This window comes from Homalodisca vitripennis, chromosome 3, assembly GCF_021130785.1.
Source record: "Homalodisca vitripennis isolate AUS2020 chromosome 3, UT_GWSS_2.1, whole genome shotgun sequence".
Classification (NCBI taxonomy): Eukaryota; Metazoa; Arthropoda; class Insecta; order Hemiptera; family Cicadellidae; genus Homalodisca; species Homalodisca vitripennis.
The window spans coordinates 49,697,565-49,841,743 of record NC_060209.1 but is presented as its reverse complement, the minus strand read 5'-3'; the positions used below and the strand labels follow the sequence as shown (position 1 = coordinate 49,841,743).

At 30.6% G+C, this 144,179-nt stretch overlaps 1 long non-coding RNA gene across 1 annotated transcript; it reads left to right on the top strand.

Moving 5' to 3' along the window:
• Positions 1–61,019: 61,019 nt before the first annotated feature.
• Positions 61,020–114,326, top strand: LOC124356872. Its single transcript, XR_006921902.1, has 3 exons — positions 61,020–61,230; positions 70,883–71,042; positions 113,533–114,326. It is a non-coding gene; the product is annotated as an uncharacterized LOC124356872 (long non-coding RNA).
• The last annotated feature ends 29,853 nt before the right edge of the window (positions 114,327–144,179 follow it).

The following is a 144,179-nucleotide window of genomic DNA, read 5'->3' as shown; positions in this document are numbered from 1 at the left end:
AAATGTACACACATAATCTTTGATAGCAGCTATACAATCCATGATTTAGTGCAGATTTTCAGTAAGGAAATATGGCACATAACTACGCTGCGTGAAATAGTGGACAAGTTTGACGGTGTCGAAAAGTTGGCGACTAACAGCATCAGTGGACGACCTTCTGTCACCATGGTGCTGACAAATGGTACTTTGAGACAAACTTTAATAACATATGGCACTCACGGTTGTTGGGTACCTAAACTAACTTTGTAGACGCTGCCATAATCAAGCCCTTGTTCCTTATTTTTGAATTATACAATCATAATTTATAAGCAGTAAAGGTACGTTATTAAAAATATGAACAGTAGACGTTTGTTGGCAATTTTAAATTCTCTCCGAAAACTTCTGATTAAAGATTTTTAGTACGTACAGTATTTATCATGAACCATATCAATACAATATATTAATATGATTAGTGCATTTTGAGGTTGAGTGGTACAATATACTAAACAGTTCTAACTCAGCCTCAAGTATATTTTGATTAAGAATTTTCACATAATTTTCACCATTATAAGTGATCCATAAGTGATCCACCCTCTTTTTATAACAGATACCAAAAGAAAATTTAAACTTATAATTTACCAAAAAATGTATGTGCTATATTTTAAATATGCGTATAACACATTTAACCATAAAATTATCATAATAGCCAACTTAAAATATTTAAAATAACCTTAAATACTAAATCAATGAATAAATCAACATTTACCATTTCCAGAGTGTATTGAGTATCAGAATTACTTTTGGAAAAGCCTGTTGCGACACAGTTTGAGGTGTGGAACTTGGATGCAAGTTAGAGATAGCTCAGGTTCAAGTCCTGTCTGTGTCATAAGCACTTTTTCAGCACTGCAATGTACCTCTATTGTAACACCGTCACTGTGTTTGACACTTGCAGAGATCAGTGACCCATGAGAACAGACAGAATAAGGCTAGCAAGTGTTTTCGTTTCTTTTTAGGAAACGCACATCAGTTGAGCAACGTCAACAGTTAGTCTCTAAATTAAAAATAGCAGGAATTCACTAAATGACAAGAAACGGTTAGGTATTGGGATGCCTTCAGTTTTTAACATGTTATATCTAATTTTTGCTCGTCTAAAAACCACGTAAATTAATTTAAAATATGAAATAATTTATTTTAAAGAATGTAAACTAAAACGCTAATTGTAACTATTTACGCGTCTTTTTATATAATCGATATCGTTATAGCTTGGTTTTAGTTTTAAACTTAGTATAATTGTCAGTAAAATCCATAATAACAGTAAATTATTTCGTGTCTCGTATGAGATATTGTTATGCATAGCCTGTAATAAAGTCAGTAAAGAACACTGGGCTGCTGTAAGCGGTCTGGAGTGACTGGTGCATTATTCCGTGACAGCCAGTCTGGGGAAATATTACCTACTAATTGATATATGGCCCAGCTGTCGGCAACCTTACAACTTTTTATACCATCTCTCATACCCTTCCTACTTAGTTACATTTTATATAATAACATGTTTTGTGGAAATAACAGATCTGCAATCCACATGAATATCACAGAGAGACAACTTGTATTTACAATTTACGAAAAATACTCTTCATACACATAATAGCTACTTATTTTATGTTATTCTCTAAATTTTTTTCTATAATGCAGTTAAAACATATACATGATTAATACTTAAAGCCGTAAGGTGTTCTAATACGAGGAAAAGATATATTTTTATTTCTTGCAATACAGTTTTAAAGTTATGATAATAACAAAAACCACACAATAATAAAACAATTTTAAAATCAGAAATAAATATATTAAAAAAGACAATATTAGGTGCATAGTAATTTTAATTAGGAAAAAGAAAGCTAATGAAGCCAATACTAACCTATTTTTATAGGAGTGCCTAAGTTTAAGAAGCACATGTATTAAATTATTAATTTTTAGTTAAAAAAATATACATAACGAAGGCCTTTATTCTTACTACAGTCCTAAGTGTAGTGTATAGTGCTTTATAAACAACAACAAAAAAATTCAAACGATTTAATACTTTACATCATACAAACAGCGAACTGTATAGTTGAAAACCTATAATACACTACATTCGCCATTGTGTAGAGAAGGTGAAATTACATTTATTTTTATAATAGTATGTGATTATGTTTAAAATATTAGATTTTACCCTCTATGAAAGTATGAATAAAAAAGGAATACATTTAATCTACATTGCCAGAGAAGAAAGCAACATTTATTAACAAGACTATGTTATAAGAAAAATGTAATTATTTAAACTTGCTATAGATAACGACATTATACTGGTATCATCAAATTAAATACAATATCTTTTGGATCAAATTATTTCTTTTTATCGTATTAAACATTTTGCGACACCTTCAAAAATAGTACAGTACTAGCTTTGATCATTTTTTTATAAGTAAACTATATTTTGAGTTTTAGTTACTAGTTATTAGCTAAATTCTTTATTTATATAGTAATTAATGTTGAGTAACTATCTTGTAATTAGGTATACTGATGAAGGTATACAGGGGCTATTACCTAAAAATTAGTGACTTAGTTCAGTAGACATGTTAGTTTGTAGAAAAACGTTCCAACACTATCGGTCATTTGGTCATTTTACGAAATCGTAATCTGTGCACCCTGTCTAACTGCTCCATAAAATATATTCCACATTGTACGCCAACTGATATGTTGTTAAATAATATTACAAACCTTTAAAATCCTTACCTTTCGTTACTTTTCATAATCACAATGCATGAAAAACTTCTTACTCATCCTATTAAAACTGATAGTAACTGAGATATGAACCACAAAACACCCCCTATTAACCTCGAAGGCTGCAATGTTGGTCAATTATATCACAAACTATTTATTCTATACATTAGACTACTAGACTACTAAACACATCAATTGACTCCCAAGAAAACACCAAGGGATATATTTCTTTGCAAAAATTGAAGGAAAATAAATACAGAAAAAGGCAACTTATTCTGTCTCTTTGCTCCATGCCAAGTTTGAAAAGACTTTTTTAAAGCGTTTCAAGAGAGGCATTATCAGGAGTCCTGATGCAGTCTAAGGAAACTTCCCTCAACAGCCTTGAAGTAACTTACAATAAACTTTTCAAAGTTCCAAACTGAAGACTTAATTCTGTCTCGTTGCTCCATGAGAGATTCTACGCTACCTCCAAAACAGACTCTACCCGAATCATCACTATGAACAATGATATATATAGTATTTCCTAGCATATGTGAAATTAGAAATAATAATTAGTAAACAACTAAATTTCAGAAACTTGTCTGTCTTGTTGATCTACATAAAGTTTCAAATAAGTAATGTACTGATGCTTAATCAAGACTAATTAACATTCCACAACTCTGAGGCAATATAAGGCAATTTATACTCTGCACCTATTCCTGTTCCGTTTCTCAAGGGCGGGTTTGATATACGCCTTCACCAATAGGAGAGGACGGTTACCATGTATACTATGTTCTCTAGAATCTGTGAAGTGAGTTATGGTGTTTTATAATTCCACAAGAAATGATAAACATTGAAACGTTTGATCAACCATTGTCCACATGGTCATTCGAAGTCAACCCTCTATTAAGGCGAAGGCCAAGGAACTTGACTGAGTCGGTACTCGAAAGTGATGTTGTCTATCATTACGGTCGAATCACACTCAAAGAAACTCAAGTTAAGTCTGAATTTTAAAAAATTGGCATTTTTATGTTTTCTGTTAAGATGTATTCCATTCAAAAGTTGGATCCAGCTGTTCAGTTTAGCGAACTCTAGGTTCTCTAAAGGATAAACCGATTGTGACTTTAAAAGAAGAGTCGTGTCATCGGTGTACTGCAAGAGGTTTCCGTACTTTATTGATGGACCAGTATTGTTCACTTAAATCGAGAACATGAAGGAGCCGAGTATTAATCCCTGAGGGACACTATACTATTTATTATAAAGTTCTATTTCGATTTGGAATGACTATGGTCTGTCATCTATGTACGAGCTAAGCTATGCCAGAGCACCTCTATACACCGTAAGATCCATCTTATTATGAATTGTGCTGTGGTCTACGCACTCAAAAACTTCTGAGAGGTCAATAAAGGCACAGAGCGTGTCTTTTCTATTCTCAATGCCCTCTACATCCAGATCAATGAGTTTAATAAACCGCGCCGGTTAAAGTCTATTCAGGCCTGAAGCCAACTTGTTTTTTTTTCTTTCCAACAATTCTTTACTTTCCAAGTAAGTCTGACATCTGACGAAGAAACAGTTTCTCAAAAACTTTATCAGCCCCGGAAGAATTTAAACCGGTCATAATTTGGTAATGGAAGGAATTGCATCCATTTTATTGATTGGGACAACCTTTTCTAGCTTTAGAGGTGAAGGAAACCTTCCGGTAATAAACGAATGATTGATAATCTCCATCAATACACGATGAATATTCTAAAAGCAAGTTTTTATCAACCACACTGATATTAAACTTGAATTGTGCTCCTTTTAGAAGGAGCTGATTGATTTAACGGGCAACATCCATCTCGGTGACTACAGCCAACAACATAGAACACGACGGACTACCTAGAATATTTATTGTTTGAGTTGTGGTGATAGTATCAATCCTTGGCTACTTTTGAGAAAATTGAATAAACTCGTTAACCACCACTTCAGAGTCTCCGATAAGTTCATAATTATTGTTAAGCTTCATCGTGTTGGTAGAAAGTCAATCAAACATTTCTTTCTATTTTGTTAGAACTCTTACTTGTTTTTAATACGTCATAAGCCTTTGCGGCTTGTATCATAGTTCTTTAAATATTTGAGTTTTTTTTTAGATTTGTACCTACAGTTTATTTGAACATTATTGAATACATTCTTAGTTTCTCGTGATATGCAAGAATCTCACATGTGACCATTGAAATTTGACGGGAATTTAAATCCAGTTTCATAGTTCTATATCCGTTAGTTTTTCAAGTTCAGCTGTAAAATTCTCTTACATCCCAAACACTTTAAAAATACTTTAAAATGCAAGGGCCAACTATAAGATGGTATAAAAAATTAAACATATCTAAAACAGGTGTAGTAGTAAGTTTTTCGTTAATTTTCTATATTTCTGGCATTAGAAAACGTTAGTGTCGTCTTGCATAAAATTGTATTCATTTTAAAAAGGTGTGGGTAATTGTGAAGCTTATACTGAAAATTAAAAACTAGCAGAGTCTTGAGAGCGCTGGTGAAAGCGTGAGGAGATATGTCTTGCTAAGAATACCAATTTTCTTTCTTTCAATTCTTGGCGATAATGATAACCGATGACTAAACGTTTTAGCTGAGCTAATTTATCCCATTACCAATTTTGTGACTAAGTAGGGATATATTCCATCTCACAAAACATTATTACAAAATTCCTAATCATTTGGCTCTAACAATAAACTTCCACCTTAGTAATGAATTAAGAATATTGAATTTTATAGACAATTCCAAACACTGAATTTTATTTCTTCAAGTAAGAAATTTCGCGTAAAAACTGTCGTAGGGTGAATATCTAAAAGTTATATTCATACTAAAAGTTAGCTCTAGCTTTTTAACAATATTAAAACTGTGAACAAAGTATACAAGTGAGATAATTGCCGATGCAAGTTGTGAACTATCTTTAATAGCCAGCGTATTCAAAGCAATAGATCAATATTATTGATACTTCAAACACGACCGGAACTAAAGGATGTGTAGTTTAGAACGTGTCAAATAGTGTATAAAGCCCAACAAACTATAAAAAATTGTATTAAAACACGTTTCCTATAGTGTATCTATCAAGAATGATGAAACAAAGCTTTATGACATTTATTAAAACAGCGGTAACCTTTTTTATTTCATATAGGTAATTATTTGATAGAATAAGTTTAACGATCTATTCCATGTTATAATGGAAATATGGTATTCGTCTACAGCAGTTTAAAATATGACATAATTACTATATTATATTATATTTAAAAATATTGTTTAGCACTCAAATGTAATCTTGCTGAATAAAGAAATTCACGTGAGAGAATATTAGCCCTCTCATATTAATTTCTGAAGAACCTGTTGTTTAACTTATGACTTAATTTGTATTCTAAATCACGGTATAATATAATAAGGTATAGTTGTATATTTTAACCTGGTTCTTAGTTGTATCAGTTCAGTTACTACCTAAGGAAGTGATCAGATTGCAGTAATGTATATCAATAACTTGCTGTTACTGATGGTTGTATCACAAAACAATGACAATATATATAAATATATATATATATCAAATAATTACCTATATAAAATTAAATAGGTGCCGCTGTTTTCATAAATGTCATAAAGCTTTGTTTCATCATTCGTGACTTTAGGAAACGTGTTTTAATACAACTTTTTTAAAGTTTGTTGGGCTTTATACACTATTTGACACGTTCTAAACTACACATCCTTCAGTTCCGGTCGGGTTTGAAGTATCAGTAATATTGATCTATTGCTTTGAATACGCTGGCTATTAAAGATAGTTCACAACTTGCATCGGCAATTATCTCACTTGTATACTTTGTTCACAGTTTAAATATTGTTAAAAAGTTAGAGCTAACTTTTAGTATGAATATAACTTTTAGATATTCAACCTACGACAGTTTTTTTACGCGAAATTTCTTACTCGAAGAAATAAAAATCAGTGTTTGGAATTGTCTATAAAAATTCAATATTCTTAATTCATTACTAAGGTGGAAGTTTATTGTTAGAGCCAAATGATTGGGAATTTTGTAATAATGTTTTGTGAGATGGAATATATCCCTACTTAGTCACAAAATTGGTAATGGGATAAATTAGCTCAGCTAAAAACGTTTAGTCATCGGTTATCATTATCGCCAAGAATTGAAAGAAAGAAAATTGGTATTCTTAGCAAGACATATCTCCACACGCTTTCACCAGCGCTCTCAAGACTCTGCTAGTTTTTAATTTTCAGTATAAGCTTCACAATTACCCACACCTTTTTAAAATGAATACAATTTTATGCAAGACGACACTAACGTTTCTAATGCCAGAAATATAGAAAAATTAACGAAAAACTTACTACTACACCTGTTTTAGATATGTTTAATTTTGTATACCATCTTATAGTTGGCCCTTGCATTTTAAAGTATTTTTAAATTGTTTGGGATGTAAGAGAATTTTACAGCTGAACTTGAAAAACTAACGGATATAGAACTATTAACCTGGATTTAAATTCCCGTCAAATTTCAATGGTCACATGTGAGATTCTTGCATATCACGAGATACTAAGAATGTATTCAATAATGTTTAAATAAACTGTAGGTACAAATCTAAAAAAACTCAAATATTTAAAGAACTATGATACAAGCCGCAAAGGCTTATGACGTATTAAAACAAGTAAGAATTCTAACAAACCAGAAAGAAATATTTGATTGACTTTCTACCAACACGATGAAGCTTAACAATAATTATGAACTTATCGGAGACTCTGAAGTAGTGGTTAAACGAGTTTATTCAATTTTCTCAAAAGTAGCCAAGGATTGACACTATCACCATAACTCAAACAATAAATATTCTAGGTAGTCCGTTGTGTTCTATGTTGTTGGCTGTAGTCGCCGAGATGGATGTTGCCCGTTTAAATCAATCAGCTCCTTCTAAAAGGAGCACAATTCAAGTTAATTATCAGTGTGGTTGATAAAAACTTGCTTTTAGAATATTCATCGTGTATTGATGGAGATTATCAATCATTCGTTTGTTACCGGAAGGTTTCCTTCACCTCTAAAGCTAGAAAAAGGTTGTCCCAATCAATAAAATAGATGCAATTCCTTCCATTACCAAATTATGACCGGTTTAAATTCTTCCGGGGCTGATAAAGTTTTTGAGAAATTGTTTCTTCGTCAGATGTCAGACTTACTTGGAAAGTAAAGAATTGTATCAAAAAAAAAAACAAGTTGGCTTCAGGCCTGAATAGACTTCAACGGACGCGGTTATTAAACTCATTGATCTGGATGTAGAGGGCATTGAGAATAGAAAAGACACGCTCTGTGCCTTTATTGACCTCTCAGAAGTTTTTGAGTGCGTAGACCACAGCACAATTCATAATAAGATGGATCTTACGGTGTATAGAGGTGCTCTGGCATAGCTTAGCATTTGTATATATATATATATATATATATATAATATATATTATATATATATATATATATATATATATATATATATATATATATATATAAGTAGATATGAATGTGGGGTTCCTGGCTCACTTTTGGGACAGTCAGAAAATCAATGTAAAATACTGTCCATTGAACAATAAAAAAATCTAAGAAATCTAACAGGAAACCACGAATGTAAAATACTGTCCATTGAACCATAAACAAATCTAAGAAATCTAACAGGAAACCACGAATGGAAAATAACCGAATCTTTAGCTGTTTTACTGTTCATTGTAGCCTTCTAATTTCTTAAGCTATTTTAATGAAAAAATCCAGAAATCTCAATGAAAAATCTATAAACGGAAATAATGAAATTTGCTAACAATCACTCGAGAAGTCGGGGAGAATGTGAGTAAAAACCGCATTCTTTTCACGAGGTTCTTCATTTACTTTCTCCAAATGTACTATAAAATCATCAAAGATTTCAGGTTTAAAATCGTAGTTAAATTCAATGTCTAAATAGTGAAAGATTATAGGTAAAATTCTTCTCATAATAAACGTGTGTATTTAAACCTACAAACCTAATGTATTCTTTGAAAAGGAAAAATAATTTTGTCAACGGTTCCAAGAGATAAGTAAAAATTTTTGTTCTTTTTTCTAAATTCTGAGACAAATTTTGTTTGCTTCTTATCTCCATATTGTAATTTTCTAAGCAGATTATTCAAATGTGTTAGCTTATTTCGAAATTTCTTAGGTTTAGGTCTTTCATACAAAATTAAATTACAATCTCTACAAACTAATCTTTTATCAATAATTTCTCCTCTATTATAACACTTGTAACAGTTGGCATTATACTCTTCCATTTTTACAAAAAGAATAAATGGAAGCTATGGAACTAAGTCTGCCGAGATATAAATTTTTCAGCGCAAATGTTTATGTTTATATTTCAACTACCGAGATAAAAAGAAATGATTTTATTTTATTATTCAACTATTTAGGATATTTTGTCTATGATTACAACGATTATTACGGAAGAAATCGAGATTTTTCATCAGCGAAAGAGTATATTTTTAAAGTTTTAGAAGGAATGAAAGAGAACAATATGAACATCATTAACTACTGAATTTCTCTAATATCGTTCTTAATCACATCATAGGCTAAAAATTTCTCAGAAACCACAACCACATAACAAATCGCGTTTGTAACAGCATTTTGAAAATCCATATTGATAATTATATCGTTCTTTGAACCAGAAATATTTGTCAAACTCTTTGTTGTATCAATGACATAAATAGGTCTATTCGCTAAAAATTCTTTAGGATTGTAATACATTTCCATATTTTTGTAGTAAACTTTCTTAAAATCTTGATACATCTGATACATGATTCTGAAAAGACCACGGAAATGTTTAAATTTTGTAATTCATCTGGATAATAAGAACCATTCAATTTTACTCTGATATTTTTCACATTCAAACTATCGAACTTTGAAGGATTTTTTTCTTGATTATTCTGTCTATCTGTTTGAAAACCAATGATAATGAACTTGGGATTGAAGATATTTCTATAAATATTTGTGATATCGAACGAATAAGTTGTTCCGGAAATACCTTTTTGCTCAATACATTGCCAATCTAGAAAATTAAACGTGATGTTTTGAGATTTTATAATTTCATCAATCAACTGAATTTTACTCGTGGTTTTGTAATCAATCATCGGAACTCTAATGAAAAACTCGTTAATTGTAATTTTGCCATCAACAGGCATAACATTTCCAGTTGCAGTCTTCAGAATCACATCATCGTCTTCTGCTCTTATAAAACTTAGATAAAATCCTCCTTTATAGATCGGAATAGTAACATTTTCAAAAAATCCTAAGCCGAAATGTGCTAAATCACCGACCGCTTCAAATTGTCCAAATTTAAAAGTTGATTCAAAACTGTTTGAAAATACATCACTTTTGGAATAACAAATAGTTCCTTTAATTGTGCTTAATTGACCACAGTTTTCGACTTCTTCTATCAATTTATTGTGTTTTTCTTACTTCAATCTTAGAAAATAAAAACGGTATAAAAATTATCGATTAATCTAACATTATCAGTTCCAAGATATGCTTGACCATCTTGTTTTGTTAAAGTTCCAGAAATATAAAACTGGAAGTTAGACGAGCAAAAGTTATCTCCAAAATCAATATTAAACTCAGTTCTTTTATTCGGTTCATTCAAATGTTGTTTACTAATTGGATAGAAATTTTTAAACTCCGCCCTTTCAATATCACTAGCATACTTTCTGTAGTCCACCATTTAATAAGAGAAAATTTAAACATCATTTGTATAAGAAAGATATCATTTTTTCATCGATCTAATGTACGTTTTTATAAGAAAAAGATATAAATTTTAGTAAAATAATTAAAAAGATTAGAGTCATTTTTAATGATCTACTTCGTCATATTCGGGATTCTCTTCCTTAAATTTTGCGATCTCGGTCACATATTTCAATAAAAATTTTGCACAGGATAGTAACCGCTATCTATAATATTGTTCCAATCAACTGTATCTTTATTTTCATCCAAAAATTTTATACTCAAGTGTTGATAGAGACAAAGAACAGACATATGATCTTTTAATTGATAATGTATATTTTCTTGAATGAACTCTGGGGACAGATTTTGATATTTTGCAATGTTATACCAATTCAATTTGTTTACGTATAATCTCATCATATCTTCGGATAATTCATATTTTTGAGAAATGTCATCCCAATGTTCTTTTTTCAAATCTCTTTCGTGTTGCATTATAAAAAGATCGAAAGCACTGTAATGTCCCGCCATCTCTATTTATTAAGAAAAAATTTCAAGTTTTTATAAATTGACTCTTTTTTGCGTTACATTCAGCACATTTTCCAGAAATTCTCTTAACTCCATTGATATTTGCATAGTATTTTATATCATTTTGTTTCAGTTTTTGCCTTACACCTCACACAGTATATGAGCGCCATTTATATAAGGAAATTTTATCATGCATAAAAACCCTACACGAATACCTATTTCAGTAAGATCTTCCTCCATATTATTAAGTTTTTCTAGTAATTTTTGAAATTTGACAGCATAAGAATCATTGTATTCAACAAATTTATGACCAATATTCTCAAAAGTTTTCGTAGCATCTAAACTAAACTTATCAAAAGACTCTTTAAAATTAGTAAGTTTTTCATTAATTTCACCAACATCGTCTACTGATCTTCTATTTCTGGCTTCTAACTTGTCATAGGACTTCTGTTGTAAAATCTTTAACATGCTGTTTATGATTCTCATAATTTTGTTTTAGTTCATTAAACATTTTTAATAGGATCTTCTAATTGAATCATTACAACAACATCAAATGGATTAATTCCTTTACTAACACCGCTAATTCTTTTTCCTTTAAAATCTAAGGCATTTTTAACATTCGGATCATGTAAATCAACAATATCGATGTTTTCTGATAATTTTAGAGGTTTTAAAATTTGTTCTTTAACAACAACATCATGTTTGTCAATACCAGGTCGAACAACCGACAATTCTTTTTTTATTAGCCAAACTAACATAATTCTTTTCAACTTTGATCGCTTCAGTAATTTTATCAGCTTTTTCGATATGAGACATTAAATTGGTAAATAATTTTTTTACACCATCATCAACTTCTTTTTCCAATGTTTTTATTTTATCAGCAACTTCATTTGAACTCATGAAATTTGCAAGTTTGTTATCATATTCTGCTTTAAAATCTTCAATCTCGATAGCAAACATATCTGAATCTGGAAGGTTTTGTAATAAATTTTCTAACTTGTTATCAAACTCATTTCTCAAACTATCAAAATTCAAACTATTATCTACATTTTGAATAATTTGTGTACCAAATACGTCAAAAAATATTTTGTGAATCCATATTTATTAAGCAATAATTTGTTAAACAACTTCTTTAAAATCTTTACCATTACTCAGTTCATTCAAAACAAAAACACATAAATGACCACAAATTGGGGGATCTTTATAGTCTTGAATCTGAGAGTCATTGTAGTAGACGCTTGATTTTTTCAAATATTTGATCAATTCTATAGGTGGTTTGTCCTCAATTCTTCCATACGAATCAAAATAACATGCATTCTTATCATTTTTATAATAACAAACCCAATGCGTTCCACTCCCCAAAATCGAGTCTAAATTCACAATTCCACATTCGAATTTCTTAACTTTTTAGGTAATGTATCTCTCATGAAAATTCCTCTAAAATGTTTAATGTTTTTGCAGAGTTCTTCCAATTCACCGAATGTTAATGGTTTGATTTCAAATTTTTTTTATTGTTTGTTTTCACGTAATTCAAAGTTTTTTCATCTAATCCAGATCCTGTAACATCTTCCAACTCTTTATCTAACCAATTTAAAATGTTTCGAACAATAGGAATCACATCTTTTTTTTAACGATTGGAGCAGCTTTACGAACATAAGGAACAACATTTTTTAACAACTGGAATATTTTCTCCAAAATCTAATAAATCTTTCAAAAGTCCACCATTTTTAAGTTCTTTCAACTGATTATAAGAAAATTCTATTCTGGTTCCTTTATTGTGTTTCTTATGTTTTTCGAGTTTATTGTATTGTCTATTTGTTAAAAATATCTTATCTTCGCCATTTTTTTAGTTGATCTATTTTTAAATTGAATACTAACGGGTATTTTTTTCTTAAAAAGCGGATTTTATTTTTTCTTTCTGATTTTTGCTGAAATTTACGTTCACCTCCATTTATATAGTTAAAATTTCAAGTTCTCTTCAATTCCCATTCCTAGTTTTCTCTTCAAAAACATTGCTCCAACTGTTGGAAGTGCAACAAATCTTTCACCTAAACTAGCATCTTTTGATAAAAATCTATCCATTGCCTTATCTTGCAAAACTTTATCTGCTATATGTCTGGAATTTGTGTCACTATGTTTTGCATAAAAAATATCGTGTTCCATAGCAGCTTGATCTAATTTATTTATACCAGGATCTCCTCTTTGTAGTCTTTTTTCGAGTTTTGTGCCAGGCCCCAGATACTGATAAGTTGGTACGTGTAATTCAAAAGGTAAATTGTTGATAAAATCATTCAAAAGTCCGCTACCCTCAATCATAGATGAACTTATTGCCGGCAAAACTCGTTTTAAATATTTAATTCCATCAGGTTTTTCAATCAATTCATCAAGTTTGTTCGAAATAAAATCTTTAATCGCTTTCTTTTCGTTCAAAAAATTGTTGTTTCCAGCCTTCTCTTGAGCATAAATATAATTAATAATTCCATCGAGTTTTGTCAAATCGTCGATATATCTGTACTCAATCTTATTATCATTGTATTTTCTTACACCTGATCCTTCGATTCGTTTTTCCCAAATTGGTTTAATCAAATTGATATATTTTTTACCTCTACTTGACTTAGGCTTCTTAGTAGATGGATCATTATTTTTGTAAATTGAGTCAGATTCCCATAAAATTTCTATATACTTTTTCAAATCTTCTTCAGAATATAAATTATCTTTTGGAGCGTCATAGTCTGTTAATAATCTCCATAAACCTTGAGTTCCTTCATATGTTTTTTCATTAATAATGATATCATTATGTTCAAAATTCACGGGCAAATTTCCAATCATAAAACTTTTCTTTTTTTTATCCCAATACAAACCAAATTTATCATCTTTTACTCTAGGAAGGAATTTTTTACCAATTTCACCAATTATTATATCCGTTGTTCCAGGACTTATTGGTTCAACTATGGTAGAGTCTTCAATGATTCGAGGTCTAAATGGTGTTGAAGATGGTAATTTTGGCAATTCAAACTCTTCTACTTCAGATTCTGGAATCGAAATATCGGCAAATTGTCGTACAACTGGAACCAAATTCATTAAATTTTGATTATCGCTTAAAACATTTTCAATTTTGCCCTCAACATTTTTTATTGCAGAAGTTACAGGTTGATTAATTTTTTGAATAAGTTCTTGTTCTTCTTCATCAATTCGAATCTGTTCTTTAAATTCTTTGATTAATTTCTTTTCGATTTGATCAAGTTTTTTCGCTTCTTCAGAAGTTACGTTCACCATTTATTTAGGAAAATTTTGAAACGTGGAACACGAAACGTGGAACGTAAAAACGTGAACGTGGAACGTAAAAACGTGAACGTGGAACGTAAAAACGTGAACGTGGAACGTAAAAACGTGAACAGATTTACCGTTTTTCAGTTGTTTTCATAATGTAAATAAAAAGTAAAGATAATGTAAAAATAATTGTAACAAATATTTTATCAAGTAGATTTGCCAGACCACTGAGCAGCATTTATATTAGAAAATTTATTCAAATATTTACCATTTTTAGGCTTCAAAAGTTAGATTAATAGTTAAAAAATCCGTAGTCTTCCTTCCAAATTTTATCACATAACTCAATAAAGTGGTTTAAAAAACTCATATCAGATCCCACATAATTGTTATAAATCTTTCTCGAATAGTGATCATCTTGCTTAAAAATACACAACATATTCAGGTTATTTCTTATAACTTGTTTATCAACCTTTGAAAAGCATTGGGAAAGATAGATACAAGATATGTTTTTGTGACGAGACATTACGAAATATTCCTTAATAACGTCTTGATTTTCTAAAATACAGTCATCGGAAAACGATTAACGAATTGGGTTTACACTCGCTTAATGGAACTATGTCCTCAGAGGCATTATAAAAATGAGATACCTTTTTGCTTAAGTTTTTCTCAATATTTTCAAATCTTTCTTGCAATTTTTTATAAGCGTCTTGTTCTAAAGATTTACTAAAAACATACAAATTGGAATAAGGAATCAACCTATTGTAGATAAAATTCAATAATAAAGTTGTTTTTCCACATCCACTTGAACCAACAATTAACAATCTGATTGGTTGATCTTTCTTATTTTCTTCAAACGTTTGAAGTTTTATCTGATCTTTTTGCTTTAAAAATTTTCTCCATTTAAATAGCTAAAATGAAGCTGTTCAAGTTGACTTCAGAAAGCTCTAAATTAGTTTTAAACTTGGAACATCCTATACACTTAGAGGAAGAATCAAATTATTTTATCGGTTTAAGCGGTTTTTATTCTGACAATTTTGTAATAAATATTAGTGAAAGTTCTCCTTATTGTATAGGATTTAGTGAGAAGAACATAACAAAATATTATGGTTTAAACAAAGGATATTATACTTTCGATCAAATAAAAAATTCCCTTAAAAATTATCTGAAAACATTCAAACAATCAGATAAATCTTTAAACTTTGACGAAAACAAGTTTGAAATGCAAAAAAATTATCTCTCTAATAAAATTCAAATAAAATCACCAGTAAGAATAATGTTTTCAGCAATTTATTGTAGATTTGTTAGGGTTTGTTCAAGAAACTATTGAGCCAAATCAGGTATATTTAGGAAATAAAACGCCAAAATTTAGACCTTTCGATGTAATTGAAGTGCACTGCAATCTCGTTGAACCTAGTTTTTGAAAATCATACCGAACATTTACACAAAGAATCTGAAATTTTGTACACTTTTTTCCCAAATGTTGCTTATGGATCAAAAATCAGTGAAAAACCGAATGAAATCGATTATATTCCAATTAGAAAAAATATTAAAAGAATTCAAAAAATCGTTCTCTAAACTATACAAGACTCTGAGGGAAATTTAATAAATAATGAGAGTAAAACAACAATATATTTAAGATTGTCGAAAGAATGATGAATCAAGGGGGGAACGAATCGTTCTTACCTTCAAACTTTCAAAACGAGTTGATAATGATGATAAATACCAATACTTTTATCTAAAAGATAAGGTAGCCCTCGAGGGCCACCTCACAAATATTCACAAAAAATACGAATAAAGACAATGTTAAAGAAAAATACAAAAAAAAGCTTTGAAAACATAGATTCTGACAAGGGCGTCGATTCGACGCTCATACAAAAATTTTAGAATATGAAAACACGAGACAAGCAATAATATTAAACGTTGATGATGATAAATCAATGTTTAAAGACATAAATCAAGGGGGTCTATTGAATAGACTACCTTTAAACTTTCAAAATAACACTGTTTTCGTTAATGAATCTGGACTTTATACTCAAAATAAAAAATTGCTTGTTAAATTTTTTCTATCTAAATGGAGTCAGTTGTAGACCTACTCAATAATCAACTTATATTCAATAACAAACATATCTTTACGATTGTTGACCGAAAACAATGTGATCTGGTTTAAGGCTAAAGACGTAGCAAAAATTCTAGAATATGAAAATACTATGCAAACGATCAGAATAAACGTTGACGAAGATGATAAAAACTTCTATTTTAATCTAAATATAAGGGGGGCTATAAATAGCTTACCTTCAAACTTCCAAAATAACACTGTTTTCGTTAATGAATCTGGACTTTATTCTTTAATTTTGAGATCGCATAAACCAGAAGCGAAATTGTTTAAAAATTGGGTTACGAAAGAAGTATTACCTTCCATTAGAAAATATGGTGAGTACAAACTCAAAAACGAAAATAAGCAGTTAAAAGATGAAATAAAACAGTTACAAATTAAAGATGAAATGAAATCATTGAAAATAGAGAATCAAGAATTGCGAATGGAGTTAATGAAACCAGATCTTGTTTGTAAAGATTTTGATAAGAAAAAACACCATGTTTTTGTGTTAATTAAGAAGAATCACATGTGGGAATATCCTTATTACGTTATCAGAGCTCAGAAACGAGAAATACCAAACCGATTAAAACATCTAAAAATAAATTTATCCTGAATTCGAGATTTTGTTCATTGATGACGAACCAAATTTCTATCAATCTGTATAACCAAATGAAAGAATCTTTGGATATTTTATACAACGGAAATCATTTTACTACAAATATGACTGAATCTCGACTGATTTATAGAATATCTAAATTACACGATGAAAATGTTACTCAATTTTACTAAAAACTCTTGAATTATGATATTTTGTTTGTAAATGTTTTTGATAATTATTTAACCATTTTATAGTTCTTCCACATTCACATTGAGTATCTTCATAATATAATCTATGGTGATTCTTCTTTACACAATCTTTACAATATGAGTCTTTCTTATCTCTACTATAGTGATGACTATTAAACTCTGAAATTTTTTTAGTTTCTTTACATTTAAGACATTCTTTCTCTTCCAAAGTTAATTTTTCTATTTTATCATACAGCTCTTTATGATACTTCCTATAACAATCTTTACAATTATAAATAATTCCATCTTTTCTACTTTTATCTTTATAAAAAGCTTCAAAACCTTTTATTTCTTTGCACATTGAACATTTCTTTTGAGCCTCCATTTATATAGAAAAAATCTTTGACTTTCTCTCAATTCATATTCATAAAACTTTCCGGTTATTTCTTCATTATTTAAATCTTTTATACTATAAGTTTACAGGATCTGTGTTATTAATTTGATAAATCACAAAGATTTCTCTTGACCAATTGTTCTTATATTTGTTCGAAAATGTTTGTTTTTTACTAACAATTCTTACATGATCATTGACTTTAAATTTAGTTTTCGTGTGAATTTCTGGTGGAACATACTTGAAAACGGTCTCTAATAACTCCTTTTCTGCATCCTTATCTACGTCTTTGGGCTTCATTTTGATTGTGCTGTGAACTGTATCGTTATAATTGTTTACGATTTTTTGAAGAATATCGATCCATTTAAAGTTTTTATTAATCTCAAAAATTACTTTCATTCTCTCATTTTGAGTTCTGTTATATCTCTCTACAATACTTGATTTCTCTTCGTTTTCAGTATGATAAATCTTAATGTTGTATTTTCTCAAAAACTTCGTTAAATTCTTTATTTTTAAACTCTAAACCCTTATCTGTATGAAGTAGATTTGGCGGTTTGTGATTGATCTTTATCGCGTCTTTTACTATATCTTCGAAGGCTTTTGAAACATCTTTACCGTTTTTTCTTTTGATAGCTCTTGACCAAGCATATTTTGAGAAAGTATCAATAACATTTAACATATACTTGAATCCATCATTTTGATCCGAATAGTTAGACATTATAAACTAAATCTGCTGCCCATAAATCGTCAATTCCTAATGTTATAATTTTTCTCTTTTTAAAACTTCTTTCGTACTGGTGCATGAATTTCTCTAGCTTCAATCTCGATTTCTTCCTTATTCTTAGATTCTTTCTTTACTTGTTTTTTCATTTGGATTCTTTATAAATTTACTCTTATTTGTCTTACATTTTTGAACATTTTGCTGCAATTCTATACAACCCGTTTTGAGTTTGAACGATTTTAGAATCTATATTTTTCGTTTTTTTCTTGCATTTGTGGCAGTGAATCAAATCATCTTCCATTTACATGTCAAAGTTTCCAAGTTTATTTAACTCATCTAATATATCAGATTTTGCTTCATTTTTATAGCCATAAGGTACTGTATTGATCTTATTTTCTAGAACGATTCTCTTATCATCTTTAGCGTTCAGTGCTAACTTGTTTATAGTGACGGTGTACAATTCATGTTTTTATAGCTTTTTATTACAGTCATCTCCCTAAATTCTTCTTTATCTTCGAACAAACATCTCTTTAAGTTTTCGATATTTATTGTTTTATTTACAACGCTTCTCTTAATTCCTTTACACCTAACTGGATTTTTGTCTAGATATTTGTACGAGTACATCTTTGATCTTAAACCACAAAATTCTTCTAATATCTCGCCGTTCAATTCGTCTTTGAATTTCCCTATTACCTTCTTATTTTTAGTAGTGAAACATTCATGATCTTTTGGATAGTCGCTCGTATCGAAATCATCTATATTTTCTTTAATAATTTTAAAGGGATCTCGTTTCAATTCTAAGAAATAACTGTCTGTATCCATGTAACACAGATTCAAATCTGGATCAAACTTCTTTAATTTGTTGTAATAAAACTCGTACATTAGCAATTTTGAGAGGTCGAGAACTGAAAATCCTATGTAAATCGGTTTGTTAAATTTAACCTTTTGTTTGTACATGTGACTCGCTATACAGTTGTCGTCAAAGATATTGAAACATTTGAAATTCGTTTTCTTAGCTTGTTTCATTGAAAATTCTTCGTTTCCTAGTTTAATATCACATCTATTTCTTACATTTTCCATCGATTTTCCAAAAAACCGAGTTGTTCATAAGCTTATAAAAGTCCTTCTCAAAGTCACTTATAGCCTTGGTTCTCATACTAGTATTAAAAATCGATATATTCTTTCATGAAAGGTTTCTGATCAAACGCAATAACCCTATTCACATGTTTTAAAATCATACCTTGTTCTAGATAGAATTTCAAATTTCTAGAATGAAACAACATATTCTGTTTTGTTTAAAAGAGTTGTGCAAAGTTTGTTTTTAAAATGTTCTGGAGCAAGAGGTAAATCTTTGTGATGTTCATGCAAATTTGTTGGATATTCAAGATCAACTTCTAAAATATATCCATAATCTTCGTCGCCAGTGAGTTCCAAAATTGTTTCTTTCCATTCTGCTGTTGTATACGTTTTAAGGATCCATCCACTTGATTTCGTTTATATGGTAAATTTTGCATAAGTCCATACCCATAAAGGTTGTTTTGCATCGACGTACAACAAATAGTTTTCCCCGGGCTTTGTCTTATCAAAATCTTTTAAATATTTGTTATTTGCTTTCACATATCGTTTAATACATTGAGAAATGCCTCCGCGAATACCTTTTTTCGATCATCAAATACATATTATAATCACTAAATTAATTGTAATTCTATATTCGTTAATTTTAACATAGCATCCCATGCAAGACTGGGAGCTGTTAGATAGTGTGCTGGATCAAGTTTTATAGCAATTCAAACAAATATTCCTAAAATTTTCAAAGATATCAGCGAGCAATAGAACATCTTGAATGTTATAGAGATCGGAGTAATTTCCTAGACTTTTTACTTTTAATTTGTTCCATACATTTAAGTAGTGTTGAAAATCTTTCTCAGATATGCTCTCATCTGTCAAAAGTGAATAGAAATCTTGAATTCTCAATTCTTCTGGTGTAATCAAGTTTTTCAATACTATCGATAAATTCGTAAGGAAATATGCCTTTTCCAGATAGAATTTTAAAGATTTCTTCTTCGTCATTTGGTTGTCTATCTAGAAATTGCGTTTCAGACCATCTTGTATAAAATGATTTGTATGTTTGAAATCATCTTTTTTGAGGTTTTTAGCTAACTTTTCTATAGACGATGCCATAAATCTGAACGTGTCTACGAAAGAAAACTTGATGAATTTTCTAGGTTTTATCACCTTCAAACTCATATCCATATCCTGAATTTACTGAATAATTTATATATTTCTCATCGGTGTTTGCAATCAAATCAACATTACCATACTGTTTTGCCAACTCTTTTACGTACAAATGAGTATCATAACTTTGACATATTGTGACAGAAAACTGGAATATTCTGAGGAAATTTGAGATTCAAGTTACAAGATAAATGAGCTGAACCTCTAAATTTACCTGTTAAATGACAATGATCTCGTACTTTTTTTCTTGTTTGATTATCAAAACCCTCACATTCACAAATATGACAAAGACTGGAATTTTGGTACGCTAATTCTTCTTCTTCGGTCAATTTCATAGGTATTTTATTCTTAGAATTATACTTTTTAGCTATGTATTTCGATAATTTATTAAGTTCTTCAAACAATTTTGCAGGAACATTTGGCAAATCTTCTTCATTTTTTACTCTATAACATATAGGTTTGTCCATGCGATTTGTCACATTTGACACTAAATATAGAGTAAAACCATAAGGAATGTGCTTCTGAATCTTGGTTGTAATCGATCTTTGTGGATTGTTCTTGCATGTCGGAATTTTTTCTAATATGCTTTCAAAATCCATATAAATAAACGTAAGGATGAGAAAATTTCTTTTGATAATTAGTAAATGATGTTGTTTGACCTGGAAACGGCATAATTGGCTTACAAACTTCGTGTTGCTTGCAAATTTTCTAAATGATCTGTTAAATCTCCAGATTTGTAGAAATGGCTTAAACATCTCCTACATAGAAATTTCCTTTCTTTATGCTTGGATAACTGTGAACTCACTAATCTATTTAGATCGGTTATTAAAACATAATGAGATTTATCTTCTTGTTTTACATACAATAAATCAACTTCTAACTCGGCGTCATACATTTCTGAAATTTGCAACGGAACAATGTTAAATTTCTCATCATAACTGTAGATATTTATTGACATTTTTCGGATACTTGTACTTAGAATTGTAACTTCGTTTTTCAAATGATTGTATATCTTTTAAGGACATTGGATACTCGAAACCTGAAAATATCTCGTCATTTACAAATTGTTCGTATTGTTTTGCTCTATCAGCATTCTTTTCAGGTTTTTCAATAGCACATCGGATAGAATAAATAAAGCAATAATCATCTTTATTTTTTATATTTTATACAAGCTTTTTTAATCTTTGATTTTCTTTGGTAAATCGATATATGATCCTGCGTTCATAAATTCGTGTTTGTTTAAGGCTCAAAACTAGTTGTTTGCAGCGTTTTAATGTCCATCCAGAACCTTTATTTGGATGATTCGTTTGTTCTCGATGTGTTAATTTATTAAATTGCTTAGTAATAAAGTCGTTTATATCGAAGATCTCGTCTGCTTTTATAGTAAAGTACATTGGGCAAGTTTGTGTTTCACCGTTCACTAAAGTTCGTTCGTATTCGCATTCTAAAGAGAGATAGCCCTTCATATTTTTAACGGTTTCTTGAAATTTTTCGATTAAACTTTTAATTTCTGACCGCATAATTGATAGATATTTGTAAAATTGACATGGAATTATCGTTTAAATTTGTTAAAATGTATTGCTTGAAAAGACCGTGTATTGAGGATAAAACTTCTACATCAATGATATTTTCGGGTTTCTCATTAAGAGTTTTGTCAATTTCTTCGATCATTTCAGACTTAGTTTTATCGTTTGTTTCAATGGACAATTTCTCAGCGATTGATTTGAATTTTTTCATCTTTAAATAGATTGAGATCTTTTTTACTTTCCTTAAAATTTTTCTTTAGTTCACGCAATTTTTCTATATTGTACATGTTTTGGTGATCGGCAATTTGATTCTCTTTAGGCCCAAGTCCTCAAATAATTCAATTCTTTATTATAAATTTCTTTGTTTTTTAGATGATTTTTTCGAATTGTAAATGTCGAGTAAAGTGATGTTCGAAAATGTCTTTTTTGCAGTACGGGCAGGATATCTTTTTCCTCTCCATTTAAATAGGGAAAATTTGAATGTGCCAAGTTTTACTATTTAGTAAAAATATCTTTTTATTAAGCTGAAAAATAGCAATAATTCAGTAGATTTCTAAGGATTTTTATCAAAATTTGATAAAAATCAGCACAATTTATGGTTAAACCAGCCTTTGATTCTTTCTATTTAAAGAAGAAAAATTTGTTTAACTAACACTTTGAAAAGTACAGATTTTTACTAAAATTTTGATACAAATCAGCACAATTTATGGTTTTTAAAAACAGCCTTTGATTCTTCTATTTAAAGAAGAAAAATTTGTTTAAACTAACACTTTGAAAAGTGGAGAATTTTACACAAATCAGCACAAATTGTAGTAAAACAGCTGTAGATTCTTCTATTTATTATAGAAAAATCTGTAAACTAAGACTTAAAATTTTTGAAAAAATAGTATAATTATAGGACAAAATAGTACTATATTGGTTTGTAGGGGGCAATTTAAATTCTTTATACTATTTTTTCAATAATTTTTTTTCTTATGTAAATGGAGCTACTAAAGGAATTAAATGAGGTTGGTGATTTAAAGTTCAAAGAATATAAGAAATTGATTGATTTAGAAGAAAATAAGAAGTATAAAATTGTGACATTGGATAAAATGAAAGATAAATTCGGGTTTACAATAATTGCCGAGTTGGAAGATTATAAAGTACACTTGCCAAACAGATTTTTGACTGTTTTGGATGAAAAAAAAGATTAAAGAATTGAACAAAAATGAAAAAATTACACTTGGTTGTTACTGGAAAGAAGACTATTAAAGATAAAGACTGTGTTACAATTAACTTCGTGGAATAAAGATTTTTTATTAAGATTTCTGGATTTTTTCATTAAAATAGCTTAAGAAATTAGAAGCCTACAATGAACAGTAAAACAGCTAAAGATTCGGTTATTTTCCATTCGTGGTTTCCTGTTAGATTTCTTAGATTTGTTTATGGTTCAATGGACAGTATTTTACATTCGTGGTTTCCTGTTAGATTTCTTAGATTTTTTTATTGTTCAATGGACAGTATTTTACATTGATTTTCTGACTGTCCCAAAAGTGAGCCAGGAACCCCACATTCATATCTACTTATATATATATTATATCTCTCTCACCCGGCAAGTGAGAGATCCGGGTTCGACTCCCGGCGGAGCAAGTACTTTTTGTGATCCAATGTTTATTGAAATTAAATAAGGCTATTGCCATTTATACACTTTAATGTATATATATATATATATATATATATATATATATATATATACAAAATCTCATTACCGCAATTAACATAATGTTTAAAACGATATGATCTATAAACATGATATTTTTCATTTAACTTTATTTCAATATATATATATAACATTGGGTTTTATATGATGGTGCATGTTCATGAACGAGATTACGCCCAGCTTTAGCAAAGCTCATAACTCTGAGTGATATATTGAAAATAATTAAGCTGTGCACTTTAAATTTTGTATGCTTTGCTTAACTATCACAAAGTGTTTCAGTGAAATTCCTCTTCTGTCACTCTGTCTATCTGTCTGTGAGTCTGTTTTGTGCTGGATATCTTGAATAAATTAATTTATTGACGAAGTTTTCCCGTAACGTAATTTATAACTAGGCACCATGTTGTTTTAGACATCTTGTATGGACATTGAATGAATCTTGCGTATCCTAATAATCCCCAGGATATGTTAAAAACAGCTCATCAGGAGTTTTTACATTTTGCATGGTAGTTCATTTATGTATTATACAAGAATTCCTCGAGAATTGAGCTGAACTAGTGACTTGAAGTTTTGCATGCAACGTCAGTGAAGTATTTTACACCACACGAGAGGTGGCGTAATCCTACCTACGTAGATTAATAGATTAATGGTTTTAGGTAGCTATGCAATGCCTCATGTTGATATAAGAAACTAACCATAGATTAAATTTTACAAGAATATACTGTAAATAGTCTGAAAAATTGTTCTTATTAAGTCTATGGATGCAACATTTAATTATATAAAAATGTATTTATATTTTAATTATGCATGCAAATTATAGTTATAGACGATATTTCCAACTTCTAATACAATAATTAGTTGACCAATATTTTTGCATAAATGTGCTTTTGTGTACAGCTTAAAAAGGTTTTAGGCCTGTGTTGTGACTCAACAGGTGAATTTGTGGCGGTGATGATAGCGCATGGCTGGCGAACGTTAAGCCGTAATCGTCGAGGATCACCGTAAAAGATGAATGATGTTATAAGACCCAAATGTGCGTCATCAATAAGCTAATGGACTTATAATGATTCTCAGGTGGCTAATTTCAGTGTAGCGTCCACGATAACACCTTTGTCATCAAGTCTTAGAAAAACTAATTTGTATTATCAGACATATTTCGAGACGGAAAATCGATTTTTCATTGTATTTCAGTAATACCAAACTTGTTGGGAATATGGTTGTAGCGATGTGTGTAATCTATAGCTTCCATATTCTAAATTAAAGAACAATTCAACAAACTTACAACTATTACGGCTTTAACTTTCGGAATGATGCTATTTTCGGATTTGGTTTATCAGTAAAAGAAAAACTAAGTGTTTAATCTGTGTTGGTATTACAATAAAAATATGAAGCTAAAAAACTAAAACAAAAAAACTATAAAATTCACTACATTTTCGAAATATTTACATATATTATGCAACTCGAGGATTAGAGAAAGATTTGTTTATGTCTATTTGTCTATCTGGCAGGATATCCCAATAACAAACTGATCAGTACACTACAATTTTTTTTTATCACCATGAGAAAAAATTGTGATTAATTATGACGCGTTTTTATTGTGTAATTAGGCTAATAATTAGCGAACAATTCTACATTAGTTTTTTAATTAAACATAAAAAACGGGAAAAAAAATAAACAAATTTCAAGGAGACTTAAGTACAAACATACGACATTTTACCACGTTAATATTTAATTGTATATAGGTTGTTGTGATTTTCGTTAAATTTATTTTATTTTTAGAAATAATTCCTCATATTGATTTTTGTGTACGTCCACAACATAGAGTTCTATGATGGTGCATATTACTCTACTGGATTTAGATCGGCATTATCGTTTATTTATACATTGCTACAGTACATAACTACGATGGTAATGAAGAAAATATCAGAATAAATAAGTGTATAAGAAAACTGAGTCCAACGATTGCATACCTAGAGTAAAAAGAAAAACATTAGGGTGGAAGTTTGGTGTAAAATATGGTTTCATCATATGATTTCCGCAAAATTCTGCGATTTGGTATTCTCACATGCTGACTGGAACATTTATTCTTTAAACTCTGCACTAAAGTCTGATTTATTTATTGTGTAGCTAGATATCTCAAGAAAAATTTTTAACAATAGATTATATATTTTTGCATAAAACTTCACTCTTACATAGAACTCAATTAGTTCTATGGCGGTGCATATCCAACCGCCCAATTTAGCTGAGCACTATTAATGTCTATCGATTAGTAGGTAGACACAATCTGTCCTTTTTTTCTCGGGGAAAATAAAAGTTTTCTTTGTGTGCGTCCCTATCTGTCCGCAAGACGTTTAAAATATAAAGGAGCTCATCATCTGAAATTTTGCACCTAACCTCGGCAAACACTGTTACGCGACACGTGCCGTGGCATACTCTTTACTTGTTTGATTCGTAATTTATTGAGAGTTGACACAGTTCGTGATTTGAAATTTTACTCTCTACATAGTCTCTACCTGGTATTTTTAAGAGGTACCGGTAGCTTAACAGTTATATCTTTATTAAAAAGATTTTTTATTTTTATTCTAATTATAGATAACTTGTTTGATTTTTTTTTAATTTGACATATTTGCTTTATTTCATATATTGAGAAGTATTTTAGAAGGATAAAGGCAGTTAATTTCAAATTTTGTATATAGTTTTACATTATAGATATAAAAACGAAATAAACTTACTTTAAACATTATTCTCATAGGTTAAGTAACCCATGTGTCTACATCTACATTGTAGGGGTGTAAGTAAGGTTAATACTTTTACTAATAGTTGAAAAGCTCCCTTCGCTGGATCAGTTTTTGACTGTACCGATCCATTCCTACATTTCCATTTCTCTTGTTGCACAGTTAATCACATAGATCTAGTCATATAAAAAATAATCAATAAAAACTTTATCAATAGATCTATTCGTTATCTCCATAATTTATATACACCCATGAATGGAATGTAAATGTTCTAATAGGTAGTTTTCTTAGTATTTTATATTTATTTCACTGTATTAAATTTAAATAATTTTTTAGTAAAAGAATTGTTAGGCTCAATCTATGTAATCTATAAATAAGAATAGTTTTCGTATAAAATTTAACAAATTTCATTGTCCACTAAGAAATTGTTATTTTATTATTAAATTTGTGTCACCTTTTGTCTGAACATATTTAAGCTAGTTTTTAAATTACAAAATATAATATTACATTACAACTAATATAATATATTACAATACAGGATAATAAATACTGTTTGTATGCGTTACCACAATAGATCAAAACTACTTTTTCCAGAAAAATTTTCAAAATTAAAAAAGTATTTACCTTGTTGGCCCTGGTTAACCCTAAATAATCATGCTAGTATCAATGCTTGTATTAATATACGCAAATAAAGTCTAAAGACGTTATGTTAAATTTTATTTATTTTAATTATCGTTCTTTAGATACAAGTACGCATGCCATATAATAATTGCCGATGTATTTATTTATGGAATTATAAATAAAAATAGTACTTTTAATAGGTATAAACTGAAATTACTTAAATAAAACAATAAGAATTGCCTGAATAAAAAATAATAATTCTTTCCAAATTAATAATGTAATTAAAAATTATTGGATTACTCACATTATGATAACAACAATTTAGTGTTTTTAAGGGCAAGTATAACGAATAGAGTCTAATAGAATGTATAATGATTTATACAGCTCAAAAGTTACATTTACATACAACTCATTAATTAATCGTTAAAAATGTCTCGAGAAAATATGAACAAGTATTTTACTAATTCATTGATAAATCAATATTTGCCTGAATCGTAGCATTCAATTGCAGCTGTTAATTTACACACGGAGCTTGAATGATAATAACTTGAAATTCTCAGTACTTAATCAATAGTTCACAATTTAGTGGATGTATTTATATTGTTATATTGCGGAGTGTCCAGGTGTTCTCTCATCACTGTATACACTCAACACTAATTACAGTACTAAGGTAAATATTAGGCTGGTTTCGTATTACTCAAATAATATCCTACATAATGGAATTCATTATCTCTAAAAGACCTACACTTGGAAGGCATTTTCTTATATACGCTTTAGAGTATCTATATATATAGGAAAATATAAACTCTTTGTGGATAGAAGAGCAGTTCAAATCTGATATTCGCGATTTTATAGCAAATTATGATTAATATTCTTAAATTCCATTTAATTTTCTATCTTCTGTAGTTTTCGTTAAGAATTCAGTTTAAAATAGGTTAGGTTTTGTTAGGCTGTGTAAGGTTAGAGATGAATTCAATTATAATTCCAGCCAGTTTACTATTTCAAGATCGCTTTAATGTTTCTTTTGTGCCAATGGAATTGAGAAACATTCTCACTGGCACACTCCAAGCTGTAATAATTCATTAAACATGTAACTAGAAGGAATTGTAGTTTATATAGTCCAGAAGATTAGGACTTTCTTTAAAGTTTAATATAAACATTGGATGATATGAGAATATAAGAACATTTTGGAAATTTAGATTTTTGGACATGGGCCACTTAGAAAAGGATAGATTCCATTCCTTCATTCGTACAGCATAAGTTATCCTTTCATTTTCCAGCTACGGACAGTAGAACAATTTAAAAATTTTGGAGTTACAACATATAAAGCCTTAAAATAGTCAAAAGAGTCTTAATAATTACTCATGTGTTATAAATTGCTTAGTTTCAATAATCTGTTTAACGTATTGATAGCAAAATTCTATTTTCAATCATAGTAAAATAACATTTACGCTTTTTCCAAAGTCAGTCGTTATTATTTGTAAATGTAACATTGAGATGTCTTACGGTTGAATAAAATTCACCATCTGTCACAATACAACTCACTTCTCTTTACGTGACATTTCCAGATGTGACGTGACACAGAGGAAAGCGTGATGCAGGCTACAAAGGTTTTAGCTTTGTTTTCCTTCGTGCTCTGAAAGAAAAGTAAAATCACATTTATTGTAAGTTTCATTCAAGTACAGTAAAAATAACTTAGAAATAAATATTGACTGCCGTACCCAAGTATTGTATAATATTTAATGAGTACTTACATTACCAAATAATAAAGATGTGTACAAATAAAATGTACAGATCTTGTAATGGTAAGGGTAAAAGTTTTTCTCAGTTATTTTGACGTTCCTGTTGTGCTTGGTTTCACTGTAATTCGAAGCTCAGTCGTAAGCTATTTATTCAACCGATACTTTTAAGTCTGTTTTTAACACGTGTTCAACGCGTTTAAGTTTGTTTCACCACCTCACACATCACACTTGTATGTATCAGCTTTATTTTTTACGACATTTATAATAAAACCATAGTATGCAAATTAAAAGATAAAACAACTATAAACAAATATGAACATGAAAATATATTTAATGATTTTGAGTTAAGCACCCAATTCCAGTAGATCTGTTTTGCCAGTAGACCAGTATTCCGTAAGACAAAGTTGTCCTGTCTTAGCTGCAAAGATATGCTTCCTTGTCACGTATTTAAATGTACTCATTTTAACAATTACTATTATTACAAGTATATATAAGTATAATTGAGCATTGCATTATAATGAAATATTCAGCTGCAACCTCTTTAATTTTGATCATTACAATCAGTAGTGAAGTTGCATGTTCGTTACATGTTCTAGTAGCGTTGTTTTAATTTTAATAATAAATTTATCTTTTTAAATATAATTATTTTGTGGTTGTTCTAGATGGTTGCTTGTAGTGTCACGAATTCATGGTAGTTAGCGTTCGTACCCAAGACGAATAAAACCTATTTTTCCTCTATTTTCAAGAAATGTTTAGTAAAAGCAGGTAGCTCGAGTAGCGTATCGTTGGTTTTGCACGGTAAGTGGAAGGAAGCGGAGATATACCTAAAATGAATAAAGAAAATTAACAATCACTATGATTAATCAACCTTTAAAACATATTCTGCATATTAAATAATGGCTAAGGTTGAATATATGTTAGAAGTTGGGTAGAAATCCGAACTATTGTTTTAAAGGATAGATGCACCTATTGACAGTACTTAGATAGTACCCATAGACGTAAATAAAGCAGTTTAAAGCATAAGTAATAAATACCAGATTGAAAAGACTACCAATGCGTCCAGTACTTCATTATTCCTGCTTTTTGTAACGTTTAGCTATTATTATTCCAAACATTCAGTATCTAGAATGCTATCCTTTGATGTAAAAATGCTTTGATTTAATACTACATTTCAAAAGTCTTACTCTATGTATCTTACGTCATCAATTGTGAGCGGAATCTGTAGCGCAATCACACACTGAAAAAATAAAATAAACATTCAAATTTCGATTGTATAAAAAACCAACAGCATTAAGAGCAATAGTTACATGTACTTAATTTAAAACTATTATTAAGCCAAACAGTCATAGGCCGTACACACAAAAATATGTATTATATAGGAATACCGGAAATAAATCTCTGGAACAATATATTGTATATATATATTTTTTATTTTATTTTATTTATTTTTTATTTTATTTTATTTTTTTTTTTTTTTGCCTACGACGGACACTATTAGTAATCCATTACCTTAATATATTCCTACCTTTACCTCGACCTCGACACTCGACCACTATTACATTATTACCGCTATTACTGTAATATATTAACCTTGTGTAATCTCGGTTTATGGTAATTTATTAGTTATATAATGTAATCTTATGATCTACGGATATGTATGACATAAATTGCGATAGTATAATCCTTATGTATATCGGTGTATAATAGTAAATTAAATAAAATATATGAGATAACTTATAATAATTAGATAAATCTTGCATATTAGGAAACTTTAGCTGTATTTAGAAGGTTTTTGTTTTCGAGGGACTAATCAGTACATTATCTTAGAAATCATTCCATTAACAATCAGAATATATATGATAATTATTAAAATTGGCGTTTTTCGCAAAAATTAAGTTTAAATAGTTTGCTATAACTTAAATCGTAAATATCACAAGAAAACATACACTGAGGAGTTTGGTGTGTATTTTTCCCCCGAGAACCGTTTTCACTTTTACAAGATAAGTGATAATTATAAAATTGTTTCTACGTATTATCAATGTGACTTTTCGATTTTTAACATCCGTAAGGGTTTACGTTCTCGTTTTGTAGCGCTGAACACTGCATTGAATATTAACTTTCAAATAATGAGGCATTTTTTTAATTAACTTGAAACCCTCCAACTGCGTCATCAGTTTACCAGTTTACCAGTTCTACGAGAAATTTTAAAATCCCAACGGATTTCTTTTGTATTGACACAAAACACATTTTAGTCTCTTAGTCATTTTAATAATAAACTAATTTTCAACAAATTTACACGAATGTGTAGCGAGTCTAATGAGATTAATTACAACTGGTAAATTAATAAAATAGTAGTATTCATCAATGTGAGACCACAGCTTACATTTACACAAAATTAAATCTTGTTATTGTGTAGCGTTTCTAATTGCTAAAACGTCTGTTATTTATTGCATTTTTGACTTAGCTATTAATAGTAGGGAAACATGCAGTTAATATAAATATAACTTGTTTAGCTTACAATGAACGCCTAAAATAAAAAAAAAGTCCCAAATACCCAAAAAATACGATTTACTTTTGACTATTATTTGATTAATCGAATGATATTTACAATACGCTCATAGAACTCATAATTTTCTTTATTCTAATTGAAGTACTTTTTTGGAAAATCTTGAAAAGGATAATTAATCCAAACTCATATATGCACCATTATATTATCACTAGTATACGTAACAAACACAGTATTGATATAGTTTCCAAAATAAAATTTTTACTTTAATTCAGATGAAATGTAAACTGGAACTGGTGGGACGTTTGCCGTTTAAGACGACAAATACAAACATAGACCTGAAGCAATCACAATCTCTTACCATACGGAATCAACCTCAATAATTCAAAATTCTTACAATATTGTAAACCGGATATAGGAACAGATGGGAGTGAATCGACAGGAAATTGCTTTTGGGAAATGTGATTGTGAACGGCAAAAATACAACTTGACGAGCATTCCGTCAGTTGTTACGTAGTTCCTCGCCCAACCCGTTTCGTGAAAATTAAGTTTAAAATTACATCATCTATAGGGATTTTAAGCTAACCAAAAATTGTATATGTATAGCTAATAAAATAATGTATTATCACTCCTAGTTCACTTTCACTTGTATTCATAATTCACATAAAAATGCTGTCTAGAATAACATAACTATATCTATAAAATCGTATAATAAATCATTCAATGAATATTCTTTAAACAAAAACTTATTGTAATAAATAATAAAAATCCTATATAAAAACTAGAAAATGAAATTTGGAAAATATCAACAGTTCTTACAATTTCAAAAACTTAAGATTCACTTTACTTAAAAGTAACAATATATGTCTAATTGTACTATCTCCTGAACTTTTTAAATTACCGTATTTCTAAAGATATGATTGCGGAAATACAGCAACTATCTGTGAACTATTTTGAAAACAGTATAAAAAAATCAACCAAAGCAGAAACTTATTAAAAAAATGTTTATGTATTTTTATTCATGCTATATTATATATAAATAATTCTAAAATGAATTATTTTTAGTATGGTTTATAATATGAAGGACTATTTAGGATATTTTGTAATAATGAAAAACATTTCAAACTCAATACATTAAAGATTGGTTTGTACAGAATTGGTTTTCAAGAATGATAATAATTTATATTAAATTAAATATGTTAATAAGGTCAATATTTAAAGTGATTCTGAAGAAGAAAGAGAAATTTATTTACTACATGGGATCAGTGTAAAAATACTGAAATTTACTCCACACATTTAAACCTAATATATTATTTGTCTTTTACGGAATTTTTACAAACAAATAGTTATATACTATTTTTTTCTTTATTTCTGTAATTATTATTGATATATATATATATATATATATATATATATATGTATATATATATTATATACTATATATATATATAATAATAATAATAATATTTAAAGTAGGATCTCATTTTCTTCTACTATTATGGTTTTTATAAATCGTACTTATTCTATAGTATATATATTGGAATTTATATAGTCAGGTTATACATCTCGATATGTAGTGTTACTGATTTTTTTCACTGAACGTTGGAAAATGGCCGAAAAAATCCTGTTTCATTCACACTGGATTATTGTAAGATATGAAAGAATACAGTATGAACTTGAAAACTTAATGGTTATGTATTTTGTGAAGTTTAGTTATTTTGTATTATTCCATTTTGGGGTTTCTCATTCCATTCGACTTCCACTATTCCCTGCTCTGTTACTGTCCAATTAATTTCATTAGGGGAACTGTTCAGGCACTCTCCAAGCACAGCTACTGAATAACTTTTATAGTTAGGAGATATATACGGGACTATTATTATTTGTAGCAGTTGATCGAGAGTAAATTTTAGAGATTGGGTACGGTGTTTGTAAGTGTAATACTGAAGTGATGAGAATGAAACTATGAAGGAATTTAATGAGATTGAGGTTGTGTGTGGTGAAGTGAATTATACTTCATGTGTTGAATTAGGGAATTAAGGAATAGGGAAAGGTGTCAATGGTGCACTGACCACAATTGCTGGTTGTTTTATAGTCATTTACAATATGAAAACTCGTGTACATACTTGCCTAACCCAAATTCTCGACCTTTAAAAGCATCACACTAACACAGCTATCTACACTTCAAATGGCCAGTTAAAGTAAGTAAGCCTTTACATATTATTGTATACTTAATGTAAATTATTTAAGAAAATATAAACCATTATGACAGCATTTCTTAAGTTGTGTAATTTTTTGTTAGCTTTATGATAAAGTTAATTTATAGTTTTATATTTGGTAATATTAATATTATATCTCATTGAAAAACTTGTACACATCTAAGAGTTGACTAGGAAGGAAAATTAAACTTGTCAGAGTAATGAAACTGTTAATGAAAGAACTCCCGCTTAAAGACATAATTACGAACTAAAAGTGTTGGCAAAATGTACGTATAAAATAATGAAAACTACAGTAAAGGGAACAGCAGAAAGAGACAAAAAGTAAAAATTTAAGAGTTCACACGTATATAACAGCTAAGAAAAAACACTCAACTGACTTAAACATGTCATAAAGTCGATAAATAATCATGTATAAAATATGCCGAAAATATAAAGTATGTTAGTAACTAAATTGATTGTCACAGTTGCTTAGTAACGTCTCAGAATATAAAATTTTTATCGCAGATTCAGGCCTCTTAGCTACACTTTTAAACCCCGGATACGACTTATGCAGAATTATGGCAACAGCGGCGTCGCGACGCTCCGTATGACTACTGGCCGGAACCCAATCGTCTTCTTTCCTGCTATCTCGTATAATTAAAATCTACAGCTCTAAATTAGTATTTTAGTTACTAAATTTACATAAGGCAACTCATTTTATGTTTAAATTGGTATTTTGTTGCAATGCATAAACAAGTATAACCAATTTGGTGAAACAACGTGGAATGCATCCAAAACAAATTTCGTAGGAAGTGTTAAAAATAACAGCAATGATCCAGTAATTACAGTTGCTAAAATACAACAATCAGCTGATTAGTAATCAGCAGTTAAACAACAGTACTGATTTGATTAGTGTATTTTAAGTAATGGATGGCGCTGGCGCTCACTAAATTCTTCGATACTCTGGTAATTTGAATTGTTTTTAAATAAACTAGGCGTTGAACAATGTTAATAGTATACTTTATTCAATTTAATGATATACACTTTTATAAATTATAACGGACATAGACACTATAGTAACTGAAATAAGTGAGATATGACTAAACTTTATATGGCATTTATTAATTTATTTTATGCTGAAAAACTTAATAGTAAGTTTAGTTCAGTATTTTTTTATCACTGTGTATATTGATACTATAATATTAGTTACTGCTAGTTTTAAAAATACTTAAGCATTGTAAATATATACAATTACCAACTAAAACACTTCCCTTGTATTATTCCATATAAAAGGTAGTAAAATCCAATGTATTGGACCTCTTCATGAATAAGTTTGGAAATAACAAGATTGTTCTCATAAGTGACTTGGTAGTGTGCGTTCCCATATTACCTGAAATTATGAGGCTTCAAATAATAATTGGTTCTTATATTCGTATTTGTTATTTGTAATACTCGAAGTATATATGATCCATATATGAAGTATATTTAAAGTATATATGGTTGCGGCAACGGCAGCAATACTTATTTAATTTGGAAATCATAATGTAAAGTATTTTTTGGAGGCATAAAATGGTGATCTTCGAGTGATTCGATGTATACACTCTTCAGGTTTTAGACGGTGGTGTGCGTCTCAGAAGAGGGATCAGTAAAGTTACGATAGTAAACATAAAAATATGTTTGGACAAACATATTAAAGTATTATATGTTACTATTACATAATATTTTTATTACAGTTGACACTAATACTTTCATATATTAAACATCTCATTGAATTTAAATAAGGAGAAGGTTTCATGGAAAACAGTAGTTTAGTAATTGTAAATTTTGTTTAGCGTAGTTTCTTTTTATTTCTTTATAAGGGTTGTTCATGGTGCCGTAGAGCAAACGTGTATGTACCGCATAAAACAAATGTAGTTACCACCCCTTACGATGTTTTAGGATTGTACAGTAGTCATTTTACACAATACTGTAACCTGGCTCAATGAAATCCAGCTGAAATTAAGGATATGAAGCTATATTGTTAGCTCAGGATATTATTACTTTACCATATTAATGTAAGTATAAGAAATGTAGCTTGAATGAAATTTCTCATAGTTTTTATAAACAACACATTCCCTTCAATTATTTTTAATCTTGTGCATGGTATGTTAATTATTATTTTTTTCCTTCGACCTAATTCCATGAGTATGTCAAATACTACTTCTGTAAATGATTAACCTTCTATGTGGTTTGATGAAAGAATTTGGGTTCCATTTTTAATGTAGACTAAAATGATTTCAAATATTTGCTTGTAATTAACAAAACAATTTAAAACCGATCGATAAGCGGACTAAATGCTGCCAATATGAGCGTATCGCAAGAATAAATATCATTCACACTAAATAAGCATAAGGATTAATGGACAAGCTTAGGAAATATTAGCTCCACAGAGTCTATAAATGGAAAAGGCAATCGATCATAAGATTCTGCATCGTTGAGTTTAAGATTGTGTATGTGTTTCAGTGGAAGACATTTCAGGATGGTCCATTAAAAAGCGCGAACATCTTCAGTTATGAGATATTCTGTGTAATTGATTGTCTCAGTTTTTAAATATTAAGATTGGGTGACACCAGGACTATATAAAATTTTACAAGAACTAAAAGTGCAAGTCGACTTTATTTATATATATATAATTTATTATTTATAATTATTATAATTAATTATTTATATATAATTGTTTTATAATACGTTCTACTATCAGTAGAAAAAACGTAAGACCTAATATTTACAGCAATTTACAAATGCATCTTTTTATTTTTATTACATTAAGTTAACTTGGTCATATAGCATAGGTCATATTTTATTAAATTAGGTTGAACTTGCGAAATGTGTGTTCATAGATTAAATAGATAAGTCATTAGTTTTTAGTGTGATGGTGTTATCTGGGTGCGGAAGGAAAAGAAATAAGACTAGAACGTAATAAGCATGGTACGCGGTTGGTGTGGTACACTTCATGTTTAGCTCACATTAGATATTTTACTGAACAGTTCCCGTTTTATAAATCTTATTCTTCATCCGTTGTTCTAAATAATATGAAGTCGCCAAAATAGCCATGCAGATAAGGACTTATGTAGACCTCCTTTCAGAATCTAGAAGGTTCTGTTATGGACCATATACAATGGCATAGAAACGGGTGTAGATTAGGTTTATCTAATTATCATTATCATTATTTTCAAGGGACCTTAAATTATAAAACTTTTTAAACAGTGTTGTCGGATAAGAACTTTTTAAAGTCATTAGGTGAATGTTTTAATTTAAAGTCTTTAGGTGTTTCACAGATCTAGGTTTCTACTACGTTCCTACCCATGATATTAAATGCAGCGCGTTATGTAGTAACTGACAATAACATTTCATTTGATTGTGGAAAAACTAAAGTAAACGTTTGAAACATATAATATAACAAATACAATATGTTTAGACGTTAACCATGAGTTATTTACTAAACATAACTTATATAAAACACGGACATAAGTAAATATAGTTTACAGTTCAGAGGACAATAATGGTACTTATATAACCGTTCTTTATGAGTATAAAATATTTACAAAGTAAACAAAACACGTACGTGTTAAACGTATGTTACGTACTTTATATACTACAATTTGTTATGTAAAACATAAAACACGTGTTTTAAAAATTGCGTGGGATGAATAAGTAAAACAAATTAAATGCAATATCTATTTTTAACTAACTACATGAGGCCTGCAAGTATTTTGAAATGGAGATCTGCCGTTCCGTACTCAGGGAACTAATTTAATTATTGTCAACTAGCTGAAAGCGCTGCAAACTTCGAGTCTATTAAACTGCTACGGCACGTTAATTAATGAAAGGCGAAATAACTTGAACTATTTTTCCAGTTATGAGCACGCTATAACGGGTTTAAATGAAATTATATGTAGATTGTTGTAATTTGTAAAGTTTAAAATTATTACTTCGTTTAGTACCAAATACATATTTAAGATTTATGAGTAATAATCCAGTTAGTTATCTTCCATATTTATAAATGCTTTTAAAGCAAACTGTTATTCCGCATTGCATCACTTATATTTTTTTAACTATAAACATTTACTTATAATTCCTTTAATGATTATTATTTTACTAAAAACATATTTATAGATCTAAAATTAACTATGAATTAACCATATTTTCAATATACAGACCTTATTCCTTCACACCATTCCAATCACAAGTCATTCAGATTTGTATTCCTTCAAATGTCTGACGCCTTCTGCATGCTTCTTATTACGGAAATGTTGAATCAAGGCCATCGTACAATTTGACTAAGCTCCTACCTTGCCCTTCTAAATTGGTGCAGGTGTTTCCACTCCCTGAGACATCCTTGGCAGGAATGGAATAAATTAAGAAATTTCATTCGTATTGGAGTTCTTACAAGGGCTTCTCTTTCTCTCACGTGAAATATATCGTTTCCTTTAATGTGCATTGGTTAAGAGGAGATTACGTACTGTTGTATATTAAGAGCTATTGCGAACAGAAATCTGTATGTATTTGTCTAAAACAGAGGCACTATAAACATGTGTTATGTTTTATTACGTGTATACTTTATATATTTATATATGATTTAAACATTACAATATTATAAATAATTTATTCTACATGTATTAAATTGCGAATGGATATGGCTATGGTAAAGTAGGAATATAAAGACAAAATAAACCACAGTGTTGAAAGAAATGTGATATAGCTTTCGCTAAAATAGGAAAAGATATTTATAAATCTCGATCCCAATTCTGCTGCATTTTACAATACGTATGAGTTATTCATTCTATTATGCTCATCCTCTCCTACAAATATACACCAAATCAAGACAGACGTATATATGTCTATATGAACCTAAGAAAAAACTCTTCTTACGGTCATATTAGGTTTTTTATTTGTTAATAGCAAAACTCCAACTTCACTTTTCGAAACGTACTAAAGTTCGGGGGAAAGTTGCAAACCTCAGCACTTTGCGTTTGGCAGTTGACAACAGTCATTAGCTTCAGTAATTAATTGCGTGAGTCAGCTTTATCTGTGCTGACTCATCATCCTATACATCATTGCAGATTTTCCAAAGTTTTAATCCCTTAGCCGTCATTAGTTAGGAAACAAGTTTATAGTTTGCAAGAGTAAACCTTAACTTTGTTTTCTTTTCACACTGATTGATACTACTTGCACCAGAATATCGCTTGCCTGTGTAAACGACTGGTACCATGTAATACTATGTTGTTTAAGTTTATTATCATTGTAAATACCTTAATTAAGCAACTTCACAAATTTTAGGATTTGTTTACTTATATTACGAAAAACGGAAAGTTTTTATACTCATGAAACAGAAATCTACACAATTTGCAGAAAGAGAAATAATAGGTAGATTTACTGAAGGTTAGTTTGTAATCTAGATGTAGGCTTATCTATCTTCATAAAAACTACTTTATAAGTTCGATTTTATACTAAAAGTAATATTAATGTATCTTACAAGACGTCACGATTATAAAGACGTTAATGAAGGCAAATGGTAATTTAAAAACACTTTTCCAATAGTACGAAAAATATAGGTAGACAGACTGACTGCAGTTAAACAGCAAGAAATATTCCCATCCCAAGGATAATCACTTATACATCCCGGCTTTTCTGAATAATTTTCCCGTGCAGTTTTTTCCAAACATTGAAAGCATTTTCCAAAATCTCCAAAAAATTTTATATTCTTATCCTATTCAATTTTCAGTAGTCTTTAAAACAATAACTTTTTAACTCAGTTTTTTTAGGGTTTTAATTTCAAGAATTGCAGCCATAACTTCCTCAAATAAATTCCGATAAGTTTTAATGGATAAATTTTTCATGGATTCAATTTCTAATTAGAATTTTAGCTAAAAAGGTTTAAAATTTTATTTCATGTAAATGTGTGTAATATTTTTCCAGAAAGGTATTGCTTTTAAAACTAAAAAAAAAAAAAAAATTTTTAACCTCAGCATCACAAAAATGAATTTTTGCTTAACCCAAAAAAAAAATAATGAAATTAATTCTAACAAGTTTCCACACACACACACCACACCACACACACCATAAAAACACAAAACAAAAAAAAACAACAAAATCAAAATTTTTTAAAACTTTTTCCAAAGGAAATAAGAAAACATTGGGGTTAATTGTTTTTATTTTAATCCTTTTTTTAAGTATACAATTTTTTTTCCTTTTTTAAACACCCTTTTTTTTGATTTTAAAAAAAAAATTATTTTAAAAAAATAAAAGGGTTTAAACCGTACTTTACGGGTTAAAATATTGTTTAATATTTAAAAAAAAAAAGCGTTTTGGAATATTTGGGGTATTTTTAATAACATAAGGAAAAAATCTTGTGAATTTTTCTGTGCAACAGATTACGCTATGTAATCCCTCACGTGGACTTTGCCTTTGGGAAAATCCAGAGTTTCCTTTTAATTCCCCCGTTTTACATTTATAAATATTTATCGTATCCCCTAACATTAATGTAGCTTTTCAGCTGCTTTAAACTGTAGAATCATTAATAAAGTTTATATTTTGTTCATTAAGATACTGATAATCCCCCATACTTTTAATTATCAATAACAAAATGCAAAATTTATAGTTTATTATTTAGTTAAACTTTTTAAATTTGTACGTAGAAATGATAAGCATAATGATGTTAGTAAATTTTCGTATGTATGACGAAACTTCTTACTGCTTTAGACAAAGTGGACACTTATAAATTAAGATTGGATTATTTTAGTCGAACCCCCTTTGTACAAGACGAGTAAAATTAATCTGGGTGAAACCAATACGACGTTGTCTCAATTCATCGTAAAATTTTGGATGTATATTTATTTTTCCACGTACAAAGGTTTTTATCTCTCCATTAATGTGACTCACCCCACCGGCGCTGCAAAAAATAAATTTTTTAAAGCGCCTCAATTAAAATTCATTTAACGAGACAGTATTATATTAAGTAGCAAAACACGATTTGAAGCCGCTGAAGTTTTTATGTATATTTGGGCTTTAAAAAATTTTCTGATTGAACTTTAAAATTGATGTTAAACCACTGTTTTAAAAAGTGGAAGTGCTTGTTCGCGTACAATACTATAAAAAACTTTTTAAAAAAAATCTTGATCAGGAAACAAGGGAAAATGTACATCGGCGTTGGGAAAGTATTCACTTCAACCAGTTGTGCCTTTAAAAGGGGAAAGTTTACGAAAAACGAGCGAAGTCACAGAACAGGTTAGTAAATAAACAAATGTATATATACAATTTTATGTTTAATGATAAAATTAAAATCCAAAAAAATTTCATGATAATTGATGATTTAAACATCAAACCCATAATTTAACGTTTTTTTTAGGGCATTTAAATTTTATCCAATTAGAGCTATTAAATTTTTCCCCCGGGGTATTGTAGAATATTAACGATCTCTGTTTATTTGTATTAACTTCAAAATTTTTTTCTCTGGAAAGTATAGCGAGAAGCTAGAACAGGGCTGAAAAAGCTGGTCAGGGAACCGAAAATTTGAATACTTTTAAAGGGTTTGGGAATCAAATTATTTATTAAAAAAAAAATATTTTTTTACATTTAAATACAAGTTATTTATATATATTATTGCTATCTACAAACCAAAATTCCCGTTTAAATGATGCCCAGGGTTTCGTTAGCCCAATTTTCTTTTTCCGGGGTCCCCTTTTTTTGTTAATTGGGAAAATTTTACGGTTTTCCGAATTCAATAAACCCTATTCATAAAAATTCAATTTTAATGGGGGGGGGGGTGGGGGGGGGGGGGGGTGGGGGGGGGGGGGGGTGGGGGGGGGGGGGGGTGGGGGGGGGGGGGGGTGGGGGGGGGGGGGGGTGGGGGGGACACTAGTCTCCTTCACTACAGCATTTATCGAAGTCATTATTTAAAATTAGTATAACTGTTGTTAAAGTCGTTTGGGACGGTTTTTTGTTTGGCGTAGTAAAACCTTAGCCTCACACAGGTTACTTAAAACTTATCAAACATTTTAAAGCTCATTGTTTATTTGAGTCCACACTTCGCTCTGGACTTCAGTTGCTGCAGCAGTTTCTATGGCGAGCCATTTGACAAACGGTAATTATAAACAGTATTGATGGTCTGCCTCTTCCTTCATAAATGTATAAAACATTAACTCACAATTTACACAAAGAAAAAGGAAGACAAAAAGCCCTGACTATGAATTAAAGTCATTATCGATACAAGCGAAAGCACAAGGCTACCACCACACTCCAGCACTTATCACAAAAACAAACTTGAATTTTAGCGATTCTATGCATGAGTTATTTGGGCCAATTACGATTCCTGAAAGGGAAGGTTTTACCCATGAGGTCACAGGAATATGTTTTTCGGGTACGCAACGCATAACGGTAACCCCGTGCCACCCCCTCCTGCCAATTACAACACGCCTCAAGAATTTACGCGGCCGCAGCTAAAGTCCTCGACGAACTGTACTAGTCCCTACTGAACGGGGTTGGGAATACCTACTAAGGTTGGCCCATTTTTAATGTAACAAGGAAAAAACGAATCAGTTACAAGTTGGAGGCAAAAATGGGACACTTGAGGATTTTTTTAATAAACCCATTCTGCTCTGACCAATGTATGACGATTCAATATTAATTGGATATAAAATGTAAACAAATAAATAAATCGTAGTTTTTAATTAGTGTATACGAGAAATTATGGTCTCCTGAATTGTTCAATTTTACTCCTATACTGGGTTTATATTGTTAAAACTTGGAAGTAAAAGAACTTGAACCCAATTCCTACTAACATCACAGTATTATGGTTTTCTATAATAATATTCATCCAGATACTGAATGTTACACGTTTCTTCATCTTGTTATTCACTAGTTTATTTTCTCACTTACTTGATTTACAAAGTTGAAGCCCACGGATTACTTGAAAATGGAAAATCCAAAAATTACTATTAATTATAGGGAGAGTTAGGTCTCACAAATCCCTCTCTACCACTCAACCCTCATATAATAATACAGTAAAATTATAATAAATTAAAACATAAACATTTAAAACTGTTAAACATACTTAAACTTGATAATGGAAATGTAAAACAAAACTGCTTTCATTCACATAAAATAACCTATGTACTTAAAAATATAAATTCTTTATTAGGAGATAAGAAGCAACAATGTAAAAGAAAAAATACAATAACACATTCAATCTTTCCAAAAACACTCCCTGACCTGACACACAACGCAAGCGTCACCGCCCGTCACCACCGCAATCTCCCCAGTAGCAAGTAGCTGCCCCCGCCCCGAAGCACGCAGGACCCTCGATACTTCTAATATTATCAAGGAGAGCGTTCCAAAGCTGTCGCCTGAACAGTAAACGACCTATTAACAATTTTTCATCTATAAATTGGAATTTATAGTACAGTGGCTCTCTTCTTGTAGGTCTTTCACTAATATTAGAGATAAAATTGAAGTGATTGTACAGCTAAATAGATTTGTTTTTTTATAACAGAATGTCGAATGTGCAGAAAATGAAATAGGCGTAGTTATTGGAGTTTAATAAGTATTAACTGCTGAAAAAAACTTGAAACGTGCTCATGCCATCTGAGATGAAAAATAAGTGTAATACAGTAGTTCTGTGCACGATGAAGTCTGCCCGATTGCTCAACAGTCAAATCACTGATCAAAACGACACAGTATTTAAAGTGTGGAAAATAAGTGTCACTTTAATATTGAGTGGCAAATAACAAAGCAAACTTTTTTAAACTATGTATGCCAGCAATGACTTTGTTATTTATCATCGTAACATGGTCAGCCCATTTCAGGCCTGTAATCATAGTACAGACACTTGCATTGCTCATGTTATAAAACTCCTTAATTTTAATTTTTAGAATATATATTCCTGCACTGTGTATGCATCAAGATACTTTGTGTGTGTGAAAAGAGCTATAGGTTGTTTTAGCTTGTACAGATTGGTTTTACTTTACTAACTGTTTATTAAAAGATGCTTTCATTCGGATCTTTTTCCTTGATGGCGTAATTTTGCAAAATGTATAGTCTTTTTAGCAAATCTTACCTCCAGACCCGGTGCTCGTAATCGTCAATGGACCATTACCAGGAACCTATATTAAATGATAGGTTGTCGCTTAGTGTCCTTTACTAGCATTCGCTGTCCCTGTAGATCATGTTGGTTTCTGCAGCACTATTGGCTTTCATAGACATGTCTTAGATGCAGAAGTAAAATAAATATTGAAAAATGTGTTGCAATTTACTAGTGGTATTACTTGAAAATATGTCCAGCTTGCTCCAAGAATCTCTCAATTCTTTTTTTGTCTGTTTGTTGTGTGGTTCCTAAAAGCATGTCCTCCAACAACATCCAACCTATTAATATTTTTAATTAGGAAAACAACCCAGAAATCTTTACGTTACATGAAGACGTCTTTGAGTTACTAAACTATTAGACATTGTGATGTCTTATAATTTCAGGTAAGTGTCAAGATTGTAAAAAACTCCATTAAGGCACTTAAATAGTGGAATGATAAGTTTATACTTATGACCATAAGTGATTGATTTTTTTCAAATGCACAAAAACGTATTTAATTAGATATTTATATAATCTGGCTCAAGTGCATAGGTTCAGCGTAATGAAAAATTACATGGTTTATACGACGTGACTTTTAGGAGTAAGGCAATTTTTACCAAAATCCACACAATATTGATCAGTTGAACTAAGCGACCATTTCCGCTATGCCGAACTCGGCCTTCATCCTCCTCCCCTAACAAGTCGACCATGTGGGACCCCTGCACAAAGAACAGAGGGGAAGTTGTTAACAACTTTGGTTCCAAGTGTTTCGGTTTTTGGCAATGGGACCCCTGGCAAAAGTTGTAATCAAATAAAAACATAGGGAGAATTATATCTTAGAACACAAGGCATTGATATTTTGAATGATGAATAAAGCCTAGAAATTACTTTCAAGGTTTTGTCAAAAAACCATATGATACTACTGATTATTAATTTAATATTAAATGTCATTGTCCCTAGGATATTAGGGCATAGCTGGATGCTCTCGTCCTCTGCGAAATCCTAAACGTGGGAATATAAGAAGTCTTGAGATTTACTAATCCTAAATCTAATAATACCTCAGCATCCTTTAGAATTGTCAAGCTTTATCAATTAGCCTGGGATGGTGACTGTACCAACAGTCCTATTTGCTACATTTGCTATGTCCTGTTGTCATCTTAAAAATCAATAGATGTATTCATATTGTTGTATAATGAGTTAGGCACTACGTCGTTTAGCTGACTTTTCATCAGTTAGGAATTAAATTAATTGTAAAATATTCATACACCACTGTTATTATTTTATTTACATTTAATGCAAATGATATAATTAAAATATATTTACACTATTAAAACATTTACGTTTATGTTTGGAATTAGAATTGGTATGGAAGAACTACCGTGGTAAGCCTACGGTGAGCTAAGGGTCGTAGCTGTTAGGTCGAAGTCTATTGAGAGGCCAGAAGTTGTATGCAGTAAAAGAATAAATTCATACCATTTTATGTTTAAACAAAGTTGGACAGATATAAGGAAAATCACATTCAGAAGTTAATCATTTTCATATGCGTAATTTATAATGGACACGTCGGTTTTATGTTTGGTTTTATATTATATTTGAATGAAACACCATAGTGATTCCGCAGCAGATTTGTTTAAGCATCCAAATATTTTCTCAAAATAATTAAATGGTGAAGCAGGGTTCAGTCAGATACAACGGATTACAAGAGAAAGAATCTAATAAAAAAGTAAATAAGGGGCATTGAGACTGTATATTAATCTACTAGTGTGTTTTTGAATTTGCATTGCTGTCACCTTTTACCATTTTCATGCGGGTTGTACTTTTTCAGGTTAAAAAGTTATTTAGATAGATAACCCTCTTTAAGTTTTCCCTTTGACAATCTCCGGTTAATATGGGTGTAATGTTTGTCCTAATTTATGTTATTGATTGTACTTGTTTATTGGTAATTTATCGACATCGTAATCAAGTAAATCACCTTCCAATCGTAAAAATAAATTTTATGTACAATTCGTGTCGTTATATATAACCAGTATTAAAGTTATTATAAATGTATATAGTGCTTATAGCAGAGTGGTATAAAGCAAAACTGGTAAATGTGATGATAAACATATGTACTGATACCAAATATCCATCAAGAAACAGTTACTCATTCATTCCAATAGACCCATATTTCATAATCTCAGAAAACTTATCTCGGTTTTTATAATTTTAAAAAGGCCAAAAACAAACGGGATTTCCTACTGAGGTGTAGTAAAAGAACAGTAGTCAGGTATGACCAGTTCATAGCAGAATTAGTTTAGGTGTTAGCGCTATGTCTTTCAATAGTGGTTACAAGGTGCTGGACTGGACGGCTCGTGCTGGTTTAACAATGGCCTCCAGTGACATTCTGTGTTCTTCAAGTTTCTAATGTTCAAAAAAAGTTTCTAAAAAGTAAAGGAAATCGTCAATGAAAGAGGTGGTGCTGGAGCATTCACTGTTTTTGACACAACTACGACCAAAGATGTAGAATTGTGGTAAGTCGCGTACATTATAAAACAACAATAACAATATTGTTATTAGTGTTTAAAACACTTTCATTCTTCTTTAGAAAGTACCTACCCCTTTAAAAGGGGTTTTCTTGGAAAAAATAGCGCCACTAAAATTGAATCCATTTTGCAATTTTCTTTCTTTGCAAAACTAACCACAATAAAAGGTAAAGGAACCCTAAGATTGCTGTAAAAAATGCACTCTTACAGAAATGTATGAACTTAACTGAATTTAAAGCAATGGACTTGAGTTAGCTCTTTTTTGTAAGTACTCTTTATAATAGTGTAATGATTATATAACAACGGTAGTACGAACTTCGCCACAATGAAGAGAGCTCAGATGTAGAAAGATATTAATTGCTAGTACTTTATAGTGGTTGAATCATTTAAAGGATGATGGGCCTATAATGCAGTTATAAATGAGTGTGCTGTAAAGGCTGGCATAGTGGGATATATTTTAGCTTTGAGCTTTCCACTGTACACTTAACGACGTATTTTTTATACAATTTTCCAACGTTTTTTACTAAAATAGAGAACAAACGTTATCAAAAGTTTTGTTTGTTGAGGTTTTAATTTCTTTATTTGGAAAAAAAAAAACAATCAGAGGAAATTATCTGAAATACGTCTTCTGCCAATACTTGAATTAAATTCAAGATTTTTGTTTTTATTCAAAATGTAACTTATTTCATTTGTTAGAACTTAAACAAAAAGACCTTAACAATGCTACATTTTTATGGGTTTTTTTATCACTGTGGGGGGGGGGTGGGGGGGGGGGGGGGTGGGGGGGGGGGGGGGTGGGGGGGGGGGGGGGTGGGGGGGGGGGGGGGTGGGGGGGGGGGGGGGTGGGGGGGGACATGTGTGGACATGTAATCTGTTCCTGTCTACTGACATCCGAAAACTCAAGCTGCTTGTGATGATTAGTTACAAATTAATTTCTGTCTCAATTTTCTATGTTTTTGAAGTTATTGTCGAAAAAACATAAATATATAACAATGTTATACAGTTAAAAGTAACTGCAGATAGAGCACGATTAATTACATTTTAAGAATATTATTCGGTACAGTTTGGTATACAAATGCATTAACTTATATATCCTAATTTTAAATAATACAATATATTGGCGCCATTAAATAATAGTTTTGGTGTTTATATATCATACAAATAAACAAAACCAGCAAGAATATACTGAATAATGGCTTTCCTTCTATCGAGGCAACAAATGGAGAGGAACTCAATATTTTAATCTTTATTTAAATAAATTTTTAAAATATGAGTTAAAAATTAACCTTTTATTTAAGTTTTTTTGCATGCGGATTTCTTCAGAGTAATTGCACTTTATTGTAAATATATTCTTATATTTACGGCTTCATTTTCATTTTCAGCTTGTATGGTAACTATAAATGAAATTTTACATGAAAGCATGCTGTCAAAATTGTGATAGAGGGAAAATTCTCGACATGCTAGGTGACTGGCAGGAAAAATTAAATGTAAAAATGTTCAGTGTGGAAATATATATAATGTTTACTACTATCTAAAACTAAATACCTTAACCTTTATCCCCACATTCAGGGTAGGAATTTCCCTGTCTTATTAAATGCGTTAACGCTTTGTGAACTAGAGCGGCTCACAAGAAAGTTGTCTTCCTTATTTCAACAACCTCTACAAATTATTAAACTAAAGAAAAAAGGATTATTGATATTATAATAAAAGTGGTGTATACTTTTATTATAATATTAATTTCTTCTTATTAAAAAATTTGTTCTTTCAGGTCATAGAAATATTTTTATGCAACCAATTGGCAACATTTGTTTAATCATTTTATTATTCAATAGTTTTCTGTAAAATGTACATATCACATTGTCATTAACCAATAGAAAATACTCTCATTAAGCTAGTCGCAGTTTACAATTAAATTATAAAAATATATTTAAAACACAGTAATAAAAGTTTTACAGTATAGATACTCCTTTTACTAGAACTCTGATGAACCAAACTATTATATGCTGTAAATAAAAATTCTGTTTACAAGTTTTTATTGAAAACTATATGAAAGTAATGGTTTATGAGAATATCTGTGCTTTAAAATCGTGTCGTACACAAGTTTGATTTTATTACCCCCACTAGTAACACTTGAGGACTAATCTACATTTATATTGGCGCCATGTTCTACTTACCTTAACTTACAGGGAACTGCCTACATGTCGACTGCGGGAACTTTATTATCTGTAGTAGATTGAGAATTCCCTATTGCAGGGGAAACTAACCTAAAAATGTCGGTGCTTATAAATCGTGTCGTAAAACTTACACAAGTCATATTCTATTACTCCCAGTAGTAACACTTGAGGAGTTATTTACATTTATTTTGGTGCGATGTTCTATTCAACTAATCTTACAGAGAACTACGTGTTCACTCCGAAAAATTGTATTGTCTGCAGTAGTTTAAGTTTATTACTTTATAAAATTTTAAGAAATTAACACTTTTTAACCCAATAACTGAATCATATAAGAACCCGAAAATTGTAAGTTGGTGAATATTTCTAAAAGTTTATAAATCTAGTCAAGCTTCCTTAAGATATGATATAAACTTATAGCTTGGCGTGTATTCGGTTACAAGTAAACTTGTGTTGCGTGTTTTGCGTGACGCGTGCAACAGAGAGAATGGTGAGATATAAATGGGCCATTAATTACCAGTAATCTATAATACACAACCTGTCATTACGTCGTTAGCGTGCTGAGAATTGTTGTTGAAGAAGTGAATCTGACCTCTAACCCAATTGTATGAGTACATAATTGTTCGGCTTAAATAATTGATGCTATTATACTTATGAATTACACTTGTGACTCAAAATTTATTTGAAACTGGATAAAATATTGCTAACTTTATGAAAATTCTGTTGGTGATTATTTTAGCTGAACATTTAAGTAAGCTTCTCGACCAGTTCCTAACTAAATTTTGTTTTTGTGTCTCTGTATGGTGAATAGTAATCGAATGAATTGACATAGGTGGTAAAGTTTTAATGGGAACCTGTGTTTCTGCTATAAATCTTGGGCAAGACTTCTGTCTCCCAAGATGGTTAAATTGCTCTTATAGGTAACCATGTACCAAATGCAAATCGACCAATAAATAATTATTGATATGTTATATTTCAATAAAATAATATAAACGCATGTGATGAAATTATTTTTTTTAATTTCATACAAACGTTCATTATTTCAGATCAAACAAAATAGAGACAAACGTGTAATTTCATCTTCGTAGCAAGATATACTATTATTGGAGGGGTTTTCTGTATTTTCTTAACTGGAATTACTAATGAAAAATGTGATCTACAGAACATGAATGTCATGTGTGGTGGTTTAAAATTTGGGTTAACTAAAATTCTTATGAATTAATTATTAGTATTACAATTACATTTATCAATTTAAACTAAATTTCCTAAGACCAAGAAACTTCCACATTTCACATAACTGAGGTAAAATACGCATTTATATGTATTATGAATATCCTTTTTGAAGTTTGTTTTTGGGATGGAAGGATTGTGAAGGAAAAAGGATTTTTCCGGACATTTGCCACCGTTTAGTGATACAAAAATCAGTAACACTCTGTTTCGAGATCTCCAGTCTGATCTATTCTTCAGCTAAATAACTAACCTAACACATAATTACAAACAAAGTTAAAATAAATTCAGGTCTCACAACCACCATTTTGTTAACTACACTAACTCTAAAACACGCACTTAATAAAAAAAACCAAACACAACACTAATTATTAAAACTGAACTACATAGTACAGGTCACAGTACGTCTGTTTTCGCCGGCCAACCACCTACGACTGACACATATCACTAAACTATGGCCAATGTCGGGAAAGATCGTGTTTTCTTTTTTATGTATGTATTCCAAAATTTTAAAAACTTCTGCAACTCTTTATTATGGAGTTCAACGTCATTTTTTTTAATAAAACACTATGGAAATTACTACTGCTGATAGATTGTTCCAAGCACGTTTTATATTTCCGTTAATAACGGAGATGTGGAGCTTTAAAGTATTGACATTTCTTAAGGAGATTAACATTGAGATACCACTTTTGATACTTATTTAAGTTGGTCTATAAAGTGATCGTTTTTCGTCAACTTGTGGCAGCTATATGAAAAATCAGCAGGCTCAAAATTCAAATTTGTTTAGTGTTCAAACCTTAAACTAATAACTTAACTCAACTTTTCATTGACAGTATTACTATGCAGTTATTACGGAAAATAAAAATAAATAAAGGATATACGTATTAATTTAGGGCTACATGGTATTCCAACCTCACCTTCACCTCGTTCGTAAAACACAATTGCACGCTAAAAACAACCTCTTTTACTCCTAGTAATTAAAACCACAGTTACGGTTCATTTCAGTATTTTAAACGATAATTTTCTGGTAATCTTACGATATTTTTGTAATTGTATTAATAGGCCGCCAAGTGGAATTATTCGCGGTAAGAGCGCTTACGTTGATAATAATAATAAAATACAAAGTTGACTGTCACATTGGAAACAGTTTTTAAATGTTTGTAACATCTATTCATTTAAACGTCTCTAAAAGAAGCAAAAATTACCCATTTAAAGTTAGCTATAAGATTCATTGATGGCCAATTTACAAAACGTCACCCGTATATCCCCTTTAAAATTTCCATAGTCTCTTTAAAAACCATCTTCTACCACCTGAATATCAACATATGTTATATACTACTAGATAATGCAGTTTTTAATTATTTGCTTGATTGTGTATACGTAATTACACTCATTATTTGTCTAATTTTATACTGAAGATGTACCAGGAAGTACTTAAACATTCTTACTGATTCTAAAATTTAGGTCTTTGCCTTATATATTTAGATAAAATATTATTGGTATTATTATAGGTTTATAGTTATGACTGAATTATTTTTGCTGTAATATTAACAGTTTTATGGGTAAACCTGTTGTGTTATAAGTTTAATCATAAATGATTGGACTATATAAAAAACATACATGCTCTAAGATATAAAAATGTTGTCGTTTTGACACATTGGAGTCACGGCCTGTCAGATTTTATAGTTTGTAAGAAGGCGTAAGGCGTTCTTTACTTACGCTCTTGCAGCATTTCAAATTCAACAATACACTAAACTATAGAAATGTTTATGTTTATTTATATCTTATACAGCCAAAACTTGTTAAAATAAAAATATTTAGGACAAAAGAAATTTTAATACGAAAGAATATTCACATTTTTACATTGATATTAAATAAGGTATTAAGACGAGAGTTAATTTGTTTTAACTTTAATGGTGAAAATTAACATGAAAAATTATATTCCTACAATAAATACATATAAATATATGGGTTGTGAACTAAAAGCTTCCAAAATTTCTATTTAATGGTGGTTGAAAGGAGACCCTTGTCTAAATGCTAGTAGTCAATGGGTGGAAAATTAACTTTATCATATTGTCTCACCTGTTGGCTATTTTACGGTGAACACATTTAACGGGCTAGAAAATGATGTGCACAAACTGGTTTCATTTCGTTTCGTGCTTTATGTATTTTTGTTACAAACAACTTTAACATTGCTTCCATGATATAATATATTGAATATGTAAATATATGTAAACTAAAATGATGAACAATTGCTTTATATTTATACAACAAATTATAACGAATCTTTACTTTGAGGTATTTGAAACATATTTCTTCAAACTGTATTGGATGACACTAACCCAAATAGTGTTATAATTACTTTTAAAAAACAAAAGAAGACGTAGATTTAATTATTAGCAATACAATTATAATAGCACAAATGTTTTATGTTTGCAATATAAATTAAGAAAATAATAATTTTCACTGTGCATTTGCCTCAATCTTAAGCATAAGCTATAAGAGATGAGACTTTAAATGCGTTTTTCAAATTCAGGCAGTGAATTAATGTTCGTAGTTATTCAATACAGTTATATTGGACCCTAAGAGTTTAGACCCGAGTGTAGGAGATTTTGGAGATTAGAAAATTCTCAGTTTCAGTTACATCTACGATCTCACATTGTCAATAGCTGTGATAGTCGAAAATCATTATTACCTGTGGATAATCCAGTAACCTGCTAGTATACTAGATAAAATGTGAAGAGCTTAAGAATTGGAAAAAAGATATTGGTTAAAACCAAACTACCCAGAATGTGATTTTGGATGATCCTGAACTTGTAATAAATGAGAAGTAGTGATTTCGTATGGAGGGTAATACCGTGACTGGCATATATCAAAATTGAGAAACATCAAATGAATATAAAATATACCAAAGGCTTAAATATCAGGCTCCCAAATTCATGTTCACAGATATAATATGTGTAAAATTTTATTTTTTAATGAAAATCCATGTAAATTATTGTTTAATTAGTATATATCGTATACTTAATTTATTATTGGTTATTAACATGTTTTTTAGAAATATTGATTTAAATTTTGGTATAATGATTTGTTTGAAATTTATTACTTTTAAAATATATCAAGTACTATTGTATCTTTCGATTTATATATAGTAATAGGATAGACCAAGGATTTTGTTTTAGAGCATATATTAATAAGAAACAATATCACGGTCACAACAGGCTTTGCAAAAATAACAAATGAAAGGTCAGCTAGACACGTGGGCGGGCTCTTTAATGAAGTAGAATGAACACACATGTGAATGGACGTGCGTGTGGTGCACATGTGTGTGACTCCCGCTCTTAACGTCACCACGTAAAGCGGATGCATGTATAGATATGAACCGTAAATAGATGTCTTTAAATGAGATTCCATCAGGCCGTTTTGTTATTATTCTTCTTTACCTAATACACTATAAAATGAGTGGTATATTTCGTATTCAAGGAAGCTATTAAATTATAAAAACGTCCGTATTTTAACTGACGTCGTACGATTTTAAATTAAGGTAATGTTGTGTTTTAAAACTGTTATTTAAGCTATAATTCTGTTGTTGGTACACCCTGACAGCATTATATTTAGTAGTAAACGAAAACCATATTTCAAACTAATAACCTATAATATTCATTAACTATATCAATATAAAACCACGTGATTGCATTAAAATATTATTCTTAAACACATTGAAAGTAAAAAGTAAACAACTATAGTAAATTAATTCAACATTTTTACAAATCTATGATTATAATATTTAACACAGATATTGTACATTTGTATGAACGTGTCAGCAATGTTGAAACAGGAAAATAATTAAATAAATACATATTTATTTTCCTTACGGCAGTTTTCTGGAAATAATAAAACACGGAGTGCCTAATAAAATTATTCTGTTTACTGTAGTATTAGCAGGTAAAAAACCAAATCAACAATATTAATAATTCTTTGTTCGGTTTGCATATTTGTTGAGAAAGGTTGAAAGGAATTTATATGGCTGAAACCTTTATTTGTAAAAGTTTTATAAAGCTGTGTAATATCAAACTGTGTAAGCTTAATATTAATGTTAAAACAAAATACCTAAATATAAAAGGCTTGGTATAACCACTATGATGAGGGGAATAAAGGGTCTAATCACAGGATCACATCAATATGGAAGAAAAAAGATGTTCATTCCTTTACCCATTAAATGTGACCGGAAGAGTTTATCATTTATAAGACTAGCCTTTCTAAGACACTCAACGCTATGGGAGCTTACCTATTCACACTTATAGGCGTAACCTAGACCTACCAAAACACCAATATTTCGGTACCTATTAATATTTCCAAATATACCATTCCTAAATATCTATTTTTTTGCTGAGATGTAAAAAAAGCTTCGGTTATTTCCATAACCTGTTTAGGTCCTACCGGCAATCCATTCATTGATGTACATAACTGATTCTCTTCGTTAAGTATACCATTACAGTATTTTATGAATGCAAAGTCTACTATCGCAAAGTAAATAGTTAATTTCAATTTTTTGTAATAAAAATGATTTTTTGGCTAAACACTCAGCCTATCCCGCCTATTGCTAATAAACAAAATCCCATTTCTGAGTTTCCGTACGAATGTCAAAGTTTTAAAGGAGTTAATCAAGAGGTTTTTAATTTGGTGTGAAAATCTAACTATACTGTACTTAAATCGCTATTGAAAATCTTAATATTATTTATTTTGTAGTTCTGATAGGTGTAGTGAAAAAAATATTTTTTTACATTAGTGTTATAGATAACCACTCTCGCAACCATGAATATACAAAGTAAACAGTGTAAATTTTGAATATTTTTGTATACCTTTTGTGTAACTTGGGACGAAATTCTTACCGTTGATTAGTTTTTCATACGAAGTAAAAAAACCAAAACAGACGAAAGAAAACTTCCTTTTTATTAGCTTTCATAAGAAATTTGCCAATTTTATCATACCTGCGATTTCACCTACTACACGGCAAATACATGTTTATGCTCTGTCATGTTAACATCAGTACATTGGTAGTGGCTCTTTCAGTTAGATATCTGGTTTGGGGTGAAAGCGAAGCCTCTCTCAGTTTTGTCTCTTATTAATGGTCGTCCTATTCTCAATAAACAGAAAATTACTCACAAAATAATAGACTAGGCATACAGATTAAAAACTTATATTTAACTCATTTATAACTGTTAATAAATAGTTTATCCTCATGAAGTTAGCTATACGGCATCCTTAATGTAATATATTAATCACCCGAAACATGTAAAATGAGAGTAATACCATGCCAGTGAAAATACAAAGTAAAGGAGCTGTAAGCTGAAAGTATTCTGTTGTGCGTCCATTGTTTATATTAAGAACGTGTTCAGAGCTCTCGGCTACGAGACGCGCTGCTCCTCCGTTTATAACTCGTCTATAAATACACCAGACTGTCTTTGTCACGGCTGATATTTCTGTCGATTGTCATTTTAATCTTGTTCATACTTACAATTTGCTACAGTGAAGTAGTACGAGAAGTGATAATTACTAGTCTAAGTGTAAGAATAATTTGAATTCAAAAGGATTACTACAGTTTTTTTTTATTTTGTTATGATTTTAACTTAAAAATAACACTTTCTTACAAAACAATGGAACGCATTAAAACCAAGAAGATGGACACTTTATTAAGTTATCGTTATAGATTACAATATATATGAACGAATATTTCAAATGAGGTCGTTGTTTTCTATGTAGTTTATTTGGTTCATTGTTAACTATATTACCACATCAGAAATAAAAAGGCACTGAAGGAAACGTAATTTATATATAGGTATTACAATTTAATTTGTACCTTATAAACATATGAAATTATTAATTTGATCGGGGAAGATATATCATACCTAATTGTACAAAATAATTTCCAAACCATGACAATATAAATACATTGTAGGCTATATTTGGACTTTAATTTCATTACTATACCTATATGTGGAAATCATAAACTTACTTGAAATAAATAAGAATTATGCCTATTTATGGCCATGTACTATTATTTTAACGTTTTGAACTTATTTTAGTTTACTACTTTTATACAAATAGTGTGAAAAAGAGGGAATATTTGTAAATCCTCCAAAATGAAAGGAACCTAAAATCATGTTTCGACGTTTATAAGCTCAGTGTTTGCTTATAAATCGCTTATAACTATTGGGTGTTGGTTAAACCTGTAAGCTTAAATCCTGTGGTGGGGATTAATATCAGGATTTTTCTTAATCAAATAAAATTATGGTAAATTATTTTTATTGATGCATGAACAAATATGATAAATGTTAGTAAATCTTATTAACTAATATTATATTTGAATGTTGATTTAAATCCATCCGATGACTAAGACTAAGAAGCTCAAATATAATTACTTGAACGGTTTCTACATTAGAGAAACATATTCAACAAATTTAGTAGTCGAATGTTTCTGAATTGAATATAATTGGAAAATAAGCGAGAATTAAATTTGCGTTACGACCGGTGTATTTCACTTCATATTTTCATAAAATGTATAGAATATGAATTTATGAATATGACTACAGTAAAAGCCTATATACGGAATTATTTTTCTGTACTCCTGCTTTGATAATGGATACAATAATTCCAACGTTGTGGTTCAGTTATACTGCTGTTTGATAATTAGGATTAATACAAGTGTTTAACTACATATTTTAACATAGAGGATTTGTAAAATATTATTTAAAAATTTCCAAACTTTTCATAGTTGTTGAAACGGTTATAATTGGTCAATGAAGATAAAGAAACAAAAATTAAACTTTCTTCTATAAATAAACATTAAAATAAAATTGTATCACATTCCGTGAAGTAATTCTTTCAAACGCTAATCTATGTCCTGTATTACACTTGACAAAGATCATAATTCTTCATCATTATAATTTTCAACGTAGTATGTCCATTGGCTTGGGATTGTTATTAGATTTTTAAACACGTTTACGTGGAGATTATAGATAGGTACAACAAGAACAATTGAAGGTTATAACGTCACAAGCAATGACTTTAAAGTTAAGTACGCAATTTTAACTAAATAAAATATCTTCAATCGAAATCTGATGTTTCTGATAGAAAATTTTATTAGAAAAGAGTAATTGTATGGGAATCTAAGCTATCAATCATATTGAAAATAAATCCCTATTTTTTTACAAATATACATTCTTTATAATGATGGAATATAATTCAAAACCAATATAGACAAATTACAATTATACGCTCGTGGCAAGCCTTTTGTGAGGATACTAATGATGTACTAATTCAGCTTTGTACTGGTAAGGAAAACAATCAGTTAATTATCTACAGAAAGAACCAGGGGAGTAGACAAACTCCTTTGTACAAGCTTCATTTACATCCAGATTGGCTAAGTGACCTACTTATTAAGGCTAATTACTTTACTGTATCACGTGTTTTACACCATACTTTTGTGATATAATGATACTGCATTTGACTTACAAATGCTTTGTGATGAGTGCTGTAAACTTCTGTTAAAGTTATTGTACAGAAATAGAATAAAAATAGAATGTACTTATTGAGTTTTTATCATTTACATACTTATCAATAACGTCTCCTTGTAATCGCAAATAACTGTCAGAGTGATTTTCCTCGTCCAGCTGTATTTACATAATTTAAATATATAAATAGTGGTATACTATTTTAAAACGTTTTATTTTATAATGACAAGACTTGCCAAATCGTAACGAATTACACAATAATAAATTAATAATAATAACTTCTTTTTGAATATCAGTACTTCATATATCAATGTCTGGTTTTAGAATTTGAAATTTATTCCAATCACTTACAAAAAGTAGATCTTATACTTAGTATTATTATAGATAAAACAAACTCTAGCATGTTTTATCTATGGTATTATACAAGACAAATGCTAAATATTAATCAAAAACATCAGATCCGGAATTCGGATGATTCTACGCAAATTTCAATCAGTGCCTTCAGGAAACTTCCTCAAATTCATCAACGGAATTTACCTAAAACCAATACGAATACAGAAGAGAGATTTATAAAACTACCTAGTAACTATTGCCTGATTTAGTGCCTGTTAACAGCTCACTTGCTACACCATCATTAAGCAATAGTAGTAATTTATCACGTGGTCCAAAGTGTTAGTATTTTATAACGTATCCTGGTATAATGGAAATGTACTTATATACCTCGTGACGGCAACACTTTAACGGTAATCTACGTGCTCAAATTACTATTTAACTTATGTCCTCTTTAAATTTTGTCTAATTTAAAATCCTGTTGTTTTTTTAGTGATTTAACAAGTAAATCTTAAATGTGAAGCAAATGCTTCAAGAATACTTTTATCGTTCAGATCTAGTTGAAGACAATAATATATTATTCACCACTTCTCAAGCTTTACCAATAAAATACTGTTTCCTAATTTTAAGGAAACCCTCACGAAACTTAAACATTTATGTTAGGTTTCATAAATACAAAATATTGTGTTTGTTATTTCTTCTTAAATCAATGCTTTTATTTATATTTGATTTTTTATCTTATTTAAACAAAATAGATATGTCTGGTTTATATTAATGACGTAATAGCATTAAAAATGTATTTCCCCTGTAACTGCTGAACAAACAAGGCATGATTTATTGTTTAGTTCAAAGTAATTAGGATATTTTTGAAACTGAATAGAATTGAGTACTTTTCTCTGTAATAAATCTCATGAATGTCCATTTTAATCCCTTAAGCACCATTAAACATAATATGGAGCAGAAAGGACTTACTACACTTCTTTGATATCACTACATGAGATTAATTGCATCAGTTTCTCAAAATCAATATTATATTATTCTCTGAAGAAGAATGCGTAAAGACATTTGTGTGTCAAAATGTATTACAGTCACAACAAACTCTTATCTTAATTTTATTACAATAATTTTCTTTACTAAGTCTAGAAAACACGCAAGCCAAACACGAAATTTTAAACAGGAAGGATATTTTATTTACAGTTACAGACGCACTTATAACATCCACCTTCACTTTTAAAACCACATGAATTTAACAGTTTTAAATATAGATATATACTGTAAATAACCGTTAGGATACTAATATTATGCTGTGTTGAAAGAACATTACTATAATACATGTGCAATAAAAACTAATAATGAGTATACTAAATATGCTGTATACAATATTTCCATAGTTTACAACCAACGTTTTAGTATAATATGAAGATATATAAACATAAGAAAAATATAATGCTGCCACATTGAAATTTATACGAAGTTTATTGCTTCTAGATGTTTCATATATTGTTTAGTATTTTGAAAAACGCAGTTTGGAAATTAAAGAATAAAACTAATAATAAACTGCACAATGTGTGTTATTTAAAACTTATTTTTATGTAAGCACCCTTCAAACGATTTTCTCAACACGTTTTTAATTTATTCATGCATGTATTGAATTTAATTAAAATACTAACTAATTAAAGAAACTTCCCTTTTCACTAAATGTTATGATAAACTAAAGAAGTTGATTTTATTTGGGAAAAATCAATTTGTAAGATTATTTTAAGACGACCAATTGAAAGCGATACATTAGGCTATATATATAACTAATAAACAGTAATCAGCACTGATTTAAATACTCATGCTCATGAATATTCTCATAAAAATGTGGAAACCCCACAAGGGTCTACGGCAGTTTGCCTCACTTACGGGGAGGGTCAGTAAAGTGGTATAGTTTATCCCGCACAGCGATTCTCTCTGGGGTTTTGAGACTAGCGTGGAGAATCGTAAACAGTCTCCGGTCTTTACTGTATAAATAGTGGGTTGGCCACGAGCTACTTGCAATGATTAGAGCCGCATATATTTCTTTAATTTTTATTATAGCTTTAACATTTGTAGTATTGTGTGTTATTATTTTAAATAGTGCTTTCTATATAGTAACCATAACATGATGTAAAAATGAGTCCACCCACCAAACGCAAAGGAAAGGAAGTTTTGTTATCTAATACAATCTATAAAACTGTTTTATTGCTATAAAGCCTATTATGCCGCTACACATTCAAATAAGGCCTCAAGGCATTGTAAGATTTGAGAACAGGCGTTACAACAGAATATTGCTCAGTATCAGTTGTCTTTGATTCTTATGTCACGTAATATTTTATAAGTTTCTTTGTACATTAGGTTCATTAATTCTTATCTTGAAAGATACACTTCCATAACTGCGGATTTCAAACCATCATATTTTTGCCATTTAATGTCCACTTTATTGGATACAATGATAGATTTTCCTATATCAACTTTCTTTTTAAGCAACATAAACATTTAGGTTTCCATTTATTTTGGTATGTTTAACCTCTCTGGAAGAAGTACCAGGACGACCAGGCAAATTAAACCTTGATTGAGTCAATCTTTTTGTAACTATCAAAGCGATATTTACTTCACAAAATACATACAAACGGATTGTAAAATAGTAAACAAATATCGACAGTCCTGTTTTTCTTTATACAGGATAATATGTATAATGTCAAGAAACACCGCATTTTAAAACCTTAGTCTATAAAATATCCACAAACTATTTTTTATGCAATAACACACATACATTGGAGGGACGGCCTGTAGGAGAGTACTCTTAATTTTTCTTAAATGAAAGCATAGGTCAATACGCATATAATTTTAAAGTTCCTTTATTTATGATACCACAAACTGCAATGCATAACCTTTATAAATCACAAAATGGTGGCTGTTACAATAAGATTAATATTGAACCTTTTTAAAGCCCACCATTTTCCATAGGATTATTGTTTATAATAATCAATCTTGGTGATACATAAAAAATAATTACTAATTCACTAAATTTAATATTCTTAATCTTAATACTATTATAAATTTCAATACTTGTATTACTAAAATTCCTTAATGGCTTTATTTTCTATACATTTCTTAAAACATTTACCTTGTACTAAATGTTGGGTGTTTAAAGAATAAGTAAAGGTATAATTTCAATAGGCACCATATTGTAAGTAATAGTGTGTATAACGTATGATTTATAACGTTATGTTTTAATAATGTAGACCTTTAAAACTGTATGAATATTGAAATAGGCTTGCATTTAAGATATCCAAGATATAAGCCCTCTCCAATTTAAGCGTGTGATGATTATTGTGTATACAATTTTTAATATTACAGTAGAACACTGTACACAGTTTGTAGAATTTATCGGCTATATATTTTAAATATTTAATTATTTCTAGACACTTTAGATGCCCTTGAAACATACGCTAAAACGTATGACGTATTGGTTTGATCTATAAATCCCCAATATGTTGATCGGTTAACACTCCGCGGAGTGCAGTCGTAGCCGAGTTTGTTTACATGCAGTCTGACCTATTGGCCCCATTGCTCGAGCTAACTGCTTTTCATCAAAGTACTCAGAGCTGGCTGCAGTAATTTATTCTATCTCTACACAGACGGGGAGTTGTTCGTGCCAGGAATAAATCACTCATTGGGTGTTTATATTACTCGGCCACATACAAGTTGACAATCTTGCAGCCTTTACAGTTTAACACAAGTAATACTAACAAAATTGTATAGTGTTTATACGTCTGGTTTATTGTTTGTAACATATAATGGAATCGTTTCCTAACAGCATTTCAAACTGTTATAAGGTAACTAACTAAAACTTAATTAAGTTTAGAAATGTGTGGCTCATTTTATATGCAATTCCTTGTTTTTTGTTTATTCAGCTTTTGTGTTTATGTCGTGCTTAAATACTGTTTAACTGACTGACTGTCGAACCCGCTCCTAGAATGCCGTTGTGCTAATATATAGGCGGTGAAAAGATAAGGTGTGGTGACTAGTATAAAAGCACGTACTTTAGTATATGTTTTTGGGTTTTGCCTTAATATTTACTGCTTTAATTTTGTATATATTTTTTGAAGTGTTTGAAGCTAGAAACCATTGTCAATAGAATTCTTGTTGAAAGCTATAATCATCAAAGGTCTACTGTTTTTCTAATGGATGACTAATAGCGCACCCTAGTAATATATCCGGGACTGTTGTAGGAACGGGTCGTAGTCCAACCGATGCACGTGAGTGCTAGAAGAATGCAACCATATAATGTTTTTGAATTCCATTGTTAAATTTGTGGTCCACTAGGAGCTACTAAACATCATCCCTGTTCACTATTATTAAATATCATGAGAACCGAAATCCACATTTAATGAGGATGATGTTCAGATAAACACATTTTCCCATTAATTATTATCATCGCATTCCTTATTAAAGTATGTTTGTGCCATCCTCGGTAAAAATGTAATGATTTTGAGTGTTTTAAAATTCTTTCAGTGATTATGGACATATATTTATGGGTTTATTACTGTCCAATGAAGATAATTCCAAGGATATGATAATATGTAGAGATAAGCATTTTTCTGAAATCCGACCTTTGCAATTTATAACCTATTATCGATTTGGCTTTTAAAACTTTTATTATTTTACAACACAACTGGCAGTTCTTGAATTGTAAGCACAATGTTTCAAAATGTTTGCAAGAGAATTTTTGATGAAGTGTGCAGTAACCACATATTATCAATTCGCTAGTAATAATGCAGTTTAATAATTCATAACACGCTACTCATTTTCAAGCATAATGTATCATAATATTTACCTTTGATGAATAAGCTAAATGAAGTTTTAACCACCATATCCATGATTATGTTGGAGATGATGCATATAATGAGAATAATAGTGAAACTCTAAACAGTGAGAACACATTGTATTCATACTGGATTATTAGAGCGATGTAGTAAGTAATATCAACTGTCAACTGATGTTTATTGTAAATTAACTTATTTTATATGTTAGTTGTGAAACATGAAAAATGTTTTTTAGTTTTTTTAAATGCTACATATTTAATAAAATTTCCATTCATTTCTATGTATACTACAAAACATTTTTGTGAGTTTAGATAAAAAAAAAACAAGATTACTCTTGGAGTTTTTAGTGTATTTTTATAATAAACTAGCTGTTACCCGCGGCTTCACACGCAATTTTCAAACCCGAAGTGCTTATATTACTTAATAAAAGCACTTATGATGTAATATTATAGAGTCCTATGGAAATTTTAAAACGTAAGTACGCATGCTGATGGTAGATATTATTTACGTTCGTGGTAAATAGTATCAGAGTTTAACTTGATTCGTACATCATATCTTGTACTTTTAGGGGCATTTCTGGTTCTAATATACATATACGCCCCAGCTGAGCCAGCATTATTATTCTGATCAACAAAATACAAATACACAGGTCTTGGAAACCTACTTCGGTCAAAAAGCGTCTATTTCTAGCCTTTATCACATTTTTCAGGTCTAATATTTTTCCAGTACCATAGTAGAGTTTGCCTTGTCCTGACGAAGAAAAAGAAATATACTAACGTAGAACCGAGAAGCCTACTTCGGTTTAAAAGTGCCTACTTCAGATCGTTTAAATTAACTCACTATGTCACATTTCAGCTTGCAATATTTTATCGATCAAATTCTAGATACGTTCGATTATGCAGTTCTCGGAAATCTACTTTGGTCAAAATCGTCTACTATCGGCTTCTGCAATCTATTTTCAGTTTTAAATATTTCCAGGGACATAGTTGTTTATTTTGTTGGCCTGATGAAGAAAATATACACATACGTAGGACCTATTACGGCCAAGGGGAAGTAATGCCTACTTCCTATGTACTTTCGGTATAAGGTGGAAATTCTTATTAAGGTGCATAACCTTAAAAAATAATCGTTATTAAAGTTTTACGTTACACTTGTTTTTTGGACTGTACCCAGGGAAAGAATGAATCGTTGAGGCATTTTACTGTTCATTTCTATGTTTTTGCAAAAGCCATTGTTAAAATGCCATATCACAATGTCAAGGAAGCCCACCAGATTAAAGTAACTTATGTGAAAACATTCATAAATTTGTTCATTGAGGTTGGTTACATAGCAGTGTTTAAATAATATTTAAAATGCATTAGGCGATCTGGAGTAAAATTTGTATATTAACTTTTTATTTACTATCTGCATTGCACTACTAATCAAGCACTGTTTACTTAGTATTTGATTAAATTTCAATGTAAACAGATGTTTCAACCAATTTGTCGACATAAAACTGAAGGTGTGAAAAGCTGTTTAGTGCCAGTTTAATTTGGATTTTTAAAAGCAAAAACGACAATTTTTCTAAATTCTAAAATATTTCAGGTAACTTTTTTTATATTTTGCTTCAAAAAAAAAAAAACTTCCATGGATTTCATTGAACATTAAAAAAAAGAATTAACCGTACTGGTCCAGCCGTTCTCGAGATTTGCGCTTACCAACACATTTTGCGGTTCATTTTTATTTATAAGAAGATTTAGGATTGTTTTTAAATAGTAGTAACTAAAACCGAACAGTCTGTATTACCTTTTATTCGTTCCACCCTACTCTAATAATAAATTTATCATTTTTAGTATGTATGTGAAATTGATGGGGAAGTTGAAGGTGACATTTTTTATTAATGATCCCGGGATGTGGTGGCGTGCCAACATGTGGGGCAGACGGTGCTCGTTTGTCTCGCCCAATAAATAGGGCAGACATTCTTATTGTGAGCGTATCCAACCATACGTCAGTTGCAAAGATACACAACCTGATATGTTACCAGTAACTCACGATAAATCCTATATCTTTGTTTTGTTGGAAGCAGCTGAAGCAATTATTTTCATCATTATTCTTCTTCGTTGCAAACGTGTTTTACTCATACTCTATAATAGTTACATTTTACTTTTACGTAAATATTTAGGTATAAGTATAATGCTGTTGAGCACATATCAATAGATTGGAATCAGGATAGAAAAGGTTTGGTCAGATAAGAAGATAATAACAACAATAGCCAACTATCTTTACTTCCACACATGGTGGGATAAGGATATTACTAAAAAGTGACCTTTAGACTGTAATTCTTTCTGATTATGTCATTTTATTGAATTAATATAAAATGACTACCTTGTACACAACTAGTCCATGATTTATTTATACATCTGTAATATGTATGCAAAACATTTATCCTTGCTCTCTCTAACAAAAAACGTTGCGCTAATCTATTGAACGCAACAATATTATTGTCAGTCACTTAAGTGGTCGGGCAGGACCAAATTCCCTCACTTTGCTTTGGGAGCATTTTAACCCAGTTTTGATGGTGTCGTCATGGGAAGCCTTTTGCCAATGTCTTCCTAAGCACCCCTAAGCTATATGAAAACAATTATTTAGATATATGTTTCCATCCTTGACACTACCAAACTGCTAAGAGTACTGTCATTCTGTTATATGTTTACTCTTAACCTATTTATAACGAGATAGTGCTTTCATGAGACACATTGTTAGTTGTTTATACCTACCAGAAAACTAATTAATTATGAAAGCAAACACAACCAAATGGCAACGTTTGTATTAGAACAATGTTTCTTCTATGTACCAATGTCACTTCAGGCATTTTGTATATTCTCAAACATGGTTTATCGTGACTTTTTTATGTTACTTAGCGCGTACTTAAATGTACTTAACAGTGAAACGTTTAAGCTAAAAGTATTACGGAGAGTTGGCTATTAAATCAAAAATGAAATTTTATTTACATGCTAAAAGAGATATTTCCAAATAACATGTCATATTAAGCAATCTGTTGTTAATAGATTAACTTGATTTATATGTATTTTATGTATCGAAAACAAATAAAAGTGTTGAGGGTTTCTACATTAGTGTTGCTTTCCGTATTTAACCTTAATGGCGTACACAATATATACCATGCATTGCTAAGTAAGAAATATTATAAACACGTTTGCTACCTTTTTTAAGACCACACTTTGCCAGTATGTTCTTTATTCGGAGATTAATGAACGTGATTATTCTGATAATTATCTCAACTTTAATAAAACATAATATTCCGATAAAACTGCAGGAAGATAAGAGTTGAATACTGTAGCGACCTATTCTATTATCTGTAAAGAATAAACCACTCATAACATGTTGACCTATCCTGGAAGGGATATAACTCCATTAGGGGATTAAAACCTCTTAGAGGTTTTTTCGTATTTCTCCAAATATCTATTATAAAAATAAGATTAGCAACCGCAATAAATTAGATTAATATTAAGAACAGATAGAATAGCAAGATTACAATGTATGATCAAATTAGCGAAGAGAAGGTGGTGTGATGTAATAATGGACGTAGTAATACTCAACATGCAAGTTCCGTACACCATTTTCCTACTCGTATCGTGCATATGAACCGTAATGAATGAATTAATATGCATGTGGTAAAACGTATGCAGGAAATGTTTACGCTTATTTTGTACTCAATTAAATTACCACAATAATAGTTATATCATGAAATAACATATGTATATGCAGTAATATTGTTCATGTCGAATTTGTGCAAATCTGACATGTGAATAAATACAAATGTAACGTTGAAAGTAAGTATTTTATTGCTCTTAAGTTGTCACATTGGAATTGTTCTTTAGGTTTTAACTTGTTTGAGAAATATGAACGTATAAAATACTAGAGTAAATTAGTTCATAACGTAGATGCACACCTGACTTCTGGTCAGAATCCTACTCAGGCTTGGCATAATGAGCAACATATTAGTATGTCCAAAGCTAATAATAGTAGTGATACTCTGCACATGTTAAAATGTCATATTATTTTACTCAGTTTACTTAAAAACTTATATACTCTGATGATTTCTCATTGCAATATTTACTCATTAACCAATGAAAAATATTCAATGAGACTCACAAATCACACAGAGTGACATGCATCGTCTTTGAACTCGATGTCGCTTATACAGAAATGAAACTTCATACAATATTTCAAGCATATAGGTTATATAGTCATCAAAATACCGTGTTATTAACACATACACACAGATAAACAGATAGAGAGAAACGAAAATCCTTCTAATTACAATAAAACAATTAATTCTTGATATTATGAAAATATACATTATTTAGTTACCGATGTCTTGTAAAGTCATTTATTGCGATTCTTAAATCACATAAAGTAGGAAATCCTGGATTTCGACTTTGAAGCTGTTATTAAATTAAAAAAAAAAACATTATTTTTTGCCTTATGTAATGCAATATTTTATAGAAACATTTAATTTTGAGTAAAGTAACACATTTGTAAATAAACCATGGTTTGGAAGAGCAAGAAATGTTATTTCATTGTTCTTAAAAACTAAATAATATAGTGATTCTGTTTCATTTGCAAATAATTTCTGATGGTTATTACATTATATTTCATAATGAAATCAGTTTTCAACGCGCACAGCATTTACATTGTACACATAACTAGCTTAATTTACAATCAGGATTTATTTTATTTTATTTTATTTTATTTTATTACATTCCAACGGCAAACAAGCCAAAGTACAAGCGGGTAGTATATTTAAATATCAAATGAAAGAAAGAAACAATTAGTGTGTGTGTGTGTGTGTTAGTGGATTAGTGTTCTATTTGTTGTAACTAATTACTTCCTTCGTAATAAATAGAGTTGAATAGTTCGTCTAAAGGCTCCTAACATAGTTAAGGTGATTTATAAAAGAGATTTTGAGTTTCTGCCTTAACTTCAAAGAATATGAAAAGCTACATTTGAGTTGTGTTTATTTTATGTAGGCCTGAGAAAATATTGTCTAATAACTTTGGGGATCACTAGGTACAAATGTATTTAAATCCTTAATAAGGTAGTTAGTTTGTCTTTCTTATTGTTCTATTCCATTTATGCATAAATCATTCAGAAATCAAAACAAATAATGGAATATAGCTTACATTTAGATTTTTCAAACCTTATTCGTATCTTGTATTTGTATTAATATGTATTTGTAATTTCCTTATATTACGAGTATTTTAGTTTAAAGAATATTCAGTGGATCACTAATAAATAACTAGTATTTATTGATGCCGCATGGGAATATCAGAATGTTCAACCTGAGTGGGCCTTATCAGCGAATCATTGAATTATAGACTATCAATAATCATTGGAGCAAGTATCAATTAATTAACTGCTGCCCTAGCGAGCACATGGAATTTTCAACCTGATTGGGCCATATTAGTGAACTAAACTATATGGTGGCAGTGAACATTAAAACAAATAGTAATTAATTAATAACTGGTAACCCAAGGGAATACTTTTTTAACCTAGGTAGGTCTTTTCAGGGAATCGTAGAAATTATAAGCCATCATTGATCATTGCACCAAAATAAAGAATTGAAATCAGGCAATTTATTTACTTTTTCGTTTTAGCACACAATAATTAATCGCTTATTTTATTATAGAACTAGAAATTAATTTACCTATACAACTCCGTTGTTGGATTAGAATGTTCCAAGTTACATTGAATTGCTTAAATACACAAAAATTGCAAACATAAGTATATTGCATTGAAAAAGGTTTATATTATAAACTTTTATCGAAATATAACAGAATTTATTTTTATGTTCTTTGGGTTTACACGAAAGTTTCTTGAAGTCACACTATCTTAACTGTGTACTGATGATATTCAGATACTACTAAACGTGACATATAAGAAGAAAGGAGTAAATTTTATGTGCTTTAATAGTACCTTTTTCTGGATTTGAAATAATCCAACACTTAGGCTACTATGGCGAAAAAACCTACTATGGTAAGAAAATTGCACCTGACGACAGTAAATCAGATTTGGGCATATAGCCTAGGTAATTTTTCCCCACATACAGTATATTTCTAAGAACAGTGTGCTCGGTTAAAGAAGTGAATTGCGACGGACCCATATAACTTGAAAAGCGTTAGGGGAAAAGCCGTCCAGGCCGCTCGTGTTTCACAGGATCGCCGACAGGATGGACCTACAGATAAGCCAAGTATTCTTAGTGAGCGGCCGAGGTTGTACTAGCATTCCATGAAACACTGATCTCACCTACGCACTGTCGTGTGTCCTCTTGGGTCACGGGAAATACCGCGAATCTGGCGGCCGGCTCACTCGCGTGCAGATAGCTTGGCTCATATGTACATTGTACATGACATAATGCCTCGCCATGTGTGGTGCTGCAATATAAACCAGTACAACTAGCTTCAATCCCTCGATGAGCTATTGTAGATTCGCTCTTGAGACGATCATTAATTTAAGAATACAAACATTAAACCGATTTCGTTCTAATTTTGGTAAAGTGATGGAAATATCGAGTGGTAAAACAATCAGCTGTGAATTAATAATATTTTTCATTAATATACTCGTTATAATATTCGAATTCCGAAGGAGTGGGAATGTTTTATACCAGAGAACCTCTAGTAGATGGTAATTAATATTTTACTTTTAAACAATTTTATACTTGTGGACGATTCATAAAATAGCAGTTTACTTATCCGGCCAGAAGATTATTGAAACTAAGTAATGTAATAGTGTTTCTATTTTGACCGGCAGATAGAGGCTCTCGACTATGAGCTACAGGATAGAGCATACTGCCATGTTGCACGTACCCTGTGTACGTGATGCCACTGGACGTGACGGTACGCGGCAGCTGTGTATTTCATACGGCAAATCAATATGTAGGTACATTTGTTATTCGTTACCAACATGGCTCAGTTTATATTTATAATAAATACACACACATACTTATGTATACACACTATCATTAAAGTAATCCGGTCCTGTTTTAATCATAAGATTTACATTAGCACGTATTTATTATTAAACTCGTAAACTAGTATCTTTTTTCACAGTATATTACATTTATAATTAAAGTGAGGTATGGATCACACTCCTACTGTTACAACTAAATCTATGTATTGAAATTAAATTTTGACAGCTTTGGTCGTAACTTGCTATATGGAATATTTGGTACGTTCTGTAAATTACAAATATTTAAATACAATGTTTGGTGTCCAAATTTACAGACTAAGGAATAATTTTATCCATGCCCAATCCGAGGCTAGATTTTTTCTATGGACACATATATCGAATAATTCATATCGAAATGAATAAGGTTTCACTGATCTGTTTTAGTGTACGTGTTCGTAGCCGTTTGCATACCTAAACTTGCATGAGTGGCAATCAAAATAATTATACCTAGAAAACCAATACAATTAAAAAATAATCTGAAATTGCTTTGATAAAAACGTCATTTAAACATATTTCGTGAAAAACATATAGTGCATAAGATTATATTTGAATCCTTGAAATGAAAAATATCAAAAAGCAAATCTGCATGTCCTGAATAAAAATAAGTTATTTACTATTTTTATATAATATTGTCATAACTCGTAAATGCATTTTAATTATTATTTTTACTAAACTACAATATATATCTTACGTTAAAATTGGACCCATTAATGATATAAATATGAAGAATACGATTTATTGACAACAAATTAAGTACCTCAGTTTGGGTTACTAAACTTCTACACTTCAGTCACCATTCTACACACAGTTTTAAGGTTTGCAACTTTATTTCAGGTTTGTAGCACACTAACGGATTTTATAGCAGCTGGTGTTTAATGGATTAGTTGCTGTTATGAATGACGCAATACATTTATCCAATTTCTGCATCATGCAATCAATAGTAATTTTAAACCTAATAAAATAATAAAAATTTTAAATAAACAGCTTCCCATAATTATTAGTTTATGAAATACTATTTTTAAAAGGTGGGGTAGGTTTATGAACTCCTTCCTACCATCAAACTTAAATATCAAAGTAATACATTTATATTTAAATATTTTATTAGATTTCATTACTTTTTGAATTCAAACATTTGATACACCTGAAGAGGTTTTTCCAAAGTACCATTAAAACATCAAGCAATAAACTGCTAATTTAAAATTTAATTAATTAATGATGGAATTTTGCAAAAAAAACACGTTTTGATAGGATTGATGAATTTTTATTTAGACTCTTAATCGGGTTTTTAGCTTTATAACCTCTCGGAAAATTTGTATTTGAGTTTTAAAATGTAAAAAATGTTACTGGGCCTAATGACATAGAACTTTTTGTATTGATTTAAATTTGTAAAAAACACGCTGTAATAAAACGTGGAGTTATTTGCACTATATCAATTTAGTACCCGCTTAGTTTGGAAAAGTAGTAACATCTCGTAATAATATATGCTTGGAAATTCACGCTTTAAGCTTATAATATGTGATCATTTAGACTGGATTTTAGAATAATATGTCATTCATTCGAAATTATTGTCTAGAAAGAAGGTGCCATGAAGCCGTATACATACGTGGTAAGAACAAAGAAAAATCCAGCATTCATGTGTACCCTACTTTTCCAGAGACCTGTCAAAAACACAAACGTATTACACCACACTGCAGACGTGATATGTGACACAGCATCATGTTAGTTCATCCGTACTAAAGTCCGTGACACGCAGTGGAGGGTGCTAATCTAAATGTAGATGAGGCCTACAACATGTGTTACTACGCAGACAGAAGGTAACATCAGCATAGTTTATTGTCTTTGGGTGAGCAGTTTAGTAGTTACTGCACAAAGGTTATCTCTTGTACTACTATCTGTTACATGTTTATTCAGTTCATTTAAATAGAATTAAAACACGGTCTTTCTTATAATTTAGTAACACAATAAGACTATCTGGAAAAAAAATCATACTTCCTTGTTGCTTAATGATGAGAACATAATCTAAAGTACGTTGTGTAATGGGCGACATGTACGTAGGAAACACAAAACACATAAGAACGGGAAATACTCAGTTTTTATCAATCCCATTTTCTTGGTTTACACTCTTTGTTAGTAGGAAAAGTGAAAGAAGAATTCATTATAACTAATTTCAAATCGTGTGACAGCTTTACTTAATCTATTACCAAACGCATGTTTTAATCTTAAATGTTTCTGACATGATGCAGGCTCAATAATCATCAAAACGGATTCGCGCTCACTGATGGTTTGTTTGCGCCTCTAAGGCGTAACAGGATATTGTCCCAGTGCTCGTGCTGCAGACACATGTGGTCGTGTTCCGGTAGGACATGTGCATGGCTGAGTCACTTATAGCCTAGCTATTTTTGTTGCCCCTTAGTCTCTCTCGGAATTACTTTGGCGGTATTTATTATTTTAATCTCTTACTTAGAATAAGCTTTAAATAACTTACTACAAACAAATCATTGAAAATTGTTAATAAACTTGTATCATTCTTAACCATACCAAAAGATTAAACGTTTAGATCAAATAAAAAGTTCATAGCCTAAAGCAACGTGTTGAAGACCTGAGACTCTTTCTTGGCGAATAGAATTATAATTATATTTCCTTCTAGTATCGTATTTTCATTGCAAAACATGATAAATACTTAACGTTAATGTAGTAATTTTATTTTCTGCGTTTTACCTGCGTCTTTTGTATTCGTTTACTAGAAGTGAATTGCCGTTTAATTTTAATTATTGACAATTCTATTGGACTCTTCTCTTTTATTCATATATAACGAAGAAGAAGAAGTAAGTGTCTTATTCCTACATTGCGTGGCCTCCAGTGGTAACAACTCATACTAACAATATAACAATATGTCCTGTATCTACATTATGAAGATGTAAGACATTCCTATAACCAAAGTGACTTGCATTCTTTTAGTGATAAAATATTCTTAATAATCTATCAGCGAATTATTTTAAAGCATGGCCAATAATATCCTTACTTAGTGCTAGGCTAATAATACGAACGAAACTAAAACTATTCTACAGTAATAAGCGACTAGGTGTGCAATTAGGGATAAAAATTATCGTCTCATTATATCTGACTGGGCCTATAATAGGGTATATCAAGTACTTTAATCTTACGTAATCTAAATCTGAAATATTCAAATCGGACATCTGAGAAACGAAATGAAAGAAAGGCTTTGGAAACTTACGTTCTAGTTTCAAAAATCAGTTTTTTTTATTTCAATTACTAAACGAAATTTTTTTATTAAACAATGCCGTACAAAATTAAAATAGTAAAATATTGTAATAAAACTCCTTAAGTTGACATTCACTGATAAAGGTGTTTCTAATATCATTTTAAAAGGGGAAACTTAGAATTAGAGTGAAGATTGAACGTAATCTCAGGAATATAAATTTTATCCTTGTTATCTGTACTTTGTAGTTAATATCTTTGTATGAAAGTTTTTGAAGCTCACTGATAAATCACCAATTAGGATGTTTTAAGGAAATTGATTGGGGCTGTAGTTCACATGAATCAGTAAAAAAAATGTGATCTTTTACGACCTCTAAAATAAGTCCAGCATTAGAGGTGCTCAAGGTTCTGTAGTCGCTAGAAAGTTTTATTTCCCTTTAAAAACATATTAACGTAAACTTAAATTATGATTATGAATATTTAAATATTTAATTAAATTATGATTATGAAGTCCTATTTAGCTAATTATAAAAAAGTAACGAACTGGAGATAGCACAACACAAATGAAACTAAAAAAATATGTTAGCAAACAGTAACGAGGTGTGTAAAAGAAAGCTGACATGACAAAAGAATGAAGCAGTATCCTCCTTCATTCATGCCATAACCCTCATGCTCACAGCTATTCATTTTCAGTCGTTATTGTCCATTCTTAAAATCTCAGATACTGCCCAGGCTGTCTAATTAACTGATAATAGCAGTAATTCTATGTGCGATATTTTCTTTGCAAATGGATGCTTTAACAAAAACATATTCAAAAGTGAAAACACACTTGACGTATTACATGAAACATTATTGCGTTGTAATAGTTTAGGGGAGATAATACAATTCCCTATTTTACCTAATCGAAACGAATTCTTTACCTTTGCGAATGGAATGAAATCTGTATTTCTTAGATGGAAAAATAATAAATATTTTTTTTTATTTATTAACTGGATTTTGGAAAATAACAAAAGCAATAGAGATTTTACATAGTAAATGTGTATAATTAAGTCTTTTAACATGCAGTGTTTTATTAACAGTAGGCCTACCTTTCTAGATGTCGCACCCAACCCTAGTACACCAGGTGGAATATTTCCCACAGTCAAATTTTAAAGCCTCAATGACTATTTCAAAGTGTCCGAAAAGGTTTTGTCTAAACGTTTGTCTATTAAACATTAGATTTGTAAGCTTCTGAGTCTCTCAAGTGACTTTTACTGAAATAAACTCGGTATGTCAGAGACGTGGATGGATTTCTCCACGATGTCATATTATTACAGTGTTTGAGAATTTACGACATTGAGGTCAGACCGTAATGTGCATGTAAAAATCTCCAGTAAAAGGTGAAGGTATAGCTTTGCACATAAAACATAACATTGCATTTTACCTGCACTCACAGAACGATGTAACTCCTGAAATTTATTGCCTTGCTGTAATTCTCAGGAAAGGTGCTCGTGTTGGTTTGTTGTGCATTTATGTTGATTTTGTCTGTAGCGTAGGAGATGCAGACATCGATATACTGTTATGTAAATAAAACTGTATACGATCCGATTGCTAAATACCATTAACTTTAATTTTCGGGTACTCCAACTAATTCAGTAATTCCATAGCTTATATACGTTAATTGGCGCAAATGTTAGGAATAATGATGAATCTTTGAAGTAAAGTTACAGGTCGTATACTGTAATTTATTTATTCCCTATATCCCTTCGAGTTATGAGGCTTGATAATGATCAACCAAATCCAATTGAGTGATATACACCATCAGCGAACTAAATGTTTCTCATACAGAATGGAATTTCATGAGAAATTTCAAGTCTGTAAGTTACTTCGTTCTCGAGATACCATACGGGCAAACAGAAATAACAAAGAGATTTTCATAAAGTTAAGCCAACAATGTAATAAAAACTAATTCTAACTAGATCCATTCTGTATTATATTGAACATGTAGGATGTGACATGATGAATTACGAGTAGATTTAGGAGATACTGAATTAAATGTTACTGTTGGCCAGTAGATACAGATTATCATTATACAGTATAAGGAGTACGGTAGGGGTATATTATCGCATTTACCACATTTTAACACAAAATGCCGTGACATTCTAAGCATATTATTAAGGATAATGCAAATAATTTCACCTCATATGTAGCAAAGAAATCATAATGGAAAAATATTCAATCTTATTGTTAATAAAAATTTTCCGGTTAAATCGTTTCCTGACATAATTTGAGATTTATGACAATGTTAAGCTTACATGATATACATGATATGATCAATTATACAAATGGTTTGTATTACAATTATTGTATTGTTATTAAGTTTTAGGTCAGTAATGGTCAATATTAGCCCGGTTTAAATACCTCTGGCTTCCACAAGTGTGTTAACGTGTATTTTATTTTACAATTTTAATTGTCTTGTAGATCTTAAACTTTTTTAAGGCAATAGTCAATTTAATTTACATAGTTTCTTTTAATAAGGGTTTTTATGGGAAAACTTTCGTAATAAGTAATTTGTAGCAGCAACATTTTTAGCTGCACATTTAATTTTGTAAATGTATGTTGTAAGCAACAGCCACACACATAAATATGCAAGCAGTAATACAACGGTGACAAACGGGAATACAGTAACATAAATCGCTGAGAGCAAGATACAGCTCCAAGGTCCATTTAAATGTCAATATCCGATATATCGGTTCCCTCGCAGTTGTATGGCTTGTGTGGTACAAGATATGTTGTAAACGTTTGGCGTTTATTTACAGAATATTTCAATTCGGTTAAGCTTTCTCATCTCTGCTTCATAACTGCATTGAAAAATGTATCATGCATAAAATATTTAGTAGCTTATTTATTTCGAGTGCGCATATTTTAATATAACATTAATTTCACTGTTTACAATAAATCTCCATTTTAAAACTGTATTTATAAAATTAATTTCTTTTCTCTTCCAGAAATATTCAGATACGAGTCAAACTAAAAATACTTAAATCAGGATATTTACCAGAATTAAATTGAATATCAGCATCCTTTTATGTGTATATATGAAAATCCTGTTAAATATTTCAACAATTGTACTATGAGATTCATTTTATTTTTTCCGTCTGGAAAGAAAACAAAAATACTAAGGAGGTCAATCAAGGCGAAGAGGGCATTCAAATCTAAGGCACGTTTCTTGTCTAGGATTCTCAATGAAGGCTATATCGCTTGAATATTAAAGCCAGCTCAGAATAGAAAATGTTTCCCATTGGCTGAGAAGCTTCCAGGTTTCTAAATCCTCCAAGAAATTATAACTATATCGCAGGGGTACGTGGTTGGTTATTACTTTTGTAAGAGATGTGCATTGATGTAGTACTTATTGATATATCTTTCGGGTTTCCCATATTCTAGTTTTCAGAAATAATAGTGAATTCTTCTCCTACGATGCATAATTATCTAAACACACATTTCTAGATTAAAGTATAATCGTAATAAATCCATTTACGATGTCTATTTAAAAATTTTACTTTATGAATACGTGGCATACGAAAAATTAAACAAGTGTATTCAAAAAGTATAGTGGAAAAATAATTTAAATGTATTTCCAGGTCAAAGGTAAAAAATCATTTTTAAATTTTTTTCTCTGATGGTATTTAACTTATGTAACAGAATTTTAAAAATGCTCTACTAATGCACCGTTAATAATTCGGAAAATTTGAAGTTATTATTGATAAATAGTGTAAAACTAAACAATTGCATAAATTTAAACCTTTGACTGTTGGAAATATTGAAACAGCATATTTATAACTTAGTTCTTCCAAGGCTATGTTCTGTCTTGGTACTTTGGTTGACTAACAATGGAGCGTTTATCAGATTGGCTCCCACAAAGCAAGAAAAATCTTTTGTTTTACCGTTCCCTCGAACTCATGTTAATATTAATGTTGATTTTGCAGTGTATATTAAAATTGTGTAATTCACATAGAAACTTGAAAATATAATACATTGTTTTATGCAAGATTTTGTAACTCTACAACTCTGTATGCAAATAAATTAACCTTTGTCTTTGCACCGTTCATGTTTTTATAAACTTATATAAACGGTAATGACTCAAACAAATGTTAAAGGTTAATTATACTTAGGTCATCTTTTACTTATTATTCTAAACTATGGTAAATTGACACTGTATTGTAATTTTGTTTGTACATACAAATAAAGACATAAACAAATATGATCCAAATCAAGCGAGCAATTATTAAAACGTAATTACTAAATTTTCAGTTGTAAAAATTCAAATTCTGTTATTCATTGGATATTCTGTAGCAGCACGATTTTAAGAATCAGACACTTGATCTTAATACAAATAAACGTATGTAAAATGTGTTCATTAACTGTGACATTCGTTATCAGAACTGTCAATGTTTTGAACTGTACCGACTCTTCCGCTTACATTGATAAGTTCCTCATAGTCAGTAGAGGGCTGGAATGATTGGACGTAAATGACATCATGAAAAGAATTTCCAATAATATAAAACAATCTAAAAACATATGGAACAGATTGAATAACAGCTGGGATTGCTGATAGCAAACTGGTTTAAGATGTCAGAATTTTGATCTGATTTAGAGGTATTCAAGTCCTGTCTGTGTCCGTACCACTTTTTATCAGTATTTGATAAGATATTCGCACAGGCTAGTGGGCCATAAGGATGGGTATAATAAGGGGAAAAGGTGATAGGCCTCTCCTTTTTAAGAAAAACTACATAATTTTACAATAAACCTTATTAGGGTTCTAAACCTTGGATATACCAGCATTTATACTTGTAAGTGTACACGTTGTAATTTAACAACAATACTTATAAATAGTTTGTGTGTGTTTTAATAATAATGGTTCAAAGTACAAAATATACTACACTAAAATCAAATATTACAGTAATATAGTAAATTATATAGTATTGTATAGTATAATATCATTTGTATTTTGGTACTGCATATATCTTGGCTGAGTCACATAAAAAGCAAACCATCAAAAAAGTACAAGGATATGGAACTGAAAGGTCTATCCATTCACTGGATACAGCGGGACGCGACATTTATTGAGGGGCGAGTGCCGAGATATTCTGCCCCGTAAATTGTAATATGCGGCCCTACTGCTCCTGGCAGTGACTCGGTCGTTACGGTAATCTAATAATTCTCCCCTTCGTGAAGGCTTATTTTATGGGATGGCCTTTTCTTCCCTTATAAACACATTTTTCCTTGCACATTTCTTATTTTTACAAGTTATAACCTTCCATTTTAAAATCAACCATGAGTGTGTCTTGTTATAATACAAATAAATATACAGACTCTTTGAACACTAAATATTTTTAAAAGGATACATTCTGCATTACAGTAAGTTTGAGATAGTTTTATAGTCACATAACAAAAATAGTCATATAAAAATATTAAATTACAATTTCTAATTATTTTGAAATCAATATTGAACAGAATAGACGTTATATAAACGAATCTAAACATCATTAAATGCATTCTTGCAGACGATATGAATGAAAATAACTGCGTACTTCCTTTCTTTTTATTAAATTTTGTTAATTGTATACGTTCATAACAATATCACAAAAATGCTATATTATTAACCGCTGAGATAATTCGAGTTGTTCCTGAAATTGATCTAGAAAATGTTTAATCTAAAAACATTAATTATTTTATATAAGGAATAAATAAAAATGAAATATACTGATATGTTGCTTATGTTACAAAAATAAATGGGACTAATATTGTGAAGCATTCTCGCTTGACATATTTCAGTGCTACCAATGGAGTATGGGGATATTTTACAAAATTAGTTGGTGTGATAAAAAGCTTAAACATTTCAATAAATCTGTGGCATTGATTTCCTAGTGACGTTCTAATTATTTGTAAACATTTAAAATGTTTAGTTTATTCAATACGATTCTTAAACTATTAACTGGGATTATTGATTTAAAGTTGTGTCAGGGCAAAGACTCCCGTCTATAGTTGTGCGATAGCGGAATAGCCTAGTGTAAATGGAGTTCGGAAGTTCGCCGTAGTCTGTCAATAAGTTTAATAACCTAAGGCGCTTATTTGAACCTTCTTTGTGAAAAGTATTTTAACCTCAATCACAGTGGTGTTGGCGCAAGCAGCATAGGACTCAAATTTCTATTGTTTATTTTAGTAACTTTTAGAATTTAGCATTACCTTTCACTTTAAATTTCCATATTACATAAAATTTTAATAAAATTTCAGTAGTAACTATTTTTACATGGATGTAAACTTTTAAATTTTTGTAAACTATTTCTAATAACTGCTAAAACCTAAGTTCTGAAAACCGTTTTAACATTACATTCGCAGTATGGAGTATTGTAGAAGCCCTTTTGTTTTGTATAAAATTGAAACTTATATAACTATTAATTTATAGTTGTAAGTCTGTAACATGTTTTTTGTATGTTATTGTACAGTCTACTTATTACCTTACAGTACGTAAACCTCGCTTCAGATTATCAAAGTGGTATTTTTATAAAGGATATAATGTTTACACATAGTTATTATGCCACTAAAGAGAAACACGTTGATGATTGTTAACATTTTAATTGTTTGCGTGAACTTCATTACTGTAATTTATTGTAACCTAGTTCAAATCTATCTAGCAATATCCAGCGGTTATTGTTTAAAGCTGTTTTTTATTCTATTTTAATTCGTGTCAAATACAGAATATGACACGAAAGGGAATCTGCTTAATGAATAACACTGCCTTTGCAATATACTATAGCTTAGGTAAGTCACCTGTTACATGTATTTTCTTTTACATGTTATCAAAATAACTCTTTGCGAGGAAAATTGTTTAATGTACTAGCATTCTACATTTCTTTGAATCATAGTTTTGGGTTAAAATAAGTGTACATATTATTGTATACCGCACATGCCCAAAATATAAGCACCTTATTATCGATATATCTTTTTTGCAGCTACCCTTGCATATAAATGTAATGAACAGAATATATAAGGTATAAATTCACTTGTTTGAAATAAGTTTATAAGCTGCTTTATATACCAGGGAAATGAGTGGTTTCGCTTTACTAATTTAAACTACTTTTAGAAAAGTATTCTCTAGAACTTTACTATAGAACATAATGATAATAATAGTAATATGTATGGCATATCTGTAAATACAACCTAATTTACTTCTGCAACGGTTTTTTTTTTTTAAAATCTACTTTATTTATATATAACGCAATGTTGTGAGATCCTAATTCAATGTATATTTATGTTTACTATGGGCTACACGTAAATATCTGCCTAGAACGGGTATAACCAACTCACTTTAACATCCATTACCATAAAGCAGGCGTTTACAAGCGGAACTGTCCCCGCAGACCAGATGCTGGGGAGTGGAGCAGTTTTGGGTTAGCCGCAGTATTGACTATTGAATTAGATACAGATACAGACCTACTAATTTTCTTGTTCCATTACATGTCACTTAGGACCAATATTTATTACAAAGGTCTTTAAAGCCTATACATAGCCAATATACTGTTTGTCGAATATCTTTAAATACGAATATTTAACAGGTAAAACGTAAATGAGGTGTTATGTCTATAGGATGCAAATAATAAATTTAAATAAGTATTATCTACCATCTAAAGCCAATTTTAGTAAGTATTTCAATAGATTAAAAATATAGTTTACATTAAGTTTTTTTTTTTTTCAAAATATCAATTTTTTCAAATTATATATTTTACGTTTGTAAATAAAGAAAATGCAAAAAGATTCATTATAATATGGATGATATATGGCACACATATAGGGTGATTAGTCATAGTCTAAGAGCAAGATATAGATGATTTAGGAAATTTTTCACTTTTCATTCAGTGAAAAACCAAATTATTTTGTTAAACGAAAGCAGATATCACATCTTACTTTACAATGCAAATTATACAATAGCACTTAAAGAATAGATTTTAACTACAGATGAGTAAAAATGTAACACAGAAAAATCATTTGCAGTCATTTCTGGGAAACAATAGTTACTTAATAGTGTACGATACATAATTGGCTGAGCGTCTGCAAAACTTATCACTTGATGGGCTTGAAAAACTCATTTCTGGCTACCTACCTGAGGTTGCACATTATCTCGAGAACAAAATGTTTAAGTTTTGAAAATTTGCATGAACCTCATAACTAAATAGTCAAAATTGAGTTCGATGATCGTAAATGTCACTTCATGGGATTTAGCTGAGCATTATCGAAATTGTTATTAATATTATGGGTAGCCAATAGGTAACAATACGTATATTTGTAACCGAAGAAAGTGCAAACGTATAACATATACCATATGATATAGTATCACAGTAGCTGCAGACATGAATTCTTCTGTGCAGCCTAGGAAACCTTTTTGCGCAAAATGGGGTTTGAAATTCTCCTACATTGTACGCCAATTATTAGAAAAGCGTGCTACTTGAGGGCCTGAAAATATTGTTTTTGGTCTGTATATTTTTTCGTCTGTCTGTCCGCAAAATATCTTGAAAAGCAACCGATGCTTAAACTTAACATTTTGCATAAAACTTCGTTCTTAGGTAATACTGAAATCGACGTCATCCACTGAAGCATTAGTGAATATATTATTATTACATAGGTCTTATATGTAACTAAATTATGTTAACGATAAAATAACAGAATCATTAAATTTGTATGCTCCCTAAGTAATATCATAAGATTCTATACTGGAATATTATAATTCCAATACAATAGAGCGGAAAATCAATATTGAAAAACCAGTAACAGGATATGATTTCAGCACACTCTTGCGTTTTAGTACCTTCAATGAAACTTTTATTATTTGAAAATGTTAAGAAACCTAACTTAATGAACAATATATGAATTAACCGTGTGGCAAGGTATGTTGAGAAAATTTTATCTGAAGACTATTTAAATTTTTAATGAAAACTTTATGCAGAGAAAATATGATTTCTGGAAAGATTCCTTTCCTTCCTTTTCTGCTTGTCTTTCTACCGGATATCCCAAGATAAAATTTGTCTATAAATTTGACATTTTGCATGAAACCTCACCGAAGTTACGTGAAGTTGGTGTGGCGCACTCTTACCTTGTAATATTAAATGTCATACATACTAAAGATTTAAAAGTCGCCTATAACAAACTGCTTAACCACCTTAACACATTGTCTGCAATGGACTCACATTACTACCATACCGGCTGCCCTAAGTGGGTACATGTCAGGAGGTAAGTGAAAGTGTGACTTAAACATCTAGGCAATATTTTGCTCGTTTATAAATAATAAACTTCAATATCCAAATATGAAAGCTAGATTACCACTGACTGACTCATTACAAAATATTCGAAACCACAGAACAGATTTATATAGAATTTTGTACACATCTTCATCCTACCTCTTCGGTGCTTGCTGATAAACAATTTTTGAAATTTCGCAGCATTAACTATTGAAATGCGGGAATTATTACGATGATTTTAATGAAATATTTTGACACATTAACAAGTGTTAAAAATTACAATGACCAACAGAGTTCAAAAGAGTTACACGATCTCAACACTTTTATTAAAATATTAGATCTGTAGATTGAAATATAGAGTGAACATTGAAAAGGTTTTGCTCATTATGATGCTCGATATCATCCATATTGGAACCCACTTGACTACAGACTGACAAGTCCTAGTTAATAGACATAATAACTCGATTATAACTTCTGAGAGCTAGAGTATTACGGTATCTCCATTCAATGAAGCCAATTTAGCATGGCTAAGGTTGATGTTTCCCGAAACAATACTATACACTTCTGCTCAGGTCCAAAAGCCCACTGGAGACCTAGTTACTGTTTAACACAACAGCTGTAAATTCAATCAAAACAAGTACAATCGTGAACTCAACTAACATCACTTCCAATCTTACAACTTACCTCAACAATAATATTGTGTTTGTATTGTCTTATATATATTTCGTAATATATTTCCTTTATAAGCTAATGAATGTAAATTACGTATTGCCTTTGGCTATTTTATCATTATCCATGTAAGCCTAAGTAACTAATATTAAAAAGCTGTAAACAAATATTACATAAATGCTTATGAAACATATGATTAAAAATGCTACTAATACGAAGAGGAAGAAATAGAGCTTATGGTAAAACATAATTTTTTCTCAAAGCATGCTGGGGCTAAACATATTTAGAAATGTTATCTGAAAATTCAAAAGGGCTAAAAGATCTTCTACATACGAAAGGGAAAATGTTATTTTAAACAAGGCAATATTTAGAGCTAATGTATCACAAATGTTATTTTAGTTCTATCAAAAATAGGATTGTGATTAAACATTAGCATTTCCTCCTTAAAGTCTTTAACACGCTTTTTATAAAAGCTATGAAACATTTTAAAGGCAAGTCGTAGAAGATTTTTAGCGTAATTTCAATATTGTTTGGCTAAGTATAACAGTAAAAAAGAGTATATAACTTAAAAAATTGTAAATAAAATAGCCTACGAGGGCAATATAATAAAATACGTAGAAAGTTTTTTAAACCAATCTCGGAACACTGTCTGCTAGGTTAAACTTGAAACTAATTTTGAAATAGTTAAAATCCCTATTTCTTACAGGATGGACAACAAACCTACCACTGCCGTTTTGGGCTGTTCTACTTATATACGTAATTTGTTGAAATTAATTTCTTTTATATATCCCCCTTGGATTGTAATAAAACAATTAAAGCTCTTGCGAAACTTTACTGGTATTTTTACACTCTCGTGATGTATATTATGTTGCTTATAGTGCAAGCTAATAATATATTTTACTTCTTATACCTTGAAACTCAGGATTCCCCAAAGGCTAATCCAACTTATATAAGTTTTACTTAGCCCTGTAAATTAAAGTCAAAATTGTATGTTAATAAATTTGCATTTATAAACTTAAGTTTATTAAAAAAATCAATTTGACTAAAAACACGTAATCTTATATTTAACTGTAAAAAACAGTGGTGTAATATTTATTCATTAGGCACAATTAAAATTAATAGTGCTTGTTCTATTGTATATTCAGATTCCAAGATTATGTAAACAAATTAAGATTAGATTTTTACATAAATATATATTTAATAAATAATACTGTCTATTAGTGGTGATAAATCTTATTTTGCAGGTTTAATAATAAAAGAAGTGATATTTTAACTTAAGGGTAGATGTTTCCTTAACAAGAGAAACAAGAAAATCCGCAGGCCAATTACTGTTTACACCGGCTCTGGGGCTGTTTCGGGGCTGACGGAACATTGCGGGCCCTTGTTGTGAGATGGTCTTGTTACAGTAAACGTTTTATAGCAACAAAGGAAATCTCAGATCCAAATATACCAATCCGTTTATTTTCTTTTTCGTAATGTTTTAGGTTCTTGCGCGTGTTTTAACGTTTCTTACACGAAAGCAATTCCATATTTATTATCCCTTCTTCAATACACGTTTCATTGTAACGTTATTCAATTACTAAGTATTTTCAAACAATAAAAATAATATAATCATAACATTTTTGTATCTTACCTAACAATAGAGTGTGGTTAACAGAAAAATATTCCACAAATGAACCTCCAAAGGAAAGAATTATCACAATCTGAAAAATGAATGAAGATTCCATCAAACATTTGAGAACGGTGCAATTTTTATGATGAAAATTGGTGGAAAATTATCAGATAATTAACAAAACCTAATTGTATTATAATTATATAGTTTTATTTCCCCTAAATAAAGTGACTTAAATTATTTAATTTCTAAAATTGTGATAAACAATGACCATCATTTGTTAAAAAAATTAATAATAAATTATTAATTTCGTGATTAATCTATCTGAACTCTTTCCTACAGTAACTAATAGAAATTCAATGGTTTTTATTCTAGTATTGTTTAGAAAGAGGCTTGTTTCGTATCAAAATATAAACTTCCTGTATTTAAATAGCCAATGATCTGTAAAATTCTAAAATAATACAATTTAGGTCACATTTATGATTTTTTTGTACTAGCCTCGTGGAAGTAAAGAATAAACAAGTAACGCTCGTATCCGTTACTATAAACCCATCCCTTCAAAACTAATTTGACGCTACTCCTACTGTAAATTCTCCAATTCTGTAAACATATTCTATAGAAACCATTATTACAGAAGTACAGATGACTGTAAACAGATTTTAGTATACCATTAATCGTTTGAAGCTTTTATATCTCATGAAATGTGTTAGAAGTACTTCAGGTGGTCAATATTTGGAAAGAAGTCAAAACTTTCTGAGTATAAATCAGAGATAAAACGTAATACACATTTTGTTATTATAGAACGTATCATAAATTTTTTTAATTATAACAATCTGTTAAATCGAAGATTCAGTTATTATTTAACGGACTCAATACAGGCAATACATGAAAAAATGTAGATAAATATTACTTTGAGTGGAAAAGAACAGTAAGGAAATAAACATTCGATAGGACTTCATATTTAAATTAGAAGCACATAACCAAAAACATTTTTATAAAATAGCTTTCTTTAGTGGAATATAGTTTTATAGTATAGACTAAAAGTTGAGTTCAATTGATACAGCTACAGTACAAGAGTTTGTACCAACAATTCAAACAGAATTATACGGGTGAATTCAAGCATTATAAAAAAATAAATTTAGTATCGACATCAAACAATTTGATTAATTCATCCAATGTTCAATTATAAGTTGCATACATCCGGTCATGGCAAACCAGGTCTGACTCGCTATTACTGTGTAAAACGAATAAACAATGCAAACCATCCCCGGTGCTGTATAAAGAGTGGAGAATATTTTATAAGCATTATGAGCACACATGAACACACAACCGTCACAATACAGTTGTTACTCTGCGACGACGGCTCCTCAGATGAATGGTTTATAAGCCCTGCTGTCCAACGTGACATATCACCGTACCGACCTGGGTTTATATATATCTCTCTCTCTTTACTTTTTCCTCAGATATTTTGGATTATTGCATTTTATTCTTATTTAATAATTTTTAAACTGAACTGTCTACACCAAACAAATGGCCTACAAAGCTTTATATCATTTCAGTCAACACAACTGGCTTTGCTCCGTATGCACGCAACCATATCTGTTGTTCATTTAATTACGCTAAATGTATTACTGTGTCTCACGTGTAAATTTCACATTATTGTACTCAGCTTGTTTACATATTTATTTATTTTGCTGTTTTCTCGTTGCCATTGTGTTTACTAATAAGACCCAGGTAAAATTATTGGCTAACACTCAGCCATATTCCATCATGGAACTCTATGTTGATTATAAATTAATTAATCGTGTCCAAAATACGAAATCTTTAAATCAGTGTTTTTACATCGTTGACAAACGGTCATATAGACCGACAGGAATTAATTTACTTCTGGCCCATGATTGATAGACTCCACTAACGCTCAGTCAATTATGAAATTCTACTAATACAAGATACAAAGATAGTACTAAGTAGAATATAATTGTGTCGAAATTATATTCTAAACAGTAAAGTTTAACAAGATTAATCGTAAAATGTTTGTAACTCTGATGTACTTTTGGATTTCAGGTATATCTTTATTTTTAATGTTTAGGTACTTATATAATTCTTTTAATTTTGTATGCTCATAACTGACAACCACTTGCTTTATACTTTTTCTTTATATACCTGTCTATAAATTGAAAACTAAAGAAGATATTAGATACCAAGTAGTCAAAAGGTTCTGTTTCTATTGTAATACTGAAATATGGTCCTGAAATGTTTTACATACTTTTTGGTCAATCACGAAGTAGCTTGAATTATAAAATATTGAACTCTTGAGTGAAACCTGAATGCACGACTAAATATAAAGTATTCAAACGATATAATAAAAACAGCACACAATACAGTGTACTCGTATATGTAAGCTGAATTGGTTATACAAATAATATTATACATACTCGATATGAGGCTTTAAAATTAAAAAATATAACGTATTCCGTATGGCTTTCACACAGTCAATCAATAATAAAATCATTACATTACTATAACACAAATATCCTCAAATACTGTACTTGTAGCCAATAGAGTCTTGAGGTAGTTTAAAAAGGAAGAGAAAGATAAAAAAGATTAAGACATATATTCATACTTGATTTTTCTTAAACCATATATGATCTACTTCCTACTTCTAACAAATAAAGTATTTTTATTTTTATTACTCAATTTTTTTAATTAGCTTCCCAGTCTTTGACGTATACGGATCCTTTCCTGCAGAACTTAAATCCTACCCATAAAGCAGCTATAGTGATAAGGGCTGATTCAATGTGAAAGTTGAATTTAGTTCTAGTTCACCTTACTCTTACGTGCTGCATCTGAAATATGATGCTGGTGCAGACTTTACTCCTAAAGTCTGGAGTCATGTTCGTCTGAAGCGGTCCAAAAATAGTCGGTGACGAATAACGAAGATGCTCAAAACGAACACCTTGCATCGTTTCGACATCATTGACACCCAGAATACAAAGGGTAGTGCCATCTCGATAAAGAGATATTCTCATTGTCTCAAAAACATTGTCTAAAAGCTAGTCTTTGTAGGTAAACTAAACACAGTGTAGGGAATTTTTTAAATAAGACCAAAACCAGTCCAGCATAGTGCCTTGGATGCCATACATTTGAATTTAAATTTAATATATATGAAAATATTTCAGGTTTCTAATTCGGCATATGTGTACCAAATTTCAACTTTCCGATATATTAGAAAGTTGGAGAATTAGTGATGAGTGAGTGAGTGAGGGCATTACCTTTTATATGTAGACATTCATTTATATGGGCTGTCGCTTACTTCAATGGCTGAGTTTAATAATTTTATAAAAACGTGTATAACCCTAATAAATTAAATTACTTTATGGTATAGCTTATTTTAAATGCAGTACAAAATACAAAATTACGTGGCATTGGTCAAATATTTAAACCGGGTTACTGTATTAATCAAAGTATAATGTACCGCGTCATCGCACATTATGTTTGGAAGTCACAATTACTCGATACTTTTTTAGCGCCACTGATCGTTAATAAAACTGCTTGTTCCAAAACGGCGAGATAAATAGAGAGACATCTGGGAAATGGCTGAGGATGAGGTAAATCGCTAGTCATTATTGTGTTTCGGTAACAATTGATGAGCCCATAAGGGGGCGATGTGGTAATGTGCCAACATTTGTCTTTGTCATGAGTAACGTCTGGCCTGTGCCTTGGGAAACGGGCGTATTTGCAAACATAAATGTGTAGATAGCAAGAAATGTTCTTTCAAATGTAGTCAACGGGAATATTTTCTCGTCAATACGTAACCCTTTTTGTTAGCGTACAAAATCATCGTAAATAAAGGAATGTAATTTGTTAATGTGAATTTTAATTTATGATTTATAATTCAGCATTTACTAAGACGCATTATTTTTTAATCTCTCACATTAATATCTTGAATATTAAATAATAATCGCTGTGTAGTTAAGGTAGTATTGATTTTAATCATTTGATATTTATTGATAATTTATTATATTAACTAATTATTTCTATAATATATTTTAATTATTATTAAATATTTTAACAGATTTTTAAAAGTCCAAAATAATTACAGTTTTTAGTATAATTATTGGTATTACGTTACGTTGTTTAATTTTAAAATCTATTTTAGATAAAGAAATACTAACATTTCATAATAACAAACAATCTAACCAGCAAACCAGCATCAGTTTATAAATTTTTAACGATTATAATAATAGCTGCAGTGCATAAAATAACTCAAACCTCCTTCTAAAAATATTGTTGCTGATCTATAATAAGTTAAGATCTCTTCGGAGAGAACCTCTAATCTTGAAACCAAACTTGCAACCTAACTTGAAACCATTTAGGCAGTTCCAGTGATTCTTACTAGACGGATCGGAGAGCATATTTCATGGACATCTATTATAATGAATTACTGTTATTGAGATTTTAAACGCATTTACCTTAAATTACAGTTTATAAAATGTGGAACTTTTCTTTTAAACTTCCTATTCTCAAATGAATTTATATTCGCCACGTTTCCTTTTACCAGCGTTAATAATAATAATGAGTCGTAAATAAAATATAAAAAATAATATAGCAAATTTTAAAATAAAGGGACATAAAATACTCAAAATTGTAGAGTCCTGATTGTTTTTACTAAAAAATTCAGACAATATTTGTTCACTGCTCTAAACATCCTAATTGCCTGTACATTGGAAATATAGTATGTATTGAAACGGTAAAAGTAATTATTTGCCATCTAGTTATGAGTACCATACACACTTTAATATATTCTAATGGTATTTAAATGCTTGAATGCTACGTCCGTTTTTTGTATACTTAGACTTCTTAGAGTCCATTATTTTTCTCAAAATCATTTGCTTATTATTCTGAACTACTTATAAAATTTTATGTTTAATTATACTATAAATTTTGTGATTAAAGCATTCTCTACAAACTAATAATACCATTTATAAGAGAAAACGAGAATATCCTAAGGAATAGATTATAATGTAACAATGTATTAAAAAACATGTTCACAAAGCATAGCAATATAGCTAAATATTGTGTTAATCATTTTTAATGTGTATGTTCAACCTGGTTGATGTATACATATTAGTTATTTCTTCACCTATTATAAGGTCAAATAATGTAAATAGATATTAACATTGATTATGAATACTGTATTGTTATATGATTCATAAATTACGTTCAAATAAACACAGTTATGTTAAAAAACGAATATAAGCTTTACTTTAAAGTATGTGTATTACATTTATTTCGAGAGTTTAGAGTGAAGGTAAAGAGTTGTCTGTTTGTGGAACGGTGGTCATGATTCATATTGATAAAACTCATCTCTTCAGTTCTAAACTACGACAAAAGTTACGTCATTCATGTTTTAAACGAGAAACCGTACATAGCTTACTAAGGACCTGTGGATTCTGATATAATACTAGTATTTTATTTTATTATATATTATATTTTTACTGTTTACCAAATCTCGCGTAGGAGTTGAGGGTTGCTAAATCAGGTTATATGCAACAATGTTCATTCTTGTAATTAAAAATTAACTTAATAATTTTGCTTAGAACTAAACACTCCTACATAAGTCTTAACTTAAAAATGTAAAAACTTAGACAGCATTTTAATGCCGAGATCTGTGTTTGTTTAAGTTATTTATTTCTTATAAAAAATATAGTACATACACTGTTTTATAAATCAAAATAGATCCATGTTCATTTTAACTTTTTTATGTGAAATAAATAAGAGCTTAGGAGTAATTGTTTTTGATAGTAAAAAAAAACATTTTTCAATCTTAATTTTAAAAATTGTGGATTGTAATGTATTATATACCTTTGACAACGTTCTATTATACAATATATCTCATTTTACACGATACACGATTATGCTATGAAAGCTATTTAGAAAAAATAGCTTATGTTGTATGAAACATAAAGGACTCCAATAGTTAGGACAGATAACTGCATTAATCTATTTTGGGTTTGTTACAACTTAATTTGATTTTAACCAGTATTATACAGCCAGAATATTTGCCTTTTATTTCTCAATTTCTCAAAAATGTACTGTGATTAGCTGAAGCTAGCGAAGGCCTGGAAATATTTAATTTCTGATCGTATATATGTATATCTAGATGGCCATTTGCAGAAAAAACTGGCCTATAGACTTGAGATTTTCAGAGGAGCTTAATTTCTATACACTGTGTACATATATGATTCTACAAACATGCACAATTTGATTTTTATTGCTTAGTTTATCTTTACTGTCTACATTTCTGTAAAGCATGTGGGTCTTCCAAGTGATTATCGAGGTTTGTTTTATTTTCGTTCGTTTGTGTACTGTAAAGTGTGTATACCACTGTTTAAACATACGATATAGGTTGGTTTACACAATGTTGTATTATTGAAATGGGTTAATATACAAAATGTACTAAAAATGATCAAATAAGTTAATCTTTTATTTATAATGTTTTTCTGACTATTACACTTAAAATCTGAACAAATGTCGTACAATTGCTATTAGTAAAAAATATACAATAATAATATCGAATATACTAATAAATCCTACGTTTAATAAATGGTATTCAGTTATATAACACAAACAAATTAAACTAAATTTAAACATAAATTCCACAAAAACAATAATACTGCATTTATACATTTCATAACACGTATACAAAATTGACAAACATGTACAAGTAGTAGTAGTACAAGTAGTACATGTATCATTTGTTAGCTAAACAGCCAGCTGATTATTTATCATCAGGTAAACAAGAAATAACTCTATTATGTATTGTAAGTGAGGTATGAAACTCCGGTAGTGCATTTATTACTCGGTTACTGTAATGTCGTATCTAATTGAACTTGGTATCTAAACTTTCAACTGAAAATAACCCATATTTTTATGTGCTTCATATACTAAAGCTCCTGCTTTTAAATTATTATAGTTTCAATATTTCTGACTGCAACTGTTTCAAGTGTAATATAATTTGAATTTTTTCAAATTTAGGTCTTAGATTAAATATTTTACAAAGCCTCTACTACACTTAGTAAAATGTTATTATTGTTTTTTATTATTAAAATCATTCGAACATACGGTACAGTGAAAAACATATAATTTTAACTTTATATAACATTTGTTATTTATTTTGACGTAATAAATCAAAATGGTGAAGTTCGATAGAGTAATTTGTTGGAATTCTTTAAATATTATACCTTTTTCGTTTCATTTTACTTCAAGGGGTTAGCTAAGCTTTAATAAACAATTATTCTGGGTCTTATAAGTAGTTATGAAGGCAACGAGAAAAACGCAGAATACATAAATTAGTAAACAAACTGAGTATAATCATTTGACCTTTTCAAATGTGACAGAGGTCAAATGAAAGGAACTATATACCTGAAATTTTGCAAACAACCTCAACAAAGCATGTTACGTGACACATGATGTAGCGTATTCCAATCATTTACACCGAGGTTTCAAAAGTATAATGATACCTTTAATGAGGTACAAATCTTCAAAAGGTCCTAAACATAAAATATTAAACTACTGATACTCTTTCTACATTACTTATTTTTACTATAAACGAAAAGACAGGTTTTCTTGTGAGGGCTAAACAGGACAGTTACTCTTAATTTGCGCTACAAAGCCAACCATTTACGGTGTCAAAATGAAGTTAAGACCCTTCTCAAGAGCCACCCTAATACTGTTAGTTCCGGTGGCGTCCCCAGTTTAAGTCCGTCTTTTGCAACATAAATCTATTCACAAAAGGACCCTTTTTCTGTCAGAAATATATCTTATTACTTAGAACTATGTAGGCTTCATTAGATGGTTATTTTTTAAACATAATAATCTAGAGAATCATTTTTCCCTTGCTAATCTTACGATTCGGTTATTTTTTCTTCTCTTACTTACTAAAAATTGTCTATGTTTTTTATATGAAGGGGGTAAAGTATGAAAAAAACACCACTGGATAATATTGACAGTCGTAAAATTAAGAATTTATGTTTTAGTGTTAAATTATTTTTCACGTGGTTGTTGTTGCATCATTCCGTTGACTCAATTAATTGTATTTAAATTTTCACCTCTTAAGTAAAACTTTCTGCTGCTACATACATTTCATACATTTCCAGTTATAATAGGTATTTTATTTTTTTTATAAATAACTCATTAAAATACAAATTTCAATGGCCTATTCAATTTGTTTATTTTTAACTCTAGGTATGAGAATAAAGCGTTATACCTAATATTTTTCAGATCAATTTATCTTATTTAATCGTATTTATTATGGACAACATATCATGAAGTTATAATCTGAATATGAAATTCGCTATTATTATGTGTCCCCTCAGTAGAAACGCTTAGCTTTAAAATACAAGAATTTGTATATTCTTCATATTTCAAGTCTAAATTCACTATGATAAACGTGTAATGAACCAGTGCAAAATTTATAGTATTGAGCACGTAAAAATTTAAGTTGGAATAACATTTTTACGTTTAAATTACAAGTATTTCCTATAAAGCGGAACGAAAGTTCAAACACACACAAAGGACAAACACTGGTGTACTCTGCATCTACGTTTCTCTCAATTACTCTTCCATATAATTTTTTTTTTCATTTTTTAAATCCCTATGAGGACATAACCGTATGAGCAATAATGTACCTGAAGAAGGGCAGGTATTAGTTCTCGAAACGTTAACTGTCTGTTGTAGTAGGACAAAAATATGAAAGTTATCAGTCACCATATTAATAATTTAACAAAGTAATCTAGTTTTCTTTGGAAATATAATCCTAAAGTTTATTTTATAAATATTTCTCGATTTGCTCTATGACTGAATATATAAAATGTTATTTCACAGGAACCATGTGATTACAGTTACTCAACTTTATCCGTAAAGATAATGCTCTACTTTAATTAACATTCTCTAAATGGTTGTTACAAATTATCCATTTAACTAAGTTAAGCTTTTAACTTAAGAAAACTGAGGCAGAGCTTGTATTTATTGATGAGATTTTCCCTGGGTTATAAGAAAGTGCGGTATCGGGAAAGCCGTTAGTGATTTAGTGAATAATATAATTTCTGGTGGTCTCATTATAAATTATTCACTCAAAATAAAATGTTTACCATTAAAATAATAAGAAAATTATGTTCAATTTACTACGCACCGCGTTAAATTAAAAGCAACGTATCTCGCAACATAAATTGTCTTTGAATAGCAATGGAATGACGTTCCAAGTATCTATAGTCTCCCTTGTATTGCAACAAATAAAGTGCAACAATTCAATTTAATAAATACGTCTAACTCAACAATGTTGTAAATGTAACTTACGTTTTTTTAATACCGCATTTAACATTCAGTGTTTAAATGCCACAACTAAAAATCTGTATAAACTAAAATCTGATAAGAAGCCCCATGTGTCAAAAAAGCAAAACATTTGGGATAAGTTTGAGGTTCCATATGTTTTTCATACATTTTCAACATTATATTATTAGTTTTAACACATAAAAATCTTATGTTTTAATTCAAGCCTTTGTAAGAGTCTAAATTTACAAATAATTTTCAATATTGCATTAATGTTTAAAATAATTTTAAAATAAAATTCCATCAGGGCCCTTCAATGCCAGAAGACGTAAAAGAGTGGGTCTAAAACATTACAGAATGCATTTTGTCCAAACAGATGGCTCTCATAAAAATTTATTTTTATAAACTAGGTATTTTTTACCCTGAAGTAGGCCATAAAATATTTTTATCTAAAATCCAGTTAGCAAACGAGTCAGAACGCTTAGTAGTCCTGTGTAATTCTTATTAAATTCAGATCTAATTTTATTTTGTGCAGGGTCAATATTTTTAATCTATATCTTTATATGAAATATAAAATTACAAACTTTTGTGTTTAGTCGTATTTTGATATATTCTATTAACTCTATCGATACCAGTATCCAAAATAGTAAGGAGTAGAGAGTCTTGCGTGGCCAGTTATCATCTTTCATCTAAATTGTACTGCAATGGCCTCAAACATTAATTAATTCCATGCTCTCTTGGATCCTATTATCAAGTTACATGAAGTTTAGTATGGAGGTAGATATTTTGACCAAGTTTCTCTGACCGGTGACTCGCCTATGAACAGAGATGGTTTCTATTGAATGTATAAAATAACAATTATTGAATTGAAATCAAATAAAAATAACTAATCACTGATAATGTATACTCTGGAGCAAGTACTGTGACCACCAATTTTATTGTCTTTTGTTCCCTGGAAATAAAAACTAGTGTCCATAATTAGTAATAGTGTTGCAACGTAATCTTAAAAAAGAATACGACGTCATATATATTTACTGCAATATTACAATATTCTGTACAATATTTGTGCATTGTTTTGAAATAAAATACAGTTTAAATTATTTCAATAAGTTTAAAATCTACAAAATAAGAAAGGAAAATAAAAAGGCTATGTTTGTTTTCATTGTAAAGTATTTAAACTCCAAGTTTTAATATGTTTATATTTTGTAACTGCGAGTTTCTTTTTCCAAAGTTATTAGGAGCTTAAATCGAAAAACAGGGGAAATGAAAGTCACCTGTTCAGTTCTCATCGTAAGGATGAGCTTCTTAGAGCAATGCTTAAGATTGGCAGAGTAAATTGGCTTCTTTATAATGCATGAATGCCGTATACCGCCCATAACTTCAGCCCTTTTACTCGAGTAAGGAAAAGCCAACGAGAATGAGGTTGTTTCCTGAACTCTGGTCTGAGTTTAGACTCTAGATTTTAATACACGTCTTTAAATGCACGCTGGAACGTTAATTAGAGGACGTTAATTTGTATTACGAATCATATATTATAAGCCTTAAATATATTTTGATAAAGTGGTATTGATACTTAAAATAAGTTCTGTATCATATATTGAATAATCTACTTACAGATATTATGTAATTCTAGTGATTAGAATATATATAATAATTAATTAAAATATACATATATTTCAATATTTTAATTTATTTTTCTTAAGGATTAATAATTTATATTTTAGTGTTCTGTGTTCAACATATATGTATATATTAAACCGTGCAACATATATTTATGTTCCTAAGTAATATTGTGAAGAATTATAGCACAAAATTAAATCGTATAACACATTAATTTGACTGACGTACAATACTATCTCAACAGGTGCTGTCTATACTATTATTTTGCAGACTAAGGGAAAGAAAAATAGTTAAATGTAATGTTTTTAGCTTTGATTCATCATTACTAGCCACAAAAATTGTAGGCATGATTACTCCAAAGAGTATTGTGGTAGCTGTAGTTATAAAACTGTATTTTATTTTAAATCTATGACTTCTGTTGAAGGTACAATTAAATGTCCCAATCCATCCCTTCTTGTCCTTAATTTACCTTGAATTATGAGCCATTTCTCGAAGAAAGAAAATATCGCACCTTTTCGTAAGGTGTACAAGAAACTGGTAAGATTCAGTAATATCTTGGTTTTGACTTGAGCCGTAATAAAGGCAAGCTATCACACATTGCCGCCATCGTCATCACTTATACCCTTTACTTTACCTCTTAGATTCTGCAAACAAGAGAATATCACTAACAAATACAAACGAGTTTACCCACTAACTCTAAATTTAAAATACAACAGCTAAGGCCATGATGCCTCGCTTCAGACATAAACTATTTGGTAAATCTTAACTACTTGCCAATTCGAACGTCGTCGAAAATCTCTCGAGCCATGGACTTGAGCTGGCGGTCGCCAAGACCGAAATCGTTATGCTCACTCGACGGAGAATCCCCACTCTGATCTCTATGAATGTGGGGAGTGTCGAGGTTCGGACAAGGACTGCGGCGAAGTACCTGGGTGTGTTACTCGACTGCCGTCTTCGGTATTGGGAGCACATTCAGGCGGTGTTTGACAAAGCCGCTGAGGTGGTTATGTCTCTCGGCAGGCTGATGACTAACGTAGGAAGCCCTAGGTCAAGTACGAGACACCTCCTCATGTCTTCTGTAAACTCAACCCTTCTGTATGGCGCAGATGTTTGGGCGAGTGTCATGAGGATAAGGCGATACAGTCAAAAGCTGTTATCGGTACAGAGAAGAGCGGCACAGAGTCGCCCGCGCCTATCGCACCGTTTCCGGTTCGGCCGTGGCGGTCGTGGCTGGGGTGATTCCTATTGATCTGCTGGCCTTCGAGAGACAGACCGTCTTCCGGAAGGCTGCCGAGCGGGGTAGAGAGGATGCCTTGGCTGCTGCCAGGGTGGAGACTCTGCAGGTTTGGCAGCGGAGGTGGACGGAAGGATCGGATGGTTGCTGGACCTTCCGTCTCATTCGAGAGCTTCAATCCTGAATAGATCGTGGCCACGGGGAGATAGATTTCTACCTGTGTCAGTTCCTGACGGGGCACTTACTTTAGGAAGTACCTCTACATGATGGGAAAAGTCAGGTCGCCTCGTTGTGCTTACTGCCCGGAGGAAGATGATGATGTTCATCACACCTTCTTCGCTTGCGGGCGCTTCACCGAGGCTAGGCGAACGCTCGCCACCACAGTTGGCGATGTTTCGGCAGAGACCATTGCGGAGATTATGCTGCAGAGTGAGGACGCCTGGAATGCAGTCACCACTCATGTACATGCGATCCTTCATCAGAAGCGTGAAGACGGATGCCTGGCTGACCCCTAGCTTCCGAAACAAGTAGCTTTGTCCTGGTTGGGACATAAGACACACGGAACAGGCAAGATGTCATCCGAAAGGGTTCCGGCCTGGGCCCTCCGTGGCCCGTAGGGGGTATAGTGAGTAGTCCGCCAAGGAGTCCCACACTCCCAAAAAAAAAAAAAAAAAAAAAAAAAAAAAAAACTCTAAACACGTTATAAAGTGTAAATAAACTTACGCTAATATTACCTTTACACCAAATACAGAAAAAACTAGATGTTGAAGTAACTTTGACCACAGTTTTGATAGAGATAACACAGAGTATTTTCAAATGTTAAGCTCATAGCTCTACAAGGCACTATGAATACAGAATACAGGAGTACAAAATAAAACTGCCGCAACTGTTGTTCTTACAGTCCCAAAACAATATAAAACAATATTAGGCATTGTTTCCAAGATACCTTACGTTTCCAAGATAGCGGTTGCTTGAATATTTTAAAGCTCAATAACCTAAAAAAAATAATGCGATCATGGATATTTTAAGGAATGTTAAAAGAGACATTTATTTTAAATAGGTTGACACCTAGCTCATTAAAAAATGTAAAGTATTTTTTTAAGCATTTGAGGTAAGCTTTGGAATGCACTGTGTCTTATTTCTATGGATTGCGAATGGTTTGTACAAAGTAAAATTTTCATATGATTGTGTGACGTTAAAAACGGTTATTTTTTATTTCCAAATTGAATTTTTAATGCATTAATTTTTTACTGCCAAAATTGCAATGCAGGTAATAAATTAAAGTCGGAGACTTGCTGAAGTTGCAAAACTATCTAGTTTTTAAAGTAAATAAATATTCCTCGAATCACTTGATTCTAGAACAACCCATAAGCAGCTTGAATCAAAAGCTGCTGCGTGACGCAGCAGCTATAGAACACAGCACGATGTATTGTATCTGCAGCAAATGGCAGGTCTATGGTAAATAAACAATAGCGTGACTGCGGGGTTACGCCCTGGATCGATTAAGGCGGTAACTACACTCAGGGCGAGCCTAGGTGTGGAGATCCGAGGCAGATAAAGGCGCATCACGTGTTGATCGAGTTGTCTGTTCAATCTACATTGGTTATCCCATTATGTAATTAATTTTTATACGAACTAATTCATTGAAGTTTAAAGGTTTATGAAATAACTCAAAATGGATAAAATATTTGAGAAGGATATTATACTTTTTGCTTGTTCCAGGACAAGATATTTTATTCTTGCAATAAAGTAATAGCTCACATAACCCATTCCACGCGATCAATATATTTGCACTGTAAATACATATTATAACTAATATAAATTGATTATGTATAATTATCACACAGTTCTAATCTTAAATGATTCATTCCTCTTTTCATAGAGCTCAATTTTGCAACAGTCAGGAGTAAAAAACATAGTTTTATCCTCCGATGCCAACATTACTCGTCAAAATAACATTTCTTTAATAAACCACATCTATGATAAACGTTGACTAACAAGATTTAATGTAATATTTTATTATTCCTTCGATCTATGTAATCTTCTTGCTTTTTTTATTTGTTTATAAACGTTGCTTATCTGATACTAGCGACCCGCCCGATACTTCGTTAGTGTCTTTTATTATTTCTTACGATTTTATTTTGTTTACAACTTCTTATATCAGAAAGATAGATGCATGTCACCGCTGACTTCATTGTACACGCGCCGTGCCGCGCCTCCGGCCAGCCGGTACCGCCGCAACCGCGATGTCCCTCCATTTTAACTTAGAACATTATTTTGATCTATCTCGTAGAGTTTAGCTAGCGTTGTTTTGCCGCATAAATTCTTTTTTTAAATTATTTCAGTAAAATTAAATGAATACATTATTATAAGTATGTGAGGATGTAGTGTATGAGTAGTAGAAGCATGGAGCGCTGTAAACGATGAAGGAAGATAAACTTAACCAAACACGAAAAATGTATGTTTTTTTATTCATCAAAACTTATTCTGTATAGCCTAGTTACTGATATCGCTAAAAGTATAAGATGATATTATTAGTAGACTATAAATAGCGGTCGCCCGCAGTCCCGCCCGCGTGGATGTCGGTTACAGCTGCAATAAGCCTACCCAGGAAAGACACGGTCAGCAAAATGATTCCCAGGTCAATTCACAGACACCGACACTAACATCGACGACGCAGTCATTATCCGCAGCCTGCACAGATTGTCTTTCTGTGGATGTTAAAGTTGTTAATGATGAAAATATGTAAATGTAATTAATACTAAGTTTTCACTTCTGCCGGCAGTCCCGGAGTGCAACCCGTTGTTTTATGATAGATAACTAAAGCGATTATTGTAGAGCTTCTCTATAAACAACATTTGTCGTTAAATTATTTTTAGGTAACAAAATATACTGATGGTCGGGAGCCCCGACCCGTGATAGGGCAACGTAAAGTTGCCCATGCGTAAAACATTCTTTTCGTAAATCAATTCCAACTAATTTGAATGCTTGGCCCTGGGATTTGTTTATCGTTAGTGCGAAAGAAATTTTTAGTGGAAATTGGAGCCTTTTGAAGGGTATAGGCAAATCAGTAGGGATCATGGGTATTCTTTGCCTTGGTGACGCCCACTTCGCAGCGGGCCGTGCAGCAGAAATCGTAATATTTTATATTCGCCATAACTTCAAAACCAAACGTCCAATTTTAATCATTCAAAGACCAAATATTATCTACATAAACTGTACTTAGTGATGAAATAATTTATTTTGATAAGGATTATTAACATGAGTAAAATAAACGCGTTTAAATGTAGTCGAAAAAATTCAAGATTTTTAAATAATAATAAATGGTTGTTGTGCCTTACTCGACATAGATAGATATAGTGTGTCGCTTACCTTTGTTGTAGATAGTTATAAGATCTACAGTTAATTAGAACATTTTATGGTTCTATCTATTATAGTTTAGGCAGCGTACGCAAAATAAGTAACTTTTCTGGTTGAGTTTTTTACACCTTGTGTCCGAAAAACCCAAATATCTTACGGAACCCTATTTTTTTCTAAATAAAATATAGCCTATGTTACTCGTTGGTAATGTACTTTGAAAGTGTGTAGAACTCATACTTGTTTATAATAGCATCGAGCGGTGACTAAGAAAGTGTATACAGATAAATGCAATACTTTCTCTCAACCTCAGGTAGATTGTGCCGGATGGAAATCTGTTAGTGCGGACGGAAGTGCTGTTCACTTCTTTTTCACGCATTATCCTTCTAAGAAGGATTAGTTTCTCTTTAATGGTTTTCTTTGTATTTAACGACGATATCTAACGTCTACATAGATGTAGGAGCTGTTCTTAATGTAGGTAAATACAGGTTTTTGTTTCAGTACTTTTTAATTATAAAAACGCATGATTTTCAACTAGGGAAACAACTATAAATGGCAATAGCTTTATTTAATTTTTTCAAAACACATACGGATCTTTCACTTGCCGAGTGAATGTGCTACCATTACAACACACAGTCATTACTTTTTACGAATCAATTATATTTTATTTGGCCGTATCTGTCACATATGCGTTTAAATAACTAAACTAACATATGATGGAAGACCAAAAATCTGTCAAACAAATTTTATTTACTTTAATATTAAATTTGTATGAATGGCAATAGCTTTATTTAATTTTTCTAATAAACATTGACTCACAAAAAGTACAGGTATTTGGTTTTCCGGATTCAATGCTTATTTAAAAAATTAAATAAGACTATTGCCATTTATAAAAATGTAATTAATGTAAACAAAAGTCGTTTGACAGGTATTTGGTTTTCCGATCATATTTTAGTTTAATTATTTAAACGCATATGTGTCAGATAAGGCCAAATACAATATAATTAGATCGTTATAAGTAAGGGCTCTGTGGTGTAATGGTAGCACATTCACCCGGCAAGTGAGAGATCCGAGTTCGAGTCCCGTTGGAGCAAGTACTTTTTGTGATTCAATGTTTATATAATATATATATATATATATATATATATATATATATATATATATATATATATATATGTATATATATATATATATGTATTTATATATATTAAAAATGAGAGCTCTTCAAGTTTAATTTTATTTATTGAACTAATTTAGTGATTCAATGTTTATTGCAAAAATTTTATATATATATATATATATATATATATATATATATATATATACATATGATGAGTCTCCAAATTGTACGGTAAATACAATTTACCGGTTGTTGTTGGGTGTAATTGTGAGGGTTGTCTTGACTTTCCTCACATTGCGTTAGATTATTTCGTACAGAAAATAAAAATCAAAATAACCTGGTCAGAAACGAGGGTACAGCACTTCTGCCGGAAAATAGAAAACTTCCCTCAAAATAGTATCTCATTTCAAGCCCAGATCACGTAAGACTTTAGAATGAATAAATATTTTTTATATTGAATAAATAGAGCAAACGGAAGTGGGAACACAGAAATAAATACCAGCAAGCGGAACGTCTGTAGCGGAAGCTTTATCGTACTAAAGCTACTACTGAATACTAGCAGCACTGTGGGTATTGGCGTTAGCTAATGTAAACTAGCTTGGCGTTAACTGTTTACTTCTGGAGGCGACTTTGATTAGTGCTACTTGACTTCACAATAATGCAGTCATTCAACAATAATTGCATTCACTTTATTATTGCAAGTAAGCTGATAGCAATTACGAAAAAGTTGTATAAATTATCTGGAAGGCCATCCTAATAGGTAGCATAAGACTTAGCTTGCCCAGCGAACCATTTCATTTAAACCTTACTTTTTTAGTCCGTATATCTGAGAGTTCGCACATAAATATTAATTTTCTTACTTTTCATAATAAGAAATTATGATAATATGGTAAAGTTAAAAGGCCATTGTTTGTGAAATTGCAAGGATTACATTAGTACTTGTACTCTCAATTAAATAAGTGCCCATCATTGTGTCATTTTCGTTCAAATGTTTCCTTTAATCCTTGACATGGAACCAACCCATTGAGCACTTCTTAATATTCAAACAGTGTTCTAAGGTATGAAACGCAGGTTCAAATCCTGTCTGTGACCGTGGCACTTTTATCAGTACTATTTACCTTGTACTCTACCAACTATCGTATCTTTCTTTTCCATATTTATATGATCCTTGTAGAGGCAATTTGATCCGTTAGAATGAGTAGAATAAGTATAAAAATTTATCAGCCTCTTCTCAACAAAAACGTAGTCTAATTTCTTAGATAGAAAAAGATGAACACCCAAGATCATATTCTTGCGCAAGTTTCTATGACAAGCTGGAGTTTGTGAAATAGGTTCATATTCTCTAAGGATTTACGCCAGAAATAATAAAATTATTGCTTTTTTAAGTTATTTACGCGTGTTTACTAAACTTACACAGATTAAGGGAAAGTTTTTTTTTCTCTTAGGACAAGAAGCTTATAAATTGCACTTAGTCCTGTAAGAACCTTTGCGCTGTTTCCGGAGTAACAGGATATTCAGGATGGGTAAGGTCAGGGAGTAGGGGCTCTGAACCAAACTCTCCAGTCAAAGTAGGCAGGGGTTAGGCACACCCTTGTTGAAACTAGTAAGAACCTCTGAGGTTAGAGAACAAACCCCACCAACTCCAATAGTCATCTCCCACTGTAGACTTGACTTATTGAATTGCCCATGAAACCCCAGAATCTCGACATTTGCGATTAGTGATGTGCCGCTCGTAGACATCCATAAGGTTGCCCAAATTTAAGTGACACACCGGTTTCTGCTGTGCCCAGTGGTGGGTTCAACTGGAAGGGATAAACCAGCCAAAAGTGATCCCTGCTGAGTTTAAGGGCAAGTTACAGTGCTAAGTTCTACTGATCAACAGCCGGCTGCCAAATTTTATCCATAACTAAGCTAATTATATTGTGGTGAAACGGAACTCATCACGAACCAGATAAATAGCTCTGCTGAAAACCCACAGGTTTCACAGACAATTGTAAATTAAGAAAGAAAGAAATTACACTTAAATCACAAAGAAATCCGATTTTAAATCAAATATATAATTTTCATAAGATGGTACACATTCTGGGATCAAAAACTATTTTAACTGACAATGATAAACATAAATCTTCCAAATAAGTTCATAAATATTATAATACGATACATAGTAAATGGGTGCTCAGTTATTAATACTAAAATTAATATCACATTAAAGCTGCTACGTCTCCTCTTTTCTCAATATAAAATGTTAAATCCTGCAACAATATCAAGAAAATAAGATGACAATAGTTCACTGTGCACTAAAAGCTGTCTCCTCAAAGCTAAGAGCAGAAGCTTCTCTAATCAGATTACTGCCTCTAGAGCAAACTCCTGGTCTATGTTATATTTATAGTGCTCTCCACTGAGATATCAAAGGTCGGTAGACTCTCTAGATATACCCAACATTGAGAAGTCACATTAAACTAACTAGTACTCTCCAAGGAGGCTATATCGATAAGAGCACTTCACTCATACTTTTCAGAATAAATGCATTTTAAAGATATTACAAGAACATTGTTCACAATGAAATACTTGAACTTTTCCATTTTGTTAATACGTATACTAAGGATGTACTCTAATTACAAGGCTTTTAATATCTACGTAGATTGTTTAGAGGGACGTTTTGTGAAAAAAGTTAAGTTTAATTAAGTGTAACAAAAAATTGAAAAGGATAATCCATATTTTATGTCCAAGGGGTTTATAGATGAGGGTTTATACGGTTTTGACAAGTATTAAAACCCGCTATTATTTTAACATTGTGAATACACCGTCCTCCCGATACAGTTGGTAGAAGAATTTATATTTTTAATATCTAAAATATTAATACTTTTTTGAATTAGTGCAAAATCAATAAATTCCATAACGATTATTTGAAACACATTAGTTAAAATGTTAGAGCCTTCAATAATAAAGAAATGAATACACGCGTATCATTTCAAGTTTATTTTAGACATACAGAATTTATACTATGTTTGTACGAAATCAAACTCACCATAACCTTATTCTAAAAATATTATTATAATTATTTAAATAAAAGTAAAACTTAAAAAAAACAGACCTAAAAACTTTAATTTTCATTTCTATTGTTGTGTCCATTTAAAGGCGGTAATTGACTAACAATTTCCGCTATTTAATAAAAGCGATCAATACATCTCGTACTTTTTTCCAAGGTTGAAACATAGTTAATTTTGAAAATAAAAAAATCATGATTTTAAATATTAACTATAATGTGTTTTGGATATCTTTTAACGTTCCTTGAGATAAAAGATTTCGTATGACGTTAAAATTTTTAATTTTAGGTATATATACATCTGGGAGGATTTCTTGCTGGAGACGATTTTTGAGATATATATTACATATAAATCTTACAATAATTATTGTCGAATTGGCAAAGTAAATGCAAAAGTAGTTCAAACTTGGAGAATATAATTAATAATATAAGTATATCAGAAAATTCCATTTGTAACTTGGTATTCATTCGTTACAATTTGACGACTATTTTAATTTGTTTAGAATTCACAAGTCCATAATAAACACTCCATAATGGTGACAGCAGAATATTTTGAGAATTTATTAACCTACACGCTTATAATTTATCCGAAAACCCATTTTAGAGAATAGAAAATTTCCACAGTTTTCTTCTGTACCTGTTCCTGTCTAATTTTCATGCCCAAAAACCTGAGGTAGTCCCTTGTAATTGAATTATAACCCTTCTCAGCGTCAGTAAACCTAGTTAGCCGGCCTGACATTCAACGTGAACCTCTTTTAAAATGTATCAACAGCTATAATATTTATCTTTCTCCTCTTGATGTGGATATACATTCACAAATCATTCAACACGTTTAACTAGGTTGACGTTCAAATTGGTAGAATAATATAAGTATTAATTTAAATAATAACTTATTACGTGGCGTATTAAAGTACGAGTAAATATTTGCTGTATTATTCCATTCATAGTACTATAAGTTGTAAGAGAGAGTGAGAGAGACAGCGTAAAAGAAAGAAAGAAAGAAAGAAAGAAAGAAAGAGAGAGAGAGAGAGAGAGAGAGAGAGAGAGAGAGAGAGAGAGAGAGAGATGCAACGTATTTATTTTTGATTTTTATTCTTATATTTGTACTATTATTGGTAGCATCAGTCCTACCTTCAATTGTAGCTATAGCTTTACATTAACTTTTTATTTCATATACTATATCAAGGTTAATTTTAATTTATTTTGTAAATACCAAGCTTAGTGTGTGTTAATGTTACAAAAAAAATGGATCACATGTATAGTTTTGCTAGTATAAATTATTAAGACGTGTTACTTCTAATTGTAAAAGAGTTTGTCCTTTGATCAATAAATACCTAAATAACTGTTGTAACTGTGAACAATAAAATAAAATAATATAATGAACATTAATTTTACATTAATCGTGATTGATTCTAAATGCCAATTTTAAAACTTTTTAGTTTACTTTTTTGTATGTTTGCTACGTAAACATTTTACATAAGACCAGTATAATGGACAATATCTGTCTATCTATAATGATTCATTGTAGTTGACACCTTCGCTGCGACTTTATAATAACTGACCTTAGGTAACCTGTGTCAGTGCCGTATGGCGTTGGTCGCAGTGAACGTGTTAAAATTAAATTATTTACATTTTTCAGTGATATCTTGCGTAGCATAGGTAGCAACAAGGATCCGCAGTGAAGTAATTGTGTTGTATTAACAAAAATATGGAACGTGTTAACGTCTCTGCAATATCGTTCTCAATAAAATTAAATAGATACAGACGTCCATTTACACTTTGATCTATTTATTGGCATTACCGATAAATATGGGATGGTTGGAGTATGTATGCGGTATATGGGAGTGCTAAATATAAATCTAAAATCTTTTTAACTCTCTATCCTCGACAAGTCTTGTCTGTTTAGTTCAATTTTGCTATTAGAGTATACAGAACTTCGTAAAGAGACTAGAGATTTAAAATTTTAAAAATAGCTACACAAATATAAATTAATAAAATGTTAAATATGTACAATGTATTTGATTTAATGCAGTTTAGTAGAGCAAAGATATATAATATACGCTTAAATTTAAACGTGAAATGCATCGTTGTTAAATATTCATGTAATTTTATCTATTTTAACCCTCAATTCATGAATTAAAATTGTAAAAATATATCATTATTTATAGAATTTTATACTGAACATTTGCAGTGCAATTTGAATAATAATATAAATCGGTTCCAATGTAAGTACGTTTTTTTAAACCTTTTCCCCTTTAAAACTATAGTTTAAACATAATATAGACCGAACATTAAAAGGCAAAGTTAAAAATAGATAGAATAAAGTCACTGCCAAAAGAGCCTATTGTTATATAATGCAACAAGAAATTGTCGATGGTCAACACTAGAGTGAAATTAACCAACCGCTTGGTGTGTTATAACATGATATACAGTAGCTCTCTTAGTAGTAGGCTGTTCATGTATATGTTATACAATACAACAAGAGTTGAAACAGATCAATAGTCAGGCGTGATTAACCAACTGCTTGGTGAATTATTTAAACATCACATTACTCTCTTAGTAGTAGGCTGTTCATGTATATATTATACAATACGGCATGAGTTGGGACAGATCAATAGTCAGGCGTGGTTAACCAACCGCTTTGTGTGTTATTTAAGAATAACATTATTCTCTTGATATTTGGCTATTCATGTATAATAATATAGCAAGAATTGAGACAGATCAATATTCGGGTGTGGTTAACCAACCGCTTGGTGTGTTATTTAAGCATGACATTACTCTCTTAGTATTAGGCTGTTCATGTATATGTTATACAATACAGCAATGAGTTGAAACAGATCAATAGTCAGGCGTGGTTAACCAACCGCTTGGTGTGTTATTTAAACATGACATTACTCCCTTAGTAGTAGGCTGTTCATTTATATGTTATACAATAGGCCTACAGCAAGAGTTGAAACAGATCAATAGTCAGGCGTGATTAACCAACCGCTTGTTGTGTTATTTAAACATGACATTACTCTCTTAGTAGTAGGCTATTCATTTATATGTTATACAATACAGCAAGAGTTGAAACAGATCAATAGTCAGGCGTGATTAACCAACCGCTTGGTGAGTTATTTAAACATGACATTACTCTCTTAGTAGTAGGCTGTTCATTTATATGTTCTACAATACAGCAAGAGTTGGGGCAGATCAATAGTCAGGCGTGATTAACCAACCGCTTGGTGTGTTATTTAAGCATGACATTACTCTCTTAGTATTAGGCTGTTGTTCATGTATATGTTATATAATACACCAAGGATTGTGATAGATCAATAGTCAGGCGTGATTAAAAAACTCCTAGGTGTGTTATTTAAGCATGACACTACTCTTTTAGTATTAGGCAGTTGTTCGTGTATATGTTATACAATACAGCAAGAGTTGGGACAGATCAATAGTCAGGCGTGATTAACCAACCGCTTGGTGTGTTATTTAAGCATGACATTACTCTCTTAGTATTAGGCTGTTGTTCATGTATATGTTATATAATACACAAAGGATTATGATAGATCAATAGTCAGGCGTGATTAACAAACCCCTAGGTGTGTTATTTAAGCATGACACTACTCTTTTAGTATTAGGCTGTTGTTCGTGTATATGTTATACAATACAGCAAGAGTTGGGACCGATCAATAGTCAGGCGTGGTTAACCAACCGCTTGGTGTGTTATTTAAGCATGACATTACTCTCTTAGTATTAGGCTCTTGTTCATATATATGTTATACAATACACCAAAAGTTGGGACGGATCAATAGTCAGGCGTGGTTAACCAACCGCTTGGTGTGTTATTTAAGCATGACATTACTCTCTTAGTATTAGGCTCTTGTTCATGTATATATGTTATACAATACACCAAAAGTTGGGACGGATCAATAGTCAGGCGTGGTTAACCAACCGCTTTGTGTGTTATTTAAGCATAACATTATTCTCTTGATATTTGGCTATTCATGTATAATAATATAGCAAGAATTGAAACAGATCAATATTCGGGTGTGGTTAACCAACCGCTTGGTGTGTTATTTAAGCATGACATTATTCTCTTAGTAGTAGGCTGTTCATGTATATGTTATACAATACAGCAAGAGTTGAAACAGATCAATAGTCAGGCGTGATTAACCAACCGCTTGGTGAGTTATTTAAACATGACATTACTCCCTTAGTAGTAGGCTGTTCGTTTTATATGTTTTACAATACAGCAAGAGTTGGGGCAGATCAATAGTCAGGCGTGATTAACCAACCGCTTGTTGTGTTATTTAAGCATGACATTACTCTCTTAGTAGTAGGCTATTCATGTATATGTTATACAATATAGCAAGAGTTGAAACAGATCAATAGTCAGGCGTGATTAACCAACCGCTTGGTGAGTTATTTAAACATGACATTACTCCCTTAGTAGTAGGCTGTTCATTTATATGTTCTACAATACAGCAAGAGTTGGGGCAGATCAATAGTCAGGCGTGATTAACCAACCGCTTGGTGTGTTATTTAAGCATGACATTACTCTTTTAGTATTAGGCTGTTGTTCATGTATATGTTATATATAATACACCAAGGATTGTTATAGATCAATAGTCAGGCGTGATTAAAAAACTCCTAGGTGTGTTATTTAAGCATGATACTACTCTTTTAGTATTAGGCAGTTGTTCGTGTATATATTATACAATACGGCAAGAGTTGGAACAGATCAATAGTCAGGCGTGATTAACCAACCGCTTGGTGTGTTATTTAAGCATGACATTACTCTCTTAGTATTAGGCTGTTGTTCATGTATATGTTATATAATACACCAAGTATTATGATAGAGCAATAGTCAGGCGTGATTAACAAACCCCTAGGTGTGTTATTTAAGCATGACACTACTCTTTTAGTATTAGGCAGTTGTTCGTGTATATGTTATACAATACAGCAAGAGTTGGGACCGATCAATAGTCAGGCGTGGTTAACCAACCGCTTGGTGTGTTATTTAAGCATGACATTACTCTCTTAGTATTAGGCTCTTGTTCATATATATGTTATACAATACACCAAAAGTTGGGACGGATCAATAGTCAGGCGTGGTTAACCAAACCGCTTGGTGTGTTATTTAAGCATGACATTACTCTCTTAGTATTAGGCTCTTGTTCATATATATGTTATACAATACACCAAAAGTTGGGACGGATCAATAGTCAGGCGTGGTTAACCAACCGTTTGGTGTGTTATTTAAGCATAAAATTACTCTCTTAGTATTAGGCTGTTGTTCATGTATATGTTATATTATACACCATGGATTATGATAGATCAATAGTCAGGCGTGATTAACAAACCCCTAGATGTGTTATTTAAGCATGACACTACTCTTTTAGTAATAGGCTGTTGTTCCTGTATATTTTATACAATACAGCAATAGTTTGGATAGATCAATAGTCAGGCGTAGTTAACCAAACCGCTTTGTTTGTTATTTTAACATGGCGTAATTTACTCTCTTAGTATTAGGCAGTTCATGTATATGTTATGTACTATAGCAAGGATTGGGACAGATTAATAGTCAGGCGTGGTTAACCAACCGGTGTGTTATTTAAGCATGACATTACTCTCTTAGTATTAGGCTGTTCCTGTATATGTTATTTAATACAGCAAGGACTGGGACAAGTCAATAGTCGGGCGTGGTTAACCACGAAGTGAACCGGGAAACTTTGAGGTTAGTTATGACATCGCGCGCAAGATCTAAGCTTAAGATCTAAGTAAAGAATGTAGATAAGAGTAAATGTGCATGGGGTTGACACACGACATGGGTGTTGTGATTCCAAACTTATGCGTGTCACAAAGCTGATTTTTATTTTTAACCTGGATTCTAGTTATGAGTTAGGTTAGGTTTTGTACCTGTAGAACGATTCGGATTGCTGATTTCAAAACGTAGTGTCACTAAATTTTACGATGGTAAATGTCCTGAAAAGTCATGTTTCCTTCACAACTCTTCCATAGTCAAAAGTAAACTTCAAACTAAGAGTGAAAACTATTCAATTTAATTGTTTATCAAGTAGCCTTTTATTAATGAAATGAAATAAAAACATATATTGTTTAATATATTCCTTAATAAAAAATATAATTTTATAGATAATTTGTATGTTCATTTGCGTTTATTATTACATCATTTTTATTATCAAATCAATTACAAGATCCCAAAATAGAAACTTTAAATACATTCATGTTTTCGTTTTGTGACAATATTTTTTCTTGTCTTGAGGAAAGGTGCTTTAAAGATCATTGGCTAACATATTTATTAATAAAACATGACGCGTCTAAACACTGGTTACAAATCGCCTTTCAAAGCGCTTCACTTACTAGCAAGGCGTAAGGCCTCTTCCTTACTTGTGTTTTCTCCAATTAACATTGCACATAAGAATTTGAATTAATAAGGATGTGACCAATTATACTTTTCTTTGTTTTAAGAACATAATAGACTCCAATCCTTGTAATTATAGTATTCAAATGTTGTATCTATAACTATAGCGATTGATCAATGCCTTATCCTTCAAATCCCATAACCAATAACAAATTTAGAATCTAAAATTATACTTGTGATTTTTCTTCCCTGATATTTATGATATAATAGCGCCTATTTATCTAAACTTATATGAAAAGTAATAAACTAAAAAGATTTACTAATTACTAAAAATTTATCTAATTTCAGAAACTTACATAACAATTGTTTTTCTCCAGTATACTCGTACACATATAGTGTTGTTTCTGCGCTCAGCATCATAATTATCAGCATACCCAAAGCGCAGTGTTTTATTTTACAATTAAAAAAAATAAAAGCAACCAAAATGCTCGATATCATTAATGAAACCTTGTTAATATAGTTATATTAAGATTATGTGCCACTATGCCACTATATAGATTATATTTGAATGCGGTATCCCAACTTATAATGGTAATATAATGTAAAAGCTATTCATGACTAAAAAAAGTTATAACTTATACCGAGTGCTTAATTTGTCGTTACTAACTATAAATAAGTGAAAATAAAATGAATTTCCATTAAAATTCATTTGTAAAGTTTCTGAAAGTACAGAGATATTAATGTAATGACTTACTTGTAAAACGCTGCAATGACAATGCATTAACTTTATAAACTCTTGAAAAGACTCGCTTCAAAGATTTCAAAGTTACAAGCGTTTCTTTTAGTGAGCATCAATATGACACAAAAAGGTTTCATTGTGAAATAATATTTTATTGCGTCATAAAACAGCGACGACTTCATAATAGTGCTATGATTTAATTAAATGGTGAAATGTACTGAAATTTGTTATTAAAAATGAATTAAATAAAACCAATTAAAACTGTGATTGATAACTTTGCAAGAAATCAACCGTGACATTTGATTTATATGTCATGATACAATCAGTTAAAGGAGAAACCAATTACGTCAATGAAGACATCTATTGCTGTCCCTTGGGAGTCGTGATGTAACCATCTGTGGAGGAGGGTAGACCAAGAGGGATCTATCAGTTGATTAAAGACCCACATCGCCCACAATCTGATAGTATTACTTGATTACTTAAATATTCGCATACATTGACTCGCCGTATTACTGGATATCATCAAAAATTTATATTGTGACATATTGTACATTTAATCATTATATATATATATATATATATATATATATATATATATATATTTAATTTGTATTATACTTTGATAATAGTATATACTGTATTTATATACACATAATGGAAAGTTATTTTTATATTTATTTTATGCGGATAAAATTAAAGGGTTGTAAGTAATTTTAGGGGTTTTCGTTTACCCAGCATATTAGTTTTATGAAGTCCACAAATTTATGAACAAGTAAAATTACAAATAAGTTTTTCAATAACCTTCATTGAACATAAAACTTGTCAATCTTAATCCACACTTTATTAATGATCCATAATGTGCATCTTATTAACTGATTTATAATTTTTTAATTTATAAATTTAATAATTAAATATCAAAAGAATAAAAGTACATGATATTTTAAAGAAACTGTTTGTTATTCCTTAATCATATTGTACATAGTTTGTCAAGGTAATGTATAATCTGCTTCAAACTGTAAGGAATAAAATGAGATAATAATATTTTCAATCCTACAACGAATCCCATATAGAAAATCTAATAAATGGTAATACTTTTAGTATATCCATTTTGTGTATTAAAATAGATAATAACATACATATATAAAGCCATGAGTATGTTAAAAATTAGTTTTAAAGTCCGTAACTAAAGAGAAATGTGAACAGTAGTCGTCAAACAAGAGATGACTATAGCTCACTTAGCTAAGGGGTTGAGAACGAGGTGCGACGCTGCTGACCCGGTTTGTTACCAGGTTTGTCACTGCTCTAAGCCCCAGTTTTCACTGGAGTAAATCCCTTAAATCCCTTTGTAGGCGGGATGCAGTCCGTCCAAACAGTCGTGTCCTTCTTTCTTTCCAATTGGACTTCTGAAACGTGTCTCTGAAAGCGATTTATTGACTATCGATAAAAGTATCTTGCTAAATACAGTACTATCGAAATCGAATTTAGACTGATAGTGGTGCATGTAGTAGTATACATATTAAATATTAATATAACAATTTTATTCTTTAAATTTCATGATGTAACGAGTACATTTTAAATTAAGTTATAATTCTTTCATCAGACACAAATTCGTACATATATTGCTTATTTAATACTCTTTTAATTAACAATACTGGTGCGTCTTTATGTATTTTACTAATTGAAATAATAAGTAAAATGTATTGAAGTAAGTATTAATGAAGTAGTGCAATTTCGGTAGTGTGGTATTAATTTTTAAACACCATTGAGTGCGTATTTACAATATATTCTTCTTACACAAAATTAAAAATAAAGTTTGCTAGTTTCAGCGGCATTTTATGCTCGAATTGACTGAACAGAAAATATCAGAACTAAACTTAGTCTATTATGAGCTTAAAAGTTTGCATTTTCGATGGACCTATTTATGTATTCAAGGAGCTTGTGTTTTTAATGACATATAGCTTGCAGTGGCTGTCGTTATTATATCGTTTGTTAGGTGAAGCCGTATTCTTGAGTTGTAAAAATAGATATCTGACCTTCTTAAAAGCGAACGATTATACTAAAGGTTATAATCGGTCAGAATATAAATAGAAGAAGACGTTCATAAACCAAATAACTCTAAATTCATATTTGCATCAATATCTTTCTTGTAACGTTTAATTTAGCTTTGTAACAGGTCCTCAATACTAAAATTTTAGGAGTGTCAGGCAATAGTTGATTATTCATTGTACAATGTCAAAACATTAAATACTTACTAAAATAATGTGTACGATGGTTAAATTTTAATTTCCTGTATTATTAACGACTAGTTCCCTTCGGCGTTGTTCGCAATGTCCTGTTGGGTAACGGTTATATACACTTTGTGAATAGCATAATTAATTCTTCCAACATTTGTAAGTGGAAGTTATTCACTGGAAGATTTTCCAGCTCCTTGAATTCGGATAGCGAATTAACTTTTATAAATAGTATACCAATAAAATTAAAGAAATTTATCTAAAAAATTTCATAATATTTGATTTAACGGCTCCAACCATTTAAGGCATACCTTAACAATTTTAGGTTAGTGGTCATTAAGCCAAGGTTTTCCTAGTGAAAGTACTTATGATGTAATATTATAGATCCTATGATAATTTAATATCTTAAATTAGTTACATTTAAATATTATTCCGTGCTCATGATGAAGAATTTCAAATATTAAACACAATTTTGTTTCATCTTATTTCAGGTTTGGTGCGTGTAGGAGGACTTCTGGATCAGATGAAATATATTCCAATCACCTTAGTATAGTTTACATTTCTTCTTTGATCAAAAGAATATGTCTGTATGCAAGCCTCAGAGGCCTACTTCAGTCAACTTCAGCGTCTACTTCTGGCCATTATAATATCCTTCAGTCGAAGTTATTTTCGGTACTGAAATAGAATTTACTTGGTTCCCCCGATCAATCAAATATATACAACAAGACGTAGGACCAAAAAGTTTATTTCGGACTAACATCATTTTTGCCTTTTTATGTTAAAATATAATAACCATAATTTGTCAGTATAGTACGCTATTACAAAGTGTATTGTTATAGACACATATAAACACAAATATAACGTTTTTTTAATGTTTCAACCCCATTTTAACTCCTATGGTTGTTTGACCTTTATGAAAATTCTTTGCTTCATCTCTTGAGATTATAAAACAAGTGTACTAAATTTTATTTTTCCATCGGGAGATTTAAAAACCAATATATAAGTCTTATATGGGATGCAACCATTATTCAAACCATACTGATTATTTATCTTCATTGAAAATCTTTACTTTGTTTGATGAGAGGATAGGGCACATTTATGTCAAATTTCATCTGTACAGAAGATTAGGAAATTGGACAAATAAAATTTTTCTAAGGGTTTCAACAACATATCAACCCATAGATGCATGATAAATATGCATGAACATATTTTATTTTTCGCTTAGAGCTTACGGCAAATGTGTGCAAAAGTCTACCGTTGTAGGATTTCAGAAAAATTACAAACAAATATTGATCTTCTCCGGATGCAACCCTTTTTTTCAACATATATAAGTGGTTGACCTTCAAGAATTCTACACCATGAGTTGAATTCTTCATGAATTGAACTATTCAATTTCATTTTTCCAATTAAGTCATTCGGCACAAGTTTTACAAATGCCACATTTCTAGGACATTGGGGGGGGGGGGGGTTGGTTGGAAGAATACAGCTCTTCTAGGGATTACAACTCTATTTTATTCCTAATTTTGCTTGATATTAATGAAAACTATTTATTTTTACCTTTAAGTAATGAGGGATACGTATACAAAATTACATTTTTCTGACAGAAAAATTTCTAAGTTAGATAATTTTTAATGAGTAAGTGAGAGTGAGTGAATGAGTGAGTGAGAGACGAGTTTGCCTAAATAATCAAATAAAATATCCAACCTGAAAAAAAAATTTTAAATTGAAAATAAACGTATTTTTTATTGCAAATTATTTTCAGAGAGAAGTTTTCTGTAATAATTAATTTAAGATCAATTATTTACTTAGTGTGTTTTAGTCAATGAGGTTCAATTATGCTATTTGTACGTATCTTCCATCTAAATGTACGTAAACTATAAACTACATGTTGTCTATTAGAATGATAAATCGTTAAATAAAAATAAGTACGAAATTTCGGAATGAAAATTAATTAAATTAATGTAATTCAACTAAAAACATTAATCACGCCAATAGCTAAATTTTTTGGCACATATGAGAAACTGAACACTATTTACATTCACTAGGAACTTAACTATCTTTTACAAGATTCCTTCTGCATTATATTCCATGAACATTACGCTGGTCAGCTTCATTAATCTGTTAATTTATCTTAAATCTTTTAAAAGTTAACGGTCGGTGGACTAATCAATATATAAAAGATAAGACCGTAATATACTCTAAACAAAACATGTTCGTAAATCACATGATGAACATACGCACGATATTATTCAATAAATAACGATTTGACACATTGCAGAGGTTTTGATGTTACCCCAAAACCACGTGAAACCACACAAGGTCAGCGAAATTCTAATGACGTGCTCCAGGGCAGTTCATCAGATAAGGGACATGAAACTTTTACGGCACGCCACGGCCACAATACTCGCCACCGCTACCTTTGTAGCACACACAAGTGTTCTTTACTTTTATAAGCTTTCCCTTGCCTTCCTTTGTGTGAAAACTCTCAATGGCCTTTTCTTCCGATCTGAAAGGTTCCGAGAACTAACACACATTTCTCAGGAACTCCTTTGCCTCCAAATGTTTCTATTTAAAAAAGCTCAACTTGCTGCGTCATTTACTGCATAAATACTTGTTTTAAATAACTACATCAAGACGTATTATTTATGCTAAAGGAGGAAATTAAATATCTGACTATTTATAAAGATAATATGTTTATTTATTTATAGTATATCGTAAAGCAACTTTACGATATATCGTTAAAAAAGCTGAATTATATATTTAAATTATACCAAAAATATTTCTTTGCACATCTATTTTACATAATTACAGACCTTAAAAGTATATCTTGCATAAAGGTAAGACAATTTTTTAACCGTCACATGAAGAATAATAATCATATGAATTAGATATTTTAGCCAGTATTATTATCAGGCTGAATGAATATAGGCCAAAGATAGTAATATGAGTGAATTTTTTACGATATGTGAATGAATTATTTATATATAGGAGAGTGCCATACATTCATTAAAATAAAATGCTTCGAAAACTACATGGTTTTTAAACAACAATATGTAACTCCCTCAGTCGTAGCGTAAAGAGGTCCTATCTTTTTTGTCGGCTGTTTCATTGTGGGGCTAATTGTTATGACCTAAAGTATTACTTTACTCGTAAAATTATAAAAAAGAATGCTATGTTTTCTTTCTTCCGTCAGGATATCTTAGCGCTGTGGCTGTATTCAAGTATCTCAGCTAAAACCTATTTAACCACCTATACATTAATACATTATACATTTATCTAAAGTCTTCACAAAACTGATCTGCTTGCTCATCCTAAAGAAACCTGGTTGCCTCACTCATTATTTCATTTTATATATCCGATGAACTGATTAAGATCTATATTTATCGCACGGAATTACTGGTAAAATGTAAAATATTAGTGAAATGTTCCCGTGTAATGTAATGAAATGAATATACTTATTCTTCAATACACCCAAAGTGTAATGAAACCAGCTTCCTTATTGAACACATATGTAATTACCAAAATTATGTTCCAATAAAAATGTATTTATACGTTAAACAATATAATTATAATGTCCATTTAAATAACTTATATTTAATATTTTAAATAAAAAGTTCTCAAATATTCACATGAATCTCTCATTTGTTGCAGAAAACTACGTATTAGATCTTAAATATGATAACCTAACTGGAGTGTGAGATAGTAAGCCTATTAATGGGTCTAACATTTTTATCTCCATCTACAACCGTTACTTTTACAGCTCACGTTATTTCATGGTGGCTGTGTAGAGTTGGCGGTGTACTCTAAAAAGTTATGTAATACTACAATATATATTATGAGTTGGTACATACACAAACGATCATGCTATCTTACAATTGCTCACTGAGAAATGGCTGTTTTCTTTTAGAAGTGGCTAATTATTGAAGAAATTATTTTAAGAAGTATTTAAGAATTTATCTGATTTACGTCAGCCTGTAAAGCCATCATAGACCAAAACGTTAAGTTAAATCTTAATACGGACTCAGAGAATTTAGGGTCCGCAATACTGCCCTTCTTGGATTCTACTGGATGTATAAGGAGCATCTTTATGGTACCAAGGTAACACTTGATATATATATTTCCATTTATGTATCCTTACAATTTAGACTAAGGAAGTATTTCACTATCAGTTTCTCAGGCTGTCATTCACTTGCTTTCAACTCGATGACTCAGTGAATCCCCAGATAAAGATATCTTGTGATAATAATCTGTGTAAATCCTATATTTTGAGTATTGTTACAAGGTTTTTATACTATGTAAAAATCCGTTTAAAACTTTTGGTAACAAACTGCTACCAAATGTTTTGAAAATCCCCACATTAGCTTATTACTTGTAATGCACAGCAATATTAATTCTTGATTCTAATAGGTATAAAAAGTAAAATTGGAAGTTATTGATTGAAATCATTATATGGCCACGTGAAAAACATAAGTTTGTTTTGAAATACATTAGCTATAAAGGGAATAGAAACATTTAGCTACATTTGTTAGCGGAGGTATAATACAACGACATCTTGTGTAAGATACTCAGTACACATAATTCTTGGGTTAACTACATACAACAGTGCAATTGCTTGGAGAACAAATTATATCAGCAGATACCGATAAGTATATAGGTTTTAGTTAAAAAGTACTCGTAAGTAAGTTTATTACAATTTTATATTATTTAATAAAGAAAACGAAAAGAGTAATTGACGTAAGTAAAAGAAAACAATAGTTATTTTATAATAGTTATTAACTTATCACCAATCAATTACTCAACCAATAAGTGTGCAATAAGTAATATATATTTATAATTCATGACCTCATTTTAAAGGGCGTGAATTATAAGAATAATTCATTTTAAGAATTATACATTGAAAAGAAACTCCTGAAAAATATGATTACTTAAAACAGGTTAATTTTATACTTTATATTGAGTCAGAAGTAGCATTCATTAATTTGAATTAACTTATTATAGTTATCACCTCACAGTTATCTTGTAATAATAAAAAAGTGAAAGGAATTGATCCATTCTTAATCTTTAACATTTAAATTCTATTGGATTTGACGAATATTAGTTTATTTGGCAAAATATACTTTTGAAGAGAAATATGTTTCAGTTTAAAAATGAGATAATTTCTAAAATGGATGAGGATGAAGTAAATCACTGGTCATTATTGTGTTCCGGAAACAATTGATGGATCCCATAAGGGAACGAAGTGGTAATGTGGGGCTATCTATCCTTGTCACTAGGCATTTGGTTGTTGTGCCTTGGGATAACAGGTATTGCGTTCTTTCAGTCTCGGAAATCAAACTTGTCTGCTTAACAACTGTTTGGATACTGACTAATGGGGATTTGTAAAATGAATGTCTCATTATGCAATGGAATTATCATTATAAACTAAATATATGTCTATGCTCTAAAATAAAATTTAAATCTGTAAAACAATAGCTTACAGGTAAATACATACAGGATTATATTGTCTTTTGGTATTTCAAATGTTTAATATGATTTACTTATTGATATTTACTTTATTTTTTTTATTGCAACTATAATGATGTTACTATACCATTTTTAATTCTTTAAATACCTACCTGTTAGTGCAAACTGCGTTTCTAGTTAAATGCCTGTTGAAGAGTTGTAATATTTGAAGATTTATTGCACTCTATATATTTATTTCATAAAAAATCACAACTCTTATTTAACATTTGAAATTTATAGCTCGGTGGTTAAAGATAAATGCCATATTATGTTAGTTACAAAGAATAATGTTAACATATGAGCATATTCCTAGTTTAAATATCTCTCTAAGCTACGCCCCACTGGTCTTGAAAACTCTATTTTTGGCTTAATTAGCAGATGAGAAGTGTGTTTTAACCAATTATTCTTTGTAAACATTATCTGTTTAATTAATTTAAGTAGCATTTTTAATTTTTTAGGTGTACGAGAGACAACATAAAGTCAATTTCCAATTCAAAATTACATATAGAACCATTATTCATTACATCATGAGGGTTTTGACTAAAAGAGCTAAAAACTTTGTATTTCTAAAAATTTTGCCAAATCCGTTTAACTGATACTAAAATCTTTTATCATGAATCATTGGATAGATATTCCAGTTATTTCACGTTTCTTATAAAAGCAGTTTCACTCTACAACTTGTACCAATATACTGATCCTTAAACTTACATTTAAAATGGGGCAGAAGATTGGAATATGTTTCAATGATTATTAACTTATGAGTGCTTAGAGGACCTTTAAGGAGAATGTGGCCACGATGTCCTTGTTTTTAGTAATAAATTACGTAAGAAACCGTTAATAACTTGTAATTTAAATAAAATCTTTCTCTCTTGTGGAAAAAAATATACAAATTTTCACAAAGATATAATTCTTAATATCTGTGATTATTAAACGAAAGTAATTATTGTGGAGTCATTAGAAAGCATTGCTTTGAAGTTGTTGCGAGTTACATTTGAAAATACTTGGACCGTAGCAAGGAAAGGTTGAAAAGTTCAGAGTAATTTTTATTGTAAACCTGTAAAGAAAATCCACCAAATTATTTTTGAAGTAGACATAGAAATAATCGACATGTTTCAATAATTGGCCTAATCTGTTCAGTTAAGGAAAGTAATCTAACATAAATGATCTTGAACTATTTATTTATAACAGTAACAATAGTTATAAATAACTTGAATTTAATTATATCCTTATTAATTTCAACCCCATGTAGGCACAACATTTTCAGTAGAACCATTGAGAACAACAATAAGAAAACAACATTCTGAATCGAAAATCACCTGTAAAACTGTATAAAAAAAAATAATAAACCGAGATGAACAAAATAGTGCGTTTAAGAAAAATATTAATACATAGAAATAACACACGAAATAGTTTTAAAAGTTTTTTTGGAGTTTAAGCAATGTACTAGCATAAATATACGTAAAAGCAAGTATATATTATTGTATGTGTGTTTCTCTTTCTCAACCACCGTTTCATATCAGAAAGATGCTGGAAACAACTTGGTGTTTCCCCTGTTAGACTATGTAACTGATGCTTACTGTGAGATCAACGTGAAATGAAAGAAAAAAAATTACAAAGACCTCAGAACGCCACGTTACAGATATTACGTGGTATTTATTAAAAGCCTTCGTACTTACGAGAGATACACACGATTGTACGATGTGCACCAAAGAAGAACTAGATTTAGTTATATAATTCTCTCTCTCTTTCTCTCTCTCTCTCTTCTCTCTCTCTCTCTCTCTCTCTCTCTCTCTCTCTCTCTCTCTCTCTCTCTCTCTCTCTCTCTCTCTCTCTCTCTCTCTCTCTCTCTCTCTCTCCCCTCCCCCTAAAAAATGTGGAGGACTGGGAAGAGTACAGAGAGTTGAGAAATAGAATTAAGAGGTTACAGAGAGTTGCGAGGAATCGACATTTTAGTTTGTTACTAGAGGAACAAAAATCAGGTAAATACTTAGGGTATAGTCAGGAATAGTCAGGGTGCTGGTAAGGAATGGAAACATATTTCTGACCCTATTGTTAACACTATTCACCTTAATATTACTTTTGAGGTGTTAATAATGGTATCAACAATAACCTGATTGAATATTTCAAGAGTAAGAGAGAACCAGGAGAGACTATGAATAAATAATTTTCTTTTTAACATATTTTATTGTAGAATTAATTAATTGATAGTGAGATAAAAATACATCTCCTCTAATGCAGTTGGAAATGATGGTATACCATTCCAACTCATCGAATTTGTGTATGATGAAATAAAATAATTTTTATGTTACATTTTAAATTAATCACTCAATAATAGTGTTTATCCTAGTCAGTGAATGAGACCATTTATTCTGCCATTACCGAAGATTGATAGTCCTTTAGAATGTAAACACTACAGGTCTATAGAAATTATGTGTGTTCTAGGAAAACACTCTTGATAAGCTTTTGTATAAGCCGGTTAGCGCATTTGTTAATGTAAATAATATACTGCTCAAATACAAGTCTGATTATTGACCTGTATACAGCACTCAAACTGCCCTGATAAGAGTAACAAATAATATCAGACGAGCAATGGATCAGAGGAAGTTAGCAATATCGATGCTCTTGGACTTTAGGCGAGCTTTCGTTTGTGTCAACCATAGGCTACTATTGTCTGTACTCGAATCCTATAATTTTGATAACATAGTTCTTAAATGGTTTTGCTCTTCTTTAGTAGAGTTCAGAGTTAAAACTCAAAGTGGTATACTATATGAATGGAGGTGTACTCCTGTAGGGGTGCCTAAGGTGTCAACAATGTCCGCATTGTTATTTAGTATGTACATAAATAGAATAGATGAACCAATTACTTTCTGTAAGACAATTTTATATGCTGACAACATGCAAATGTACACACACTATCAGTTGGACGATATCAATATTGCTGTTGACCGCCCAAATACTGATCTTACTATGTTAAATAAGTGGTTCACTGACCATGGGCTAAGCCTGAATGCAGCTAAACTCAAACCGATAATAATAAGAAAACCTCGTCTTCTATCTAATGTTAACATAAATGGGTTTGCACTTAATTATGAGCATGATGTTGTTAACCTAGGTGTTAGAGTATGTAATACGCTGTCATGGTCGGAGCAAGTAAACTATATTCATAAGATAGTATACCAAAGTTTGTATAGGCTTAAGAGGCTCTGTTTCAATCCAACTGTACATATAAAAAACTGCTTGTATCTAAACTTATTTTTTCATATTTCGACTACTCAAATGCCGTATTTTGTGATATGAACAATGAACAACTGCAGAGGCTACAAAGTGCACAAAATGCGTGTATTTTCAATTTACCACTAGATGCGCATATTACTGTTTATTTTAAAGAGCTATGTTGATTAAAGATAAATGAAAGAATTGAGTACAGTGTTCTGTTACAGATGTATAAAATTTTGATGCTCGAGAAACCAGATTTATTATTCCATCAATATATAATGATGAACCGTGTGCAAGGTAGGGAAACAAGATTTGGTAACAATGACTTTACAATTCCCAATTCATAGAACAGTAACATATAATAAATCTTATCATGTAAGGAGTATAAGATTATTAAACAAATTGGAGGACAATATTAAATATGCTCCTAGTGTAGCTTTGTTTAAAAAAGGGTAAAGAATCATTTTTTGGCTAGATATGAGTAACTACTACATCATTCTGTAAACATAATATAAGTGATTAATTAAATTTAACTTAGATTACCATGTAATTAAACTTGTTCTGTGTTGTTTTCTTTTCGTTTTGTATGAATTATAATTAATATTTATATAACTCTTTATTAAGCATGTTTAATTACATGTTATTTAGTAAAAGGTTTGCGGTGTTTAGGTTAGTTTGAGAGGAAAATTTATTGAATGTAATACTCGAATTTTATTTCAAATATGTAATGTTGACTGTACAATGATTGTAAGAAATTAATAAAAACGTTTATTATTAATAATATTTATAATTTATTATACAATCGTGTACTGCAGGAATCCGTTTGTAACAAGCATGTAATGTAAAGTATAACTTGTTAAGCAATATTAATGTATAATAATGAAATGGTTAGGGAACTGATTCGTGTAGTTAGTCTATGACAGGATTAGCCACTTCTCCATGATCAAACACGATAAGTACTATTCGTATGTGCAAATTATGTCTATCTTGACGCGTATATAACGGAACATAGACTGAAAGACTGATAGCAAAGATATAAAACTGATAATTAATTAATTTTCCCTAAAACTAATAGTGATAGCTAAGCGATTTATACCAAATTTCCAATTCATAGATCGATTCATTTTCAAAATATAAAACTGAGTTTTTGGTTCTAATAATGATTTGCCAATAATCAAAACAAATAAAAAATGCCTTTATTGGTCGAGTGTTTCTCTGTACAAGCAACTTTTCGGAAAAACTCCGGTCATCTAAAACTAATTGCAATTAGTTCATTTAAACTTAGACTATATAAAAATACTAACCTAATTGTCAATCGCCAACATTGAGAGATTTTAGTTCACAAGGGAGGGAGTTGTACAACTTAGGGGCAAAGTAGGAAAAGCCCCTCTTCCCCTCCTTCATTTCGAGCCTTACTCGCTCGGAAGTGAAGCTGGTCGTCTCGTCGGGCTTTGCACTCAGCAACCTTGCCACGGTACGGAGTCTACCAAGTACCGCGGTTCCTGAAGAGACAGAACGTAGATTAGGTAATAGGTGTGCAATTGTATACGGTTGCCATAGGCAACAATCCTAAAGCCCTTCGATGGTCAGATAAGTGACCGTATTTACGTAAATAAAGCAGAAAGCCTCGTTCTGTACTTTTTTAATTCTGTCAATATCTACCATTGAAATGCTGTTACCGTATGCAGGATAGCATTAAAAGAAAAAAAGATAAAATCAAAGATTGTGTCAGGCGGTTATTTGATACTTATGGAAAAACCTACCCGTGCCTGTACATCCCTTAGCCTCCCAAGTGCACGCTGAGTAGCATAGGTGACGTGGTCAGAAAAGCTGAGTTCACTGTCAAGTATAACATCCAGTTTTCACAGCGTCGGAAACCTATAGTGATTGGTCTGCAAGCTTAACTTGCACGTTGTGCTCCATTATTTTCTATCCAATGTAAGAACTGTGCATTTATCAGCATTAAGCTTGAGATCATACTTGACTTATTTCATATTTAGGGTTTGCTCTCGCATGACTCTTGATTCGTATGACAAATGAAGCTTGCAGCCATCTGCAAATGCTTGCACATTGCAGTGCTTTACACAATCGGTTAGGTCTGCTGTGTCCAGTGTAAACAGCACATTACCCAGCACATTCCTCCCACTGCAACACCTCTCTTGATTTTTGAAGAGAGGAAGAAACGTCAGGGCCCAGTTTTTTTACTTGAAAGCTTGATTCCATATGGAACTGAAACCAGGCAATTGTACTGATACAAAAGCCAAAGAATTTTTGTTTTACAAGAAGCAAACTGTGGCTGATTGTGTCTAAGGCTTGAGAGTAATATAAAATTATTACTGTCAGTAAACATATTAACCAATGCAGTAAAGGTACTGTAGATTTTCCTAAAAACTGACTTAAATCCAGGAAGCATACTTTCTGTATATTTTCATTTGGCGAATAACTATTAATAACTAAAATAATAACTAATAACTGGACATAGCTGGTAAAATAGAAATTAACTTCTGTTGATCTGCAAGGGCTTTGTTCCTTCAGCAAGGGGAGAACTCTACTAATATTTCGGTTCTGAGGGAATTCCCCAGTCCTTACCAATTCATTGAGAATGTGAGCAATAGCTGTGATGGAATATAGACTTACTGTTCTAATCCTGTCAGTACTCACATTATCGCATCACTTAGGTTTAGATTTTATTTTACTTTTTTTATTTTATTACTTTCTTCTCTGTAACACTCTTAAATATGAAACTCTCTGAAATGTCATGGTTTTGTCATAAAATTGTATGAGTGCTGAGTCGGCTTCATAAAATGCTCCCATATTAAAATATATTGATGGAGGGGACATACTCCATCTTCGAACAATTTTAAAGTATATAAAGTTAGTTTTTAAAGAAATGAACTGACGCAACGGACTAAGAACAGGTGGAATGTAATGGACAGTCTTACCAACTAATCCAACACATGTATTGATTTTAAAATTTTATATGAATCAGGTCAGTCTGTTTAAATATTTGTATATATGATGATTTTCTTGTGTGATTAAAGTTACCTTCATGAGCAATGTAAATAAATTCACTAACACTCAGCCACATCCCATGGATTGACAGCAAAATCTGTATATCTGTAAATATTAATAGAAATTGAGTGTGCTGTGGGTATTTGAATCTCCATGAATAGTTGTTTTGACGTTCATACATGTGTACAGGTACAGATATACAGAAATAAAAATGTTTCAGCTCCTCGAGAGATAGGATTTTATCGGCGTAGCTGTCAATTCTTCACATTTCCCTCGTCTATCCGTCAACCTTAATTTTTAACAGTGTGCACGTTTTAGTATAGGAGGTAATGTTTAAAAGTCGATCTCAACAGGTTTTATACAATATTTATATCCAAATCACATTACATAGTTCATTTAGTTATTGATATATGCAGTGTTAAACACACGTAACAAGACTGAAAGTGTTTGGCGTAAACATTTCTAGTCTATTGAAAATTAAATCTAGCATGAGGGGAAATTTCGCAACATACCTTTGATCGCTTCCTATCCTATTGAACCCTCAACAAAATCAAGAACAGTAAAATTACTTTTTCCAGAAAAATATGAAGCATACGAGATTAATTAGTATATATATATATATATATATATATATATATATATATATATATATATATATATATATATATATATATATATATATATATATATATTAAATTGTATAAATGGCAATAGACTTATTTAATTTCAATAAACATTGAATCGCAAAAAGTTAAATTTGTATTGATTGTAAAAGTAAAATTGTATAAATAAGGCTATTGCCATTTATACAATTTAATGTAAATAAAAGTCGTTTGACAGGTATTTGGTCTTCCGATCATATGTTAGTTTGCTTATTTAAACGCATATGTGACAGATACGGCCAAATACAAAATAATTGAATCGGAAAAAGTAAGCGCTCTGTGGTGTAATGGTAGCACATTCACCCGGCAAGTGAGAGATCCGGGTTCGACTCCCGGCGGAGCAAGTACTTTTTGCGATTCAATGTTTATTGAAAATTAAATAAGGCTATTGCCATTTATACAATTTAATGTAAATAAAAGTCGTTTGACAGGTATTTGTTCTTCCGATCATATGTTAGTTTGCTTATTTTAAACGCATATGTGACAGATACGGCCAAATACAAAATAATTGAATCGGAAAAAGTAAGCGCTCTGTGGTGTAATGGTAGCACATTCACCCGGCAAGTGAGAGATCCGGGTTCGACTCCCGGCGGAGCAAGTACTTTTTGCGATTCAATGTTTATTGAAATTAAATAAGGCTATTGCCATTTATACAATTTAATTTAAATAAAAGTCGTTTGACAGGTATTTGGTCTTCCGATCATATGTTAGTTTGCTTATTTAAACGCATATGTGACAGATACGGCCAAATACAAAATAATTGAATCGGAAAAAGTAAGCGCTCTGTGGTGTAATGGTAGCACATTCACCCGGCAAGTGAGAGATCCGGGTTCGACTCCCGGCGGAGCAAGTACTTTTTGCGATTCAATGTTTATTGAAATTAAATAGGGCTATTGCCATTTATACAATTTAATTTAAATAAAAGTCGTTTGACAGGTATTTGGTCTTCCGATCATATGTTAGTTTGCTTATTTAAACGCATATGTGACAGATACGGCCAAATACAAAATAATTGAATCGGAAAAAGTAAGCGCTCTGTGGTGTAATGGTAGCACATTCACCCGGCAAGTGAGAGATCCGGGTTCGACTCCCGGCGGAGCAAGTACTTTTTTGCGATTCAATGTTTATTGAAATTATATATATATATATATATATATATTTGCTTTTCAAAATTCGATCCGAATTGTTATATTTTTACCTGCGCTAATACATATAAGGATAATGTTATAATATTTTAATACATATACACATATATACTTTCGCTTTTCTAATAAACCCTTCATTTTATCTACCCACAAAGCTTCAATGAGTTAAAACCTAATTTACTAGTATTTACAACATATGCTACGTGTCTGTCAATGGCATAATTTGTATTTTCAGTATAGAACTTGTTATCTGCTCATTAGGTTTTTCAATAAGTTTTATTTTATTACTATCATACTTAATCTTAAGAGTTGGAAGCTATCTGAATTGTTATACCTTAAATTAAGAAATATTTATTAATATTAAAAATCTCTACTTTTTTGGAAATATTTCTATAAAGCTTAAGAGGCTATTTCCTTTAAATACTATGCATTTAAACAAATTTATAATATTTGTAATTGATTTAACGTATACTGTCGTATCATAAAACAATGTTTGCACAAACAGTTGATTACATTAAATGACCTTTTCATTTAATACCATTTTTTTGCTAAAATTAATATCTCATGGGATTTTTGCAATTTTATAGACAAGTGGGGCATAGCCTGAAGGGAATTTCTAAATATGAGTAGGCTTATATAATAACCAGAGACCTTTAGAATATCCATACAAAGTTATAGTACAATCGGGCTAGTACTTTTTACGTGATTGAGTAACAGGGGGATGAACGAAACCAAGAACACAGAGACAAGACACCATTACTTTTTTATATAATATTAATCGGCCTTTTATATTAGATTAGTCGGCCATAGTTTTGTGTAAAAAAATGTAGGCTATTACTGTTCCGTTATTTAAGAAATACATATTCACTCTAAAGAGTATATTTAAGATATAATGGATTTTAAATAATTATTACTAATTATTATCATCTGAATATATATTTTCTAAGTTAGGGAACACTTTTAAAGAACACGGCTGTAGTATGAGAGAAGAAATTGAAGAGTTTGCGTGATCCGACCTGTATAATGAAGGCTGAGGATATTGTGAAGTTGAAAATGTATGTTATTAGTTCTGTTACAAAAATATCTCTTAAAAACACGCGATCCTGTCTAAAATATGTATTCATAAGCTACGATCAAGAATGCCTCAAACTTTGTTTATGTGACCCTTTGGACGAAGGGAGATCTCGGCCGCTTTTTATTACCAAGTTCAACAACACGTTTCATATGTATTATTAATAATGCACTTTGCTTTTAGAAGTACGTAGAGTTACGTAATAATTACTACTGTGTTAAACGTTTCCGAGTGTTGGAATAAACGATAATATCAGAAGAATATCAGTTATAATAATAATAAAATACACAGATAAAAACAATTACTTACATGACTAAAATATAAACCTTCGTAAAACTCAAATTTCACAAAACTCATATTCGACCTACAACGTGGAAATAATTCTTTGTTCCACTTGATACACATTAGTAAGTAGCTTCAAGAAAAGGAGTCTAATATTTCTAGTTCATAGTTTTTATAAGATATATTATATATGAGAGTGCTATTTTTTATTGTTTAGTTTGAAATTTTCTTTATAATTCAAATAAAAAAGTGCCATTTTAACATATTCAAATTTAATGTATAGTGACTCAGTAATTTAACAGTAAATTTTAAATATATATGTGTATACATACATTTGTAGGTATCATACTTGTTTTGGATAGATTTTTAATCACGCACTTCAAATCATCCTTGGACATTTCTTTCTAAACACAGGTGTATAATTCCGTAAACCAACCAGATTCAACTGGGTGGACTGGGTTTGTAAGATCTCTTCATAAATATTGAATTTTTTGGGTCTTTCCTGTCAACAACCTTTTTTGTAGTTCGCAAAATGAAAACCTCATTCAGCCGCTACCCATAATTAAACTGAATTTTAGATCTTAGTTAAAACATTAAGGACTTATTACTCAAGCGTCGACTTGGTGGAGCACATGTCTCACAATAGTGTCTTTAAATTAAAAAATATTAAGCTGCTGCATGGATAAATTCGTGAGTGTAAAAGTTTGTTCCGAGTTTGATAAATAGCATGTAAAAGCTATCTCAGATACAACATTTTATAGAGGTAAAATTATTTTTCTCAGAAGATTATAGCTTTTAAATTTATAGTACCATTTGGATCTTTTATTTTTTATTTTTCTTAATTGAACGTAAAAACTTACTCCTGAACGTGCTTCTGTCTAGACCACTTAACCATTAAACTATGTGGAAAATAGGAAATTACCTCAGCCATCAACTAGCACAAAACAACCAGAGGCAGAGTCCATCAAAGCATTATTACAGGTAATTTTTAATGTAGGTTATATTTCATTTTGCCAAGTCAACTAATATTTAAAATTTAGATATTAAAATATGTTCTGTCACAGATCTTTAAATTATTTCTATTGAAATTTTCAGAGCTGACAAATTGTAATCAACCTTTATTATAAACTAACGAGAAAAGTTGTAATAACCTTATGTAGTAAAGTTAAGTGGTTAAAACTTAGTTAAGTTAGTTAGTTAAAAGTTAGTATGTAACAAAGTAAGTAGTTAAGTACACGAGATAATTAATTAATTAGAGAAAGCCTGCATGAATCCTGTTAGTGTAACATATACTGATTAAAATATAGATAACCGAGCGTTAGGATTTTAGCGATCTACATGAAATAACAGTTGATGAACAAAATGGAAACCATTTCCAAGATGTCCAAATTGTAAAATAGTGCAAAAACAAGTTTTAGAATCTCTCTGGAGTACCGTTCTACTACCCTTTAACAGTAACGCGGCCCACTCACAACAAAGTCTGTAGCTGTGATACGACAGCTCTTAAACACTCCCATGGCCGATGTAAACCGTAATTGGCCTGCGGATTTTCTTGCTTCATTACCCAGAGAAACATCCACGCTCATTAAAGAGGGAAAAAGTCGAGTTTTGTATGTAGGAATTCACTGTTCTTTGGCTGAAATTTCTTATGAAACTAATGTTTGTAATATTTATTATAATTAATAATATAATGAAATATACAGAACAAATGAAATATTAGAGAAGCCAGTTACGTGATGTTTATTAAATTTAATTTACTTATGCAAGTATTCAATTATGTTAATTTTCATTGTATTATCTCAAAAAGGAAAAAATAGAAGGTAGGTAAATATATAGGTAGGTTAATATGTGTATAATTTCATTCCATTAATCTAAGAAGATAAAACCAACGAGCGACTTGTTTTGTGATAATACAATGAAAATGGACGTAATTAAATAATTTCATATGAAATTTAAATTATGGAAACATCTCGTAACTGGCTTCCCCAATGCTTTATTTGTTATGTATTTATTATGACCTGAAGAAGCGTAATGCGAAATATAGTTAATTAATATTAATATGTTGGCTTTTTTTCTACATATATACAATTTGAGGTAATCTTTATCACCAACAGTAGTTTTTTGTTCGTCATTACAATTTATCACTGAAAAGTAAATAAAGGCTTATTTAAGTTATAGCCTTTACAGTCATTGAACAATCACAAAACTGCTAACTTATTTATTGTGTACGCAGTGTCAAATTGAGAACAAAAAAACACATAGAAACATTAAAATGGAATGTTTAGAGTATCTATTACAAACTACTAATAATAAACTAAAGAGATATGTAAGATAAAATATAAATTATTAACATTGAGAAAGAGTACAAATTTATTGTTCTAAATAAGTATACATTTAATCTAACTATAAGGCAGATCGGGCAATATATTAAATAATATAAAAATTTTAGTAATCTAATATAGGAAAAAAATGAACAAATAGCGAAATATAATCTTCAAATTTTTAAAATTTTGTTACGAGAGGCTGTTCTATTAGTTTATTATACAAACCTAACAAATTTATGGACATGTTTTCATTTAATTTTCATTTATTTTATTTGTATATAGTTGCTTCAGGATAACCACTGTTACAGTAGCATAAATGCCGAAGCGTGTTTCGGTAGAAAACATATTTAAAAACTTGTTTGTGTTTCAAATGTAATTGGTTGAATTAGATTTTAGATTAGAATTAGACTCCATTACATGTAAATGTAACAAATCTAACTGGACTGATTGTCTTGAGAACTTAAAAATGTTCAGTTGAGAAAACGTATATAATTGCAGCATAAATTAAAATCGTAAATTTAAGTATTTAATCATTCCATTAATTTTCTTAAGGGCAAAGCAACATTTTAGTATCGACTACATGGCATCTCAATTTTGTATACAATTTCGTTCCGAAAAATCATTTCAAAGTGAGACTGAATCCAAAGTACCATTGTTAAATTTACTGCATATCGTGTAAATATTTTCAACAAATTTTGTTTCCAGCGAAGCATTTTGTTGCACCTGCCGGAAACTAAGACTGCTTGGCATGTATCCACAAATTAAGTGTTGGGTAAAAGAGAAATTAGATTATTTGAAAGACGTGGTTCAAGTCACAGTTTTACAATCAGAAATGAAAACTTAAATTATCTATTAAAATTATACTTTACAAATTAAACCTAGAAATCGAGGAAAACTTTGATGAAAAGAATAAATAACTGTAAACATACCATTGATTTTGAATAGGATTTAATAACTAAATTTTACATGAATTTGCTACAATATTGAATCTTTAAACTACAATATTGAAACATATTTAGTGTAAGAATAAAAAAGGTATATTTCCTAGTATTTATGGTTAATAAAATACTTCCTCATATTGTATTATTAAAAGAGGCAATTTCCATTGTGTTTCCAATAGATTCGCCAATTCATCGTACGTGGAAGTTTTCTGTTACACTGTTGAGAATATGTGCAACTGGAAACTCTGTGGGAATATGTAATACCAACTCACATAACTTCACAGAATATAGCACCCGTGGGTTAAACAAAGCCTAGCTTGTAAGTGCTACTTGTTAATACAACCCTGCGGACTAACTTTCTTCTAATAGCTTTGCTTTGCAGTCATATGGTAATTTACAAGCCTTGTACGTAGAAAGTGAATTAAAATTAGAATGTAACTGTATATTTATCTTCCTTCCACTGTTATACGTCTCAAATGTATTTGTAAAAGAGCAATCAATGCTAAAGAAACTTTATTGATATTTATTTGCTTTTAGGTACACTGGCTTAGGCTTTAATACAATACGACGCAGACACACTCATTAACGATTCCAAAGAATGTCTTTCCTTATAAACTTGAAAGTAAAGAAAAAACATAATGATAGATATGTTGTATGTTCATGTAATTAATTTGCTTAAAATTAAAATTTATGTACTTTAATAGGCACAAATTCAAAATTTCAAAAGGAATTTGATATGGAATAACTTGTAAGTATTTTGAAAGAACGAAAACAATGGAAGTGTGCATATGATTTAGAAACGACTAAAGGCAAAGACACAATATAATTGAAAACAACAACCACACAAACAGAAACAACTGAAATTTCTGATGACGGAGGTAAATGTAAATATTACTGTACTGTAAATTTAAATATTATCAGATAAAATATTAATATTATTTAAATATTATTACATAGAAATGGACCCGAATTCTCAGCTAGCAGTCGAATTGTTTAACACTAAATATGCACGTATTCGTCGGTTCACATCCAGTTGAAGTAACATAATAAATCAATAATTCTGATATCAATATATTGCACATGTCTTTAAATTCGAATACTCATCAAAGTAAGAAACTTTTACAATAAAACATTAAACTAATTTTAAGTTAAAGTATTGAACACAAATGAGGATATACACCGCACCGTAGCTGCGGGAAAAGGGAATGAGTAACGTTATAGCCTTGTTGATTGAAAAATAACAATTCAACGATAAATTGGGAAGATGAGCAAATGTGTTCAAATTAATGGTGTTCTCTTTTTCATCAAAAGAAATGTATAAATATACAATATATTATATGTATGTTTCATTAGCAATGAAAGTGTTACTGTGGCTGAGGAAGCACATGAATGCGATTGCAAGGAATAATAGTTAGGAATGTTCTGAATCAAACACGATCTTTCAGAAATGATAATTATAAACTAAATAATATAGATTCACTGCAATATTTGTAAAATAGTTATTAGATCTTAAATTAAAAAACAGTGTAATCTTTATTACTAAAACTGTTTGAAAGAACTGGGTAGTTAAAATAGCATTAATGTACAGCATTTAAGGTACCAATTTTTTATAAATTTTAGCCTAAAAGAACAGTATTGTCCATTTTAAGTTCATTTAAATCGCCCCTACAATATCACGACTAGCCACGAGGAAAACGGTTCACAGAATAAGCTCATTGCAATAATTATCAACTTACTGTACACTATTAAAATAAAAAAGTCATCTCTCCGTAGTCTTTATTTTTGTCTTTAACATACTCTTGATAAATTAATATACTCGATTTCATACGAAAGTAGCAACGTAATACATACGAGCATGATATATATTTGATGATTCTAGCGGCAACATCCTGTTTGTTGTGAAAAAAAAATTCTGAAAATATCATTAGACAATGTTACAATTGACTAGTTTAAATAAAACAAAACTACTTATGCGAGGGTAAAAAGAAACTAAGAAACGTCTGCATGCCAACTAAAATGAAGCATTATCGCAGTTTACAAGTTTACTAGTTTTATCAAACAGTCAGTCTGTTATCAGCTTTACTTAACTAGGCCTCTAAAAACCTAAGTTTATATTCCATTATACTATCAATAATATAATTATGTCGATGTAGCCTTATCTGTAAAAGTAGATTAAAGAAAGTTGTACTGTGGCTTAGTTATATAATATTAAAAGTCAAGAAATTATGACTATATTTAATTTTTGGATGGTCTATCAATAAATAATTTTGTATGTTTGTAACTTTTAAATATTTGTTTCCATATATCAGAGAACCACGTAATATTCTACTATTTAAAGGCTGCAATCTTATATAAATTACAAAAGTCTCGGTGGAAGTTTTGTTTCTACTTATTTTATGTCTAAAAAGAACACAAGCTGTTTGTTTTTAACAATGAAAGGATCGTGGCTGTAACAGGATTTTTCTTGATATTTTCCATCGTTAAGTTAAACGAAACGTAAGTAAAGAAAATATACACTGAAGGATGTAAAATATCCTAAAATATCCTGCTTTGTGAAGTTAAATATCTATTTAATCATGATGTGCCAATTTGTGTGATGTAAATAATAAACACAAAGAGAAAAATATTTGTACATTTCATTTATATGATTAGTGAAAATATTATATCAACCACAGTATTTTGTTATATTTATTAAAGTCATTAGTCGTAGAAGAACATATGTTTACCTAGTATGAGCTCAAAACGTTTGAATTCCATTTAATACATTGTGATCATTAGCTCCTTGCGTTTCCTTATCACTTAATATTTATGTGGAAAATATTTGAATGACGTGAGATGAAACCGCGTGAAGAAAATTCAGTTCCGCTCTATATCAGTAAACGCAAATAAGGCGAGACAGAACCCGAGGGAGAGAAACAAGGCTTTCATGGATAATGCACTTTACTGAGAATTCCGACACATTTCCACTTGAGGTGAAAGAAACTGCTTTATGCTGCGTTACATAAATTTATTCCCGATCGAGGGATAATCTGTATCTATAACTTTTGTTCCATATTTTATCGTAAGAATAATATACTACCTTCTTTCTTGCAAAATGTCATAGAATAAATTTTGTTATTTCTAACTTTTTTCACAACATTGTCTTAGCAAAAAACGGAGTTTATTTATATTTTTTAGTTATTAGTTATATATTTTTATGTTTTTATTAACATTTATTGTACTTAGATTACAAATAAATTTTTGTTTTCAATATGATAAAAGTTATAACTAATAATTCTTTGGACTTTTCGTGACGGGAATTGTTAAAAGCGGTAATGGAAACCCTAATTTAATAACAGATTATATATATGTATATATATATATATATATATATATATATATATATATATATAATTTAGCTAACTTTTAGGTTAAGGTAACCTGTTTCAATCTAAGACTCAATTTTATTCTAATTTTTGGTTATGTAGCTGTTCTGGTACATACAATGTGGTATTGGTTTCGGTTAGAGAGTGACGTCATTGAACGCCAAACTCTAGCTTTGGTATATACTAGTGATGGTGGTCAACGTGAGGACCTGTTTAATTTTACAGAACACCTGGAATGTGAAATTTTCTCTACTAGTGTGCATTGAAATTGCAGTGCCAGTTGAAACATGGTTCGGTGCAATAATTGAATTGCATCAATTTATTCCCAAATCTAAGATTGTAACTGAAAACAGGCGTGAATCGATAATTAACAGTAAGCCGCACAAATTACACATTTTTCATTTAAATGCAAATGAGCAGTCAGTGCATAGGTTAAAAGCTTCTAAACAGTTGAGTTTTCAAAGATCTATGAATTTATTGATAGTACGAACTGTATTCTATAGACAATAATCTGTCTTAAGATTGTGAGTTTTACAAGTCATAGTATTTATCAATGTATCTGAGCTTCAACGATGTTTATCTTTAAATCGTTTAACATTTAGAAGTTAAATTGTAATCAGTTATGTTTATACTTATTATGAACATAGATTATTAAAATATTAGCTTTTCAAATTCTTATGCTTTTAATATTTTTTTATTGAATATACGTGCATTCATTTGCCTAAATATTCGATACTTTTAATTTAGGAGCAATGAAGTTGTAGACGTTGATTTTATTCTAAGCTAAGCCTAAGAAATTTGATTCTTTAATACTAATCATACATAATGACTTACATTTTATTTTGTATTTTAAAACATATGTCATACATAGATGGAATATATAGTTTATTCTTTTTATTTATTACACATCCATGTTCATCAAACAGTTTGGTTTCGTTCTATTACAGTAATACTCGTATAAACTAACATGATATCCCTATCAAAGCTGCAGTATTGAATACACCTACTTACATTACAGTGTATACGTATCGATTGACGTTACATAATATTGACTCAGTATTTTGTCCACAACAATGAATCTTTTGTGTCAAAGTCTACTCACTCTGTAGAGCTTCCTCCCCTTGCCACCCTCGCCACCCTCAACATCCCCCACCCACACTTCCACTACGCTCACTGATCACCCCAATATCGGCTTTACCTACCCTACCGTTAACCAATGAATGCCTCGAACTTTCTTCTCTCTATCCTTCACCGCTGTTAGATAGCAGTTTACTCAGAAAAAACTGTCACTAATAAAACTGACGTTTTAAGAGCAGTATGCTTACTTGCGTAAAGCATGTTGGTTATATGTTACTATTTAATTTAGAGATATAATATATAACGTGATATAAGTGCACTATATCAATATGTTTTCTTTATACAATGTACCTACCACGTAAGGAAACTCTTGTACTGGGGTACGTGGTAATAAAGGAAATCTATGCTATTATACAAGAATTTAATTGTGTGTGTGTGTGTGTGTGTGTTTTATTCTACCTCGAAGAAATGTATTATATTTTAAAATGGACTTTCTTAGGGGCCCAGATTATATATAGGCTTATTTCAATTTCTAAACTCCCTCGTGCTACGCCCCACTGACCTTAAAAACTAAATTTTTTCATAAATAAGCAGATAGTAACTTAAATGTATTTAGTAATACACTTTTACTTGTAAAAATTATAATGTAATAAATCAATCTAGTTTTTGATTAAGCTAAGTACCATTTTTTAACTGACCTCTAATCGTATTAAAATAAAACTATAGTAAATATTATAACGTAACAATATATATATATATATATATATATATATATATATATATATATATATGTGTGTGTGTGTGTGTGTGTGTGTGTGTGTGTGTGTGTGTGTGTGTGTGTGTGTGTGTGTGTGTGTGTGTGTGTGTGTGTGTGTAAATTAAAGTATAATTTAAATGTATTTACCACCATAGTATTGAAAGCATAGCGTAAGCTTAAAAGTCACTTTTTATTTGAACCTTCACTGATGAGCTCACTGATGAGCAAAGAGGTTATCTAGAAGAAGTTTAGTAACTGAGAAACCTATATAATTTTGCTTACTCTTAAAAGGACCTTTGTGCTTGCTTCCTACGTGACAGGATATTCAGGAAGTGTAAGAGTTTGAGGCCGCCTCCTGTCTGTATCCCATTAGGAAGGGTAGCGAGCTATACCTCAGTAATGTCACCTTGGAAGAAGGTCGAAGTCGAGTTCTATTCCAGCCTCTGCAGCCAATATTGCCAGGTCTGACTGACAGTCTGACCGCTAGCAGAATCGCTTGAACCAGTTAATGGAGAAATTAAACTTAACTTTTTTCGTATGTCCCTCTATATACAATATTAACCTATTATTTATCTCTAATAAATATCTATATACTCATAACTTTCGTACGAATTAATATAGAGCTTTTGCATTTGGCATGAAAATCCATCTTTACTACCTCTTTATTTAAATTTCAAACTGTGTGTCACTTTCTAGGCCAGGATGTTATTTGCTGTCTATAGCTAGTTAACGTGAAGACTTTCAAGCTGAATTGAAGTCTGGCTACTTTTAACATTTAAACTAATAAAAATATACATTTAATTTCAGTGTTTCTGCTGCTTTATTATATCTTAAATTGAAAAAAACTAGCACTATTTTTAAGCCTACTTTTCTACTTAGATTTAACTAGGAACATTGTAAATCAAGTTTTATTGTGATATGTAATTGCAAATGAAAAAAATAAAAATTTTATAGTAATTTATTAAAAAAATGTTTAAAATATTCAAGATCAGGATATTTAAATCCGTACAACAGTAGGTTTGTAAAGAGGTCTATTCAGTATTGGTCAACCTACTACAATTCCAACTTTTTATATCCCTTGAGTTACGCTTTAGGTCAAAATTTTCCGTTTCAGTGATCACACGGATACGGATACCGGCTTCAGTTACTCCGGGACATACAATTGCTGTCCGACCGATACTTCATCTTTATATATTGTTATTTATGTATTTCGTATGAACTGGTACATAAAACATTCTGATTTCTTCAAGTCCTCTTTTATATTCAATCAAACGAATAAAGGAACATTAAGTACATGTTATTTTTAGAGGAATTAAAAAGTTATTGTAATTTTACTACCAACACATAGAGTGAATATAATTTGAATTAAATCTGCTAATTAAAAAACACAAGATTTAGAATTTAAACGCAGGAAATTTTATGATTGTAAATTTGAAAATCACAACAATTATAACTAATTTTAAAACTGAAATGTAAATTAAAGTGAGAATAATTTCTTGGTTTGTATGAACTGCTTTATTGAATTATATCCAATCGCTTATGTAATATAATAATAATTTATGTTTTACTTAATTTACAATGGAACCAATTCTCTTCATTTTGGGTTCCTGTTTTGTTTAATTTGTGTAATCATCATTCACTTATTAAATTATAAGTTTTTCATTATCAATAAAATAAAGTAGTAACTTCTTGCAAAACTAAACCATGAGCGGGCAGACCTATTGCCTAATTATTTAATCAGCCCGGCCATTAATGGTATGGAAATACATAACCGTATGATCTTATTAATATATCTATGTCAATTGCATAATACGAAAAAATTGCCTATAAAAAGTGTCCCCATTGTCTGTCTAAGTATATATAAATATACAAATTTAAGATATACTCCAATAAATAACCCGTTCTTTTCTTATATGAACAAGATTAGGCATATATTTTAGTGCAGTATTATCAATTATTTTTGCTTACACTGTTGGATAGAAAGGTTTTCATTTTCTTTTAAAAATAAAACTCTATGTAAATTTTAGTAGGTATTTGTCTTTTAATACAAAATAGCAATATTTAACAGAAAATTTGACTCAGAAATTAAGTAACAATCAATATTTTTATTGTAATACATTTTAAGTAATATTCAAATGAATTAATGCTAAAACTTTGTAACAAGGTAGGACAGCGCAGCTCCACTTGTAGCGAAACAGGATTTGCTAGGGTACATGCAACATTGCTAGTCTTTAGCTCTCTTAAATCTCAAGATGTCCTGCGTAGAGATAAACAGATAATCATACAGAACAGCAATAATTTTATCGGCCCAGCAGACAACAGAAAGATTCTGTTAGTCCTTGAGTGATAGCTTCAACGAAGCTGAGCAAATTCCCACGGCTGGACAATAAACATGCACCGTGCAATAAAATCTTTCTCTAGATGTCTTGCCACATAATAAATTCAAATTTTCCTTTGAGTTAGGTTTCATACTACTGTTTAAGTAATAGCAAGTAAGTTTCGGTAAGGTAGGGAGGGTACTAGAATTAAAGAGAGCGCTGAAATCAGATGTTTTCAAATTTTAACATTGACTTTGAATACGTTTTCTTTTTATTGTATAAATAACCTGTATGTATTGCTAAGTTAAAATTTCTTATTAGTATACTGAGTTTGTTTAAAATATTTTTATTGTACTATTTTCTCGTTGCCATCGTGGTTACCCATAAGGCCAACGTAAAAATATTTGCTAACACTCACACAAACCCCATGGAGTGACATGTACATTAATAGAACTCCTCATGCAGAAAAGCTTCGGTGACAGATAAATAGACATACAGAAATGAAACCAATGAACTTTTCCAAACCCAAATCAAGGGATAGGCTTCACTTACGCTTAGCCAACTACAGTATTAACGGCTAAGAAACTATCAGTATTAAAACTATACTAATGTACCTTATTAAACGCATCGTTATTCATCAAAATACGGTAACAATGAGCTTATAATTAGTTAAAGAATTATAGACTTATTATCCGTAGCTGTTATAAGAAACTGTAAGGAAAATGTTTCTTAGCAGTTCAATTAATAGTGGAATTTTTTTTATTTACGGCACATCAAATATACCTTGACAAAACATATTTCAATATTCCCGGGAGAGCACAAGCTACCAATTTGCAGAAGGCTTTGTTATGTCAGTGAAAGGATAAGACGTCTGTTGGAGACAAAATGATAATGTTGGAGAGACAATACCAAATAACAAGCGAGAATCCTGCATTGTCTCCGGTACACGTGATTACAATATGAATGAACATTACTGTCTCTGTTTCATTAAATAAAAAATTCCCTCCCTGAGTCTGCTTTCAGAAATGTTATGTGCAATCGTCTACACACAATGTCGTCAACGAAATTTCAAACACATATAAAATTGGCAATTTTAAAATCATCTTAAACTGACAATTTTGAAAGGTCAGATAAATGCTTAAAGAAAACGTTTCAGGAGTCAAGAATGGCACCAAATACAAGCGTATCAAGATAAAGGCTGAACCGCTTACCAAATCAAAGCCAGCAGTTTACAACTCACAGTGATTGGAGAGCAGTTCCTTCGCCAAGTCTCGTCTCAGATTCACCCTTTTCTTTTCGGTGGCTTAACCTTTTGAGGAACTCTTAGATTTTCTTTGGGTTTATTTCTTTAAAAGAAATACACTCTTAAAATATCTATGATAGACTTCTATTCATATTAACCTAAAATTGTACTTTAAATTATGCCTATTGCATGGAAGTGCAAATCGCAGTATAATAACCATTATAAAAATATTTCATTGAATCGTAATATACATATCTAATACGTTAAAATTAACTTAAGATCATCACACTGTTAATAGATTTTTCTCAAAATTCATGGTTAAATATATACGGTGGCCTAAAACTATACATCGATTGAAAACTATTGCTTACTTAGATTATATAATAATCAATTAAAAGTTTTTTATATTGTTTAAAGTTTTAAAACTAATTTTGTTTAGTGGCAATGTATTGCAATGTTTAATATTTTCTTAGGTAAAATATAAATTTAAATAGATAGATCACAATTAAATAAAATGTATGTTTAAAATTTTAAGTTATTCGTAAAAATGTACTCAATTTGTTTAATAAAATCAAACCTATTTATGTTTTATAATATACATGAAAACAATCAAATATTATTTCCTGTGAGAAGACTAGGAAAATAAGCGCAAAGATTATGTTAATCACTTTCCAAATTTACAAAATATGATTAGCAAAGAAATATACTACATTAATGTTTGCCAATGGTGATACAATATAAACTTATGTAGTATTAAACAATACAGTATTGATAATAAACACTACGGCTAATTTATATGTATTCCTGTTATTATTGTACGTTTTTTAAGTGTATACTATTGTATACCTTGGTTGATCCCAGAAATGACTATATATCACGTTTTAATACCTCTAACATAGTGTATAATAAGTTAAAGTAACAGAACCATGAAAATTCATGTAGGTTAGAAACACTTTTCGGTGATGGAGTCGTCTCAAACACATTCGTAAATCATTTAAGATTATTACCCAAACATATATTACTTTTAATCCATTATATTACTTAGGTTTCTTCCAAAAGTGTTCCTTATCAAATTTGAAAAGTTGTCATGGTTTTTTAAACATAATATTGTGAAATACATTGTAACTACTTTATCATGATCCAATATGATCACCCAAGGTTTTATATTTTCATTTTATGTGTCTGTGTGTGTGTGTGTGTGTGTGTGTGTGTGTGTGTGTGTGTGTGTGTGTGTGTGTGTGTGTGTGTGTGTGTGTGTGTGTGTGTGTGTGTGTGTGTGTGTGTGTGTGTGTGTTTTGCAGTAGGTCCTGAGCCAGCCTCTAAATTTATAATAAATTAGATTTCTAACAGTAATTTAAATTGCTCTACAATTTTTTTTCATTATACATATTTCCTAAGACATAACTTCAACCATCTGACTAGTTAGTCATTCAAGTCAGCGCTCTTGGGTTTGAGGTAAATAAGAGAGTTTGAGCCACAATCATGTTGGGAGATGAAAGGAACTGGAGTTGTATAAACCCGGCTCGTGATTGGCTTTTTGGGAAGATTTTGTTTCTGAACTTGAGAGTCTCGTATCTCTTTCCTTTCAAGCAAAGTCTTTTTAACCTTTTCATTCTCTCGATTCACCCTTGTGAAAGAGAAAGTCAGTATCTGAATAAAAGTGGGGGAAAGCAAGCAATTATATTAGTTTATAGTACAAATTTTGTGAAAGGCAAGTTCCGTAAAAGGCTTTTATATTTTAACCATATGTTCATGTATACGTAGTATCGTTAACTCGATATAGTACGTATTATTGTCAACTACTTATATACCCCATTATATAGAATTGAACCAGATATTAATAAAAAAGTTATTTATTTTGAATGTATTTTGTGCAATAAGTTAACATTCGATTGCTTTTACCTTACAAAACAGGATAAAACCAATCTCCACAAATACTCCAGAAAAAGCTTTTCTATAACTCTTTGTTTTTATATCAGTCATTTGAAACAAAATAATGAACTGGTAATTTCATACTATTGTACACTTACCATAAAACTTTATCCGGCTTAACTTTATTAAGTCCATATTATGTATAAATACATATAATGTATCACAACATATAATGTAAACATTTCGTTTTGACTTGTTTAACTTGGTATTTAAGATTATCTTGTTAATAGCCTCACATTATTAAGGTATGGATATAACACTTATAGTATGTGTATGAGAAATACTGATGCTATGTGCATGCTTTTACTGTGAATTATTTAATTTCCTCAAAAACGAACGAATGTACAGCTCAATTAAGTTATAGACTTAATAGAGTTTATAAAGTTGTCAACAACTTAAGTAGAAACATTTTACACTTTTACATATTATGGGTATTAACACTCTTATTCTTTTAAAATAGTCTATATCCTTCAATTTTTTTTTTGCACTTCAGAGTCTGTTAGATGATACTTGGTTGTGTGTACTTTTGCATAGTCTTTAGTTATTTTTCCTTGGGCCTGCTCACAACTTGCCAAAATTATTAATATCTATAAATCATCAAGCAGTGCAAAAATTGTACTTCTGTCTTCAGGAATGTTATTTGAAATGGTATTACTGATATTTAAACACATTCTGTTAGTCAAAACCGATTGCACCATCTTATTTTAGTCTGTACTCTATTTTCAAGACCACGCGAGTCTCAAAAATGGTTTTCCAGTAACTTAGTTTTACCTTTACTTAATTGATTCTTACTTACTTCGCCTGGTAAAATAAGACACCTTTACTTTCTTTTACCTTTCCTTTAATACTTTCATGTCACCTGTAAAACTTGATGACTGATATCTGCCAGAGTTAAAATACAAGTCACCTCCTCTTTTCCAAATCATGTTGAATTAGCGATTTTATAATTGGTGGATTAACCCTTCCTCTGCTGAATTATATCGTTGAATTAACTTTGAAACTTTTTTCTCGTTGCTTTAATTAATTGAGCTACTCATGCAAACATATTATTAATATAAGGTAAATAACTGGTAGTAACACTTTCGTGACCGTGTGTGACATTTTAATTACAAAGAAGTGTCAAGCTTTCACAGGTAAACGTGTGCATGACCTTTAAATTTATATCAAAGGGTTTATCGCCTCCCCCAATTACACCCACACGCGGTTCCAATAGCTATATTAAGTCAATGGAATCTTCCTGCGGAAACTTTATATCCTCCTATTTAACTCATGAAAGGGACGACCGAGTGGTAATACGTCATTAATTATATCCAGTTTAGTTTTGAAATGATAATGAATTACATTTTACGTATTATAACAATAGTATGCTAAATTATAGGATTAACAAGCAGAATTAAATTTTGAGGGAGTCATCTTTGTGAGCCAAACTTTTAATGAACAAAATGGAACGATATAACATTTCTTGATCTAGAAGACTTGAGCTATTTACAAACCATAAAGTTTTGTCATGCAAATATCGTACGTACTAAACTTACGTGCCCCTCATCGTAACAGTAGAAGCCTATGTCACGTTAACCTTTAGTGCACTAAATCAATGTACTGTTTCATGAACAGGGTAATTATAGATCAACTATCAATTACATATTATTATAAATCGTATTGTGATAAATAGAAATATTCATAAGATTAGAATTTAATTTTAAATAGTATAAATACATCTCAATTAAATATTATTATTTTATACATTGGTATTGTTTTGATAAAGTCCATATTATATACCATACTATTTCCATCTAATATACACACTATGCCTTAGTAAACATATTTGCATATAATTTTCAAAATAAGATCATAATTAAAATTAAGGCAATTACCCAATTTAAACATAAATACAGTATATCATATTTTCATCCCTTAAATTTAATGTCTTTTCTGTGGCAAAATGTCTAAATATTTGACAGAACAGCTTATCTGAAACTTGATGTAATGGGGTTAATTTGTGTTGTTAAAATTATTATTTTTGCGTTATCTAATTTATCGATTTTAGCTCTGTTTTATTTAGCAGTAACTTTTAGAAGATTAGTTTTGAAAACATAAACTTTAATCATGTACACTGATGTTAGTGCAAATTTTGCAATAACATTTAAATATAAATAAAACAGAAATACCAGTTTATGTTAACAGAAACGAAATTGATGTGTATATGTGTGTGTGTGTGTGTGTGTGTTTTACAGAAACATATATGCATAACTTATTAAATTAAACACAAAAAACCAATATTTAATACTCT